This window comes from Lissotriton vulgaris, chromosome 1_1 (genome assembly GCF_964263255.1).
Source record: "Lissotriton vulgaris chromosome 1_1, aLisVul1.2, whole genome shotgun sequence".
Classification (NCBI taxonomy): domain Eukaryota; kingdom Metazoa; phylum Chordata; class Amphibia; order Caudata; family Salamandridae; genus Lissotriton; species Lissotriton vulgaris.
The window spans coordinates 1,016,238,729-1,016,382,907 of record NC_141685.1 but is presented as its reverse complement, the minus strand read 5'-3'; the positions used below and the strand labels follow the sequence as shown (position 1 = coordinate 1,016,382,907).

Sequence of the window (144,179 nt, the reverse complement as noted above, 5' to 3'; positions counted from 1 at the left end):
AGACCCGAACCACCGAGCAGGGGGGCCCACAACTACGTGCATGGCCTCTTTGGTCACTGAGTTAGTGGTACCGCAAGGACTGAGCAGGTGAGCAACCTGCAATGATGATGGGAGCACGAGTATGTCCTTAGCCATAGCGATATCAAGACTCAGCACCATATGTGAGACTTCTTGGTGGCAGAGCGGGGCGGAATGATGTAGAAGGTGCCCTGTTCATGAAAAGGTGAGCTGTGAGGCCTGGGTGCACAGCGGAGGGAGTAGATGGCGTGCAGCAGACTGCATACAAAAAGGAGACACAGCGATTTAGGCATACGCAGTCTTATATACCGTATCTTATTGCATTTGTATTTTTTTTTCCAATAGCAGTAAAGTTTTTATAAATGGTCAAATGTCCGTCGCTTGTGATGACTGAAACCACGTGTATCACGACGCACCACTTGCTTTCACAACCGGACAAAACACATGACTACTATACTAATTGTACAAAAATCAAAGCCTATTGAACAAGTTGGAACTGTACAAATAGTTGTTTTTTAATTGCGGGAGGGAAGGTGTGTGAAAGGGCAATGTAATTCCACTCCACTTTAAGATAGTAACAATTCCCAATCATAGCATCTTTCTTTTACTATCTTTTAGGTGTAGAGCTTCAGGGTGCATTATGTCCAGGCACGTGGTGAAAGACACGCCAGTGACAGAAAAGTGAGCTGTGAATATTATTTTCAGTCACTCTCTCACTTCCACTCTCCTTTGATAAAGAAATGACGCACAATGTTATCTTCCTTTTTATCTAACAGGTTGTGTTTCACAAATTGGCATCCCCCCAACAACTCCAAAGGTTAAAATTCGAGGATTCTGCTATGATGCCTGGCCATCGTAACAACGTGCCCTCTTTGAATCATGCAAATGGCACAAGTGAGCAAAGAAGCTTGTTTCCGAAGCAACGAGAAGTCACCTGTGGGCGGAGAGAGACGGGTAGTGTGCAGCAGCTTGACTGCGTAGTAATGTACAATTACCTCCGGCCAGTGATGATGGATAGGTTGCAACAGTCTGAGGGGCAGATTTACAAGCCCCTTGCGCCACTTTTGCATCACTTTTACCATGGGAACTGTGTCGCAAAAGTGGCACAAGGAGTTTGTATATCTGCCCCTGAGTGCGCAAGAAAAGGCACTCACCTCCGGACTCTGGGAGTCAATGGGGTGCAACAGTCTGGGTACGCAGTAATGAGAACTCACCGCTATGCAGTGGGTGTGCATGAGATATAGTACTCTGGGAAAAAAGAGCGCACAGACACCTCCTTGCAGTGGAAGATGATGTAATACAGTATCCTGAGTGTGCAAAGACATAAAGCAGAAATATAGGTGTGCAGTTGTATGTACTCTGCTATTACTATCTCTATACTATTTTTCAGATCACTAAACTTGAGGGTGCCCTATGAACCGGCAAGTGCTTGGACACACAACGGAGGCAAAAAGATGAGCTACGAAGATTTTCTCCAGTATTAACGCTACCTCTCCTGCTTTATCTATTACTTTCTCTTTCTCGCACTTTTAATGTCGTTTTTTTTTTTTTCTCTCCCTCAGTCTCTCTCAAATTGTTTCTCTTTCTCTTTTAAAGTTATGGACGCTGCTGTCCACTCTGCCGATAAAAAAATCAAGGTGGTACAAAAGGGGGTGGTGATGGACAGAGAATCTGAATCAATCAAACACTCACACCCAGTCAACAGATCTGGGTTTAATCCATCACCGTTCTTTAGCCCAATCTGCCACCCCAGTTCAGACTTGGCCATATGCAAATCAGTCTGACCCTGTGCCTCATGGGAACATTCCAGCCCGAACTGCCAACCCATGTCTTCCCTGGACCGGAAAAAAGCTTCCGAGGACCGATTTCTGGCATTTCAGCCGTCATCAGCCCGGTTTCCTTGAATCCAGTGGCAAAGTGAGCAAGGGACTCACGTCTGAGCATACCCTGCCAACTTATGGCAAACAAAGCGGTACAAAAGGGGGTGGTGATGGACGGAGCATTTGAACCAATCAAACACTCATACCCAGTCAACAGATCTGGGTTTAATCCATCACTGTTCTTGTGTGTTTTGCTGTTCACCCTATGTGGGAAGGGTATGCCCAGACGTGGGTCCTGTGCTCACTAAGCCACTGGAGTCAAGCTATCCTGGCTGAAGACGGCTGATAGCCAGAAACCGGTCCTAGGATGCTTGATTCCGGTCCAGGGAAGACATGGTTTGGCAATTCGGGCTGGACTGTTCCCATGAGGCACAGGGTCAAGACTGATTTGCATATGGCCATGTCTGAACTGGGGTGGCTTGGTGAGCAAAATAACGATGGATTAAACACAGATCTGTGACTGGGGGTGAATGTTTTGCTATTGTGCAACATTCCGTCCATCATCTTGTGTGTTTTGCTGTTCAGTCTACACTGCGCCACTCTTCTCTTTGCCACTGCATTCTATGCCATTGTGCTCTATGCAAATGCACTGTACACCACTTTACTGAAAACCAATGCACTCTACGCCACTGCACTCTCGCACCTGTGCGCTCTAAACCACTATACTCTTCTATGCAGCACTCTACTCTATGCCACTGCACTCAATGCCACTCTACTATATCGAACTGGACTCAACAAGAGTCTACTCTACATAACTGAAGTCTGTACTTAAATGTACGCCACATCACTATTCACTACTCTTCTCTGCAACAGTGTGCTTTCTGCCACTGAACTTTGTGCAACTCTACTCTGCACCACTGTACTTTACACTGAACCACTGTACACCAATACACTGGACCCCACTATACTTTACACCACTCAACTCTGCATTGCTTCACTTTACACCATTGCAGTCTATGCCAATCCACTCTAAGGGCCAGATTTAGAATGAGATTTAGCATGCGCAAAAGGGTTTGCGACCCGTTTGCCATGTTAAATCTGATAGGGCCATGTGCAAACACTATTTTGGCAAGTCGCAAATAATTTGCAATTCGCAAAATAGTGTTTTGCGACTTGCTATTAGGAAGGGGACCCCTTCCCCTTTGCAAATATAGGGGAACATACTTTTTAGGGGCTGGCAGTGGTCCCAGGGACCACTACCTGCCCTTGAAAAATTAAACTAAAACGTTACATTTCCTTTTTTTTTCATTCATCCTGTTTTTCTTTAAGGAAAACGGGCTGCATTTGAAAAAAACTGCTTTATTTAAGAGCAGTCCCAGACATGGAGGTCTGCTGAACCCAGCAGGCCACCATCCCTGAGAGGGCCAGCCATTCCCAATGGGGTCGTAAATAATTGCAAGTTCCTCATGAATGTTGATGAGGCTTGCATTTTGCGACCCTATTGGGAATCGCCATCAGTGTCTCAGACACAGTTGTACATTTGAAATTGTGACTCGCATATTACGACTCACATTGGAGCGCAATTTGAAAATCGCAATTTCAAATGGTTGTACATCTGACCCTAAGCCACCCTCATCTTCTCTTCACCACTGCACTCTACGGCACTGCAGTCTTCACCACTCTGCTCTATGTCACTACACTCTACGCCACTTCACTCTACTCTAAACCAATCTGCTCTATCCCTCGGCACTCTTCACCACTCCATTTCACTTTTGCGCCATTCCACTCAGCACCACTCCACTGTAAACCACTGCATTAAATGCCACCCGCACCACTGCAATCTACCCTGCACAAATCCATTCTCCTCTGCACCACTGTACTCTATGTTACTGCACTCTACACCACTCTATTCTACACCACGCATTCTACATCAATGCACTCTGTGCCGCTTTACTCAAAACCCATACACTATATGCCACTGAACTCTATGACAATCTACTCCGCATCATTGCACTGTACCCCACTATATTCCACAAAACTCTAGGTATCTGCACCCTACACCACTCTACACCATTGCAATCTACATCACTGAACTCTCTGTTGTGTTATTTTATGTTAATATCCTTTATATCTCGCACGGCTACCCAGGAGTATCCCGGCGCGGAAAACCAAATGATGGAGGGAAGGAGCTGAATAACGCAGCACATTATGCAAACAGTCAAGTTTTTAGCATTTTCTGAACAGCTATGGGCTAGTAGTGCCCCTTAGTGTATAAGGCAGAGGGTTCCAGGCTTGTGCTGCCTTAAAAGAGAGAGAGTTGCCCCCCACTCATACCAGACGGTACAGAGGGATCACTGCCCGCCGCTGGGAGGCAGAACGAAGCAGTCTGTGTGGCACATAGACGCTGAAACGATTCCTCAGGTACGGAGGACCCGTCCCATGAAGGGCTGCATGGGCCTGGGTGAGAGCCTTAAATTGGACCCATTGGGCCACCGGAAGCCAGTGTAGGTCACGCAAATGTTGTTTCACACTAGTTCTTCCAGGGATGTTAAGCAAAACACTGGCTGCCGCATTTTGCATCACTTATAGTTTCCTCAGCTGGAAGCCTGGCAGACCTATGTACAATGCATTAGCATAGTCCAGACGTGAAAGAATCAGTGCCCGCATGACTATTTCCATAGCTGCTCTGGGAAGCTAGGGCAGAAACTTCCTAAGCATCTTCAGTGCACCAAAGCATTGTCCAGACAGTTTCTTTATTTGTGTAGTAAACCTAAGGTGTTCATCAAACCAGTCACCAAGGTTTTTAACTGGTTCACCCACAGAGCTGGGTAGGGGGTAATTCATCGGCCAAAGGGCTTCTCTAAACTGCAAAGGAAAAGACCATGTAGAAGAACCTCAGATTTCTCCTCATTACACTTCAGGTGGGCCAGAGCCAGCCACTCAAAAACTGCTGTAAGACAGTCTTTGGCCTGGACAGGAGATGTATTCACTTCCTCCAAGTGAAGAGGAGCTTGGTGTCATCCGCATACACGATGATCTTTGCTCCCAGCTCCTCTGCAAGGTAGATCAGCAGGGTGAAATAAATCTTGAACAGCAGAGGGCTTAAAGTTTATCCCTGTGGTACTCCTGTAGACACATTTTTGAAGAGCCGAAGAGGAGAGAGGAAGCCATACTTGCTGTGAGCAATCTTCTAGAAATGACTTAAACCAAATCCATGCTTGACCCGAGATACCGATGCTGGCGAGGCGGGCGAGAAGCTGAGAGTGTGGTACCATATAGAAGGCTGCAGACAGGTCCAATAAAATCAAGGCCACTCTGCCACCCTCATCCAAACACTGTCGAATCGCTTCCGACATCTCCCCCAACGCCGTCTCGGTACTATACGTAGCCCTAAACCCTGATTGGGCTGAGTGTAGAAGGCCAGATGTTTCAACAAAATTAGACAGCTGTCTAAACACTGCTTTCTCACACACCTTTGTGATGGCAGGCAGAAGTGAGATGGGATGAAAACTAGCTGGAGAGAATATGTCCAAGGAAGGTTTTTTTAAGTAGAGGAAGAAGTTTGGCCTGCTTCCTTTCCAAAGGTACAGTAGCGGTCTGAAGGAACATATTGATCAAGGTGTTGACATCCGGATTAACTACCTTCACAACAGCAACTAACAGTCTATCCAGACAGGGGCTCGCCGGAGATCCTGATTTTAATGAATTGAGAATGGTCAATGAATACTTGAGAGTGATCAAAGAAAATTCCGCTAAGGAGGGGGTGTCACAGGTTGGATATGACAAGGGAGGGCAAGAAGATTTACCTATTATATCCCTACAGCAGGATGAGTGGGACTGACCCTTTAATCCCACCCATGAGGGAGCTGAGGAAGATATGTACGGTACCTTTAACTGGAGCTACCACCCACAATAATGACATCATCATAGCCGGACCAACAAGAGTGCCGGAAACCAGGAAGGAGGAAGGAGGTATGTGTCATCAGCGTAGCGACAGAGGACGAGGAGTTGGAAGAGGACGTGCGCGGAGAGGAGAGAAGAATACAGGGTGAAAGTTTTGGAGCAGAGCCGCCGAAAGACCACAGAAAGCCAGGAGGCCAACAACCCTGTGGTTTGCCCAGCCACACTCCAGAAGGCCTGACAAATAGGGCAGCGACCTCCCTACCAGTTTCAAAAGTGTTACCCCATACTCTGCACTTCACAGTCCCGAGTAGATGTGCGAAAATCACAGGTGATCCTTCACTCCCCTCCCTCGGGTGAACTAGTTCCCCACATTTACACCGTCTTTATATTCTTTTCTAGGGCTCGCCTTTCCTATTCCGCAGGAATAGGAAAAGAGCCCTAATGCAGCCAAACCATACTTCAGGCCAAGCAAGGGCTCTCCAGCGGATTTTTGGAAGTGCACGCCTCGTGGACGAGCATGCCCGAGCCTTCCCACTGCCAGCAGCATTTCTCCACGGCCGCCAGGCCACATCAAAGGTTTCCCCAGCACTGCCCCGCCCATCAATCACCCTCCCACGCCAGCAGCTCTTCCCGTTCCGCCCCCTGCTCTCCGCCCCCTGCTGCATCAAAGGCTTTTTTAGGTGCACAACTGTGCGCTAGAGTCTCGTGAATGGCAGCTTGCCATCTGTGGGGGAATTAATCCTATCCCTCCTCTCCTTGTCTTCCCTGGCAGCCCTTGCCCCTCCTCTCCCCTCCCCCAGCACCCACCGGCCCAGGCGCCTTATTTCTCAGAGCCCCGATCAGCTTGCTGCCGTCCGCTCATACACTTCCAGCAGCTCCGGGCTCTCACCCCCTCCTTCCCAATCTCTCCCGGCCGCCTCAGTCTCTCCTCTCTTCCTCACCTCCTCCCCCATATCTGACTAGCTTCCCCGTACTGACATTTTCTCCTCAGTCACCTCTCACCCTAGTTCCCTCCCTCCGTCTCCTCTTCAGGCTTCCTCACACATACAGAGACCCCTTTCCCAGACCCATGATAAACCTCATGCAGCAGCGCCTCCTCCTTGGGATGCAGCTGAAGAAATAAAACCCATTTGACTATATTTTTTTAGGTGCACAACTGTGCGCTAGAAAATCGTGAATGGCAGCTTGACCTCTGTGTGGGAATTAATTTGTGCAGAGGTTGGTTTGTTGAAATTTTGAAGCTGTCATTTCTGGCATTGTAGTTCGTCAACGTTATGAATGTATTTTTTTTCTCCAATTGTCTTTTGCCCCGCTCTCGCTTTTGTTGCTTGGTAAACAAAGCGTCTTGTTAGTTATTTATTTAGGAGGGCCCAGGAGCTGCAAAATGTTACTGGTCGATTTTTTTTCCTTTGTGCATTGTGTGCGCTTTTCCCCTTTTCCCACAATTTAATTTACCGTCCACATGTTTGAATGGTAAATGTCCACTAATGCGCCATGACACATGCACAAGCACACATCAAAAAATAGACATGAGCATGCATCACAAAGCCTTTGTGCACAAAATGGAGTTATCTTACGATAGGCTTTCTTCAAAAGAAAACCCATATCAAGACTGATGACCATGTGTGCGAGCGCCTCCTCCTTGGGATGCAGCTTAAGAAATAAAACACATTTGACAATTTTTTTTAAGGTGCACAACTGTGCGCTAGAGACTCGTGAATGGCACTTGACCTCTGTGCGAGAATTAATCCTATCCCTCCTCTCCTAGTCTTCCCTGGCAGCCCCCGCCCCTCCTCTCCCCTCCCCTCCCCCAGCACCCACCCGCCCAAGTGCCCTATTTCTCAGAGCCCTGATCAGCTTGCTGCCGTCCGCTCATACACTTCCAGCAGCTCCAGGCTCTCACCCTCTCCTTCCCAATCTCCTCCTTCCCACTCTCTCCCGGCCACCTCCCTCTCTCCTCTCTTCCTCACCTCCTCCCCCATATCTGACTAGCTTCCCCGTACTAACGTTTTCTCCTCAGTCACCTCTCACCCTAGTTCCCTCCCTTCGTCTCCTCTTCAGGCTTCCTCACACATACAGAGACCCCTTTCCCAGACCCATGATAAACCTCAGGCAGCAGCGCCTCCTCCTTGTTATTTTTTATTTACATCTTAAATAATTAAATATTGGCAGTCAAGCATCTAGTCATGTGCGGCTTGTTTTAAATTTCTCACACTCTGTTTGTGATCTCCCTCCTCCCTCTCTTTCCCGCCCGCACTTCCCTCCTACTATTTACCCCCCAGGACGAATGTTATCTCCATCTCTGACGGTGCCAGAGACTCTCGAGCAGACTGTAACATCTGGGCCAAGCAGGCAGTATTCCTCCCTCGGGAAACTGAGCCCCTTCTCGGAGCCGCAGGCCCAACCCTTCACAACCCCCCCCCACACACACAACCCCACACACACACATACACAACCCCACACACACACACACAACCCCACACACACACACAACCCCACGCACATACAGACAACCCTCCACACACACAGACAACCCCCACACACAAACACAAAACCCCCCACACACACAACCCCACACACACACACAACCCCACACACACAACCACACACACAGCCACACACACAGCCACACACACAAAGCCACAACCCCACAACCACACCCACACAACCACACACACAGCCACACACACAAAGCCACAAACACACACAACCACACACACACACAACCCCACACACACACAACCACACACACACACAACCACACACACACACAACCACACACACACACAACCACACACACACACATACCCACACACACACACATACCCACCCACACATACCCACACACACCCACACAACCACACCCACACAAACACACGCAGCCACACACACAACCCCACATACACAACCCCCCACCCACAAACCCACACACACACACACACAACCCCCCACACACACCACACACACAACCCCACACACACAGCCGCACACACAGACAACCACACACCAGAATAGCAAAACATAGCATAGCAAAACACACACACACACACCCACACACACATACCCACACACACCCACACAACCACACCCACACAAACACACACAGCCACACACACAACCCCACATACACAACCCACCACCCACAAACCCACGCACACACACAACCCCACACACACAGCCGCACATACAGACAAACACACACCAGAATTGCAAAACATAGCATAACAAAACATAGCATAGCATCAGAAAGCATAGCATAGCATAACAAAACATAGCATAGCATCACAAAACATAGCATAGCATAACAAAGCAAAGCATAACAAAACATAGCATAGCATAACAAAACACAACAAAACATAGCATAGCATAACAAAACATAGCATATCCTAACAAAACATAGCATAATGTAACATAGCATAGCATAACAAACAAAACATAGCATAACAAAACAAAATCTAGCACAACAAAACATAGCATAGCATAACAAAACATAGCATAGCATCAGAAAGCATAGCATAGCATAGCATAACAAAACATAGCATAGCATCACAAAACATAGCATAGCATAACAAACAAAGCATAACAAAACATAGCATAGCATAACAAAACACAACAAAACATAGCATAGCATAACAAAACATAGCATATCCTAACAAAACATAGCATAATGTAACATAGCATAGCATAACAAACAAAACATAGCATAACAAAACAAATGCTAGCACAACAAAACATAGCATAGCATAACAAAACATAGCATAGCATCAGAAAGCATAGCATAGCATAGCATAACAAAACATAGCATAGCATCACAAAACATAGCATAGCATAACAAAGCAAAGCATAACAAAACATAGCATAGCATAACAAAACACAACAAAACATAGCATAGCATAACAAAACATAGCATATCCTAACAAAACATAGCATAATATAACATAGCATAGCATAACAAACAAAACATAGCATAACAAAACAAAATCTAGCACAACAAAACATAGCATAGCATAACAAAACATAGCATAGCATAACAAAGCACAGCATAACAAAACAAAGACAAAACCTAGCATAGCATAACAAAGCACAGCATAACTAAACAAAGACAAAACCTAGCATAGCACAAAAAAACATAGCATAACACAACATAGCATGGCATAACAAAACAAAGCATGGCATATCATAACAAAACACAACAAAATATAGCATAACAACTAGTGCACTATCTATCTATCTATCTATCTATCTATCTATCTATCTATCTATCTATCTATCTATCTATCTATCTATCTATCTATCTATCTGTCTGTCTATCACCCTCACTCTATCTGTCTATCTATCTATCGCCCTCACTCTATCTATATGGCTATCTATCTATTACCATCACTCTATCTATCTGGCTATCTATCTATCGCCATCACTCTATCTATCTGTCTATCTATCGCCATCACTCTATCTATCTGTCTATCTATCTATCGCCATCACTCTATCTATCGCCATCACTCTATCTATCTATCTATCGCCCTCCCTCACTCTATCTATCGCCCTCCCTCTGTCTATCTATCGCATCACCACAGCATCACTCAGTGGCACCACAACATCACTATGCACTACCACAGCATTACTGAACACCACAGCATCACTCAACGCCACCACAGCATCAATCTGTGCAACCATTCAACAACAACTGGTTCAAATATGTTCTCTCAATGTTTCAAGCTTTATTACAAATAACACAATTTTTTTTCTGTTCCTGGATTTTCGTCACAATAAAATAGACTGAACATAATCTTCACAAACGTTATTTACAAAAATTTAAGCTATTGCCACTAAAATGACGATAACTTTTATTTAAGTATTCATTCTTAAAAGAAAATTAAAAGCCATTGTTATTTGTAATACCAATACATCTAAGTCATGTAAATACAACATATATTGCATTACAAATGCTATAGTTGTCAAATTTGCGAAAGTTATAACTATTGGCATTGTAAATGACAAAGCTATTCATTTCGCTGTTTTCAAAACCAACACATAAATAAAAGATTTGTCATTTACAATACCAATAGCTCAAACTTTCCTAATTCGAGACCTATTGCATTGCAAATGCTTTTTCTTCTTTTTGATGGGCTATACTCCGGAACCCTTTTGCCTGTGAGAGCTGACGGAGGTTGATGCGAAAGGGGTGGAGAGAACCCGAAGTTCTGGTGCACAGGGATAAGACGCCATTATCCCCAACGCTCCGTAAAAGACTGGGTACGCAAGGGAAACATGTCTTTCATAAAATAAAACCTTAGTTAACCCTACTTGGTCTCCTGCCCCCTCATTTTGAACCGCTACAACGGGATGAACTCGATCAGAATACGCTGGGCCCAGAGATAATTTTAGAAGGAACTCCCCCCTGGTCTAAAATTACTTGTCCGAAGCTGGCCTGAATCATCTGGATTTTATCAACAAAAATCCTGGACAGTTTTTCGCACCATGTGTCAGAGGTAGGAAGGGTAATATGCTCAGCACATGGGGAAACAAAACTCTGAAACTCTGAACAATCGAAAACTTTTCTTTCACGTTGTTGTTAGACTGAAAAATACGCTCCGCATAATGGCGGCTTTTTGCTTTACTGATGGCAGCATAGTAGGCTTTCTGTGTCGTTCTGAGAACAATTTTTGTGAGGGGACAGTAAGCCAACCTCCAACTTCTATGCCACTCTTTTCTACTCTGCACCACTGTACTCTAGGCAACTGCTCTCTACCTCACTCTACTCTGCACCACTTCACTCTACATCACTACATTGTTCACCAATGCACTCTGCCACTCTACTCTACACCACCGCAGTCTATGACACTCTACTCTGCCATACTGCACTTTCCGCCACTGAACTCTATTCCATTCTTCTTTATGACATTCTACTCTGTGCCACTGAATTCTAATCTGCACCACTCTTGTCAACCAGCTCTACACCATTGCACTCTATGCCACTGCACTCTACGCCAATTCACTCTATGCCACACTAATGTATTGTGCACCATTGCACTCTATGCCACTGCACTCTACGCCAATTCACTCTATGCCACTCTAATGTATTGTGCACCACTGCACTCTATGACATTGCACTCTACACCCTGGCACTCTACATCTCTCTACTCTACATCACTCTACTTTATGCCAATGCACTCTACTCTACTGTGAACCACTGAACTCTTATGTATGCCACTGCACTCCACCCTGCACCACTTCACTCTATGCCACTTCACACTACTCTGAAACAATCTACTCTGTGCCACTGCACTCTATGCCACTGTACTTTATGCTTCTCAGTCTACGCAATGCCACTTTTCTCTGCACTCTATGCCACTCTATTCTATACCACCGTAATCTACACCACTTTACTGGAAAGCAATGCACTCTATGCCAATCTATTCTGCACCACCACTGTACTTTTTGACACCTCAGTCAAGGCCACTCAACTCCACTTGATGACGCTCCACTCCATTATACTCTACTCCATTCTATTGGATCGTACTCTACTAAACTCTATGCCACTCTACTCTACAACACTCCACTCCACTAGATGTCACTCTACAGCCCTAGTCCACTCTACACAACTCTCTCTATGCCACTCCAAGCCACTTTTCTTCACACTATTCTATGACACAATACTCCACTCCTCTATGCCACTCTATGCTACTCTACCCTGTGACAGTCTATGTCACTCCACCGTACTCCAATCTATGCCATTCCATTCTGTTACACTTCTCCACTCTATGCCAATCTAGTCTGCTCTTCATGTCTCTACGCTACAAAATTCTACTCCACATCCTATATGCCTCTCCATGAAACTCTAGTCCACTCTTCTCCACTCCGCGCCACTCAACTGTAAGACACTCTACCCCCACCCACTGTACGACATTGCACTCCTTCTATGACACTCCACTTTACACTTCACTCTACTCCACTTTACAACACTCCACGATACTCCACTTTACAACATTCCGCTCTACTCCACAACACTGCACTTTACAATATCCACTTATGACACTCTACTCCACCGCAGTCTGCTTTAGAACACTCCACCCTCCTCCACGTCACTCAATTTTCCAACATACCACTCTACTTCATGCCACTCCTTTTTAAAACACTCCACTCCACTCCACGCCACACCACTCCACTTACCAACACTAATTTTTAGCTATGGAGAACAGCAACCACATTTCCTTAGACACCTGGGTGTGCGCATAATACCTGCTGCTTTCCCTTTGCCCATTTTTGTTGATGGGATAAATTAGGGGTGACCTGGCTATGTAGCACTTAGCCCCTTGTCCATCACCTCCAGCTGTCTCCTGGGAGCAGGACATTGTGAGCACTTTAGTGAGCCCTCTGCAGCAGATGGGTCCTGTGAAACGCAATTGTGCTATGTAGCGCTTAGCCACTATTACACCACCTCCAGCTAACTCCTGGGTAGGGCATTCTGAGCCTTGTAGTCAGGGCCGGCTTTAGCGAAAATCTTTTTTGATGTACACAAAACCCCATGACTGCCTCCTCGGATGCGCTCACTACTACCACTGGGCAAAAGTGTCCCTCATCGCTCCAATCATAGGTTATTACTAAACATAGCTCCCCCCCTAAGGTCAGCACCCCCTCCAGAAGTCAGCTCCCAGTGCGGCTGCACCAGTCACACTGCCCTAAAGCCGGTCCTGACTGTAGTAAGCTTTCAGCAATGGCTGGGATTTTGTAAAGGGATTTTGTCCCCAAAACCTACCATTTTGGTTTCTGAAAATACAGTTCATTTTCCCCTAATTCCCAGCTTTTCACTTTTTTTCAATAAACTACGGTTATCCGTACACAGCAGGTTGTTCCTTTCTGAAATTGTCAGCTTTTAATAGTCAGGTCGTTATAATTTTTCCGCAAATATAACGGTGACATTTTTGCTAATTATGACTACAGTGTCACAAGATAACCGATTTTCATTGTTTTGTGAAAAAACTCAATTTTACTCGTCATCAAGTTCTTTATTACAAAAAAAAATATTCTTTTGTCCCTAAACGGTAGATCTCTAATTTTAGAAAATAGGCGTTATTTGTCCCAGTAATTCACTTGTCACTTTTTGAAAATACAATGTTTTGTCCATAAATAACTAACGTTTTGTCTCTTTAGCGAATGCCTCTGCCTATAAACTTCAGTTTTTCATTTCCTCTAAGTGCTCACATGTATCACTGCCCGGCATGAAGATTTTCTGCTGTAGATTCAGCTTTGCATGTCATGTGTAGCTTCATATATCCGTACTTCCCCATATGCCCTAGTGACACTGTTATATACCAGGGACAGTGGCAGGGGCGGCCTTAGGCATGTACAAGCTGTGCACCTGCACAGGGCCACCAAACGCCAGGGGCCGCCACGCCAATATATATCCTTAGTATAATAATCCTCTGAGGATGGATACATACTTGCGTGGCGGCCCCTGGCAGGGATTTGGCGGCCTGCGGCTCTGTTCCACTTCCAAACACCCTGACACCCCCCTCTTCACTGGCCTCCGTGCTCCGCCCCACCCGTACCCCCTCTTCCCGGGGCCCCCTACCTGCGCTCCCTGCCCAGGGCCCCCATGAGCCTAGAGCCGCCCCTGACAGTGGTCGCTGTAACATCTCTGGTATCCAGCATACTAGGAATTGACTTCATGTGCCAGGGAGAGCCATCTTAAATCATCTTTGCAATCATATGCATGGATTTCAGTCATATGCTATGGATATCCATCAAATACCAGGCATTAACAATATATGCATTAGGTCACAAAGTATCACACTCATATGCTAGGTTTGAAAATAATATGGCAGGTGTTGCCATCATGGGCCAGTCCAAACCACTGCAACATAAAAGGCTATACAATCAGCGGACATAATCATACTGGGTTTGAATTACTTCAAGAAGATGCCAACCGAAAGCTGCCTGTCATGAAAAAGAATAGAAGGCAGGCGTTTTCATTAAAACTGCGCGAGCAGTTACAGCAGAATTACACACCAGTGACTTTGTGATCTGTTCCATGCAGTGGATAGTCAGATCAACATATTGAAATATCGAGTGCTGTGCTTTTTGTTAGTTGTAACCCAAGGAAGGCTTGGGTCCTAAGCTAACTGGAATAGAACACTAATAATTATATACTTGAAAGTATCCCGTAGCTACTATTTAAAGTTTAATCAAGAAAAGAGCCAATGGAATAAATACATAGGTTCTTGTGATTTATTTCACAATTTTTCTAGGTTATTCCTAAAATGCAACAACATTCAATTCATGTCAAACATTAGGGACAACACAAACTGATGATGTTTTTAACCATAGGAAATACAAAAACAATTAACAAATTTGAAACAGTATTTGCAAATGTGTATAATAGATTGATAAGTTGTGTGTAATCAAAGGACAATTACAAAAAAGGTAAATAAAGCACCAGTCCATAAATCAAAAACAGCATCAAGGCTGAGTACCAAGTCATAGCTTACTACCACTATTCATATTCCTGCCTATATGCACAGCTCTGGGTATCCCATGAATTTAGTTGATAGTGGCTTATAGGGGGAATAAATTAAGCCTTCTCCTGAGCCAATAGGGTTTGCTTTTTCAGATGCTGTTGTTGTTTTCTTGATTAAACTTTAAATAGTAGCTACTGGATACTTTCAAGTATAGCGGTAGGGAGGCGTGGCAGTGTCTCCCCGACCCGCTGTTCACCCGATGGTAGAGTGAGATCCTAGACTGTCTGTCTGTCCTGACTGCGAGGGCTGCAAGGAGCTAGGAAGCAATTCGAAACTTTTGGCATCTTTTAACATTGAGGATAGATTTTAAAGTTGTTTTAATATTGGGATTGATTTAATAATCCACGCTCATTAATTGCTGTAAATATCCTAACACTCTCCCCCGCACTGCCTGGGCTTGATACTGTAGCCTGCCCGCCCCAGTCCGACTCGGCAATTACTGCCGTAGAGCGGAGGGCGGACAGGTAAGAGCCAGGCATACGAACATCCACTTCCGCTAGAGCGGAGGTCAGCGCTCTAGTCGTCACCGTCTTCAGGGCTATTTAGACTGGACAGAACATCGAGTGGCTGCGGTAGGGAGGCGGTGGCAGTGTCTCCCCGACCCGCTGTTCACCCAATGGTAGAGTGAGATCCTAGACTGTCTGTCTGTCCTGACTGCGAGGGCTGCGAGGAGCTAGGAAGCAATTCGAAACTTTTGGCATCTTTTAACATTGGCGATAGATTTTAAAGTTGTTTTAATATTGGGATTGATTTAATAATCCACACTCATTAATTGCTGTAAATATCCTAACACTCTCCCCCGCACTGCCTGGGCTCGATACTGTAGCCTGCCCGCCCCAGTCTGACTCGGCAATTACTGCCGTAGAGCGGAGGGCGGACAGGTAAGAGCCAGGCATACGAACATCCACGTCCGCTAGAGCAGAGGTCAGCGCTCTAGTCGTCACCGTCTTCAGGGCTATTTAGACTGGAGAGAACATCGAGTGGCTGCGGTAGGGAGGCGGTAGCAGTGTCTCCCCGACCCGCTGTTCACCCGATGGTAGAGTGAGATCCTAGACTGTCTGTCTGTCCTGACTGTGAGGGCTGCGAGGAGCTAGGAAGCAATTCGAAACTTTTGGCATCTTTTAACATTGGCGATAGATTTTAAAGTTGTTTTAATATTGGGATTGATTTAATAATCCACACTCAATAATTGCTGTAAATATCCTAACACTCTCCCCCGCACTGCCTGAGCTCGATACTGTAGCCTGCCCGCCCCAGTCCGACTCGGCAATTACTGCGGTAGAGCGGAGGGCGGACAGGTAAGAGCCAGGCATACGAACATCCACTTCCGCTAGAGCGGAGGTCAGCGCTCTAGTCGTCACTGTCTTCAGGGCTATTTAGACTGGACAGAACATCGAGTGGCTGCGGTAGGGAGGCGGTGGCAGTGTCTCCCCGACCCGCTGTTCACCCGATGGTAAAGTGAGATCCTAGACTGTCTGTCTGTCCTGACTGCGAGGGCTGCGAGGAGCTAGGAAGCAATTCGAAACTTTTGCCATCTTTTAACATTGGCAATAGATTTTAAAGTTGTTTTAATATTGGGATTGATTTAATAATCCACACTCAATAATTGCTGTAAATATCCTAACACTCTCCCCCGCACTGCCTGGGCTCGATACTGTAGCCTGCCCGCCCCGGTCCGACTCGGCAAGTACTGCCGTAGAGCAGAGAGCGGACAGGTAAGAGCCAGGCATACGAACATCCACTTCCGCTAGAGCGGAGGTCAGCGCTCTAGTCGTCACCGTCTTCAGGGCTATTTAGCCACGCCTCCCCATTAAGCGCGCAGCGGTTGAGCGCAGGGGGCGCCTTCGAGCGCGCCTAAGAAGCGCCGAAGAAAAGCCCGTCTGCGCCCGTCCGCGACAGGACGGGACCAAGGGACATGGCTGTAACACCTGGTATTCCTGATTCACAGGTTAGCACTATCATATCCTATTCAAGGGAAAAACTTCTTAGTTTGATTCCTATCTCTACTGCTACTTGTATGCGTGAACCTTGGCTTAATTTTGAGGGTCCATTTTCTTGTGCAAATTGCCGTTTTCAGGCTGACCATACATGTCTAATAAGGGATAATTCATCTGGCACTGGTACTACAGCTGCAGCAAGACATTCCCATCAGATACCTTCCTTGCCAGGCAGAGCTAGTACACCCACTGTTAGCTATGCTGCCGGAAAGGGATCTCCGGGACTTAAATGTTTTTTATTGAACATACGTTCCCTACCCAAACACTACCAACAATTATGGGATCTTATAAATACAGACAAGCCAGACATCTGTTTCCTTACAGAGACTTGGCTAAACCCCCACACTATCCCCGCAATCATGTTAGGAATCCCTGTTGGATACAAGATTCTTCATCTAGATCGCTTGACTAAAATAGGAAGCGGTGTGGCTGTTGTTCATAAAGAGAGTTTAAAAGTCTCAGTACTTGAACAACGTTGCAACGCTCAGATGGAAATAATGATTTTTAGATGTTCCCTCCCTTCTAAATCACACTGGAAAGGAGCATTAGTATATCGTCCTCCTGGTTCATGCTCTGATTTTTCCCTAACTCTTATGGAACTATTAGCCCCTTATTTTAGAGCCAATGAAGATTTTATTCTCTTTGGAGATTTTAATGTTCATATAGACCTACCAAATCACCCTGACAGTATGTCTCTGCTTGGTGATCTTTCTAGTTTGGGACTTAAAATTCAGAATAAGGGCCCAACACACTTGGGTGGCCACACACTGAACCTAATTTTAACCAATTGCCCTAAAATAACATGCTGCCCTCCCACTATTATTAGCTGGTCATACCACTATATGTTAACTTTTAATTTACTTGGTCCTCATCCACTACACCTAAAACCCCTTCCTGCAATATGGAAGCGGAAATGGCACAAAATAACTCTAGAAGAACTACAGAAAGTATGGAAAGAACCCACTCTCTCTGAAGAGGATGACATCGAACAAGGTCTAACCAAGTTTAATAAAGCACTCCTGGAAGCAATTGACTTACTTGCACCATTTGAATTACATAAGCAATGCTCTAAAACTAAGCAAGAAACATGGTATACAGAAGAGCTAAGGGCTGAGAAACAAAAATGTAGGAATTTGGAGAAAAAGTGGAGGAAAACACATACACCTACCAGTAAAAATCACTATCTGGAGGCACAATCTAACTATTTTAAAAACATAAAAAAAGCCAGGAGAAATAGACTTGAGTTACAAATAACAGAGGCAGGGAATTCTACTAGAGAACTCTATAAAATCCTGCAATCATGTGTCAAGCCCATAGCCTGCGAAAGCCCGGATGATTTCAGTCAAACCTTATGTGATGATGTTTCAGCATTCTTTGAGAATAAAATTGATTTAATCTATGAAAAAAATCACTAAGGCATCAAACACTAGGGATACAACTGACTCCTCCAGTCCCGAGTTAGTTAAGAGCGAAAATAGCAGGCTCACTATGACCACGATTCCAGAGATCAGCCTGACAGAAGCTACCACCCTACTTAACCTAATTAAATCAGGCTCTCCCACAGACTTGCTACCTGCTAAGATGATAGCTCCACTAGGCAGCCTATTAGCCCCGAGCTTTAAATCATTGATTAATCTCTCCCTTAAAGAAGGAAAGATTCCTAATGACTGGAAAAAGGCAGTTGTGAACCCTGTCCGTAAAAACACCGCGTTACCATGGTCTGACCTCAACAACCTCCGCCCCATATCCCTCCTACCCCACCTGAGTAAGATGACTGAGAGACATGTCAACTTTCATCTGTCTAAATTCATCGAGGCAGCGGACGGCCTGGACCCTTCTCAATCTGGTTTCAGACCAAACCATAGCACAGAATCAGCTCTCCTTTCCGTGACCAATACCATCCGGATGGCACAGGATAGAGGAGGATCTATGATTCTGGTGCTATTAGATTTGTCCGCTGCTTTCGACACGGTGTCTCATGACACCCTCATCAGTCGTCTGGAGGGGGTAGGAGTGGATGGAACGGCCCTATCATGGTTAAAAAGCTTTATATCCGGCCGCTCACAAAGTGTTTGTCTGGGCTCCCACTATTCCATCTTTAGGGAGCTCACAAAGGGGGTTCCACAGGGCTCATACCTAAGCCCCACATTGTTTAATGTGTATGTGGCCCCCCTGGTGAATATTGTGAGAAAACATGGGTTCACACCAATATCCTATGCTGATGACACCCAGCTATTATTCCCTTTCTAGAACATGACCCCAGCAGTAAAAAGTTCTTTTGCTGCAGGAATGAGAGCGATAGCCGGATGGATGACCTCCAATTGCCTACAGTGTAATGTAGGTAAGACGGAGGTCATGCTCTTTGGAGATGCCCCACTCCTCTGGTCACCTGAGTGGTGGCCTCCTGAATTAGGTATGGCCCCATGCCCAAAAGAAAACGTAAAAAATCTAGGTGTTAAGCTTGATCAACCCTTGGTGCTTAAAGATCATGCCATTCAGGTCACAGGAACTTGTATGAGGGTGATTGGCTTACTTAGTAGAGTCTTCCCCTACTTAGCTGATCACCATAGGAAACACTGGTGCAGACCCTAGTAATCAGCAGGTTGGATTATTGCAATGGCCTACTCATATCTGCTAACGAGGAACAGCTGGGGAGGCTACAAGTAGCCCAGAATACGGCCGCTAGGTTGATCTTAAATGCCCCTGCCAGATCCTCCTCCCGTCCCCTGCTAAACAAGCTACACTGGCTCCCCATTCGCCAGAGAGTGAAATTTAAGATCTGCTGTACTGTTCACAAATGTTTGTTTGGAATTGGCCCCAGATATCTAACAGAAATTTTTAAACCCTATCAACCAGGTCGAACCCTACGCTCAGAAAACCAAGCCTTGCTCCAGATCCCCAGGATCAAAAGAGAGAGACAGGGAGGCCGAGCCCTATCATATAAAGGCCCCACTCTCTGGAACTCCTTACCTCTCACTCTTAGGCTAAATTCCAATCTATCTGCATTTAGGAAATGTCTGAAGACGTACCTATTCTCCATTCAGTAACCCCAGCATTGTTACCCAGATCTTACTGACTAGTTCTGCTTTCGGAAAGAACAAAGCGCGGAGATATCTCCGAGGAGATCGAATTCCAGCGCTATACAAGAACCGAAAATAAATAAATAAATTTAAGTCTCGCCTAAGCCATCGCGTTAGCGATGCCCTGGTGAGATATTAAGTAAGGGGGCTTTCAAAAATGCTCCCAAAGTCTGCAGGCGGAACGGGCATAGTGCATGTGCACCGGGTGTGCGCACCATTTGTCCACCTGCAGCCTGGGAGGACTTTTGCGGCCGCTTTGATGTTCTCAGTGAGCCGCCCGGCCACTGAGAACATCAAAGCAGCCGCGAAAGTGCTCACCATTTGCCACCCCCTCCCTTATCCCACTTCTTGCTTGTTTTTTTTGCTGGGGCGCCTCACCATGCTGGGAGATAGCCTTATTTGACATGATAAGAGCACCTGTCACCGCAAGCCAAGCTGCTAATTTCTTTACCTCTCCCTGCTATGTTAATTGCCCTCCTTTCTCTCCACTCTTTCCTCTGCTCCTCTTTTTGACTGTCACTCGGCATCTACTTTTACCTCTCTCCCTCCTTCTCGAAATCTCCACCTTTCTTTTGAAGAATGTTTCTCCCTGCCTTCCTCTTTTTCTGCCTTGGACCAGCCCCGTGTTCCTCTCTCATTCTCCCACTCAGTGGCCCCTCCCTTTTTGTATTATTGTTTTCTTTCACAGTGCTCTCTCTCTCTCTCTCCTTCATTTGCTTCTCACTTCGCTTATTCCTCTTGTTCTCATTCTCCTATTCCTGTCTCTTACCTTTGCCCCCAATGTCCCTGTAGCTTGTTTTGGCCCCCACACCCCTCTCCTCCGTTTCCACTTTCTTGTTATTATTTAGAAGTAAACCCAGATCGCTGTATCATAGTGAAAAAACTTTTCAACCCTTAAGCATTAGTCTACCCTGTGTATTCGGAAGTACATATATCATTTCTTTGGGAACTTTACATTGTGGAACCTCTAGGTCAATGTTTTAACTATTACAGAAAAATAGGAAGATTGAAATTACAACAAAGCTGTTTTAACAGGCAATGGAACCTAGACATATTTCGTATTCCTAATGAAAGCAAGCGTGTCACTTTCCTGCAACACTTTGGGAGCATCCAAGTGTACATATATTACTTTGTCTCGAGCAGCTTATGTGCTCGTTTTATACACAGCTCTGGCGCACCATGTGCATGCGCTTTTGGAAGGCAGTGACGGCGCCCATCTGCTAAATGACCTTGCTTGTTAACAGCAGCTTCGCTCGACGGGAAGGTTCACCAGCTTATTGTTGTATTCTTCACTGAACTATGCCTTGGATCAGTCTGGTTTCCACTGAAACTGTCCTGGAAGCGAGTGGTATGGGAGAAGCGTTATTCATCACACTAAACGAGATGGCACAGACAGGCAAAGGACTCTGGCCCCTGACACTTCTACTTTCACAAGCACACACACAAGCACACAAACAACCACACACACACACAACCACGAACACAGCACACACAACCACACACACAACTACAACCACGCAACCACAAACACACACACAACCACACACACTACCACAACTACACACAACCACCCACACAACCACACATAGAACTACACACACACACAACCACACGCACACAACCACACATAAAACCACACACTCACACAACCACACACACACAAAACCACACACACAACCACACACACACAACCACACACACAGACACAACAACAACCACACACACAACCACACACACAACCACATATACAACCACACATACAACCACACACACAACCACACACACACAACCACACAAACAAACACACACACAACCACATACAGAACCATACCGTCAGTGCACACTTTCACCAGACACAGACACCATCAGTCATCAGTGCATGCTTTCAACAGGCACAAACACCACCAGCCATCAGTGCACGCTTTCCCCGGGCACAAACACCACCAGCCGTCAGTGCACGCTTCCACCAGGCACACACCACCAGTCGTCAGTGCACGCTTTCACCAGGCACACACACACCAGCAGACGTCCGTGCATGCTTTCACCAGGTACACACACACCACCAGCCGTCAGTGCATGCTTTCACCAGGCACACACACACCACCAGCCATCAATGCACGCTTTTACCAGGCACACACCACCAGCCATCAGTGCACGCTTCCACCAGGCACACTCACCACCAGCCAGCAGTGCACACTTCCACCAGGCAAACACACCACCAGTGCACAATTTCTACAGGCACACACACCACCAGCCATCAGTGCACACATCAATTGTTTACGTATCCACAATTAACTATTGTAGCAATTGTAGTATGGCGCACTTTACTTTTAAACATATTCATCTAAAGCACAGCATGCCACCATTGCTAAATTTATAGACTTTTGTTGCAATTGGTGTTGCAATATTTAGCAATGCCAATAGCTCAAACTGAAATAATGCGAGACCTATGGCACCATCTCCTGTTGTCTTTAATAAAATATTGTGTGACTTTAACCAAAGTTGTTTCACCTTTTAGTTGCTACTAACAGAAGGATGTCCATGGAAGCTTCGGATGTGTTGAAGTGTTTTATTGGTCGATAGAGTTGGCAACAATGATTTCGACCGTGGTGGTGTCAAGTGGTTGAACTCAGAAAGGTGGTATCTTTTTTCAAGTTCCTTAGACTGCAAGTAGGTATTGGTGTTTGAAATAAACTTTCATAGTATTTGTGTGAAGTTCCATATAATGTACTAGAGTTCACAAGTCTTTTATGGTATGTTTACTTTCACCAGCGTGCATACACAAACATATGATAGTTAACACAAAGATAAAGGCTGCTATTGGTTCGATAAATACTGAAGTTAACAACATTTATGTTACAGGCTTCTGTTTCTGTCCATTTGTGTACATCTACAACTAACCCACAAGAAAGGTAGGTGGAACTCACCTTGTTGCCAGCAGTCCATGAGTCCTCTCCTAACGTGTGGGGACAGCAACTAAAATGTAGTTCCTTTTACAATGATGTTGTTGAACACAGTGTAAAGCATTTTCAGCTGTGTGACAATTTACAGTCCAATAATGTACAGTTACCTCTTTATTTCAATTTAAAATGGTGTGTTACAAAGTTGGGTTAGTATTGGAATAGATCAACAGATGTGTGGCTTGTAAGGAAAGGTGGACTTCCTCTTGCTAATAGGGCAAAGCAACGCCCCCAAAAAAACACACGGTCAAGAGGCCAGCCCAGCTTACAAGGTGCTCGCTTTCTTCTCACAGAGCGCAAAACACTGGTAAGTACAATGCACATCATTCCATTCACCGTTAATCCAGAGATGGGCGCAGTCTTCATTTTTGTTACTGTCATTTGGCTCTCCAGGTTTCCAAAACCTAAAAATAAAAAACATCAAATTCAGATTCTCACCCCCAAGGATACAGATTGTGCTCCTAATGACTGAATATTTCAGGAATGCATAGAAATATAAATTTTCCACAGCACCTTACATTGGAACCTGTCTGACTTCCATATAAAAGACACAACCCGACTGATAAGGGTAAAACTGGTTGGAACTTACGTTCTAGATTAGGGAGAACCTGAACTGGCATTTCGGGCTGGACTGTTCCCACTCACAGCGTGAAAGCTTATTTACATAAGGCTGGGTCCAAACTGAGGAGGTATGGTGTGCAAAGTAATGTTGGATTGGGATGCAGCCGCTAGTAATTACCAGTGGCTTTGTTTAATTCAAGCATTCTATCCATCACTTTTTGTGTACTTCTGTGTGATGTCCTAAGTGGGACGGGTATGCCCAGATGTAGGTTACGTACAGACTGGGCCACTGGAACCAAGCTATTCCTGACGGATGATCCTTAATAAGGGCGAAACTGGCCTTGGTTTGCTTCTGTGCTGGTTCAGCGCAAACTTGACCTGGTAATTCCAGCTGGACTGTTCTCACAGGAGCACGATCAAGACTAATTTGTATGGTTGGCTCAAAACGGAGGTGTCATGATTTGCAAAGTACTGATGGACTGGGATGCGACCCTAAGTAATTACCAGTGGCAGAGATGGGCTTCATCCTGGACTCCTCCCTCTCCATGACCAGACAAGTCAACGCCGTCTCCTCGTCGTGCTTCAACATCCTGCGGATGCTACGGAAGATCTTCCGGTGGATCCCCACCGAGACCAGGAAGACGGTCACCCAGGCCCTCGTCACCAGCCGACTGGACTACGGCAACGCCCTCTACGCCGGAACCACCGCCAAGCTCCAGAAGAGACTCCAGCGGATCCAGAACGCCTCAGCCAGACTCATCCTCGACATCCCCCGGAGCAGCCACATCTCCGGACATCTGAGAGACCTGCACTGGCTCCCCGTCAACAAGAGAATCACCTTCCGTCTCCTCACCCACGCACACAAAGCCCTACACGACCAAGGCCCGAGCTACCTCAACAACCGCCTCAACTTCTACGCTCCCAAACGCCACCTCCGATCGACCAACCACGCCCTCGCCGCCATCCCCCGCATCCGAAGAGAGACAACAGGAGGAAGGTCCTTCTCCTACCTGGCCGCCAAGACCTGGAACACCCTCCCGACCGACCTTCGCCTGACCCAAGACCACCTCTCCTTCAGGAAGAAACTCAAGACCTGGATGTTCGAGCAGTAGCGGCACCCCCCCCCCCCCCCAAGCGCCTTGAGACCCTCCGGGTAAGTAGTGCGCTCTATAAATGCCTTGATTGATTGATTGATTGATTGATTGATTGATTGATTGATTCAAGCATTCCATCCATCACTTTTTTGTTTTTTTTAAAGAATACTTTAGTGTGATGTAAGCATGGGCGGAAAATCCGTTCCGCTCGTGGATTTTGCGGATTTTCGGTAAATTCGCAATCCGCGTACTCCCGCGAATTTACCGAAAATCCGCAAATCCGCGAGCGGCGGATTTTTCCGGGGGCAAAAGTTCAAGCCTGCCCTGTTGTAACTATTTTAGGATGGCGCCGGCAAGCTGCCAGCGCCATCCTAAAATAGTTACTAAGTTAGCTTCAACAGGAAGCTCTAATAGATAAAATAAAGCAGGTGCTCGCAACTACTTTATTTTATCTATTAGAGCTTCCTGTTGAAGCTAATTTAGTAAGTATTTTAGGATGGCGCTGGCAGCTTGCCGGCGCCATCCTAAAATATTTACAAATGCCCTTCCTGTGACCCTTCCTGTGGAGCTTTTTCTCTTCATCTGCTGAACTGATCTTTCTCTGACCTTTTATGCACACAAGAGGCATGTGAACTCGCATGGAAGCCCCGCACGTTTGGCCCCGCGCACACACTCGCGGTTTGCACCGTCTTCCCGCCATTCACCCACTATGATGGAAAGCTCACTCAAGGGACCCCTGCGCCCTTCGGGGCGATTGCATAGTAACACAGACATGGTCGCTCGAACTAGTTGATGCTCAAATTCAGTGACTCATTCATTAGCCCAAAAACAATCATGAGCGTCTTCGAGGCTGGACAGGTGTGCCTCTTCCCAAATCTACCGTGGAAAGTCAGCTGTGATGCTGGGTAGAGGCCTTTGCATCCTTGACTTTCATGAGCGCAATCCCCGTGCTGTTCCTGTGACCAGGAGCTTCTTTCTCTTCATATTATTGTGTTCGCACTGGTTGCTGCAAGTTCGCACGCGTTTTGTACAATTTCGCAATTTGCAAAATTGTACAAAACCCTCGCGAACTTGCAGAAACCCGTGCGAACATAAAAAAAAATCCGCAAATTCACGAGAATTCGCGGATTTTGCGGATTGCAAGTTCGCAAATCCGCAAATTCCGCGAACGCGAGATCCGCAAAATTCGCCCATGCTTAGTGTGATGTTGTAAGTCGGATAACTATGTTCAAACTGTCCCTGGCACACTGTTCCACTGGAACCAAACTGTATTTGACTGATGAGCCCTAATAAGGGTGGAACGGGTCTTGTTTGCTTGTGTTCCGGTTCATGGAGGATCTGGCCAGGCAGGTATTGCTGGACTGTTCCCATTGTAGCATGGACAAGACTGACTTGCATATCACTGGATCCAAACTAAGGTGGCATGACATACAAAACAATAATGGACTGGGATGCGCCCCTTAGTAATTATCAGTGGGCGAGATAAGTTTAAGCATTCCATCATAATTTTTTGTATACTTCTACTCAACTCAAGGGCGCACTATTCATCAGCTGCGAATGAAAAGCTGAACCATTCATGCAAGATTAAAAAATGGACCTAGCAGATTTTAAATCTGTGTATTCAGAAGCCAGCTAATCGGCTGAATTATCTTTTTAGTGGGATGACTTATCTTTCTATACAGCTCTCATTTATTTAAGGAAGTTGTTTTATTGAGTGGTGAATGTTTTTTGTGTCTGGTACAGCATTTCGATTTATGTATCAGACTAATTACTTGATTGATGATGTCGCCTTATCAGATTTATTTAACAACCTATGATGTTTTCACTGACAGATTTACGGTAAACTCTCTGTAACAAAGAATAGATGTATGGGGTCTAACACTAGTAGCTTTCACTTCAATTAAGAGAAAACGAACGGTTAGAAAGTTGGGCGAGGCTTTCCAGCCCAATTGCCAGTATTTTTTCTATTCGCAGCCCAGAAAGCAATTGCCTTTTTAGAGTTTTGGAAAAGTTTGTGATGTTTCCATCAGCCTACAAAATCTATGGATAAATGGTGATTGAGCTATACCTACATCACTCATTATTTACCAAAAATGTATCACCTCTCAAAGTATAAAGAAAATACAATCTCAACCTCCCGTCTTGGATGCTCTGAAGTAGTGAGAAAGTACAGTTTGCCCAATAGCACTCTGTCACTTTTTAGAAGTCAATAAATGAATTTCATGTTCTGTAAAAGCTCGCAAATAAGTAGTTAAGCAATTAGCCTACTGGGAAAGACTCAATGATAATCATATTTTGGGACCTACTTGATTACTAATTTGAGTGTGTGATAACCCAAATTCAGTTTTTACCAAGGAGTGAACTTTGCTGAAACACTTGGATATTGAGCTCTCTATGATTACTATCTGACAGACCTGCACTAATCATGTAATTTTATAGCAAGAGCAGACACTCGGATCATGTGCATGGCTCATGTAAGGCTTTTTTGATTAGAAGCACAGTTACATAGTAAAAGTAGAATAAAACATGTGGAACATTCTAAAACAACAGGAATGCAACCTCTTTTAATTATGTTTCCTGATAAGTCATGTTCTTTTTTTTACTCTGCAAGAGTGATCAAAATATGTCTGAAAAGAGTGGGTAATTTACTGGAATGTTTTCCCTGAAAACGTACTTTATTAATATTACTCAATGACAGGAATAAATGTGTGTGTTAATGTTTGAGATGTTTTTAAGGTGGTTTGTGGATGAGACAAAAGGAAATTTCATTGTAAGAGAGATACATATATAATGAACCAAGGATACACAGATTATTGGGATTGAGGGATTTTGATGACCTTACATTACAATTTATTAAGGAAATCTGATAACTTAATAATCATAGAAGAAGAGACAAAAGGGCATATTATCAAGACAATCGATAAAATGATCGCCGCTTTCGAACGGCGATAATGGGCTTGATAATATGCTCCATGGTATTCCAATTGAAGCTCAGGTTAGATGCCCTTCACATCTAACATGGGCTTCAATTGGAATTCCATAGAGCATATTATCAAGCCCATTATCGCCATTTTAGCTGCAGTTTTCTGCCGCTAAAGCAGCAATAATTTTATCGCCTGTCTTGATAATATGCCCCAAAATAACTTGTTGACTGCTTACCCACTGGAGGAAGAACAATATTTCTGATCTTAATTATGAGCATGCACTCGTGCTCGAACGAATAACCTGTTTTACCTGAAGTCTTCAGTGAGAATTCAAAGTTACAGCTACGTTGCAGGTTACCGCACCCTGTTAAATCTGTAACTAGTACTGCTGGATTAGCCCATTTTAACTTGTCTTCTTTGTGAGTTCTGTTTAGTGAGAGCTGATTTTTTAAAGGCATGTGTGTTCATGTGGAAATGGAAATAAAAACAGAGATATGATTAAGGTGTCTTACTATATGCGGCCATCTTAAATTGGGACATCATTCTTTTCAGGAGGAGGAAAACAGGTGTTTAATTTGTTTAACTGTTTAATTTGCGATTCTATGATGGCGGAGTAGGAGATGCTTGGCAGTGGTGATTAGCTCTAGTGTTGGCCAATTTTTAAAGACAGAATCACTTTAAAGTTTTTGAAGATATAAATAACGAAGAATGGATTATTTGCCTTTCATAAGTTGAATTACTAGAAAAGAGCTTAGGAACATGATTGCCTCTGACATGGGAAAGTATGGCCAAAGCTACAAAAGTGAAAATAGTTAAGGCAAAAGTTCCTTTGCAACAGAAAGAGAAAGAACAAAAATTGAGTAGAAAGATGTAAAGAGAAGCAGTAAGCAACATAAATTAAGCTGTGCCAGGTAATTAATGAGAAAAAAAACTGCAGCACAGGCTCTATCACAAAATACTATCTTTTATGATAAAAGCATGAAATGTTTTCTGCAAAAAAATTGTAAAACATCTGCATGTGAAGCAAGGAAGGATCACTCTCTAGGTACCATCTGTGAAATACATTTAAAAGGAAAATGCCACTTACATAAACAGATGATGATATTGAGAACGTTCTAACACTGCATGATTCCCATGATCATCTGTTTTTAGATTAAAAATACTATTTAGACCTCCAAGGCATAGAGATGTTCAAGTCCGGGGTCATTCATCATCCAAGATCTGGAGAATGGTGGTCATTGGTCCATGTATCATGATTTGGGTTCCCGGTTTTAGGGTATTTTTATTTTATCATTTCCATCTGTTTTTATCCATATTTATTTTTTACCCATCTTATTGGTATTCATCCATATTTATTTTGTGTTTTGAGAACAGAAGAGGTGATTGATGTATATTTCCATATTTATTTATCATATAAATGTGCACTCAGACTTTGATACCCTTCAGGTTTTAGCACATTGCACAGCAAAAATATAATAAAATATTAAACACACATGAAGCATATATGCATAATATCACACATTCATGTTGAGATATGCAGTAATTCAACCAAATCTCATTCAGCTTTGTAACTCCCCATGCTGCCAATATGTACAGCCAGAGAAAAGAAATGCTCAAGACCAGTAGTACCCGATAAAGAATGTTTAACCCCTAATTTTGTCTGTAAAATGACAAGCTACATGATGAGGTCCAGCAAAGATCCAAAAAAAGGGCAAGGTCACTTTCCCATCTGAGCTCTGGAGCCCTGAATGCCTCTGTATCCGGCCTCTAACTGCAGTAACCCGGAGGTTGTTTCTAGTCTTGTAAGAGACCTATCTCCAATTGACCCCATATCCTTTATAAGGAAACAAACACTTCTGTTCAACTTCCAATCACTAGAATCTGTTAAAAACCGTAACTCCAACTAGTAATTTACACAATTCAAGACATTCCAATTGTCTCACCCTCGATTGGTGGGTTGAGGAGCACAACCCGCAGTTTAAAGGTTAGGTCGCAGGTGAGAGGGAAACCCATAGGTTGCTTTGGACACATCCTAGTCAGGCCCAGTCTGTCTTAAGAGTTCCCCAGCCCACTCTGTTCCCGCTTGCAAATAATCTCCAAAACCGACCAAGTCAATGGCAGAGCTAACCCTAATCAAACTGACATCCTTATCCATTCGACGGTCCACACCCACTGGCCCTGGGTTGTGACCAAAGTCATCAATGGGTGAGATTATTACGATCACTATTGCTGTTGTGTACCACACAACAAACAAATGGACTTCTCAACTTCCCCTCGGACCCTTAATATCATATCATTAAATGTCATTTGCCTGAACAGCAATGTTAAAAGGCAACACTTTCTAACTTAACTGAAGAATAGCCAGGCAAATATTGCCATGATTCAGGAAACTCCCCTCCCACCTGGGGAGGCAGACACACTGAAGGGGGTAGGGTGGGGATAGTCATTTCTAGTTGCAGCACTGCCCTGAAAGAGAGCAACCAGTCCCAATCCAGCTATCTTAACAAAAAATGTGGACTTGTCTTGCCTATTAACAAATCTCTCCCATTCAAGTCTTGCACACATTTACAGATGAGGAAGGAAGATATGTCTTGGCAAAAATAAGAACATTCGACCAGTCTCCGATTCTAGGCACTGCATATGACCTGCATACTAACAGGTCATCCTTCTTCGCCCATCTATGTAGATCGAATTTGGATATGCAGGAGTAAATAGAAGAGACGACTGGAACATAACCATTGACCTAATCATGGATCACTCTGGCCCCTCTTATAAAGGTATTGCACAGCACAGAGCCTTCCTTTCTGACGTGATAAAGGACCAGAATGTAGTGGATATCTGGTGCTTTGCTCACCCCCTGTCCATGGCACCTCTTCTAGGGCAGACTTTTTTCTTATCCGAGGTCCACTGCTCTACCTACCATTCCAGTCTGACATACCAGCTGGGGGAATATCCAGTCACTGCGCGGTCTCACTCTCCCTTCAAATAGATCACAGTCGACTGGTAGGAGGATGCTGAAGGGTGCCCACCTCCAATTAAAAATCACCAGAGAACAAAGGCCTCCTAAATGCACATGTCCATACATACCATACTGAAAACATGCCCTCAGTGACATCTTCCCAAACCCTATTGGCATCAGGTCAGGTACCTTGGAGGGGCCTCTTGATGAGGAACTCTGTATTCAAACCATGGAATGCCCATGCAGAAAGAAAACACATTTCTGATGTCATAACAACCTAAACATTGCAGTATAATACCTCGCCTACTCCCTTTCTTCGCCAACAGTTTGAGGCAAGGAAATTTGTTCTGCATACCCATTAGATGACATTTTCTTAGACTTGCAAACATCAAACAGTCCCTATGCTCAATAGAGCCTTTTGGGAGGTAGACACATCACACTGCGCTTTCTCCAACAAAGCCATCATTGCCGTGCTGCCCAAAGATGGCAAAAACCCATTAGACTGAGGGAGTTGTAGGTCCACAGTCTCTCTTGAAAATAAAGACATTAAAACCCTGACTAAAATACTGGTGACCAAATTGGGCAAATTAATTCTTTCCCTAATAAACCCCTCCCAGGTAGATTTAATTATTGGGTGCTCATCCAGTAACCACTGGTGCACCTCCTCTGGGTATACAAGAACTTGGACCGGTAAACGTTTGACTGGTAAATATCGGATGCAGAAAAAGTCTTCAACCTGGTCGAACGGTCTTACCTCTTCAAAGTTTTAGACAGATTTGGGCTGAGAAGCCACTTCATAACCAAAGTCAAATAGCTATACCAAAACTCAGGTGCACTAACTTAACTGTGGAGGTTTTCTGTCACACAGCTTCTCCATTAGGCAGGGAATGAGAAAGGGTTGTCCTCTGTCCCTAATTCTGTTCCTCGTGGCCCTGGAACCTTTAGCAATGGCACTCAGACTCCATTCATATTAGTGACATGTCAGTCAACAGTACTACTCTTAAGTCACTCTTGTACGATGATGAAGTACCTATTACAGTCACCAACCCTGCAAGGTTGCGTCCTTCCCTTACTGACCTCGTGGGCACCTTCTCTAAATTCTCTGGATATAGAGTAAATGTAAAGGTGATGCTCATGTCCCAGATCACCAAGACAGCCTGCATAGAGATATTCCAATTGTGATAGGTATCTACAGAATTGATATACTTAGGGCTCTTGCTCACTGCACAAATATGGTGGAAGATAACCTTCTGCCATTTTCTAACCAAAACTTGAAGCAACTTCGACAGATGGGCTGCTCTCCAACTGTCTCTATGGGACCATTTACAGGGGGTACAAATGATCATTGCACCCTGTTACAACCATATCTTCAGTATGCTTTCATGTATAACCCCTGAAAAAGCTATTAGTACAAATTGACTCGGTCATAAAAACATTCAGAGCAGTAGCTGGCGAGGGGGAGGTGGTGGGAGGGAGGAGGAGGGGCACAGGGGCCAGGCCAGCCTATATTTTTCTGCCTCCCAATAAAAATGTACACCCTTGTGCCTTGTAGAGTCGCCTTTAAACTGTCTGCAGGCAGGCCTCTTCATAATCAGGCTTGCTGGGGCATGACAAGCGTGGGGCAAGCGTTTAGGGGGGATTATGGGGCAGCATTTCCAAGCTCTACCAGCTCAGAAAATGAAAATGAAAGTAAGGACTAAAGTTGCTAAAACTGTGCGTGCCCGTGCTTGTCATTATTTGCGATGAAATCAACACCTTCAGTAATAGACAAGCTGCTTCTCCCCCTTCCCACCATGGAATAGTGCCACGGAGCCTGTACAAACCCTGCTGCGCAAGGCAACAGCTTCTGTTTCTGTGTGACCCTAGTTTTGTCACCATATAGGATGGTCATGGTGTTGTTTTCAATGCAAGCAGCTGAGCCCCACGTTTGATTTGCAACTCATGTGGTCAGCACCTTCCTTCAAAGCTGTGCCATGCTGTCAGCATCACCAGAGCAAGATATTGAAACTGGTATGGACTCCTAAATGCCCTTCTTTAAGTTTGTACTTCCCTTTTTTTTTAAGAACACTGACCTGTGACAGATTAATTTACCACATGACCACAGTGTTTATTTAACACAGTGTATTACTTAGCTCCTGTGAGAAATATGGTCCTTTGGTGTCAAATATGCTTTAGAAGAAGATAGTGGCTGAAAACATGTGGTTCAAATTCCAGTTTCCGCCTTAAAAAAATAGTGTGAACTTAATCAAATTACTGACAAGCTCCTAAGGCATGGGTACTCACAAACATTAAGCAAAAAAATACAAAGTTCCCCAGGGAAAGTTAAGGAAGTATGTGCAGGGTATGGAGGTAGAACGAAAGCAGGGAACTCACAAACATTTGCCCGGGGGCCTCAAAGTACTGGTTGTGGCATGCCCGAGGGCCGCATTGATGCCTGCAATGCGAGGGTCAGGTTGATGAAAGGTGGGTGTAGGGGGATGTGAGGTATATGCATGGTGTGGACAACAAAGCACGCCTTCATGTAACTCCTGTCTGCCACCAACACTCTACTCATCTAGTGGCTGAATTGCAATATGTGAAATCAGAAAACCTGGTAACAGTCCTGGCTTCTTAACTTAACGAAATTGTGTGATCCTAGACAATAAGTTAACTTCACTTTGCCTCCTAATTCTTTACTATCTCGTAGGAGAGTCCTTTAAAATATACACGGTCAGGATGTGTGCTGTACAAAACCTCTGTTGTATTCAATAACCATAATGTTGTTACAATTATATATCAACCAAGGCTACACACACGGTGCACCTGACAAATGACTTGCCCCTTGGTACACTGATGGCAATGTTTTAATAATGGGGGTGTCAATAGTGTTTTTAAGATCATGTTTGAAAACAATCACTGCTAATAAATGCCTCTCAATGTAGTGATGTTATCTAATCTACTAAGGTAAAACGCTCATGCATGATAATAAAATACACGTTTTAAAAGTTTGAAAGAGTTTATTATATTTTAACATGTTTCGTGCAACTTGTCTTCAAGACAAAAGGTGCTCCTAAAGATACGTTGTCTAGGACACATTCTGTTCATCTATACTGTTACTTTGGTTAACGTGTAAATAAAGTATGCCTGTTTGTTTCACAGCTTTCTGAATGTTCCTGCTCTATCAAGTGAACAGTAGCCCAGTGCTACTGTCCACCGAGGGGCCGCAATTAGAGGTCAGGAGGGCCGCATGCGGCCCCTGGACCGTACTTTGAGTATCCCTGTCCTAAGGTGTCAAAACGCAGAATGGTCACACCAGTAGTCCATCTTCTAAAGCACCCATCTGGGTCCCACTTTACCATAATGTACCACTGCCTGCCTCCCTAGCTTGTGCCATCAGAAAGAAGCACATGTACCTTATGTCCGCCACATCACAGGCCCTTCAGCACTCCCCTGACCACCAACATCACCTGCGCAGTAAAACGAGTATTGGCTCCTGACTTCCTATAACTTTATACAATTTTATTTTAAAGAAGGGTGCCTTGCGTATGATTAATTAACCATGTGACCATTTTATTTATTTAACGCAGAGCACTTTTTAATTCTTTGTAGAACTAAACAAAATCACTCTCCTTCTTATGTCAAAGGCTAAATGGAAGAAGATATCAATCCAATAACTAAATAGCACATTGTGTAACCAGGAACCCTGGGGTCCTGATCCCTGCTTCTTGCCTTTACCAAGTTGTGCGATCGTAGCCAAATCCCTTTATTTCACTGTTTATCATTATCCTTGCATATCATGTTTGAGAGCACATTGATGGGATCCAGTTCGGGATGTGACCTACAACATTTTCTCGTATGTATTTGAAATGCTGCTCATCTACCATAACAATGTAGGCCATTTATAGAGGAGTGCATAACATCTGTGTTGTCTCTTACCTTGCTTGTGGCATCATTTTACAGTGGCAACAGGGGGTGGGCTGAGAAAGCAGTTCATGAATGTCTCAATGGACATATTTAAAAGTTTAATTTTTAATAAATGTCACTAAATACAGTGATGTAATCTAATCGAAACCCTTCTAAAGTTTTAAGAAAACCATGTATGGACTTTTAAGACTTCATCATGTTTTTACGCATTTGTTGTATAATTTACACAAGAAATTACACAACACAAAGTGAATTAGCACTTAGGTAAAAGCCAGAGCCTCGGGCTCAGCTTGACTCCCCTGTCCCTGTTAATTTGCAGTCTTGCCTGTCTATAATCCTGTCTTCATCCATGCTTACATTAATGCTTTAGGCAAGATGGCAATACAATATTACTTTTCTGAGCATAACTTTAGGATGTTCAGCATTGCTGAAGGTTAGATGTTTACAACCTTTGCTTGAAATTGAGGAGTTGTATTAGTTATTTATATAGCGCTTTCAATGTCCATTGTGAGACCTAAAGTACTGATGGCCAAGCTGCATTATTTCTATAGCGCCTCATACCCCTGCAAAATCATCAAGCGCTTCGATTTGCTTTGTGTTCCTGAGCACACTTTAGAATGCATCGTTGGAAGGGGATAGCTTGTTGTTTGACCTATGCGGGATATATCAAGGAGGTGTGTGAGGTTTGATGGAGTGGAGTGCTCCTGCGCATAAGCATGGGTCCTGCAGAAATGCGAATCAGTGGGGTTTCATCGTGGTGTATGAGGATCACTCAGTAGGATCAGAGGAACTGTAGCATTGACAGCTCTGTTGCATCATCAAGAGGTATTATATGGAATCTCCCAGGAGCAAGAGGGAAGCAAAACAATGCAGACACTCTTTAAACACCACCTGGTAGCATCATCGAAATCACAGTAGGAGACACTGTTAATTTAACTGTGGTGTTATAGGTCTATCCAGGAACACCATAGAAACAATGGAAAAACAACCCATCGCAGGCATTGTTAAAACCTCAGGTACTTTTATTGGAAGACTGTCCAAAAGCGACAGAGGTGTGACCCGTTACAGACACTGTTAAACCCCCATGGACTAATATATAGAGAGATTAGGAGCAAACGAGGAGAAACACATTGAGGGCGCTGTTAAACCAGCAAAGCAATTATGTATGATATTCACACAAGATTAAATGGAGTGGCTGAGGGTTGGACAGGAGAGACAAGGAGTAGAAGAGAATGGGTTTATTGCCCCCACACCCTCTCAGATCCAAATGGGGAAGGCACCATTGGAAGATGCTCTCAACATTCCACCCTCATTTGTATGCCTTCCTGGAGGCCTGTTTAGAAGAGAATCCTGTAGCTGAAAGAAAGCAAAGGGGGGAAGTGGTGAGGCCAGAAAAGAGAGGGGTAATCCCAAATAACACTAGAGGAAGGACTCCAGTAATTCGAGAAAGAAAAAGAAAGAGAGAGACTAGGAGATACAGAAAACAACACAAAAAGAGCATGGAATAAGAGGGAAAGGGAGAAAACTGGGAGAGAAAGAAACATTAGGGAAGAAAGGGAAATGAAGGGGACAGGGAGGTGGAAAAAGAAAGAACCAAGTAAAATTAGATGGAACAAAGTTAGAAAAACAAACATAACAGTGTATAGCACAGGGAGACATCTTGTTAAATATTGTTTTATTGCCTTTCAAGGGAGCCTAAATAGATTATATTTTATTGGACCTCGAAAAAGGGGCTCTTCGGTTTCTTTCAGGATGAAGTGTAGCTAGCCTGTGAAAGAGGGGCTCTGTCCAACGCCTCCTCCTGGTCCTAACAGGGCTAAACAAGGGATTCACCACAAGGCCACCAAAGAATGCTTTGCCAGTGGGATGACCTGGGGGAATATAAAGAACCAAGCATTACTCATACAGCACAGGAGAAACACGGTGGAATAAAGAGAGCGCCCTGGTTCAATGCTCCTTGTTTTATTCTGCAAAATGTTTGCTGTACATGGAATGTCAAGCCTCGTCACAGCTTCCTCAACTTTAGTCTTTCTGATCTTTCATGCACTGCTAAGTATTTAGCATATTTTTCTGACAAGTCATTTCACCTAGAGGATTCTCTTCATCACTTTATAGGTCCATCTGTATGTGTTTTTCTTTGTTGTGTATATGGACTATTACTGTGTGTTTGGTCGTGGTCTGATTTTACTGTTTTCATTTCCTTTCCCAAGGCTTTAAGAGCAGGATGATCCTTATGATCTTGTTGCCCTCACCATAACCTGTCTTGAAGGTTGTGAACCATAGAAATAGAGCCTCATTCACATGGAGGTGATGTGAGGGCAGGGTGCTGAAGCGGGACTGAATGTGAATGGGTACCATGGCTCACAATATTCAGTGAAATGAGAACCCATCTGTTTTACACTCAGCTCCCTGTAGTGATTAGGGAAGTTTAGGGTTGTAGTGCAGAAGTGGAATTCATCATTGAGAACATATATAATGGTAGATACTCTACTAGGAGAGTTTGATCATTCATACTATATTTTAGCAAGCCACCCATGATGCATCCAATCCCCTGGCTGAATTCATTCTGCAGAAAGAAGGGGCTCAACCTCAATGGTTTATGGTATTGAGATTGAGCCTCTGCGATACCGCTGGTTTATGCAGGAAAACGTCTCGTGGGAGATGTTCAAATTTTCACTTACCTGTAGGTCTTCGGTGTCACTAAGAGTTTCCTTCAACTGCAGCGTTGATGAAGCTTGGGTTGGGAACTAAGGAGAGCTCTGCACCGATGGATTCTAGTGTCAATGTGAGAATGTAACTGGAGTTGTGGTGGAGTCATACCCACCATCGATGCACCCTCGCAGGATTGGCTGCCATGTTGGCCCTGGTCCCTCAACGGTTCTTCTGGCAAACATTTAGCAAAATGTTTGTAAGTCCCCATATTTTAATGTTAAGCAAGAGAAGTACACTCGGCCCTAGCAAGGGGTTTTGGACCTTAGGACCAGCACTTGGGGTTCAGGGCTCACTCCACATGAGCCACCCGCAGGGTCCAGGGTAGGTCCATTTGAAAATGTCATCTAGACTCTTCCAAGAAAGTGGGCTTCATACAGCTTTTGTGTCCCTGTAGCTTAACAGGTGGTCAGCCAACTGGCCTTTGGAGTCAATTTATGTGTCCTGTCTACAAGTGGTAGCAAGCCCAGCCCATAGAATTCTCCTCACAGGTCTCAACAGCAGGTGCAGTCTTCCTTCTTTATTCCACAGGGACAGTAGTGTTCTTGGCACTCAAGAGTGCCATATTTTTGCCTGACGCTAACCTGTGGGTTCAGGCTACTCCTGTCTTCTCCCTAACCAATTGGAACAAAGTTCCCAGAGATGACCCTACCCACTTTTACAGCAGTTTCTGTGTGCCCTTATGCAAGCAATCCCACAGGGGCCTTCACTCCAAAAATCCCACATGGCAGAACATTCCTTCCCCTGTGCAGAGCTCCTATGGCCACCATAGAAGTGTGGGGAAAGGGGCAACTCCGTGTCTGTGGTCACTTAAAACTGGTTCTGTGGGAACTCTGCTCCCACTGGGATTGGTGCATGGCTGACTAGAGGAACAAAAGAATGGGTAGGCCCAGGTGTTAGCTACATTTGCCTGTGACAGGGTAGACCTCTTTGAGGTTAAGTTCCTAGGCACTGCCCAGAGGGTCATCCTGTAAGAGGAACAGTACACCCCTCACTGTCAAGGCCTTGTCTCAGCTCTAGGAGCAAGTTCACAGCTCATGAAAGGCGCCATTCAGCTCTTAGGTGACATATGGAAGCCCATGCAAATGAGCTTCCAGAGGCTCAAGGCAGGTACAAGCGGACTTTTTAGAAGTACCTTTTGTACAACATATAATACAATTACGATGTTGGCAATGAATTGGGGTTGTAATAAATATTTTCAATTAGTCAAAGAATTAACTTTTTTTCCCTTTTTTCTTGGCAGAGATAACTTTATTAACTTGAATGATATAGCCCAATGCTTTCCTGTGGAATAGTTAACCATGCAATAATGTAAATAGATTTTAGGACCTTGTTACTGTAGGGAACATTAACCTTTTACATGTCCTACTTTTAAATACCAAGCTCCCTGTCTTATGGGTATTTAAGGCCTACTTAGGGGTGACTTATTCACATTCGAAAGGAGAGGTTATGTCTGTTAAAACGGTGCACATACAGGCTACAGTGGTAGGCCCACAGTCATGTTTTGCACTGCCACCATAGTGATAGCACAATGTGTGTCACAATCCATTAGTGACATTTAACTTACAAACCATGGGTACACATTCTGTCCGATACTAGAGGAGTAAGTTAAAAATGGCAATTACTAGTATAGACAATTTTGACTTGTTTTAGAGGTCAGACTACGCTCACTGGGGCTTGTATAGCAGAGTACCAGTGCACAAACAACTAGCAGCAACAGTATAAAACATTGGGTGATCATGTAAAAAGAGACATTGAACAACAGGATATTAATAAGGACAAAACCAATAGGTTTAACTTTTATGTGGTGCATACACACTAACAATCCAAACATTCCTTGAGATAGATGGCACATACATGCAAATATATAGATGTGACAGAACACTTACAGCGATCCCTGCACAGAGATCAGCCGAAAAACATGCACTCATGTATATATGCCTACAGGCACTGCAAGACCCATACACACAGAAAACATTACATGTTATGTTGTTTTTTCGTACAGGGTTGTGGGCTGTAGGAATGCCGTTTACAAGCGCTAGATGTGAAAGGAGCGAGGAGTGGAGGGAAGAACATGCAGGGAGGTCAAATCAGGTGAAGAAACAGGGGTCAATGTATGTTTAGGAATGGTAGACTGTGAGGAAGAGGCCACGGCAAGCCAGGTACCCATGTCCACTAACCATGAAACTAAAGCTAAGACGTAATCAACAAACATTGAGATACTTATTACTGTCCCAGAGAACATAGGTAAAAGTAAGTCAGTAAACAAGTAGGCATACAAAGGGGGTCTAGTGAATGATTAGATGTAAAAAGAATAGACATGTAGGGGTATATGTTTAGATCCACTTAATGCATAGATCCTTTGCTGATGTAATCTAATAGAGGAAATATTTACGTTATTCCCTAATCAATCTTTGGCTTTTCCTTAGATAACACATTTCCACAGGGTGATGGAATATATCAGTCTCCTATCATTTCTTTTTTTAAATGAGTACCTGTTGTAACAGTGCACGGGGTTATATAGGCCAAACAGCTGGGAAACAATAGAACGCTGAACAGAAGGACTAAAGCAAAGGTGCATTGTTGAAAATAATTACAGAAATGCAGAGAAAAAGTGGATAAGCTGAAATGAGGAGATAGCCTTCTATGAAGAAATTAGTTGCAAAAGTGAGCACCTAGTGTAATTTCTGAGAAGAGATGCATTTTCAGTCCCTTCCTGAATGCTGTTCTAAATGAGTGCGTAGATTCGAACAGCTTGCATTCTGGACCTTTCTGGCCTCTTTTTCTTCCATTGTCTTGTTTCAGATTTGGAAATGTATTTGCTCTTGGTGTGTTGGACTTGGCCCTTTTTGTCAGGTTCACCCCTAAACTTTTTGCCTTAAGCCTCTGACGTAGTGGTGGTGATTTTAGGCCTCTGCACACTTTGGCACTGTGGCCCAGTGTAAAGTGTGTGCGCTCTTTGAGTGCGTGCGGTGAGATGGGCATGCCCTCACATAGGAATGCATGGGGGATATGTGTATCCATGGTAATTCCTGATATGAGGGGAATGCAGGGTCAAGTTTAGTATGTGCGAACACGTGAGAATAAATGCTGCGCAATAGTGTGCGCAGAGTTATTATGTTTATTTTAGAAATGCCACTTTTAGAAGTTGGCTTTTCTGTGTGCTGTGTGATGTGAATTGCATGTCTGGCTTATGAGTGACAGGTGCTGGATGGTGTGACTGGCTCCAGGAGCCAGGATGAGTCTGCCCAGTGGTGAATAGGGAGATCTGAATGTAGATGGGAGGGAGGAGTTGCACCTGGGACTTGAATAGGGCTGTGCCTTCCCTCCACAATGCTGGCTCCACCTCGGGTGGTGTGTCTGATGTCCCTGGCCTGTCCTGTGAAAGGGAGAGAGGAGCTGAGCAAAGCAAAGTGCTCCAAAGCTCCCCTGAACCAGTTGTATCCGGTTCTCCCATTGCCTACACTTTAAACAAAGGGAAATGGTGTATAAAAGAAGGGGCTGTGACCCCATGAAAATGTTCTGTACTTGGGTGCTGAATCTGCCAGGAACGTGCTGCTGCTGGGGTCAGGGGAGGGCTTGCCTCCCTGGGCCCTGCCTTGCCCCTGGATACCTTAAAGAATTTTTCTTTGGGACCCTTCTGCTTTGCCTGAGATGACTTGAGGACTTTCCTTTGCTGGGAGCTGTTCGCTCCAGTTCTTTATGCCCCCAGGACCTCTTGTGCTCCCAGCACCCTGTGAGCGCTTTGTCCTGGACTTTCCCTGAAGTAGAGGGAGAGCTTGGGGGCTGTGCAGCACCGCGCTGCAGCCCTTGCTGGGGGAATCTCTATCCCAGGGATTCCCCTGTTGTGTTTTACAGGTGCCCACCCCGCTGCTGTGCCACTGGTGCTTTGGTGCTGTAGCACGGATGCCCACCCCGCTTATTTTTATTACAATGCGCAGGTGCCCACCCTGCATTTTCGCTCGTATTTGGATTGGTGCACGGATGCCCACCCCACGACTTTGCTTTGTTGATGGAGTGGGTGCTCACCCGCTTTGTATTTTTAATGTGGAGGGAGCCTGCCCCTCATTGTGCCCGAAGAGAATTCACTGCCGTGGCCCGTTGGCGAAAGCGGAAGTCAGGCAGCATTTCGGAGGAAGTCCTGCGCACGCCACCGCCGCCGCCTGAGAAGTCGCCCGGGTGAAGAAGCTGGCGCCTGCCTGTGCAGGGCTCCCATGGCTGAGGGAGAGCCCCGCGGGCGCCAGCAAGTCAAGAGGGTGGCAGCCGGAGTGGAGAAAAGCCCCAGGTCCCAAGAGGGGGCCCGGGTGAAGAGTGCAGTCAGCGCAGGGCTCCCAGGAGTCCAGGGAAGCCCTGCGAGAGAGGTGCTGCCATCGCCTGTGAAGAGGAGTCCCCAGAGAACAGCCCGGTGAGTGAGAAAGTGCTGGGGGGCTCCGTGTGGCCAATTATTGGTGCCTGATCGAGGCACAGTGTCATTGCCCCATTTTTGAGCGGCCCGTCTTTCAGGGGTCAGCTCCAACGACCATAGGGCATGTTGTCGTACATAGAGCCTAGAGGGCTCCACCGTTTTGGGCCTAATTCATTTTAAGAAGGCCCAGGGGGTTCCAGACTGTTTCCCTGTTGTGTGTCCACTCTTTCCAGCTGGCCCGCTTGTGAGAGGGCAGCTGCACCGTTCTCGGGAGTCATAGTTATTTCAGGAGCCTCTGCGCTTCATGGGGGCATGGTTATTTTCAGAGCCAGATGGCTCCAACGTTTTGCATATTGTTTCAAGGGCCATTGAGAGCCCATGTCGTATTTTTTCCTTTTCCAGCTGCCCAGCAAGTACTGGGCAGCTGCACCATTTAGGTCTTGTTTTACCTTAGGGGACATGCTGAAGTTAGGAGTGAGACGCACTCCTTCGCCCCCATCTATTCACAGCTGCGCTCCACTTAGTGCCAGCTGCTACGTTTAGGCCTGCGTAAAGTGTGCACCCTTGACCTTCGCTGCATTGGTAGCACACGCTGACTTTTGGACAGAGGGCATTAGAGCCCCTTAGAGATGGCCAGTTGGCCAAGGGGACTGTTAGATTTATAGGGCATCAGGCCCTTGTGTGATTTATATAGGTGCTAGGAAATGTAATGTATATGCTATGTTTTATGCACCCTGATTTATGCTTCTATATGTGTTTATGATTATGAAGTTTTGCATATTGTGTTATGTTTTATTTTTATCTTCTACTGTGGTTTGATTTATTACCTACTGCAGTATATGTTAGTAAGTTTAGTTCCTAATGCGAGTTATGTTTAGTAGATTATGGTCTACTATGTTTAAGCTTATGAGGGTTGCACAGAATAGATTTCTCGCCTTATGTGATACTGTGCATGATATGATTTATGTTACAGGTTTATGCTGAGTATAGTATCTGCCAGTAGTTATTGGTTGTGATCTACATTTATGATATGTTCTTACTTTTACTATTTTTACCAAGTGATGATTCTGACAGTGGCCCACGGTGCCCTGTCATGTGTAAATAATCCCCTGTAAATATTGCCCAGTGCCAGAAAGCACAGCGTATATTGTGTTATCACTATCTAATGTGTTTTATGATAATACAAAGACTATTTTTATATATAACCTTGTGTTTATTTCCTATTGTTTTGTGCCTAGTATGTTGTTATTGTGTGTATTGTGCAAATGCTTTACACATCGCCACCGGGATAAGCCTGATTAGAGTGGTGGTCTCTGCCTGGCTTTGGCACAAGCCTTAGTCAAGCAGAGATCCTCATGTCTAATAGTGCAACATTACCATTCAAGATAGCTATCTTCTTTGCTAGATACACTAAGGGTTTGTGATTCTGGTCTAGGACGAAAGGTGATCTCCTACTGGCTAGAAGACCTTTCCTGATCCTCTCAAGTGTATCCTGGGAATTGTAATACATTCCTTATTGTGTAATAGTGTAGATCGAGCTAGTAGCTCTTGGCATACGTGTTTCATATTGACGTACACACCAGAAAGGTGAAGTTTAAAGAAAATGATGCAGGCCTCACCCCTCAATCAGTGAAGTTCCTTTAAGTGATGCGTTTGAATTTGATCAGGTCCCCAGTATGTAAGATGTCTTTCAAAGATGACTGTATGGAATTGGAGAAGCCTCTAAACAGAGTTTTGCTTTTATCCAAGTGGGAGGGGACCAGTTCCTGCACTTATAATCTGAAGTCAGGTTTGGGGAGGATGTCTTACTTTTTTATATGATATGTCCACAGTAAGAAGCTTATTACTTCTATTAGTGCACAACTTTGGGATATTGGTATGGTGTGTCCTTAATCACATGGTGTCATTCTATCGCAGTTCACAATTTCCTATGCGCTGCTTAGTAGCCCCTACTAAATTGTCAACTTTATGTTTACATTATTAACACTGATAGTAAAATATTTTTATAAACAACATTTGGGACAATATATTTTAAACAAATTGTATTTAGATCATGATATTCTGGTGTCATACACTCACTGCCCTGTGCACCAAGGACATGCCATTTCCTTTATGTCACTACTGGGGGCCATGCAACCTAAATAAATATTCCTAGCTACAGGCCTGAAAACCTTCATAGGGGGTTTCTAGTCGCCCTCGTTTAAAATCAATCAATCAATTAGGGGGTTTGTATAGCGCAAGCTACTCACTCGGAGCGGGTATCAAGGCGCTGAGGGACAGGGGGCATGGGAAGGGGGGCTCCATAGATACTGGAGGTTCACTGAGTTCCATCGAAGAGCCAGGTCTTGAGGTCCTTTAGGAACTTCGGGAGCGATGCAGTCTGTTGGAGGTGGAGAGGGAGGGAGTTCCATGCCTTGGCCACGAGGAGGAAGAAGAAGCTCCCTCCTGTTCTGCTTTTCTTGATCTGAGGTACTGTTGCAAGGTAGAGCTGAGCGAAGAGAGTGCTGGGGAGCGTGGAACACGTGGCGGTGGTTCAGGCCGATGGGTTCGGTGTTGAGGAGGGCCTTGTGTGCGTGGGTGAGAAGCTTGAAGGTGATTCTCTTCTTGACGGGGAGCCAATGTAGGGTCCGTAGGTGTTGGCTGATGTGGCAGTGGCATGGTAGGTTGAGGACTAGTCTAGCTGTGGCGTTTTGGATGGTCTGGAGTTTGCGGGTGAGGTTCTTGTTGATCCCGGTGTAGAGTGCGTTGCCGTAGTCAAGTCTGCTACTGATGAGGGCGTGTGTGACAGTTTTTCTGTGCTCAGGGGTATTCACTTGAAGGTCTTGCGGATTAGGCAGAAGGTGTGGTAGCAGGCGGAGGTGATGGCGTTAATCTGGCGGTCCATTTTGAGGTTGGAGTTCAGGATGATTCCGATGTTGCGTGTGTGGTTCGTGGGGGGGGGGAGTCCCCGAGGGCGGGGGCCATGAGGTGTTGTTCCAAATGTTGGGGTGTGGGCCCATGATGAGTATCTCTGTTTTTACCGTGTTGAGTTGAAGGCAGCTGTTCTTCATCTATCTGGTGACTGCTTCCATTCCGTCTTGAAAGCTGCGTTTGGTGACGTTGGGTTTGTTGGATAGGGAGAGGATGAGCTGGGTGTCATCTCCGTATGATGTGCTATTGAGTTTGTGTGCTCTGATGATGGCTGCGAGTGGGGCCATGTGGTGAACAGGGTCGGGCTGATGGAAGATCCTTTTTGAACTCCGCAGGTGGTTGGAGTCAGTTTTGAGAGGAATGAAGGAAGTCTGACTTGTTGCATTCTGGTGGAGAGGAAAGAGAGGATTCAGTTGAGGGCCTGTTCTGGATTCCTGCGTTGTGGAGTCTGTGGAATAGCGTGCTGTATCAATAAATTATATGCGCACTCTGAATCAGGAGGGTTACAGCTACCCCACATGTTGTATTATGCAGTGCACCACTTAACACAACTAATACACTGGGGGCATATTACCAACAACTAGCGATAATTATCGCTATGTTGGTTTAGCGGCAATATTTTTATCACCGAGCTGCGGCGATTTTAATCGCTTAGGAACTTTGCTATTATCAAGGTTTATCTCCTAAGCGATAAAAATCAGCTGAAATGCAGGAATATCGCTGAAAAGCCAGCGATATTCATGCATTACCGAGCTAATGCTCTTAGCCATGTTATCCACCTACCATTGGATAACATGGCTAAGAACTGCTATGGGGCAGATGTTAGCTTTTGGAGATATTCGCGCTTAGCGCGAATATCTCCAAAAGTTGGTAATAGGAGATAGCGATGTTAGCGACTGTTTCCAGTCGCTAACATCTTGGCACGCCCACTTTACATGTCATTAGTGATAAATATGACTGACATGCAAAGCAGGGCCCAAGATGGTCGCTATCTCCTACTAGCTGTCGCTAACTGGTGTTAGCGACAGCTAGGTAATAGGGAGATAATTTTATCTCCGCTTTCTTGGCTTTTAAAACCACAAAAGCGGAGATAAACCCCCTTGATAATATGCCCCTGGATTCCCACATCCCCAACAGCCCCATCAGTATTACCATTTAATGCGATATGCTTCTAATAGTAAGTAATTTAGGGGCCCTCTAGAGATCCCACCCCAGACAGACAATCCTTTGATTAAAGTCAAGCGGCAATGTGAAAACATGGACACAGCCTTCTGAGTGTCCACCAATGGCTCCAAACCTCGCCACCCAACTGGAATAATTATGGCATACAAATTGGGAGCTTTCTATTGTCATGGATGAACTGCCATGTACATGCACTCAAACACCTAGATCAATTGTTTGTAGGTGATGCCTGTAAACCGTTTCCGGATCTGCTCTCCGAATTTAACCTACCACAACCTTACAATGGTCTTATACCCAACTGAAACACTGTTTATGGAACTGGCTTGGGGGGATATCCTTTCACTTCAGCACTCCCTCCTTGGCTAGAATAGAGACCAGGTGAAGATCAAAGGGGGTGATCTCTAGCCTCTTGTTACAACTAAAGCAAGCACCAGGGATAAAAGTGGAATGAACGCTGACACAAAGCAAAACATCTCCGTAATAGCAGATTTACCAGTAGAAATTACTGGCAAACAGAAGTTACTGACATTATTTCATAACCTCAGAAGATGGTGGAGTTTTTTTTTTAGAAAATTCTTAGGGTGTACCAAAAGCAGAATTTCAGATGGAGAAGGTTAGAACTACATGTCCCATGAATCATTTTAGAGGTCAGTTGCTCTATAAATTTTTGTAATTAATGACTCAAAATAACCCGGAAGAGCTATAACAAGAGCTTCCAGTTGAGAAACAAAGCAAATTATTCAGTCTCTGGATCCTATCTGGTACTTCTGCTGTTTTCCCGAAAATCTGTGTACTTGTGAGGTGGTAAGGAAGCTTGCACGGTTCCTGTTCATACATTCTACAAGTCTAAGTCTGTGCTTTCTCGTTGACATTCTAAAAGCTAAGTCTGTGCTTTTTCTGTGACATTAGAGTAAAGACTTATCTACTGAGTGCTTTCAAATTTATTGCTGATTTTCTGAAAACCCCGAAACTGGTCCCAGGAGGCTTGTTTTCGGTCCAAGGAAGATCTGGCTTGTCAGTTCGGGCTGGACTGTTCCCATGAGGAACAGAGTCAAGACTGATTTGCATATGGCTGGGTCTGAACTGAGGTGGCAAAGTGAGCTAAAGAAGGACAATAGTTTCAACCTAGGTCTGTGACTGGGGGTGAGTGTCTGAAAAGTTTCAGCTCTCTATCCATCATCTCCTTGTGTTTGCTTTGTTCGCCCTAAGTTGGCAGGGTATGTCCAGACTTGGGTCCCTTGCTCACTTTGCCACTGGATTCAAGCTAGCCTGGCTGATGAGGGGTATTACACCGAAATCAGTCCCAGGATGCTTGTTTTCGGTCCAGAGAAGACCTGGCTTGGCAGTTCGGGATGGACTGTTCCCATGAGGAACAGGGTCAAGACTGATTTGCATTTGGCTGGATCTGAACTGGGGTGCCGAAGTGTGCTGAAGAACAGAGACGGATTCAACCCAGATCTCTGACTGGGGGGTAAGTGTCTGAAACGTTTCAGCGCTCCGTCCATCATCCCCCATTGTTTGCCAATGGCATTACTTACCCCGTTGCGAGTGTGTTGAACAGCCCTAAGCTTGTTAGCAACTTACTTAATACCGGATTTGTAGTCTGTTCCGTCTATCCATCGCCACTCCTGTTCTTCGTCCACATCTGTGAGACCAATCCAAAAGCGCTGGTCCTTAGTTTTGTTTTTGAGGAAGTTCTGTAAAGAATGTGAAAGAAGCCATGAGATTTCAGTGCATTACTCCATTCATTGAAACAACAGTCAAGATTGACAACATGGATCTGCAGTCTAGTCTAATGAAAGCATATCTGTGAATAAACATCCATGTCAGTAGCATTAGGCGGCCTCCTTGAGGAAGAATGTGCGCTCCACAAATATGACTGTTTTATTATGTTGTCACAAAGATTACTTTTATAACAGTCAATCTTCTAGAATTTATGTAGAATGCAACTGAAGAGGCACCCAACAAAGTGGCTTAATGGAAAGTTTGGGGGGGAAAAATCATTCTGTCCAATTTTATTTCAAAGAATACAAAAACATTATGGGTGGACTGCTTGAATTAATCTCACCCACTGATAGGCACCCAGGGCTGCATCCCAATCCATTGTTTTTTCTGCCACCATGCCACCTGTGATTAGACCCAGCCATATGCAAATCAGCTCTGGCCCTGCTACACTAGTAACAATCAAGTCACAACTCCCAAGCCATGGCCTCTCTGAGCTAGAACACAAGCATCCTGAAACCAGTTTTGATATTTGATATTTGATATTTATTTATTTTTATAAAGCGCATCTATCGCTCCAGAAGGAGCATCCTGGCGCTGACAATCAGAAGGGCCATAGCTAGGTGAGGTCAGGAATCATATGGCTGCGAGGACTGACGGGTCGGGTTGAAGGAAAATCCAGGTCTTCAGGAGTTTCCTAAAGAGGCTTTCTGAGGGGGCATGCCTAAGGTTAGAGGGAAGGCTGTTCCAAGCCTTGGCCGCCAGAAAGGAAAAGGTTTTTCCACCTTTGGTTTTGAGCTTAAACCTGGGTAAAATCACCAGATTGGCTTCTAATGACCTCAGGCAGCGCGAAGGAATGTATTGGGGGAAGCGCTTAGCAAGATAGGAGGGACCGGTGTTCTTAGTGGCCTTGAAGACAGTAACAAGGAGTTTAAAAAGGATCCTTTTATGGAGGGGCAGCCAATGGAGGGTGTTGAGGGCCGCAGAGGCTGAGGACCTTCTCGGAAGACCAAGAACGAGCCTGGCTGCCGCATGCTGGACGCTCTGTAGCTTCTTAAGAGTGGACTTTTTTATACCTGCCAGAATACCATTACAATAATCAAGCCTGGACAGGATCAGAGCCACGGCCACTGATTTCCTGGCGGAAATAGGGAGAAAGTCGAAGAACTTCTTTAGCTGTCTGATAAGGTTAAAACAGCACCCTGCTGTGATACGCGCATGTTCGTCGAAACTGAGGGACGAGTCAAATTGGACACCCAGATTGCGGGCCGATGAGACAGCACTGGGGGGTGCCTCGGAGTGTTGAGGCCACCAATCTTTTGGGGAGAAAAGGGTGTCTTTGCCTAAAGGTATGATTTCAGTTTTGGCGCTGTTGCACTTAAGGTGGTTATTGTTGAGCCATGTAAAGACTTGGGAAAGGCAGTTCTGGAAACTAAGAGCGGCATCAGGAAGTTTTTTGTCTATGGTGACGACAAGTTGGGTGTCGTCAGCGTAAGATGTTACAAGGATGCCGTGGGATTCGATCAGGGTAAGCAGGGGAGCCATGTAAATGTTAAAGAAAAGTGGGCTGAGAATGGACCCTTGGGGCACACCTGATGGAATGGTTCTTTCGCTAGAGAGGAAAGGGCCAAGTGAGACTGTTTGTGATCTGTTGGATAGAAATGAAGATATCCATTTCAGAGCGGTGTCCGACACACCAATTTCGCGCATTCTGTGGATGAGGATTGCATGTGAGATGGTATCAAATGCTGCGGTTAAGTCGAGCAGGATGAGTACTGCGTGTTTTCCCTCATCCTGCAGGAACTTAATGGTGTCGGACAACTCGATCAGAGCAGTTTCAGTAGAATGGCCGGGGCGGAAACCAGATTGCTGTGGGTGGAGGAGATGGTTGTTTTCTACAAAGGCCTTTAATTCTGCCTGTACTATTTGCTCAGTAATTTTACCAAGTGCTGGGAGTAGGGAGATTGGGCGCATATTGGAAAGGTCTGTCGGGGGTTTATTGTGTTTTTTCATTAACGGCTTTACGATAGCTTTCTTCCATTCAGCCGGGACAGTGCCTGTACTCAGGGATTGATTAATGATGGAATTAATAAGGGGGTTGACGGCCTCAATGAGAAGATGGAGAATAGCCGGTGGACAGGAGTCGGTGGGGGCTCCCGAACGGCAGGTCATGATGGCCTTCTGGGATTGAAGCAGGGATACGGGTGAAAAGTTACAAAGGGAGGGTGAGTCAGTGTTATGAGGTAAGGGGGGAGTGTCAGGAGGAGGGAAATCCTTGTGGATGTTATTAATTTTCTCAACGAAAAAATCAGCGATTTGGTCGCAAAGGATTTGGGATGGGGGGATTTCTAATGCCAGGGCTTTGGGGTGGGTGAAAGATTTAACAATGTTGAAAATGGTTTGTTGTTTTTGATTAGCTGCTTCTATGGCTGAAGTGAAAAAATCTTTTTTGGCTTTCTTTATGTGGGACAGGTATAGCTTCCTCTGCTGAGTGTATAGGGATCTGGAAATGGGATCGTATGTTTTCCTCCATTTTCTTTCAAGAATCCTACACGTGCGATGGCTGTCAGTGAGGGCTTGAGTGTACCACGGGGCATTGGGCTTCCTTTTATGGGAAAAAGGTTTTTGATGTGTAGACTTGGAGTTGTCCAGAACCAGTTTATTAATCCAGATATGGAAATTTTTGGAATCTTGCGTTACATCTCCTACGATGGTAGGAGGATGGGTAGGGAGCAGGGGATGGGACTTGATGGACTCAGCTACTTTCTTCCAGTTTATCGCAAAGGTTGAAGGGGAATTCTTGATGTGTGAATGGGGAGAGGGTTTAGCCTTGATGAAAAAAGGTACCTAGTTTGTCCACTCCTGTCAGTGTAGCTTGCTTCCAGTGGCACAGTGAACCCAGGACCTAGGTCTGGGCAAATCCATCACACTTAAGGTGTCACAATCAAGAGAAGAGAAAAGTGCTCGGTTGAATGCTTGAATGAATCTCAGCTACTGGTAATTACTCAGGCCACATTTGAATCAATTTTTTTTGCCCACATTATATCCTCAGATTCTAATTTTTCAACGCAGGGGCCACTGTCTCTTTCACTGATGATAGACATCTGCTTCTATTGGTAACTATTGCTGTTAAAGGCATTCAACCCACCATGTAGCTCCCTTTACCTGTTCTCCCTCACTGGTGATGACAGCCAGGGTTGCGTTCTTAGATTCGCACTTCATCTTTGCAGCCATCCAGTTGGATTTCAAATTCAAGCTCAAATAGCAACTCCCACCATAATACTCCCAGGCTTCAGGGCCTGTCCCGCATGGATTAGCTGGCAACACAGAAGTGACATTTGAAAGAATGATTAGTGAAGCATCCTCCCTAGTCTGGGTATTCACCAATGGCAATGCCACACACAGAGCTTAGTATAATGTCTTTATTCTTCTGCGTGTAACTGCAAACTCAACATTATAAACCTGCATTCAATTCACTATGCTCTAATGCTTATGTTACAGTTCTATGTAGTCCATCAGGAGCCACATGGGTTCTGTCATTGCTAACTCACACAACACTACAATTAATGAAAATGCCCATTAATAGCAGATGCTCTATACAGGATATTTCATAGCATAATGCTACATACTGCAGAACAGCCAGGCATTTCATTCTATTGTGCAACCCAAACAGTAATATATTTAGCGTAGACAAACTAGAACAAAGACAAAAAAAACGGCCGCATCATAAGGTAAAAGAATGAGGACCTATTAGTGTTGTGGCCATATATGGTGCCCAGAATCATAGTCTGGTCCATGTTTTTATTTTTGCCAAGACATATCTTCCTTCCTCATCTGTCCAAGTGTGCAAAACTTTCTGGACGAGATTTATTCATAAGGAGAGCAACTCCATATTTTTTGGTTGGATTGCTCAATTGGGACATGTGGTTCTCTTTCGGGGCAGTAGGTCAACTAGAAATTACTCTACCCTCCAAACACCCCTCAGTTTGTCTGCCTCACCTGGTGAGAGGTTGGCTTCCTGAATCAGGGCAATATCCGCCTGGTTATGATTAGGTAAGTTAGCATGTGTTGCCTTTTAACATGGTTGGTCAGGCCATTTGACGTTTAATGATATGATATTAAGGGTCATAATTGCGGTCTCTTAATTGCAATCAGAAAGAAGTGACCATTCATAAGGGAGGCTAAAGAGGTGAAAACATTACAAGAGATGCTTATTTTACTTTTTTTTTTTTAATTTGAACCAGTACAAAAACAAGAGCCATAACATAAAATGTGGAATTACAGACGGTCAAAACATAATGATAAAGTACTGTACATAGATACTAATAGACGAGAGGTAGAACTAGACAGGATTATTATAAGGTGATACAGAATATTAGCATTGCTTAAATAATAGATTAATTATTACACAGAACAATGCCGGTTTAAATCATTTAGTGACTCAGCTCGGGTTACTAATATTAGTAATTGGATTAATACCAGCTTTCCACTTAGTAACTGGAAGCCAGATCGCCTCGCCAATTTTCCTTGCCTTAAAACCCCTTGTAGCGTATATGGCAGTTTCATAACTAAAGACTGCTAAAAATCGAGCCAACCACATCTGGAAGCTAGGCGAATCAGCATCCTTCCAACGTGCGGACAAAATAGTTCTTAATACAGCTGTACCAATAAATGCCATTCTTTCTTCAGATCTCAAAAGATTCAGAGAGTTATCATACCCCAATACGTACAGTTCTCAGACTCAGGGATTTTATGTACGAATAGCTCTTCCCAAAAGTCAGATATCATGCTTTTGATTAAAGCAAGCTCATTACAGTTGCTAAACATATGGATAAGAGTAGCTGGTCCTTGTAGACATCTGGGACATAGATCATTTTCCCTTTTACCCCATGCAAATAATTTGGAGGGAGTATAATAAAGACTAAATACACTTGTGAAGAGCTGTGCCTGAAGATTACTTGATATGAGAAGGCTATGAGTCAGTTCTAAGCATCTATCAATATCTCTATTGGGATTTCCTAATTTAACAGCCCAACTTGTTTCAGTTTTTTCCAAATCATCTTGAATTTTGGTCAAAAGGATGTCATATAGTATTCCAATTCTATTAGTTGATCTGTTCATTGTATCAATAATTTCTACGTTTAGTAAACAGATAGTTGATTCTCTTGCTTTAAGCCTAGCAAACACCTGTACAAATTTAAGATAATCTCCATTAGACAAATGATACTTCAGCTTTAAATCAAAAAAAGTAGTTGCAAATTTTTTACACAAAAAATCATTAACTCTATTAATTCCCAACATTTCCCATTTCCGAGATATGACATCAAAATTAAGCCCCTCTGTAACCTTTGCGTGCCAAAGAGGTGTATATCTATTGATTTTCCCAATATTCATATGTTTAGTGACCTTAGACCAAACCCTCCAGGCACTAGTTACAATTCCAAATTTCTGATTTTTTTTATAATATATCACGTCTGTTTGAGATGCTTATTTTACAAGGATGAAACTACAAAAATAGTGCTTGTGAGAGCTGGGGGTTCAGTGTGATGAAAGAGAATTATTACCCCTCCCTTTGTCGCTATTTATGCAACAAATAAGACTAGAGAAACAATATGCTGGGGAACTGCTGTGACTATGTTTTTCAAAAACACTGAGAGAAACAAGTGTGGAGGGAACAGTATGTTATAAGGTAATATAAGGGTTGGCAACAAGAAGTATGCAGCCTTTGCATTTTCTGCAATGTTTTATTGTTTCACTGAAACACTAGCGGAACTTTTCACAAAAATATTATTTGCTAGTCGTTTTTCAACACATAACATCGAATACCAGTGTAACATTACATAGCAAAGAATAACATAAAACAATGCTACGTAGAATCACATTGCATTAAAATAACTTCAAGTTTAATAGACAATAACACATCAAAAATACAATATTGCGTCAGAAACTAACATATCCTCACACATCTAAAAACATAAGATTGCATTCCAAGACATTAAATAGCTTAAACTTACACCAAATAAAACTATACTGTATAAAAATATGTAATATTATATCACACATCTTATAATATCAAAATATTAACAGTGTAAAAAAGCGTATAACATAAAAAAATAAAAATATTTGATAAAACCAGTAAGCTAGATCAGTGGACTAATGGCTCCATGTTAGTGTAACCTGAATGTCAAAATGTGGATACCACAGGGGATTCCATCTTTCCCAGGTATAGAAAATGAGTACCATTGAATATGGTATGATTAACACCTGTTATCAGTGTATAGAGACTAGGCACAAAGTAGAGTGCGCTTGATAAGCCTTTTTTTATCAATAAAACTCAGTTTTGCGTAACAACATAAAATGTCACCACACACATCAAAAAACATAAAAACACATGAAACGTCTCATATTGAAGCATTACATTCAAGACATTATCTAACATAATTTATAGCATATAACAACACAAATCACAATTCATCAGATCGGATCGCATTATATGACAAGAAAGAGTGGCATTCCCAGGAAAGGCGCCTCTTTCTTGGGAAGCAATTCAAAACCTCATAAATAGAATCAAGCTAGGGTCCTGGCTTTATTGTGTTTATCTACGCTTACCTGCTATTTCTGTAAAATATAGAATCTGTATTTTTCCACCTTCATTTAATCCAAAATTTGCACTTGTGCTTGGATATCTTGAGGTGTGTGTCAGCTATTGAAGCTTCGTATTCCTATGAAGCCGCCTCCTTTTTTAATTTTCAGAAGCCTCTTTATGCATAACTATTGGCCAGGCAGTTATGATAGACAGCAGGGAAGGAAAGGGCAAACGTATTTTTTTGTTTTTCAAAAGAAGTATTTCAGACGAGAAACTTGATGCTTCCGTCTGTATTTATGAGAGTAGGAATCTCTAAAAATGTGAAACCACCAGCCTTGATAATGGTGACAATTATAAAGGACAGAATTAGCACATTCTCTAGTTCAGCTGTTGCTATTTAGAATGAAGGGCAGCACATTTTTGTATGTAACTGAAAGACGGGGAACCCAAAAAGTGGATAAAAACTTATACTGAAGTAATATTTCAAATTCATTCTGTCGTGCAGGATGGGTTTATAAAGCCATTTGTTTGACCCCTTCCGGTCACTTAGGTTCCACGCATTTGGGTACCATCTTTAGACAACAGCAATCAATTCAAATGAATTCATAGTTTGGAAAATGTTTGACTATTTTTACATATTTCCATTGTAGTCAGCACTTCAACTGCTGATAGCGTTCTTACTTCGATGGTTCTGATACTACTTTACTGCAACGTTTACAATAGAGTAGGTGATTTGTACTAGATGTTGGAAACCGACAACCTTTTTTGAAGACACGGGACTTATTTTTTAAATCAACGGACATTAACTCAGAGCAACAAAGAGAAAAACAGAAAAGGGAGAAAGGAGGCGAATTATGGGCAAGCAGTGACAAAGGGATAAAGTAGGGATGAAAGAACATGCAAGATTGAGATAAAGAGATAGGAAGTGGCTTAAGGTGGAACCAAAACTAAGTTGCCTTGGTATTTGGTGGCCAAGGGGGCTTTCAGCGTCCCTGCTGTCAGACTCTGCTGTCGTGCTCCTGTGAAAACCATAGGCCCCTGCACTTATTTTTTAAATTTGAAATGATCGAGAAATCTTGCCACACCTTTGAATATTGTTTTTAATAAATCCGGCTCATTCAATAGTAATTATTTCCCCAGCAATTGAGAGGGGTGGTTTTTACATTCTGGACCATTAACACTTTTCATCTACCTCCGTGATACAGCGTTCACCTTTGCCTTTGGGATAAATGGACAATCCTTAGCAGCGGTGTAACAAATCCTTAAGGTGCCCACTGCAAGGGTCCCAAGCACAAACAGCTGTCACCCACCCCAAAGAGGTACTTCTCTTCTGAGCTCTGCATCCACAAAATGAGCAGGAGTTGGAGTAGTGTCAAATAGAGCACGGTTACCCATACTGTATGAAGGTGCCTGCAATCAAAACCAGATGGTGCTTTACAAAATGGAAGTTTATGGGCTGACTGTGTTGGACCCTCACCTGACAGATTCATACTCAGCCAACAAACCAGGGGAAAACTGTTTTCCTGTTGGCAGAGCTGCTGCTGGCTCACCATTGGGAAAATACATTTTGGGTAGAGGTGAAGGGTTGGAACCAGAGAGAATGAATGGATTCAAAGCAGCATCCCTACTTAGGGAAGCCCCGTCTGACTTTGTTCCACCTGGCATCAATTCTTCTTGGGTCCGAACCGAAATGAAAACCATTGCAACTATGAAGTGAAATAGTACAGAAATGTCCCACATGTTATAAGAAAAATCTCCCAATGCGTGTTGCACATTGGTTGTTTTTTTTCTAAATTCGACCCCAGATGGGGGTCTGTCCTTGGAGAAAACACATGCAATGCAAGGTGCACCATGTCACTATATTCTTTTTCACCATGGAGGCTGGAGCTGATGTATTTAGTTCTTTATACAGCAGGTGTTGTAGACATGCCACTGCTAACCATACATGCTTTAACTGCAGCGACCTATGGCCTAGTAACTAAAATACATCTTTCACAACCAAGAGATATGTTGCCTCTTCACCATATTTTGTGACGAGAAACTATCACTCTTTTCCATGGCTAATGAACCAATCCTGAGGAAAACGAAGGGTTAAGAATATTTATGAAGAAAGGAAAAATGGTGGGAGCAAGCCTCTGAAAAGGAGACCTGGGGCAGAGATCGTCAGAAGGACCGGATTTCAAGAGAGAGTAAATGAGCCACCCGAGATCTGGTCATAATAGGAAGTACCTAAGCATTAGCTACTGAGCTAGAAACAGGCCAGGGGAAAAAAGCAAAAGTGATCTCATAGATTTTAGCATTTTTTCCTGTGAGAGAGCAAGCAGTTGCTAAAATTTGATAAATTCATGAATTAGGACAGCTTCCTGGTAGAATTTAAAACATTTCTCTACCTACACAGATAGAGATACTAAACTTCACAGGATTTTTCTGAGCAGAAGTGCCCCCATCCCAATTCAAACAGACGGGTTAGCAGTTTATCTGTGTGAAGAGATGGGGATTAAATATGTGGGTTGGTAAGTGGACCACGCTTGGAGCTTCCAAAAGGTTAGCAGAAACTGTCGCTAGGTCAAGTTTCCTATGGAGGCGAACCTTTGAATCAACTCCAGCTAGCATGGTCAAATTTAATGAGGCGGTAATAGAAATAGAAACTTGAATCACGTTCTGTCAAGGCCAACAGTGTGATACGGATGTATGACGTTACAACGCATGCTTTTACCACGCATGCCGTTACAATGCAGTTTTTACAACGCATACCATTACAATGCATAGCGCTTTGGGGTGCTGGATAGTGAATAGTTTAATTTACTATTCCAACTCCAGTCCCCGTGGATAGTAGGGAAGGTGTTGGATAGTAAATTAAATCTATTCCCTATCCTAGCGCGCCCCCCAGCGCAATGTGTCTTAATGGTTTGCGTTGTAATGGTTGCGTCGTAATGGTAGTGCGTTGTAAAAGTTTCGTTGTAAAGGCTGTTCACCGTGTGATACCTATTTATCTATCAGGTGGTAAGTCAAGACAACGAGCTCAATGATAGAGTTAGGGGAATGAGTGCCCATGGAAATGCATTAAGTGCATGTGTGACTTTCAAGAATACATATGAAGTCATGCAGAGCGTACTGGTTGTCTACAGAAACATTGAAGTTACCAAGAGCTGAAGAATGGGGGGTAAAAAAGAAGATAACTTGACTGGCTAGGTCAAGAAATTTGCCTCAGACTGGAAAGGTCTGCACACCAAGATCAAAATAAAGATGTTGCAGAAGACCAAGAGTTTAATCAAAGTATCCTGGTCCCTGTCAGATAGCAGGTGGAGTTCAGAGTGGTGATCAATCTAGGAGTAGGTATAAAGAAATGCACATTTAAGCTTGGGTTAATGAAAACCGAAAAATGGGATCTGAGGACTCTCTGGCGATGATGAGCAAATATTTGATAAGAGGCCTAATTGAGACATACAGCTTTGAGTGTGACTTTAATGAAGATTCGTCTTTTCTTATTTAGAGCATGGCCTCATGAGAATAGTTAAGTATGGCACTTCTTAAGTGGTCCTCATCTTCCTGGCCAATCGGTGCATTCATGGCCAATGCTGTATAGATAGGCTTGTCTTTGTGCACTACCGGCCAGGATAAAAGCAGACTCGTGGTGATGTCAAAGGTCAAAACAGGTGATTTGGTCAGGTAAGCACTGGTGGGGCTGAAGGAACTGAAACCAAGCAACCTCACAACTCCAATCCAGAGTATAAAAGGCTTGAATAAAACAGTTGGAAAGAGAGCAACAGATGCAAACCAAAATGTGGCACCTGGCAACACACAATACAAGGCACAGAACAGAGGATTAAGAGCAAACAATAATATAAAGAGACATAAAGTGCTGAACACCTGAACTGTGTTTATTGTCTCTGCTCCTTGATTCCATACTGGAATTGGAACATGCCCTGTGGAGATAAGGCCCTCTGGGACTGTCTGCTTGCTGATAATATAGGACAACAAATAGGTACGATTTTGCAAGTTTCAAAATGATCTATTAGCATAACATTGATGTCATTGCAAATTACATCAATTGATTGTGATGTCAATGCATGGAGCTCACCCGCCTCATTTCCCAGTACTCGCTGTGGGGCGGATTGGCTAGTAACAGATGTATTTCTGACAACAGTGAGGGGTGCACAGGTCATTAACGAATTCATGCATTCCACACCTACACACCTGCAACAGATCACCCGCAACCAAAGGGCTTACCTCCAAACTTTTTATAGTCTGTGGTGCTCACATACAGCCCTGCCAATGTACCTCAAGCCTGACCTGCAATCCTCTGTGCCTTACCGGTGGGTACAACCTACTCCAGTTATTTAGTTTTACAGATGGAAGTTTTAAAGAGTGTTGGTCCAGTTCAAGAAGATCAAAGCTACTGATCCTAAAACGAATTTGTCAAATACAAAGTCTAGGATTGGAACATGTAGGTGCAGCTGGCTGCAAACCGGTCTCCTGCTATTACAATAGGACATCTGTTACAAGAAACTCTACCAGTATGATGCAGGCCTGACCTGCAGCACCATCTCTTGGCTGATCCAAAGCCAGGACCACTGCAATCACCATCATCCCGCTTTAAAAAAATGAGTGCTCTTAACGCCAGGTGTGCCAGTTCACATCAGTCCTGAAGTGCAGCCCCATTACCCTGTTGTTCCAGAATCAGAGCCTTAGATAGCAGCTCCGCAATATTCTTTAATCTCTTTTGCGCAACCTTTCTGAAAAAGAAGCCTCAGCACACCATTTCCTCAATCACTGACTAGCGACACACCAAACCTGGACTCACCCTCCTACCACCATTCTCCTCTTTTCTCATGACTCTCCTCTTCCAACCCCACTCTCCTTAATGGCCCTCACTTGCCCATCTTGTCTTCCATTATGAATCTCCTTTCCCCACAACCTCGGGACCAGGGTGGAACATCCCTATAGGGCAGTGTCTGAACAGCTGGTCTGACTTGTCATTGTGTAGGCTGGCTTTTTGGCTGTTTATGGGCCTGTTTTATGGTCTGGTGGGCATTAATTTACTGTTGATTTCCCTGTTATCACAGACATTGTCTGCACTCTTAATGCAGTCTTTTCAACCCTTGCAAGACACTTATGTAGCGAGTCTTTACAAATTAAAACCTGCCCTGATTTGCAAATGAGGCCCAACCTTTTAGCTATCTAACTCACTAATGGAGGCCATTTCTTTCGGTGCCCATGTCTATTTGCTGTCACACTAGGCCCTATTGGGACAAATGAAAGGCTGAGTTGTGCATGTATGGTTTCCACTCTGCAGCACATGACCAACCTACCAAGCTATCCCTCTCAGGTCCTCTTGGCCTATCTCATATGTTCTCTGGAGGTGTGGATATTAGCAAACCCAATTTTAAGTGATTATGGGATTTCTTTGTTTGTGCCTACTGCTAGAGGATGTCCGTTGTGATGAGCATGCACTGCAGAGCAGGTGAAGGACCCTGTATACAGAAAGTAGCTGTTGCCACCAACTGAGCTGCATCATGTGCACTGGTCATGGTGAGTTGCTTACCTGTTGCCTGATTGTGCTCTTCAGTGTAGGAGAGTAGGGTCTGCTTCCTATGGTTACCCCCACCTTTTGCTGTGATTCTCTGGTTTTTCGACTGTAGTGTGACTGTGGACTTGCTAATCAGACCCACAGCCCAGCTGTTCTCTCTCTAAATTGATACCATGTACTTCAGGTAAATACCAGATTGGTTACTGGGTCACCCTTGTAAGCCCCTGTATAGTGTACCATAGGTACCTAGGGCATAGGTGCACGTTAGGCCTACCAGGGGGTGCAGCATGTATTGTGCCACCCCTGGTTTGCCTTCCAAACTGACACCACAGGTCTGTTCACACAGCCTGGGTAAGGTGGTGTAATCCCCCTTACTTAGATTTAGTATACTTATATCTATATATACACATAGACACATATACACCTATAAGGCACTCCTATGGCAGGCCTTAACAATCCTGGAGGCAGAGTGCTTGGTTTTATGTGAGAGGGTGCCCTAGCATGAGCTGAGCCCCTCTGCAGCTTTCGGAACCATCTCCTTATAGCTGTTCTATGATATACCATATACTCTTAAGTGCATTATAATCCTCGCGGTTAATGCTAACTTTGGTTTGGCTTTATCAAAACATGTTGTGTAAGATGTCAAACACTTTGGAATAATACACCCCCCCCCCAGTCCTGGCGGCGGGGGTAGCATTCCACCCTTCTAGAGGGAGAAGACATGTAGTTACTGGTTTACTCTGTTAAAGTTAAACAGAGCCTCAGCATCACAAAATGGATGCTGCTGCCACAGACACAAGTCTGACCTCCTGTTGCTGGATGAAACTCTGGCAGGGGAGGTCTGGACAATGGGTTTCCTGTCCAGGGAGGTGCCAGCACCTACCCAGACGGGTTTTTGTGTATTGGGGCAGGGAGGGCTGCATTCAGTGAATGCTTTCCAGATACTGCCTGGGGCACACAAGGTGCTCCATGCATTTCCAAGTTCAAACCGGTTGCTGGGGCACTCTGCCCCAGCTCTGGAGCTAAACTGGACAAAGGGAAAGGGGTGTAACCACCCCCTTCCCAGGTCCACCCACAGGAGGGACCTTAATGGTAGTCCAGCCCCTAAACTCAGTATAAGTATAGGAGCTGTGTCCCTTGGACTTTATATTGCCTTGAACAAAATATTGAAACATAAATCCTGGACCTTCGAGATTCCAGTTCGACTGGAAGATGGAAGACATCTCCCTTGTGGTCAAGGAGTGACCGCCCTGTTCAAAGAGGCACCAACAGTAACTTTGCCGGTCTGCATTTTCGAGGCTCCCGCCGGATCCCGAAAAATCTACGACACAGGACATGGACTTCCAAACATCTCTGACCCCGACCTTCGCTCACAGCAAAGTTGAGACACGTGGCGGACACGAGAGACGTGGGACCAGAACTCCTGGACATCCTGCATTTTGCTAACTGCATCGACTCCCGAGGTATCTCGTAGTTGTGCATTGGGGTACGAGAAGCCCCAGCCCGAGCACCATGTGCACCGAAGCACAGGTCTCCACACTCCACACTCCACGATTGTCCTGTGGGGCCCGCTCTTGCATTTCAGCTCAACTCATCTTTCTGGTCTGTTGACTAGTGAGCCCCCTGAAGACTTCCTTTTGAATCTAACTTGCTTTCCTGGTTGCTCCAGGCGTGCTCCAACTTCCCTAAAAAGGAGAAGTTCCCCAGACCTTGCTGGTCTGCACCGAAGCCAATCTTGACATCCTGCGTGGGTTGCGTTTGCCAAGGGTTGTTGGGTTGAGTCCGGATACCGACACCGCAGTCAACTAGATCCTTTGAGGGACAGCTCGAATCCAGTTCCTGGTCATCGTCGATGCCTCCTGGTCCTCGTGGCTGAAGAGACAAACTTCACATCTTCACCTGAAATCACCTGACAGCTGGTGGCATCTTCCTATCGCCGTCCTGGTCTCTGGCAAGTGACCCAGACTCTGTCCCTTCTGCTTTCAGGTTCTACAGATCTTCGATCCACCCTTGGATCCACCCGGACACTTTTCCTCTGGTTGCCTGCAGCACTTCTTTGCAGCTCTCCATTGAAAACGACGGCGAAACCCGACACGAAAGGACACCTATGCACCGAGCTTCCCTGGGTGAGGTAACACGAGTACTCCGGTGCTCCCATGGGTCTTGACTCTCGAAGTGTCCTAGTTTAAAAGGGTTCCATCGTAGTCCATCTGGAAGTGTCCTTAAATTGTATATTTGTAACTTCTATGTTTCCCATTGAAAGTCAAAGGTAACCCGCGGCTGTGTTTAGACACTGCACGCGATTCCCGTGGGCCTCCTACTTCCTAACCTTTGGTTGTTTAGAGTAGCCCCAGCGATTCCACAGGCCCCAGCCTGCTTTCTAATTATCTCGTGGTTCATATACCAGAATTTTAATATATGGTTTGTGAGGCCCCTAGGGCATAACGTATACTGCGCAACTTATCGTATATTAACTCAGTGACTTGTATTGTATTTTTACCTCTGACCTCATAAAGAGTGCAGAGGGGTTGTGTTTAGAATAAATACATAATTTCTTTGATGCATACCTTGTGTGGTGTCCTTTCATTTGGTACTCAAGGGATTATAATTGGCAACACAACTTGATTAATACGCTCTCTGAAGTCTTAGCCTGATGACTGCTGGTCCATGCTACCACTAGGATAGCTTTCTATAAGGTTGTCTTTACAACCACCATCAATAAGGGTCTATTATACTGGTACAAGGTGCCCACTAGAACTAGTGGACACCATATTCCAGGCTAACTTCTCACACTCAAGAAGATATTAGTGCACGAGGGCACAGTAAAGTCTGGACCCAAAAGGGTGAGACTGATAGTCTGAAGGAGTGGGGTGAACAAACTTAAGGGCCCAAGACATGAGAGCCACTCCCTTTCACCCCTGCATGGATGTCGCCAGCACAGGTGAAACATGAACACAAGAGCGAGACTAGAGATTTCGAAGACAGGCATAGTCAGAATTAGCAACAATCATTAGGGGAGTATGTATGACTCAGAATTGTGTTTTAAGTCACATTTTATTGAAAATGCTACCATGTTGCTCTGCGATGGATGCAGTCAAGAAACTCTGCTTTTGGTTATGCTGTCCCTTTGCGCACCGTCTGTCATCACCACCCATGTGTCAACATACAGAGCAAAATATGATGAGCACGCACAACCTGTGTATTCGGTACAAAAATCTAATTTTCTTAATTTTTTTATGTGCTCCTGGGGTATCGCTCTTCGGTTGGGAGCGCCAACTGTTCAAAGCAAGAAGTAGGGCGCCCTGAATAGGGTTCCTCCTCCTAGGCCCAATCTAGACCCTGCAGAGGGTATTTCACATTTATTCAATCATAAAAAAGAATCATCCAGAGATTTTGGTTGAATGCTTCAAGAGTTTATCCAAAATTATATGATCTTTAGATTGCATTAATGACAATAAATCCAAGCCAAACACAAAAAGAAGGGCCCGAAAGATCAATTACAGACTCTCGGACTAAACCCCCCTAATTTAATTTGACAATCATACAATAGTCCGAAGCCTATTCTAAAAGTGTCCCTTAATGTATGAACACTACAAGTGCTCGAAAAATAGAGAACAAAAGACAAAAGGAAAGGGTTTATATAGAAGCCAGAGTCAAGATGCAGAATCAAAAGCCATCACTTGGATGACCTAGAAGAAAACATAAAGAAACCGTAAAGGATCATTGGTGTCCCATCATTACACATTACGTGCCCAGTGTTATCATCTGGGATGCCAAACAACTTTCCTTCGCCCTGCCTTCATCTTGGAGGGGGACAGAAGAAAAAAGTTGTATCCTCTTGTAGGGTTCTTTACAGGAGAATAGTGTAAGAGGGAAAAACTCTCTTATATGAATAGTGCAGTGCAAGAAAACAAAAGAAAAATGTGAGTTAAAAAAGGATACACACCGGAGACTCAGAATATCAATAGCTCTCTAAATCTGATCTCACAGATGTACTCCTGTTCTCACAGAGGTACTCCTGTCTAAAAACAGTGAGAGAAATAATTCAAGAGCAGTTAAGGTACAGCACTGCTCTTCTGGTCGACATGTTTCAGCTTGCAGGGCAAAATTCCCTCGCTTTCTTCAGGACCTTGATGCTTCAAAAAAGAAAGAAGCTTTGTCACTGCCAACAAGTAATTACTTATACATACTGTTTGTCAAAGTCACATCTTATGCAATCCAAATTCAAATCCTCCAAGTGGACATGATGTATCTGACATCAGTGCACCACGAGGACTAGGCCTCACCTCTCTTGGCACCAGTGTTTGTCAAAGAGGCCCGCTCTGTCCGTCGTTGCCTCCAACTAGGACAATGGTGGGATGGAGGTCATAATAAATCCATGCCAACTGGCTAACCACTGCATGTAGGAAGACACCGTATACAGGCTCAACAAAATTGTCCCCTGACGAAGGGCCGAGTGTCCGAAATGCATTGGGATGGGCATGAAGCGAGAAGAGGATGAATATGCTTTATAACAGTTGGCTTGGATTTATTGCTATTAATGCAATCTAAACATCATATAATTTTGGATAAACTCTTGAAGCATTCAACCATAAACTCTGGATGATTCTTCTTTTCGAATGAATAAACAGGAAATACCCTCTGCACGGTCTACATTGTGCCTAGGGGGCGCACCATATTCAGGACGCGCTACTTATTGCTTTCAACATGCAGAGCAGAAGAGGGCTCAACAGAGTCTGATCATGTACAGTGTAATCTGATTCTCATGTAAAGAGCTCTAATGCCCTTGGACCAGGTTCGTGCTGTATAAAGACAAAAATACGAAAATTTAATTTAAAAAAGGTATGACACCAATCATGCTGTTTGTAGATTTGTATTTTTTGTAGATAGCTCAGTGGGTTACTGTGAGATCCTTTTGTTACTTGCAGTTCATAAGTTGTGTTAGAACTGGGGGTCTCTAGTTGGCAGAGGTAGGTACCACTGTCCAAGTAGGGACCCTTGCTTCTAGTCAGGGTAAGGAGGAAACACTCTTTAGATAACCTCTGCTCACCCCCTTGGTAGCTTGGCACAAGCAGTCAGGCTTATCCAAAGGCAATGTGTGAAGTATTTGTACCAACACTCACAGTAACACAGTGAAAACACCACAAACGGACTCCACAACAGTTTTGAAAAATAAAGGTATTTAATCTAAACTACATATACAGTTCAAGAATATGGTTGCAAAAGAGTTCTTAAGGTGGCGATAAGAATAATCCACAGTTGCGTGAAAAGTTCACAGTTGCGTCACGTTTTGCCAACAGTACCTTTTAAATGTGACAAAGTTCCAAAGCGGTTGCGGTGGAAAACAAGCGATGCGTTGCTCCTGAGACCATGGGGAGGCGTTGGCGACAGCCCCACTGCAGCAGCGGGCATGTTGCAACGAATCTGGTCTTTATGGGTAGGAAGGCGATGACTTGTGTGGATTCCGGTGCGTAGGTTCTGTAGGAAGTTTGGCTCTCGTAAAGGCATGATGCGATGATTAGGAGGATGTGCGACAATCTCCGGGGCGATGATGCATGATCCAGCGGCGATCTTCCTCTCGCAGCTCCTCGATGCGATGGCTCTGCGACGACACTTGCAGCGATGTGATGTGACCCGCAAGCAAGCGTTGCGGCGATCTCACCCAGCGATGACAGGCTCTGCGACGATGCTTGCAGCAATGGCAATCCTTCCGCAAATGAAGGATGCAACGTTTCCAGCAGCAGCAACAGGCGCTGCGATGATCTCAGCCTTCGTAGTGGCGGGAATTTCCAGCTTCCCAGCACAGGTTCAATTTCCAGAGGCACCACAACTGGCCCAAGCTCTCTAGGAAGGACAGAGCTCTCTCAGCAGAGCTCAGGGAAGCTGGGGTGAAGTCCTTTTGTTCCTGGGACGTCACAAGAGGGAGCCAGCTCACAATAGGCCCTTGGAGATTCCTTTAAGTAAGGGGACAAAGCAACAACAAAGTCCTTACCCTCTCCTAGGCAGCAAAGCAACTGCAGGTCAGTCCAGCATCACACAGCAGGGGAGTCCTTCTTCTTCAGTCTTCCAGCTTTCTCCTTGACAGAGGTTCCTTCTAGTTTCCAGGATGATCTAATTTTCTGTAGTCAGGGGTCCTGAAATTATACCCCCAAAAGTCTTTGATCCCTTTGTGCAGGAGGGCCCTGAGCCCGGTCTGAACCAGTTCTGGGTGTTCCTTGAGCACTTTGTTTTCCTGGCCTCTCCTTTCCTTTCGGGAGATGGGCAGAGTCGTCAGGCGCCCAGCAGGAGGTGGAACCAGCATTGTGGAAGGCAGGCACAGCCCTATTCAGGCCCAGGTGCTATCCCCTCCCACCACTCAAGATGCAGATGCAATCATCCAGCCTAGGGCTGACTCAGCCAGCCTCCTGGGGGCTCCCAGCCTCTGTCACTCTCAAACCGGACAGCCAATTCACAAACAGGCCAAGTCACACAGGAATGTCAGACAAGAGAACAGCAACTTTCTAAAAGTGCTGTTCTCAAACACAGGATTTAAAAACAACCTTTCCTAACAGATGTGTTATTAAATTCTGAGTTCAGGGATACCAGACTTTTATGTCCTATCTTGCTCCTATGGGAAGATATGCTGGTAGCCACTGTAGCCAGCATTCCCCATGATAGCCTATGGGGCAAGATAGCCTTACAATAGTGAAAAACCGAGAATGGCTCTAATTCACTACCAGAGCATGTCACCTGCACTAGTACATGCTCTACCTTTCGCATACACTGCACCCTGCCCAAGGGGAACCTTGGGCCCTCCAAAGGGGTGGACAATGTGCACCGAAAGGGAAGGGTTAAGCCTGGTCAGTGGGGACACTGACCAGGAGGACATGGCAGTTCACAGACTGCACACAGGCACTGTTGTGGCAGGCCTGAGACACCATTTTAGGGCTACTCATGTGGGTGGCACAATCAGTGCTGCAGGCCCACTAGTAGCATTTGAATCACCAGCCCTGGCACACTCAGTGCACTTTGCTAGGGCCTTCTTGGTAATACAAATATGCCAATCATGGATAACCAATTACAATAACAATTTTCACAGAGAGCATATGCACTTTAGCACTGATCAGCAGTGGTAAAGTGCCCAGAGTCCTATTGCCAACAACCACGGGTCAGGAAAAATAAGGGAGGAAGAAGCAATAAGTTTGGGGATAACCCTGCAAAAAGGGCCATTTCCAACAAGTTGAAATTCTATAATGGCACAGTGAGCAAAGAACCAGCATCAAAGAGCTGCTTGCAAACTGCAAGGTGTAGGTTTAGAACCTTTTTGCTTTTTTCTCAACCTTTCATGAGATTGCTAAAATGGCTCCTGTGGATAGCAAGTCATTCTTTTTAGTGCCAACAAACCCAATAACTGTTACATTTTAAATCCTGAGGATCTAGGACTCTTAACAAACAAATCCTACTGACATGGATTATATGTGACTCCTACACTTTGTAGCCCTAATTGTCTTATTTTCCTTGCCTGAGTGTTGTACACATAGATTTACACATTTGTATAATTTGTTGCCTCTGTATAAAATGTGTACCTGATGTAAAAAGCTCTAACACCCTACATTTGGGTGAGAAGCTCTATAAAAGAAACTAAATGTGAGAGAGGGGCTATGGCGAGATGAGGGGAACATTTGCAGGGTAGTAGTGAGGGAATCCATAGTGCAGGAGGAGGCACTAGAAAAGAAGGCTGCATCATGATATTGGCTTCAGAAGGAACCAACGCTGTGTGGAACCCACTGGGAATCAGCTACTTACAGATTTCTTCAATGGATGCATTAGCCCAATGAAGTATGCTACTGGCATAGTCAGAAATAAATTAACACCTGGAGCATCATCGTTTGTCCATGAAAACAGATCTATTGCAAATTTTCAGTATAATCAATGATCTCATTTAGATTCATTGCAAGTAAATGTATCCTTTCTGAATAACCGGGAAAGTAGCATGGTTACGGCTTTGTGGAACAATCTACAAGGTTAGCACATTGTATGTGGTTAGCTAGCCATCTATTATGATGTAGTTAATAGCCTAAGACTTTCTAAAATCCACTCTCTCTGGTATAGCTTCAAATTTTATTTATTTATTTATTTATTGAACTTGTATTGCGCACAGCTACCTGCAATGGGTTTCCCGGCGCCAGGGACAGACTGGAGAAGAAAAACAAGCAACTGCACAGAGCAAAGAAAAACAGATACACTGACTCTACATGCTGACATATATAGATAGCAGAGAGTGCGAAGTTCAGGAAACGGGCTCAGCTTCTTCTGTCTCAGCAATTTTGATTTCAGCCTGGCACTCCTGTGACACAACCCACCTCCTCTTACCATGAATAGGCCCACCATCCCATTTCTTTCAGCACTATTCGGTTGTAGACAGAATGTCTCCGTTTTCCCCTCTATACCTTGTAATAAAGAAAACCTCAGCTGGTGACCTGTTTTTTGGTGTTTACTTGTGTAAATTTTCACTGCTTCCACAGTAATTTCGAGGCAGCTTCAGGGGGTAGATTCCAATAGACCCATGCTTTGTCAATGGAAATTAGAAATACATTTAGCAGTTCTCTCTCTTGGCCACTGTCTACCTCTTCTTCTTATATGCCCAAAAAAGTTCAAAACTGGCAGGTACCTCTAATGGCTAAATCGTTATTTTCCGAGCCAGGATTTGTGAATTTCAATTTGTTTCCCCGTTTGACTAAGTGATATGATTGATTAAAAAGTGAAGAAACGGGACGTCAATGGACAGATATACACATAAATAGGGTGATAGATAGATAGATAAATAGCTGTATAGATAGCTGTATAGATAGCTGATAGCTGGATAGATAGATAGATAGATAGATAGATAGATAGATAGATAGATAGATAGATAGATAGATAGATAGATAGATAGATAGATATTGGTAGAACGTCTTAAAATATAAAGTAACATACAATGGCATACATACTTTGAAATCATATAATATCACAAACCTTCAAATAAAAACTGCCCATCATGGACCAACACATAAGATAATGTCACATCACATTAAATCTCACAGGATAACATTATCTTACTTGACATCAAAACCTATAGGAGGGAAAGCTCTTCATTAAACACTGTAAATGCAAAGGTGAACTTACCAGGCAAATCTTTCTTCATACTGTTCTCCAAATCAGTCAATTTTGATATCAGGGTGCCAACTAAATGTAAAAAAAAAGTAAGCATTTGATTGTCGGCCATTTTTACCTGAAATGTAATCACCATAGAATGCAGGCTCCTTCCCATATGAACTAAACATTTTTAACTTTAAATAAAATGCTTGCATTACACCAAAAGTGATAGGTGTGCATTTTAAAAAGATAGTTTAGATCTTATAAATGATCTTGTTTTCAACCTCCTTGAGAAATATTAACAGATAACCTAAAAATTGTTGGACAGATGGCACTATATTCCGCACAAATCACTGAGTGCTCCAAGTACATTAAAACTGATTTCTTGCATTCAAGAAACACAAATTGAGTGTTAGTAAATAAAGGCAACTGTGATGTTCCAGACATTGAATAAAGCAGGTAAAATATAAAGTGTCCTTTATAACTGTCCTGGACAAATAGTGGAAGTATATCCCGGCACTGACTTGTGTTTTCTATTCAAAGGTCGGTCTATTCCTCATCAACCCCTAAATGCTAATTGGTAAGTCTGGTGTATTTAAGAGTACCTGGTCATTTTTAATTCAATTTCCAATTCCAGGTGTACAGCTAATAATAGTTAGACAATATTTTTTTTAATGGAATCCTCATGGTCTTCATAATTACTTTTGAAGGGACGGCAAGTCACATTTTGTTGTCAAGCAGGATGCTAATGTATGGTGACTGCTCGTGGGTGATCATGAGAAACACAGTGCATCATGCAGAAAGTCAACACAGCCAGAAAGCATTGATCATTGCTGTTGGGCATCGTAGAGAGGATATACAAATTACTAATTTCAATATAATATTTATAACAAACCGAAAATTTATAAATGATAAAACTAAAAAAAATACTTTGGGAATTTCCCATCAAATCTCAATTGGAAAATTGAAAAGAAAAGAGATAACACTGTAAAAAGCTACTCCTATATTGATGTAGAATTACAAAAAAAGTTTAACCAGACAAAACACAGCATTCATCTAACAAAAGTGCCAAAATTACAGGTGCTATTAAGCACTCCTCAAAGAAATATGGGGATGAAGCCATTGGACCAGCTATTACAGAGATTATTACAAAGCTAATTCCGCACATTACATATGGTACATTGGTCATGCATAACACAAAAGTAATTGAGAAACTACAAACTGTGGTGTGTGAATTATATAGTACCTAAGAACATTAACACAGAATCCTAGACTGTAGTTTGAACTTAAAATTATGTTATTACTTGCAGTGAACAATATGAATTATACGAATTGCATCTGCGATTGTTTGAACTTTAATGAAGACAGGCTTAAACAATTGGTACAGGCTTAAAAAATTGGTTCAAATGGTGAGAGACTATGGTTTACCATCCATACCTATTCTCACTAAGATCAGTAGGAAAGAATGAAAGTCATTAATAAAAAATTCCATAAAATAAATAAATGGAAGTATAACCTTGCTCAATCAATAAAAATACCAGCTATTTTAAACTTTTATGTACTATGAAAAGACTACCATATTTGGATAACAATGTAACATCACAAACTAAAAATCTTTTCTTATGGTTTGTCTTCTTTAGATACCAAGTTGAGGGTCCTTAAATAATGTAATTGAAAAACAATCGCTATGACATGTGTTTGCTTCCTATAAAGAAACTATGGAACATATCTTGTGCATATGCCCTAAGCTATTTGATGCTAAAAAAGAAATACATGCAAACAATTTTTAGACTCCACAGCATCAGATCAATAGATGAAGCAACAACGTTGTGCTTCAAGGGCAGAACTGGAAAATTATAGGTTGTACCATGAAGTTCTTGGCCATAACTGAGGCTATGCTGAAGTCTTTTACTTGATTGAACATTATTCCCATTGATGACTGCATTACTTTCCTGTTCCATATTTTATTTACCTAAATGTACAAGAAATATTCAATCTCATATCTATAACATGAAGGCTTTAAAAGAACATTTTAAAGTACAGACAATTAAAACACACAAATAATGGAAAGAACAATGTGATTGCCTATCTAATTTGATAGATTTCAAACTTTTTACCATTTAATTATGATAAACCAAGAATGAAAATTGTTTTTTTAATGTTAAAATATTGTAACAATATTTTTTATTGGTAACATATTGTTTTATCTTTTTTATTGTGAATGGTTTTAAAAACTAGCACCATAAAGAATGTCATACTAATACTGTCAAAATACAGTTTCTATGAGTAAATGCCAGACCAGGTGTTCTCCATGCCTCTCTTTCTGATTGATTTATCTGTTTATTGTTCAGTGAATTAAAACTCACAATTGAGTGAAGAAATTGCATTAAAAGCCACATAAAACTAATCCATCTTTTGATTTATGCACCTAATGCATTTGCTACAAGATCTCTGTACCAAAGGTTAGATTGCTGTTGCATACAGATGTAAACATAACCAGTTCACAATTCAATTGTGATATTAGATTAAAATCCACATAAAATTAATCCATCTTTTGATTTGTGCACCATATACAGTTGCTACAAAATAAGTATGCCAAGTTTAAAGTGCCGGTGCATGGAGATGTAAACATAACCAGTTCAATTCTGCCAAATCAGTATGCCAAGTCAACCATACCAGTCTAAAGTACAGGTGCATCCAGATATAAACATAATCAGTGCAGTTTAGTTAATACGTATAGACTTTAAGGATTACTAATGAATCTATTTTCAACTACGTCAAAGAACTTTGTAATGCGATAGTAGCAATAGCGTTGAAGCATAGCTTCACTGCCTGTCTATAAGTCCTGATGCCACTCTGTTTAAAAGTTAGGTGGAGTAGAGTGTGTCTAATGTCCATTAGGCTTGGACAAGTGCAGATAACATGCATAAGATCCTCTCTTCCCAATACACTGAGACTGGAGATATTCTCTCCTATAGTCCTTTTCCAGAGGGGTAAGTGAGGGATAGTGCAGGAGGTTCGGTAGAATGCCAAAGCGCGGTCTTAAGAATTTTTCTTTTGTCTTCATTTTGAAGCCAATGCTTAAATACGTTTGTGGTTTAAGAACTTTGTAGTAATTGAGCACTGGCCAGCCATGTGCCTTTTTTGCCAGGGTTTCTTTATCTTCTGTTATGGATATTATTTATGTTGCATTTGTTACTTCCTTATTAAACCGCTGATGAGTTGTAGAAGTAAACCGCTGGCTAGTTAGCCCCAGTTTTGATAATGAATCAAACAGGTACTCTCTAGTGGGTGAATTTTCGTGATGTGTCAGTTCGATCCAAATATGCAAGTTTAATTATTCTGGATTGGCTCCTCTGATCTTGTGCCAACTTTTTATGTGTGCCCCACTTCTTTCCACTGACTGCTTCTGTAGACCAAATTCTAGTCAAATTTGGGCAGGGGACACGTAGGTCAAGAGGTGAAAGATCACTCTATAAGCGTTGGTGATTATTTTGTCCTGTGCATTTCCATCTCTCCCTCATATCACTACACTGCCATATGTTAGCATTGGTTGTAGCTTTGCCCGGATGAACTGTAATAGAGGATCTAGGGTTAGGTCTGGTAGAGTTTTCTTTAGAGGCCACATTCTTAAGGAAGTTGTAATGTCTTTCCCTCAAAGGGCCGCCAGCTGAGGTTTGTTTGAGCCTCTGCTATTCAGTAGAACTCCTAGATATTTATATTTAGTGGCCAAGTCTAAGCGGTGCCCATCCAGAAAGCAGTTCAGCTTTTTCTTCCTGAAGTATTTCACTGCCATGACTTTTGTTTTGTTTAAGTTGATGCTTAGTTCATTGGCATGCGAGAAGTTCTTGGTGGTGTTGATGAGGTGCTGCAGGACAATGTGCATTCTACTTGTTAGCACGAGGTCGTCCATATATAAAAGGTCAGAAAGGAGCATTTTTCCTAATTTCGGGGCATGTGATTTACTTTTATCCAGCTCCCCTGGGAGGTCTGCCATAAAGCAGTTAAAGAGCAAGGGTGCTAAGACACACCCTTGTTTTAGCCCTTTGGAGGTGTTTATTTGCCTTGAGAGGTATTCCCGGCTCCCAGCTTGACTTTGATCCAGATGTCCATGTGTAATAAGATCAACTGGTTCAGAAGGATTGTCGGTATCCCCCATTTTTCCAGATTCTGCTATAGTCTGGCGCGGTCGACATGATCAAAAGCTGCGGTATAATCTATAAACCATAGGAATAGCGGTTGCTTTGTCTCATTGGCTGCAACAATCAGCAGCGCCATGATGTTAGTGATGGTTCCTAGTCGTCTACAGAACCCAGTCTGATATATGGGGATGATGGAACTTGATGAGGCCCAAGCTGTTAGTTCTTCCAGGATCACTCCTGCATAGTACTTTGCCTCTCTGGCAAAGAGAGTCTTATGCTATGGTTAAAGCCTTCTGTCCAAATGAAGGGCCAGATTTTCCACTTACTTATACAGCACAGTGTAGCAGCCACAAATGCTGCGCTGCGTGAGAAGGAGTGTTCAGTAGAGCGCATATTTACCTAAATATGGCACTCTCATCCCCTTTCACTAGCTCCAGCACTAAAATCAGCTGCCATGCACCTCAGAAACACCCTTACACAGTGGCGGCTGCTGCCCTTCGAAAGTGGTGACAGCGAGAGTAGCGAGCAAGCGAGAACCCCCTTCAGGGGTTTCGGGGGGGGGGTTCTCCGTCGGAGAAAATTTTGAAAAAAGAGTGGGCAAATGGTGCATTTTCAAGCAAATCTGGGAAAGAAAGAAGGTTCATAAAGAAACTGTAGTTAGAAAATCATTAAGGCACAAAAGAATTTAAGCATGTAACGCGTGACACAGGCTAATACTACTTTAAATATTATGGAGCCTCTGGTGGTCTTTTAATAACACCTCTGTATTCCAAGAGCGTCCGCTGTCCTATCGTAAGGCATAATACAAAACCCATGTAACGGAGGAACCTATGCAGGTGGTACCATGGGGAGAAAATATTTACAAGGCTGCACTGTGAGTGAACGAGAATGACCTGCTCACCATGTTTCCCTCAGAAAAGGTTTGAAAACCCTCGTCTTCAAGCAGTGGTGTAACAAAGGTGCCATGCATATTCTAACTTGCCAACTAGAAGGAGTGGGGGTGTGGGAGGGAGCATAAGAGAGGACGAGAGGAAGCGAGTCAGACAGAGGGGTAGGAAGTGAGACAGTAAGAGAGAGAGCAGTGTGTGTGTGAGTGTGTCAAACAATCAAATGGTATTTGTATAGTGTGACTTGTCAACTGAGAGGGTATTCAGGTGCTGACACACTGTGTGATCGTATGCTCAGCCTTCTCATGGTCCTGAGGGTAACATTTAATAGTTAAGGATATACACCAAATGTACTTCGAAACTGTATCAACTGTAAAGGCACAAAGAGACTTTTTAATTTTGTTCATGAGTGAACTTTTTACCTCGTTTGAGCAATTCATACATCTTGGAGAAGGGGGGCCACCATCCAGATAACATTACTTGGTGACCCCATTAGCCTGCTGTCTCAGCAGCAGGGCTGACATGTCTATACATACCGAATAAAATAGATATACCACAGTGCTTTTCCCTTTATCCCAATAAATAAATAGTATGTAAAGAAAAAAAATTGCTGAACATTTCAGGTGAAAATAACGTGGAACAAAGTGATAGTGTAGTATGGAGAGAAATAGTGCACCTATATATATATATATATATATATGTTAGACTGTCTGCACTTCACCCCCTCTGGCATTTAGCTTAATTGTAGTGCGGTATAACTTGCAGTGTAAACACAACATGTTTGTCATTTCAGGAGCCTCAATAGAATGATTAGACCACTGCTGTATATTCTTCTGACAGGCCTGCCTACAGCCTGGATCTCTGACTGCCAGCCTCACTCAGAGTGAGCTTTCAGGCCTCAAATTCACACCACATTTCTGCGGAAGGGACGGGGAGCCCCGCAGCCTCGCACAGGCCCAGTATGTCCAATTATGAGCTCTGTTTACTCCAGCTCGCTGCTGTGCATGGGGATTTTTCAGGGATTGTTAGAGCGACATTAGGGTAGTTAGAGCCCCGGAATGGGAAGAGCACGTCCCTGATCCTGGGACGCTAACAGCCTGCCCACCAATGACACTCGGAATGGGATATAGGAGTCCGTCACCTGCCAGAGTGCTGTGACATTGCAGCCTTTGTTAGGTGTTACAAAAGCCAAGCCTCGTCTCCCGAGCTGATTCCTCACCGCCTGCAGCAGTGTGCCTCCCGCTGTCTCAGCTCCATGGACTCCATCGCGGATAACTCTCCTGCAGCCCGTCTCGCCAGCATGGTCCTCTGCTGAGTCCTGTCCTGGTCAGAATCCCACTCTTCTCTCGAGATCTCCGCGCCCGGCTCGTAGTCCGCCTCGCTCTCTCCCTCAGCCTCGAACTCCAGTGCATTCAATAGTGCCAGCCGAGCCAGGCCTCTTCTCCCAGCCACCAGCCTCCCTCAGCCAATGGCAGCTGAGAGAGCTGAACCTGTCTGCTGAATGACTGCCTCAGGAGTCGGCAGGTACGGTTTGTGAGTTAACGCTCCAGCGCCCTAATGGACGCACCGCGACTGCTTTTACTACATTGTGCAATGGTGTCTCCGTGAGTCTAGCAAAGGTTTTGTACTGGAAGGATACCCTTCCAGTACAAAATACTATGCATAGACTGTTTTGAACCCTTTCCCCTCTTTGTATGTGTGCTGTACAGTGCAGCACACCTACAAAGTCGGAAAAATTAAAGCATTTCTCCTTCGCTGTGCCTACTTCGAAAGGGCACAGTTGTCTGATCGTAAACCGTGTCCACTTTATAGGGTTTTAGTTCATGTCAGATCCAAGGGAAAATCATAAGCGCTGACTGGTATTTTAGTTGTGAATATGTCTATGTTTCTAGTGGGTACATCAAGACACAGAATGTAATGTTTTTGCAACTTAAGTTTCATTGAAGTCTTAAATGATATAAGAATTAAGTTCAACACTACAGCATAGTCTACACCACGGCATAGTTTACACCACATAGTAAATTGAAAAGAGCAAAACAAATATGGCGCAAGCAAGATTTCACACGTTTGCTGTGTTTATGACATAGGAAAGAAGCAAATACACATTTCTCTGGTTTCAAATCTGAAAGATTGTATGACATTTAGGGAAAATCAATTTGTGCAAATTCGGTTAAATCAAGTGTTTCTTCAACATGGATTATTCATTGAATGCGTTGATTACACAAGTAAAATGAAGTTTTAAGCTAAAGAGTTGTATTTTGACTATAGTTGCACAATTTCAGTCCTTCTGTTGTGCACTCCCAAATATTACTAATGTAATCTGGAGGGAGGAAACATTTTTTGTTTCATTCTCTGGTATGCAGCAAATATTGAACAGTTTTGTTTTTTTGTGCTTGTGCAAGGTTCACAAATTATGGCTGTGTCCTATGTTTATAAAGCAGAGAGAGGTGAAACTCACTGTGATTCTGCAGGGAGGAAATTTGGTCACGTATGGCTCGCTGGCCATCAGCTGAACTTTGAACTGTCACACAAACAGAAAATGAGATAATTAGGGCAGGGTTTCAATAATTCACTTCTAAAGTTTCCAAGTATCTTGTTAAAGAGTGCCATACATGGGTAAACTGCCTAGTGTTGTCAATCCCTATGAAGGCTCAAAAAGTCCTTCTTTTAAAAAGTACTTTACCAAACTGCGAAACCAGCAGACTTCAAATGTATAAAATTATCCTTTTCATCTAGTGCTCACTATGATCTAAATCTCCTTTATAAGTTTGAGTAACAGTGAACTAAAAGGGGTAGATTGAGGAAGGTAGAGACTGAAGATCTACACAGATCTGCCCATGTCCACTAAACTCCCCATACTGCATGTGCAAGTGTTTAAGGGTCCTTGCACCGTCAATGCATCCCAAGCGCTGCATGTTGCATGTTTAAGTGTTTCATGCTCCTTACACTATCCATGGGTCCCAAGATCCTCATTCTGCATGGCCCCTCACATTATCCATGTATCACAGGGCATGTTTAAGTGTTTCAGGCTCTTTACATTGTCCTTGGGTCCATTGATCCACATACTGCATGTCCAGGCGCTCTGGGACCCACACCCTTTCCATGTCTCCGATGAGCCTCATACTGTGTATGTTTTCCAGGTTCTTCACTCTGCCTCCACAAGTTGTTTCTCAACATTTTCACACTGCATGTCTATTTTTCCCAAACTCCTGATTCTGACTATTTACGCCAGGTTCCTCACATGGTCTGAGTATTGGCCCTGGGCTTCTCAGTCTGTCTGTCCTATGCCTGAAGCTTTTGACAGTGTCTGTTAATTCACCCTCACTTAACAACACTGCCTGGAAACCTCATCCTTCTCATCCTCTCTCTTGATCTGCAAACCTACTCTGTCTCACTGAGGAGAGATCCTTCGAAGTCAATCTACTCTCTCTAGAAAGAAAACATTGGAAGCCAGCTAATGAACCCTCTTAAACTGAGCTATGAAAGCCATTCTACTATCCATCTGTCCAGAGAGGTGTATTTGGAGCCTTCCTAATCTAGGCAGCATATGTGGAATTCCACTCACCACCACACACGTGAAAGTGGGGGGAGCCGTCCTGCTCCCCAACTTCTTTGTGAAAGTTTTGGAAGGCTTAGTCCTAGTCTTACTCTGAGGTAAAAAGTGGAAGCCTTCCTACTTTCCTCACCTAGTTGAGAGAGTTTGAATCCTCCCCACTCTCCAAAATATACAGAAGCATCACAGACTCCCTCACCCAACTGAGTAGATTCCCTCCTACTCTCCATGGAGGTTCTATTATTGGCCTTATCTAGGTACACAGTGAAAGGCTTCCTAATCTTTTCACCATTATGAGTGTCAGAAGCTCTTCCACTCCGCATCAGTAGGTATGAGTTGTGAAAATCCTCCTCCTTTCTTCTGTTTCCTAAACCCATCTTCTATAGCTGGGCTCTCCAAAGTCAGTCGTGGAGGGCCAGTTGCTTTCCAGATTTTTAAGGTAACTACATTAATCTAAAAGGGGGATATGCTAAAAAATAATCTGGCCTTCCGGGACTGACTTTGGAGAGCCCTATTCTAAAGCAATGAAGATCCACTTCTGTGGTCTGAGTGCGGTGGTCTGGGCTGAGGTCAGTGTGCGGTGGTCTGTGCTGAAGTCTGAGTGCAGTGGGATTGGCCTTCCATGGCTAGAGATTCTCATTGCTGCTCGAAGCCTTTTAGGGATACACTGCTTGCTTTTGTTTAGGTCAAACAACAAAAAGTATTCATTTATCTCACACTGTCAATAACTAGTGTGGTAAGGCCATACACCACTCAAGAGCCCAAATACGACAAGTGGCAAAGAATAACCTTCAACTAACTGCCAGCAGGAGATGAGGCACTTCTAAGGGCTTGGACTTTAAAGGCAACACCATGAGCAATTTCATCCACACACACATCCTCAGTTAGGATCTATCAGCTCCTATTTGACGATGCCTTACCTTCAGATCTGATCTTGGTTAAATCCGTAGTGTAGTCTGATTTTAAAGCATCTTGAACTAAAGGAAGAAACACACAGGAGACTGAGTGGCACATTTGTGCTATCATTATAAAACAGTTTATTTTAATATGTTTTGATGCTTGCTTTACCAAGGACTTTTATGAGCATCTATATGAGATCAGTGACCATCAGCATGCACATACATACACCATGAAGTCCCTCCACACTACATTGCCCTGCATGCACCCATGTTAAAGTGTAGGGCCCTCCAACTCCCCAAATGTTATCTTTGTCCTTAGCATGAGGAGTAAGCTGAGGCTACACTGTTTGCAAACATTTACAATGTGTCACTTTACAGATAGAGCAAATAAGACAGAGGCGTTTAAAATGCTATAAAAGGGGATTGTTAATTTGTCACATCTCAAGTTTCAGACTTAAAATTACTCAGGTGCACGTTGTGGTAATCTCAGAAACATGACGATAATTGTTTTGAATTGGTCCTAAAGGGAAAAGTATTAGATCATCAGGGATCTTTACTTTCAGAGAAGGAAGACCACTGTCTAGCCCTCAAGCTGCTTCATGGCCACTTCAAAACATTTTCCAGAAAGCAAGGTTAAAGGTTAAACGTGCCAATAGGGCTGAGAGCAACTTCATTGTTCGTCATTCATTTCAATTCTGGGAATAATGTCAATATGTCGAGGGGAGGATAGTTGTTTTTGGCCGTTCAATACATTTTCAGCGGATGGTTTTGATTCATATCTGCTGTGGAAAAGAGTCAGATAATGTTGAACCCTGCACATGCCAGGATCTCTTAACAGAGTGTTGGCACTTCACTGTATTTGATCATAGTTTGTTCGGGAAAGATAAGCAGAGGCGTTTGGATGACTGAAGGTAATCTCATTAAAATACTAGAATAATCTTTTTTATTATTTATTAAGGTTTGTTTAGAGGATTGATTTCACTCTCCATTCTCTTCAAAGTACTCACTACAAGAGTGATTGTAAGTATGTAATGCCTTGATTTTGGTACTTTTACTTTTTTGTTGATAGTATGTTATCACTCATATAGGTGGTATAAAAAAATAGTATTTCAGGTAACATGTGAAAATATAAACTACAAAGATAACAATCGCACCACAAAAACAAAGATCATACAAAACTATTTACCTGCTAAAAGTTTAGAATTAAATTTTTAGGCGGTCAAAAATCATATAGATAGATATTTTTGTATGGTTTTTGTTCTTGCAATAGACATTTTGGAGTCTTTATCCCTGTAGACTCTTTTATGTCTATTCTTTCAAACTATCAGAATTTCCTGAGAGCCTTGTACACAGAGAAATCGCCCACTGTACCATTAGCAATTTGAAACTGCCTAATCACACAGGAAGGCATAACCTTACATATCTGGGCACCATGTGGGTTGGAAGGACTTATGAAATACCCTCAGGTCTTTGTGCTATAGGCATTGTGTGTGTTTTTAAAGGAGAAAGAAGTTATTTTCTTGTTTGTTAGCCATTACAGCAGATCAGTCTTGCCTGGTACCGTGTGATGACCTACTTTATAAACTTCGCAGATTACTTTGAAACCGATGCACTTTTTAATGGGCCACTGAAACGCCATTAGGGTTGGAGTAACGAGATGCAAACTAAGAGAAATGGTCTCTGTGGGGCGTGGCTTAGCCAGCTGCAAGATGGCCGTACCTTGAGTGGGCTCTGCAGGCCAAGCCTAAAATCCGCCATTGTCCTGTAGACTGCCTGTACATCGTCAACTGCAACCCCACCATCGCAACCCACTTACCTCTGGGGCACCCTCTGAGCTGTCATTTGTGCTCCTACGACATGGCTGCATGGAGATTTGGCGCCGTGGGCGTCCCGAGCCTGTGCCTTGATTTCTGACTGCCTGGCCAGCCCAGGCCTGTGCGGCCTGCTCTGGTCCATCTGAGATCCGAGCGTTCTTCGCTTCATGTCACAGCTCTGCCTCAACCATATGATCCGGTGAGTCCAGGTGCCACCGGGGTGTTCTGCAGCAGGGTTAGGAGTGCGCTCGTCGCACCGCCTGGCCTTGTTTCCGGGCTTTCCTCCATAGAGCCAGGTGAAGCAGACGGCACACTCCCCGCGACTCCCCGCTGCGGGCCGCCCCACCTCCTCTAGCACCCTTCTCGCTCTCAGCTCTACTGTTGCTGCTGCTGTCCTGCAAATGCGCCAGCCTCCATCTTGCCCGCCTGGGTGTCGGCGGCGACCTGTGATGCCCCGCTGAGCTGCCTGTGACCAAGGGCTGCACCAGCTTGTGCCTTCCAGCCTGCCTCCTCTCTCAACTCTTTGTCGCCGCCGGCGTGACCTTGGCTGCACGCTCCTCCAGCTTGGCCCTCTGTCCCGCTGCTGCTGCTGCTGAGGCCACTCGCGTGCCGCCACTGTGGGCTGCCTCTTCCTCTGCTGAGCCCTCCTGCACCTTCGGCGCAGTTTTCATGAGGCCGTCGTCCTGGCACATTGCTCCACTCCTCCCTGCACACTGGGAGTTGCTCCCTGCCTCGGCCTACTGCTGTGTTGCGGGCCCATGATTGCCGCATTGCCTGGGACCACCTCACTGCTTCAGCCTGCCACTTGCTGGGGCCTGGGAGGCACGTCTGCTTAGCTGGTAATTGTCTGCCTGTCTCGCTGGAACTCCAGCTGCCTCCTGCATATCGCTCTGGCCAGTGTCCGGGTCTGGAGATTGTGCATTGCCTGGGGGGTCACTGCACACAAAAGGAGGTGGGTCCTGGTGGGGCTGAGGGAGGGCTGGACCGTTTATAAATCACACACAAGAAAAATGCCCCCTTCTCAAGCTACTTGCATTATACTTTCAGCTAAGACCAAATAAACACTTTCATTAAATCTGGTCAGGTATATTTATTTATACCTCTTAGTCATGTAATTTCATAGAAATATTTTTTTCTAATGGCAGGGAAAGAATACACAATACTAAAGATTATTTACAGTCTTACTCAAACAACAATTGACATAAAAATTTACAAAAATAACCAAGAAAATGACGTAAAACAAAGCATCCAACAAACAAATGCAAATTACAGTTCATCGATTTTGCAACACATTAGACCATTTCCATAGTCACAATTATTTTTTTCAAAATAACAGACTTATTCATATCAAGAGCAACAAAACATGTATCGCTTGATCAAAAGACACTAGATGTACTGATTTGCTCTTGATGGATTTGCCAACGCGTTTTAAGTTCGGGCCATAAATCCCCAAACCATCATCAGGGCTCTGTTAGTCGTCTGTTTAGGATGCAGAAAAACATTAAGTTTTAATGGCAACCTATTCGCCTCTTCTATAAACCAAACCATTTGGAAAGAGTGTATATGTACCTGTATCTTCCTATGTGCGTGACCGCTGGTAGCTTCTATTAATAAATATACTCCTTTCTTCAGGTCTCAGAAGGTAAACCTTTTTTTTTAAAATCTGAAGACCAAAGGAATATTGTCTGTATTTGTGTGGAATATTAATAACGCGGTTGCAGAGCTATTCAGGATAGCTAAGGAATTCATACCTCCGTCTACGCGGGATGGCGCTGCAGGAGGGGCGGAGGAATTCTTTGTGTCTGTGTTACTTTGATCCTATTTAAACAAAGACACATAGAGTGCTTTTAGCAGCCTTATAAATATCAGTTAGAGTTTTAGTTGTTTTTCTGTACACTGTGTCTGTGTCATACCTGTCACGTACTCCACTGTAGTGATGCAGATGAGCTGAGTCATCTATTCGTTAGCGGCAACCTTGTTCCCCTATTTAAAGAATGCATTTGTCAGGGCGCGCATATTTTACAAAACAGCTCGTGTTACATTAACAGTCAGGTCACAAACCGCTCCCTACCTGTTTTATTGTTGAACGAGATAGCACTTCCCGCCCCGTCCGTAGCCCCGTCCGGGGCTCGACGTGTATTGCGCTCGCTTTTGTTTATACTCGCGAGTACCGATTTCCACAATGACTCAATCGCTCTCTATAAAGGGAAGCGTAATTTTGTATCAGTCGCGGTTTTAGGTTAAAGCTGCAAACATGTTCGACCGACGCGCTCGTATTGTCACAATACCTGAAAACGCGGTCTACTCCGCTCCGTGAAGCCGGTGCTACTCGGTCACTCGATAATCATTTGTAAAGCCGGCGGCCATTTGCAAATGCTTAAAAAGGTCTGCTGTTACATTAGGTGCATTGTGGGACCTGAAGTCTTATTGCGCCTTATGGGTATAACTCTGGTTAACCCTAGGGTGTTCAACTGATCTCAGTATTATTTAGAAGGGAAATTACAAACATGACACGCTGTATGACAAAATACTATTAGAAAACTGAATCAAACACTCCTCATTCTAGTACCAGGAGATTAATAGTACTTGATTGCTTTCTACTTCTTACAGGATATTCCTGCAGCCTCAGCGTCTACAATCAAGCAGTATGACCCCAAACCTCAAATTCTTGACAATTCTGACATGCTGTTTAAACCAGTCATTATACAGTTAAATTTCAGAATCAGGTATGCTTCTTTCTCAAGGAGCATCCTGTCGATGTCGGCAGGGCGCTGTGCATTATTCATTGTGAAAAGTACAGACCATCGGAAGTCATTCTCATTATGGGACATTTCGACAAAGTTTCGACCATGGGGGCAGTGAGTATTTTCTTCTTTATTCTGGACCTGTGTTGACCTATGCGAAGGTTAACCTGCTGATTTGTCTTGCCAATATAGATCTTCCGGCAAGGGCAGATAATCACGAAAATTACGTTTTTGGTTCTGCAATTCGAGAAACCAAGATGTTTCCACGTAACACCCTGATGTTGAAACTCAATTCCTTAAATGGTGCTGCCACATGAAACACAATTCCCACACTTGTGGTGCCCTTCTATTGGTTTCATGTCCCACAATGCTAGAAGGTCGTGTTTCGGTTGAGGCTTAGGGAGATCAGCTGTCACAATTTGTTGTCCCAGGCTCCGATTCTTTTTGTATGCAAAAATTGGGCGTGGGAAAGGACATTCCAGGTCCTCCAAAAGGTACCAATTTTTAAGCACCGCTTGTCTAAGCTTGTGCGTGTCAGGCCCAAAGGTGGTAACGCATACCATTCGGTCTACTTCCTTCTTTTCTTTGGTTTGCAGTAGAGTTTCCCGAGGGGTAAACCGAGCTCTTTTGTAGGAATGCTTCAAAAGCTTCCTTGGGTACCCTCTATGGATCATCTCATTGCAGAACACCTGGGCGTGATAGTCATAATCCCCTATCTCTGAGCAATTTCTCCGGATACACAACATTTGACCGTAGGGCAAATTTGCCTTTAAGCTTCTAGGGTGATAACTTTTGTGATGAAGGATGGTATTGTTGTCCGTTGGTTTCTTATATAGAGATGTTTTCAATCTACCATCCTCACAGGTCACCTCAACGTCCAAGAATGTCATTCTCACGGTACTCGTCTCAATAGAGAATTTAATGTCCCCATGTCTAGTATTGATCCATTCGTGGAATGCCAAAAGATCAATCTGGCTCCCCTGCCACAGGAGCCGGACGTCGTCTATATAGCGCCACCATTGTATGATATTTCGGATGTATGGATTATTGTTCTCCACAAACATAGTCTCATATTGTGCCATGTAGAGCACTGCCATTTCTGGGGCATAAGGACACCCCATGGCAGTGCCCTTAACTTGCATGTAGAACTGATCGTTGAAAAGAAAATAGTTCTTTTGTAATGCTATCCTTGCAAGTTTTAAAATAAATGACGTAGGCACCCTGTGTGGCTTGTCCCTTTTGTCCAAATACAACTTAATTACCTCCAGGGCTTCTTCCTGAGGAATTTGTGTATACAGGGACGTAACGTCCATAGTCGCCATTATTTGTTTAGATGGATCAAAATTAGTTCCTTCCACCTTTGACAAGAAATCTGTAGTATCTCTGAGATATGATTTTACCTCCTTCAGAAAGGGCTTTAGAAAAAAATCCACGTATTTGGATATTGGCTCCAAACAGGAGTCACACCCCGATACAATCGGGCGCCCTGGTGGTTCTGCTAGGCTCTTATGTATTTTGGGTAAGAGGTATAAGACCGGTATTCGCAGAAATTTTTTATTTAAAAATTCAAATTCCTTAATACCCAAAAAGCCTTCCTCTTTTGCTTGTGCCAACACTTCAGTGATCAATCCCTGAATCTGCTTTGTTGGATCCTCATTTAGAGCTCGGTACCACGTGGTATTGTTTACCTGTTTAAGTCCTTCAGCGACATATTTATCGCGAGGCCAGATAACAACTGCTCCCCCCTTGTCAGCCTGTTTTATGACCAGGGAGGGGTCTTCCTTAAGACTTTGTATTGCCTGTAGCTGTCCCTTACTGATGTTGGAAGGCACATATTTCTTGGTTCTTTCCATTTTGTTAACCACATCGCTGCTGTGGTTATTTTTCCCCTGTGCTGGATCTTCTCATTTTCCATTGTTCATGACGAGCTCAGCTCGTCATCAGCACAGCTCAACTGTGCCTCATGACGAGCTGAGCTCGTCATGAGCATGGAAGGAGTTAATAGAAGATAACAGGATTTGCTCGAACGCCTGTATCTGCTTCGGAATGTGCTGGTATGGAACAAATTTAGATTTATTCCTTAGTCCTGTTGTCTCAGTATTTTGGGATGCCGGTTGGTTGAAAAAGAATGTTTAAGCCTCAATTTCCTGCAAAAATCTAAGGTTTCTATTTTTAATCTGGTGAAGTCTGTACGTTTACATGGGACAAATTTCAGGCCTAAATTTAGTAGAGATTCTTCATGACCAGTTAACGACCGTTCAGATAGGTTGACGACCACGTTGGGTTTCTCTATGATCTGTAAAACCGTTTGCGTGTTCGCATCTCCCACGGGACTTTGTACCTGGTTCTTCCTTGTTGGCCACTCTCTAAAAAAGACACCTGTTTGCATGAATTATTGCCTCTCGAATCTGGGTCTGATGAATCTGATGACGAAGTCTCAGAAAAGGTGGTAAAGCGATTTCGAGATCTGCACTGATAATCATACAGCGCCCTGCGTGACTCTGCCTGGGTATAGTAGTCCTCTTTTAAAAAAGGATATACTTGTTCTATTTTAAAGGATTTAATATCCTTCTCGTATTTCAAACTTTTGTTGTTAATCGTAATGTCTTTAAAGACCTGTATGTCTTTATGGATTTTGTCAAGAAGAGTTTTGGCGTCAGTGACTGCCGGGTTGTTAGCTATGGCTTTTGTTATCTCCTCTATTTCCTCCAACTCCTTTTTGCATAACCTTTGTGCCGTCTCGATGGTATGAACCATTAGGTCGCGGCTACATTTAGTATTAATAAAGCTGAATCCCTTTTTTGTATTCAGCGTTGTCCACAAAGATCACAGGTGTATTTTTGGGGGTCACTGCAGCGCGGTTGGGGGCTTGCGCGCCACTCACGAGGCTTTGCTCTATTTTTCCCCCTATTCGCACACACGGCCCCGGCCTAGTGCCTGCTGGGCTTTTGCCTCATGGGGGGTGTCACACTCCCCCTTGCATCCTCGCTGCTCCTGACCTGTCTGGTCGCACTTCCCGCCCTGACCATTCTGGTGTGATGAACGGCTCTGGCGCAGGTCCTTTCTGCGGACATTCTCTCTTGAGGCGGTGAGTCTCTGTTTGTGCTGCTGCTGGGCCTGGTGCTCTTCCTCTGGCCCCCGCTGGGCACTAATTTGATGCCTCTTTCCTCTGGCCATCGCCATGGGTAAAGCTAACCCTAAAAAGCCGCGACTCACATTTGAACAACTTAGACAGACGTGCCAGAAAGGTGCCACTGCCGATGGATGCGACCAGCCTGCTTCTGTGGAAATGGCTGCCGCACAAGAAGATGACCTCAAAGCCATCATGTTGGAGGTCAAGTGTTAGACCTGGCACCTTGGCGTGAGTCTCCCTTCCACTTTTTGCTGATGTGCCTCCGATGTTTTGCTGGTTTTCCGATACTCAGGGCACTGCGCCACGGCTGATCCGTGCCGCAGTGCAAGTGCTCCCTACTGTAAATTGTACATGCGATTGGTATCCATGATTGGTTCTTTGGATTTACTGTTAGTCCCTAGTAAAAGTGCACTAGAGAGTGCCGGGGCTTGTAGATGCCAATACTGCTGGTGGGCCTGCAGCGCTGGTTGCGCCACCCACCGAAGCAGCCGTAAAGATGTGTCTGGGAACTGCGACCGCAGAACCCGCGTGCAGTCTCGTACTGTCACGCTAGCTGGGCAAGTGTCCCCACTTGCCAGCACCGACCCTTCCCTTGACTACATATTAGTCACCCCTATGGTAGGCCTGCGGGCAGGGTGCGTTGTAGGTGTAAGGTAGGACAAGCCCTGATGTGCGTGGCATGTCCTAGTAGTGACTTACAACCAAGACCGTATTTCACTATTGAAGGCTACCTGCTCCATTAGGCCAGACTGAGCTGCTGGAATTATTACACCCTATAATCCCCGCAGACTCAAGGAGCATGGTAGCGAGTCATGTTTAGTATGCCTGAACTCAGGATGATAAAATATTTCTTGTAGTCAAGTTTATTTTAGCATCCTGTGTTTGCAAATGCTACTTTTAGAAAGTTAGCATTTGCTTGCTTAACCATTTCAGCCCGCCTCTGCTGGTATGTGTATCTGACTGTCTGGGATGTGTGAGTGACAGGGCTGGAGGGATGACAGGTGGTGAATGCGCAGATTACACCTTAGTGGGAGGTAGGAGTGCCTCTTGACTCGAACTGTAGCTGTGCTCGACCACCACAATGCTGGCTCCACCCTCCTGGGGAGCGGCGGATGACTCTGCCGACGCCTGGCCCATGAAGGGCGAAGCCCCCATCAACAAGGTACTCTGGCCACCCCTGTCCGGACAATGCTGGCTCCACCTCCTGTGGGGCGTCTGATGCGCCTGCCCCTCACACTGAAAGCAGAAGCCGGAGTACACCCACCGGGGTACTCAAAGACTGAGAGTGGCTATGCAAAGGCCCCCCTGGCCTGAGAGAACAAAAGAATTGGCCTATAAAAGAAGGAGCCCTGCTCCTTGAAAATTAGATCCGGTTTGGGCCACAGAAGGACTCTGCCCTACGAGAAGGACCGTGAGAGACAAGGAAGGGTGCTGACTCTTGCCTGTGTCTGGTGCCTTGCTGCTGAAGGAGAGGAAGAAGAAAAGACTACGAAAAGACTTTTGCTTTACTTGTGCCAAACTCTGCTAAAGAGATCTCCAAGGGCTTGCAACTGAACTTGCCCCCTGACCAGCGTCCCAGGACCAGTGGACGCTACCCCCTTGGAAGAAAGCGACTGCGGGTGCTGACCATCGCCGCAGCACCGACGGAGGAATCTCCTCCAAGGCAACGACATCCACCTGACCACCGTGACCGGGGCCCACAGCAACAGCGGGAGCAAAGTAAGGACCAGCCGCCGCTGGCCCGAACACCGTGACCGCAACTGCACCGGGAGCCCGAGAGCAAAGCGAAGGAGGACCCGTCCGGTCCGAGCTCTCGAGGAGACTGCATAACGAGCAGCCACTCACCTGCAAGGACGGACAGTTGCCCTGTGAGAATCCGCAAGGTCGGTAGCCTGCCCGACAGCCCAGCTGTGAGCCCACAGCTGCACCGGCACTTGGCTGGGTACGTCCTGCACTTGGGGACCGTACTGCCACTTGCCACCGCCGCACAGCCGCCGCCTCCAGGGTCGGAGCGGACGACGAGGAGAGGACCCTGCCGCCACAAAACACCGCTGCCCCGGATGACCAGTGACCTGCTCGGCTGAAGAGCCGCAACGATCAGCGACCCCGGGAAGGCAACGCGACGTGGGACAGATCCCCTGGAATCCGCCGGCTCCACAAGAACTTTGGTCAACACCGGCCTACGGGCCTCAAGAGAACTGCATAAGAACTGTGGTAACCTGAACTGAGTAAACTTGCAACCGTTATCATAAAGTACGTTGACTGTATTCACAAGCCTGCTTAAAATCTATATAAAGATATATATTTTTACAGAATACAGTCTGGTCTCGTTGTGTGGTGGGTTGGTTGTAAAGGTGTACTATTGCAAGTGTTTAACCCTATGTGCCCCAAAGATTAGCCTACGACTGCTTAAGCCACACTACCTAGAGGGTAAGCAGAGGTTGTCTGGAAGGTAACCCTCAACCCTGACGAGGAAGAGAGAGTCCCTGCTTGTCGCTAGTGTTGCACTGCGCCAACTAGAGCCTCCCCCTTCCTACATTGGACGCAGCGGTGAGGATTTCGAATTTACACTTGCGATATCTATACCTGAGCTTCTGACCACTACACAAGGATTACGGTCCAGTTACTTAGCCACAGACTTTGCTTTTTGAATTTTGCCGAAAGAAGATTCCGAGTGCAGAAACCATGCCGGGCACAAAGAGCCTGGATGGAGCGGAGTCCACGACCTCCGAGGTGTTGGAGGTGGAGTGGGACCCCACCAAAGTGGATAAATATTCCAGGGACGAACTGAAGTTCTTTTGCAAGAAACTCAAGGTCCCGCACGCTGGCTGCAAAAACAAGACCCAGCTCTCCAAGGCCCTGAAAGCCTGGATAGAGTCCCGGAAAACCCCGGAGGAGCAAGATGTCCTCGCCGAGCAGAATGCGACGGAGGAGCAGAATGCACTTGGGGATCTGATCGACCTCGAGAGGCAAGACAGCGAGCACAGCTTTGGTAAAGGCCTGTCGCCAGAGGAGCTGGCGGACAGGAAGGAAACCCGGAATCACGAAAGAAAGTTGGCAGAATTGAAAATCCAGCTGGAGCTTGAAACCAAAAGAATGGCGCTGGAAGAGCGAAAGCACCAGATGGATTACGAAATAAAAATGAGGGAGATAAGTCTCAAGGAGAGAGACTTGGATCGTCCTCCCTCTGGTGGCAGCGCATCGCCAGTGCAGGTAGAGTCAAGAGTGCACATCCCGAAGGACGTAGTTAAGGAGTTCTTTAAGGGGGATGACATAGGACAGTGGTTTAGGGCATACGAGGTAGCCATGTCCTCCCACCGGGTCCCTGACAAGGATTGGGGAGCGGGGTTGTGGGGAAGGTTCCTTAGCGAAGGGAGAGATACCTTGCTAGATTTGCCCGTTGAAAATCAGAGATCCTATGCCCACATGAAAGAAGCTTTAATGAACAGGTACGGGCTTACCCCTGAAATGTATAGACAGAAGTTTAGGGGGTGTACTAAGCGGCCTGGGAATACGTATGTGGAGTATGTGACTTACTTTTGCAGAGCACTGGATGGTTGGGTGAAAGGTAACAAAGTTAATGATTTTCAAGGTCTCTTTGATTTAATTGCATGGGAGCACTTGTCTGATCACTGTTTTCCTGAGTTACGCCAACACCTGATCGATAGCAAGCTGTCCAACCCGAGGAAGCTTGCTGAGGAGGCGGACCGCTGGCTCAGCACCAGGGTCCACAAGGGTCCCGTGGGAGACTCCGCCAAGAGTGGGCAGGGTCCCCAGCAGAAGAGTGGGGGGGACAAAGGGGGAAAACAGAAAGGGTTCCAAAAAGGCCCCCAAAGTAGTTCCCAAGGGAGCCCGCAGCAGGGTTCTCAGCCTCCCCCACCTCCGAAGCAGAATGGGGCCCCGACAGGTAAACCTGTTCCAAAGGGGCCCTTCAATTGTTTCAAATGTGGCGAGCCTGGGCACATATCCAGTGACCCCAAGTGTCGCCTGTTTGGAAAACCCGCACCCACTGGTGCTCCGCCCCGACAAGTGACTAGCGTTCACCTGGGAGAAGAAATGATGGTCCCGGGGGGTGGAGATCCCGTTCACATGACCCTGGTCTCGCTAGGAGACAGTGAGATGATCCCTACGAACTACCTGCCCTCTAACACTAAGAAATATGGGCAGGTGGTGATCATCAATGGTAAGGAAGCTGAGGCTCTTAGAGACACAGGAGCCAGTGTGACTGCAGTGAGGCAGCACCTGGTGTCTCAAGAGCAGGTTGTACCCCATGCCTACTGTAGGGTTATCAACGCTGATAATTCAGAGAGTCAGTGTCCGATGGCTCAAGTTCCCTTCGAGTGGGGGGGGGGGTCTCTGGTACTCTGCAGGTCTGTGTAAGAAAAACCATGCCTGTTGACTGTTTGCTAGGGAATGACTTGGAGCACTCCCCTTGGGAAAAGGTGGAGAAGACGACTCACCTGCGGATGGTGGGTCTGCCTGACTGGGCGTGCGTGACCACCCGGTCGATGGCAGCCAGTAGGGGTGATCGAGAGGTCCTGGGGCCTGAAGGAGAGGCCCAGGAACCGGCCTTAGGGAGAAGGCGCAGGGGGCGCGGGAAACCGGCTCCTGAAGTTCCCACGGTCCAGGAAGAAGCAGACCTTGAGGGGGATGCCCTGGAGCCTACAGGGGAACAGATCGCCGAACTGGGGGACCTGCCTGAGCTGACCCATTGGCAGCAAGAAGGAGGACCCTCCAGGGAGGAATTCTGCAAGGAGCAGAAAGAATGCCCTTCTCTCGTGGGTATGCGGCAGCAGGCTGCAGACCAGGCCAATGGTGTTCAGGCCAAAACACATTATGTGTACTGGGAGAACGACCTCCTGTATTCCGAGCCTAAGGCTGCTGAACCTGGGTCAGCCCGTGTGCTGGTGGTACCCCAGAAGTTCAGAGCCTTCCTACTGGGTCTGGCTCATGATGTGCCTTTAGCAGGACATTTGGGGATGGACAAGACCTATGACAGGCTTGTCACCCACTTTTACTGGCCCCAAATGCACAAGAGTTCCGATGCTTATTGCAGAACCTGTCCGACTTGCCAGGCAAGTGGGAAGACGGGAGGGAAGAACAAGGCTCCCCTCCAACCCTTCCCTGTGGTCGGTACGCCATTCCAGCGAGTGGGTATTGACATCGTTGGGCCTCTGGACCCCAAGACAGCCATGGGCAACAGGTTCATCCTGGTCTTGGTGGACCATGCCACCCGGTACCCTGAAGCCATCCCTCTGAGGACAGTGACGGCTCCCATGGTGGGGCGTGCACTGATGGGAATTTTCTCTCGAGTGGGATTCCCTCTAGAGGTGGTGAGCGACAGGGGGACCAATTTCATATCGAAGTATATGAAGTCCCTTTGGCAGGAGTGTGGCGTAACGTATAAGTTCACCACCCCCTACCATCCCCAAGGTAACGGGTTGGTTGAAAGATTCAACCGAACCCTCAAAGGCATGATCATGGGCCTGGAAGGTCCGATGAGGCGTAAGTGGGACGTCCTCTTGCCATGCCTGCTTTTTGCATATCGCGAGGTACCACAGAAGTCCCTAGGGTTCAGCCCCTTTGAACTGCTGTACGGCCACCCCGTGAGAGGACCACTGAGTTTGGTAAAGGAAGGCTGGGAGCAATCTCCCAGGAAACCTCCCCAGAATGTATATAGCTACATGCTGGCCTTCAGAAACCAAACCAGACGCTTCAGACAACTTGCCGAGGCAAATCTGGAAGCGAGCCAGGAGGAGATGAAGCGGTGGTACGATCAGAATGCCACTCTGGTCGAGCTTCAGCCTGGACAGGAGGTGTATGTCTTGGCCCCAGTGGAGCCCTGTGCCCTTCAGGATAAGTGGACAGGACCATTTGAGGTTGTGGAGCGCAAGAGCCCCGTGACATACTTGGTGGACATGAAGACGCCCAGGAACCCGTTGCGGGTCCTACATGTCAACCGCCTCAAGCCCCACTTGCGAAGGTCCGAAGTGGGCATGTTGTTGGCCACCGATGACGGAATGGAGGAGGAGTCGGAGCCTCTTCCTGACCTCTTGGTGGCCTGTGAGAAGGATGGGTCAGTGGATGGAGTTAACCTCTCACCCTCCCTGACCGCCGAACAACAGGAGGACTGCCGCCAGTTGCTGGGGCAGTTTCCAGACCTGTTTTCCCTGGTTCCGAGTGTCACAGATTGGTGCGTCCATGATGTGGACACTGGAGACAGCTTACCTGTGAAGCACAAGGCTTACAGGGTGACTGACAGGGTCCGGGCCTGCATCAAGGAGGAGGTCTCCAAGATGCTTGCCCTCGGGGTGGTTGAGTCTTCCAGCAGTCCTTGGTCCAGCCCCGTGGTCTTGGTTCCGAAGGCTGCTGCGCCGGGAGCCACACCCGAACTCCGGTTCTGTGTGGACTACAGAGGACTCAATTCAGTCACGAAGACTGACGCGCACCCCATCCCCAGAGCTGACGAGCTCATTGATCGGCTAGGGGCTGCCCGGTTCCTCAGCACGTTTGATTTAACGTCTGGGTACTGGCAGATCGCCTTGACCGATGGGGCAAAGGAGAGGTCGGCATTCTCTACACCAGATGGGCATTTCCAGTTCCGGGTTATGCCATTTGGAATGAAGAATGCCCCTGCCACCTTTCAGAGATTGGTCAACCAGGTGTTGGCTGGACTGGACGAGTTCAGTGCCGCCTACCTGGATGACATCGCGGTGTTCAGCGGCACCTGGCCCGAACACCTGCGACACCTCTGGGAAGTGTTGATGGCCCTGCGCAGAGCAGGCCTCACAATCAAGGCAAGCAAGTGCCAGATTGGGCAGGGTTCAGTGGTGTACTTAGGACACCAAGTTGGGAGTGGCAAGGTAGCACCCTTGCAGCCCAAGATCGAAACCATCCTGGCTTGGGAACCCCCCAAGACCCAGACTGCGGTGAGAGCCTTCCTGGGGCTCACTGGGTATTACAGGAGGTTTGTCAAGGGCTATGGCACGATTGTGACCCCCTTGACAGAGCTGACTTCGAAGAAGCAGCCCAGGAATGTGATTTGGACTGACACCTGTCAGAAGGCTTTTGACACCCTGAAGACTGCCATGTGCACGGCGCCCGTGCTCCTGGCTCCTGATTTCTCCAAGGAATTCATAGTGCAAACAGACGCTTCAGAGCATGGTGTAGGGGCTGTTCTTTCACAGATGACTGAGGAGGGATTTGACCAACCCGTAGCCTTCATAAGTCGGAGGTTACTTCCACGGGAAAGTAGGTGGAGTGCAATAGAGCGTGAAGCATTTGCTGTGGTCTGGGCCCTGAAGAAGCTAAGACCCTACTTGTTTGGGTCTCACTTCCGAGTTCAGACGGACCACAGGCCCCTCAGATGGTTGATGCAAATGAGGGGTGAGAACCCGAAACTGTTGAGGTGGTCCATTTCTCTACAGAGTATGGACTTTACGGTGGAACACCGCCCTGGCACCGATCACGCCAACGCTGACGGTCTGTCCAGATTTTTCCGCCTTAGTGATGTGGAACTCCCTGGGGAAGGGTAGTTCCCCCCACATTTCAGCTGGAGGGGACACATGTTAGACCTGGCACTTTGGCGTGAGTCTCCCTTCCACTTTTTGCTGATGTGCCTCCGATGTTTTGCTGGTTTTCCGATACTCAGGGCACTGCGCCACGGCTGATCCGTGCCGCAGTGCAAGTGCTCCCTACTGTAAATTGTACATGCGATTGGTATCCATGATTGGTTCTTTGGATTTACTGTTAGTCCCTAGTAAAAGTGCACTAGAGAGTGCCGGGGCTTGTAGATGCCAATACTGCTGGTGGGCCTGCAGCGCTGGTTGCGCCACCCACCGAAGCAGCCGTAAAGATGTGTCTGGGAACTGCGACCGCAGAACCCGCGTGCGGTCTCGTACTGTCACGCTAGCTGGGCAAGTGTCCCCACTTGCCAGCACCGACCCTTCCCTTGACTACATATTAGTCACCCCTATGGTAGGCCTGCGGGCAGGGTGCGTTGTAGGTGTAAGGTAGGACAAGCCCTGATGTGCGTGGCATGTCCTAGTAGTGACTTACAACCAAGACCGTATTTCACTATTGAAGGCTACCTGCTCCATTAGGCCAGACTGAGCTGCTGGAATTATTACACCCTATAATCCCCGCAGACTCAAGGAGCATGGTAGCGAGTCATGTTTAGTATGCATGAACTCAGGATGATAAAATATTTCTTGTAGTCAAGTTTATTTTAGCATCCTGTGTTTGCAAATGCTACTTTTAGAAAGTTAGCATTTGCTTGCTTAACCATTTCAGCCCGCCTCTGCTGGTATGTGTATCTGACTGTCTGGGATGTGTGAGTGACAGGGCTGGAGGGATGACAGGTGGTGAATGCGCAGATTACACCTTAGTGGGAGGTAGGAGTGCCTCTTGACTCGAACTGTAGCTGTGCTCGACCACCACAATGCTGGCTCCACCCTCCTGGGGAGCGGCGGATGACTCTGCCGACGCCTGGCCCAGGAAGGGCGAAGCCCCCATCAACAAGGTACTCTGGCCACCCCTGTCCGGACAATGCTGGCTCCACCTCCTGTGGGGTGTCTGATGCGCCTGCCCCTCACACTGAAAGCAGAAGCCGGAGTACACCCACCGGGGTACTCAAAGACTGAGAGTGGCTATGCAAAGGCCCCCCTGGCCTGCGAGAACAAAAGAATTGGCCTATAAAAGAAGGAGCCCTGCTCCTTGAAAATTAGATCCGGTTTGGGCCACAGAAGGACTCTGCCCTACGAGAAGGACCGTGAGAGACAAGGAAGGGTGCTGACTCTTGCCTGTGTCTGGTGCCTTGCTGCTGAAGGAGAGGAAGAAGAAAAGACTACGAAAAGACTTTTGCTTTACTTGTGCCAAACTCTGCTAAAGAGATCTCCAAGGGCTTGCAACTGAACTTGCCCCCTGACCAGCGTCCCAGGACCAGTGGACGCTACCCCCTTGGAAGAAAGCGACTGCGGGTGCTGACCATCGCCGCAGCACCGACGGAGGAATCTCCTCCAAGGCAACGACATCCACCTGACCACCGTGACCGGGGCCCACAGCAACAGCGGGAGCAAAGTAAGGACCAGCCGCCGCTGGCCCAAACACCGTGACCGCAACTGCACCGGGAGCCCGAGAGCAAAGCGAAGGAGGACCCGTCCGGTCCGAGCTCTCGAGGAGACTGCATAACGAGCAGCCACTCACCTGCAAGGACGGACAGTTGCCCTGTGAGAATCCGCAAGGTCGGTAGCCTGCCCGACAGCCCAGCTGTGAGCCCACAGCTGCACCGGCACTTGGCTGGGTACGTCCTGCACTTGGGGACCGTACTGCCACTTGCCACCGCCGCACAGCCGCCGCCTCCAGGGTCGGAGCGGACGACGAGGAGAGGACCCTGCCGCCACAAAACACCGCTGCCCCGGATGACCAGTGACCTGCTCGGCTGAAGAGCCGCAACGATCAGCGACCACGGGAAGGCAACGCGATGTGGGACAGATCCCCTGGAAGCCGCCGGCTCCACAAGAACTTTGGTCAACACCGGCCTACGGGCCTCAAGAGAACTGCATAAGAACTGTGGTAACCTGAACTGAGTAAACTTGCAACCGTTATCATAAAGTACGTTGACTGTATTCACAAGCCTGCTTAAAATCTATATAAAGATATATATTTTTACAGAATACAGTCTGGTCTCGTTGTGTGGTGGGTTGGTTGTAAAGGTGTACTATTGCAAGTGTTTAACCCTATGTGCCCCAAAGATTAGCCTACGACTGCTTAAGCCACACTACCTAGAGGGTAAGCAGAGGTTGTCTGGAAGGTAACCCTCAACCCTGACGAGGAAGAGAGAGTCCCTGCTTGTCGCTAGTGTTGCACTGCGCCAACTAGAGCCTCCCCCTTCCTACATCAAGTCTGAGGTATCCGGGTTCACCACACAGCTAGAACAGCTTACCTCCCATCTGGATGTGGTTAAGCCCAGGGTTGACTCACACGACAATCGCCTGCTGCACGTTGAGACGAGAGTATACAACACAGAGGATGCCGCTACTCAGGACCGTCAGAAGCTATTACAAATGGATAAATCCTTGAACTGATCTGCTCCAAGAATTAAGTTTTGGAGACTCACTCTTGCAGGAGCAACCTCCGCATTACTGGTGTGCCGGAATCCACCAATATATCGCGGATGGAAAACTTTGTGGAAAAGCTGTTGCGGGACCTGTTTGGGGACGTTCTATCTCAGGTCATCATTGTGGAGAGGGTGCATCGCTCCCTTGGCCCTAGCCCTGTCCCTGGACTTCCTGCCCGTCCAATTATTGCGAAAATCCTAAATTTCCGGTATCAAGATGCATTTCTTAGGGCAGCCAGAGAAAACAGTGAGATCTGGCACCAGGGCAATTTGATGTCATTCTACCCTGACTACACCCTGGTTGTGCAAGCTGCCCACCGTGATTTCCTGCCCGTAAAGCGAATACTGCAAAAACATGAAGTCTCCTATTCCCTGGCGTACCCCGCCAAGCTGCAGGTCTGGCAGGGATCCAAAACTCTGGTCTTCCCCGACCCCAAGGGTGCCCTCGCCTTTGCCAAAACCCTGGATCTCACCCATCGTACCACTCAAGCTCACTCCCAGGATTCCGATGCAGTTAACCTTAGCGACAATAACTGAAAAGTTCTTCCTGATTGTTTTCTGGCCAAGTGTCCCCATTTATGTGGCTGTATATCACACTATTTGATATGGTTGTATTGCTGCCCATTGGTTGTCTGTTTGTATGCCTCTTGCCACTGCTCCAGTAGGCCTGACTCACATGCTCTTTTCCCTCTAGGCTGCAATGCTTCCCTTTAAGTCTGCAGCCATGTTTGGCTTTTCCACCCTGCCTTTTCTGGCAGGGGTGCGTGCTGGGCGCGGCCATGCCCCCACGGGATGATTCCCACCTCTGCTATTGCTTTCCCTCTCCCAGTTGTGGTTTTCCCTGGGTGGCTGTGGGTGGTTGCTCAACCTGTTTAGAGGGTTGGTGTGGGTGGTGGGTGGGAGGGTAATTGATTGATGTGCCCTCCTTTTGAGGTGCTCCTGTATCTAATTGCAAGTCTGTTGTTTATTCTTGGTACGACCGACAGTATCACACTTCGTAATGTTTGGTGGGTTGGTAAGGGTGGGGGTGGGAGGATTTTTGGGTTGCCTTGTTTTGGGTTGCAAAGGGCGGGTGTTTTCTTTTGGGAATGCTGTTACCTGCATTCTGTCTATTGTTTATCTGCCAAAACCTGGTTTCCAGATCGCACTCTGTTCGGCGGGTGGGGTTAGTGTGGGATGCGGGTTGGCGCGGGTTTGCCCATCATTTTGTGGGATTTTTTTGTTCTGTTGTCCTTATCGTCCGCTTCTAATCAGACTGCATCACTTCACCGCTAGACTTGCTCAATGCAGCAGGACTCAAAACAACATCCTCCTCTTCCCGACTGGCACTGCTTCTCCTCCCCTTTTTGTCCTGAGCATACTGGAGGTTTCCCCCATGATTGGGCCTTTTAGCGTTGCAGGCTACCAGCTAGTTTCTTTATCTGCTCTAGGTGACTGTCCTGCTCTCCCTTTGGTCAGGTCCTGCTTGTCACAGCACACTCACGGCTTTCCCCTATGTCTGACCTACTGCTCTGCATCCCATTTCCCCTAATTATAGAATACCATGACTGACACTATATGCTGGACCTAGAATATCCGTGGTCTTAATGATCAGCGTAAAGCCAGGCTCATTCACTCTCACTTGCACCGGCACAAGGTTGACATCTGCCTCCTGCAGGAGACCCACCTGTTGCCTGCGACCTCCTCTAGACTCCAGTCGCGCCACTGGGGTGAATCGCATTCTTCTTTTTATTCCTCCTATTCTAAGGGAGTGTCAATTCTGATATGAAGAGTACGCCGCTGGCAAACTACTCAGTTGCTTACGGACCCTGACGGATGGTATGTGATTCTGCTAGGTTCCCTACTGTCCCAACCCATGACAATTGCTGCTGTGTACTGCCCTAACTCGGACGACCCCAATCTTTTCACTCATATATGGCACCTCATTTCTTCCCGGGGCCCGGCGGCCCTTCTCTGGGGGGGGGGGGGGGGGGGGATTTTAATGTTACCCTCTCTACTACCTTGGACAGCTCTGGCCCCCACTCCTCCCACCCTTGCTCCCCTGCTCCACTTCGGTCCATACTCATCGACAACTCGTTATATGATGCCTGGCCCGAGACCTGTGAGGGCACTTGCGTCACTGGTGCTCGTGGCTCCTGGTCCCGTATTTATTTATGGATTACCTCACCGGATGTCCTCACTTGGCTTACCTCCGCTAATCATATGGCACGCACTTTCTCGGATCACGCCCCATGCGGCCCATCCCGGGTCTGAGACCCTCGTGCGCTTGCATGAAAAGCATACTGAATTTGCTGAGGAGGCCGACAGGGAATTCGCCTTTCTTGGCAGAGATGCCCAAGCCCGTCGCTTCGGAGAGGGTGATCGGCCAGGTAAGACCTTGGCCAACCTCCTACGCCCTCCCCACGCTGCGTCGTATGTTGCGGCTCTTCGAGATGGTGGCCCCACTAGAACCACCCCCCCCCAACAAAGTCAAGGCTCGTTTTATTGACTACTATTCGCAACTTTATACCGCCGACCCCCACCATCGCGTGAGGCCTTTGAACAATATTTTGACACCCCCGCATTGGGTTGGCTACAGGACTACCATCGTAAATTTTTAGATGAGCCCTTCACTAAGGAAGAGATACTTATTTTGCCCGGATTCTTCTCGCCGCCTGATTGCAATGCTGCTCGTCCTTGCTAGGTGTAAGGTGGCCATGTGGTGGAGTCGCAGGCCGGCGCCCAAGTTCACTCACTGGCTTGAGGATGCTTCTAGATGCCAGACCTTGTTATTTGAATTCTGGGACCTAATGCCATAGGAATCCCGTCCACTCGACATATGGGGTCCCCTAGCGACATACCTTCAGTCCCGACCACATCTGAGCCGTGCTGCCTCTCCCGTGCTCCCCACCGGCCCTTCGCCTGTGGCAGCCACCGGTGCTGGTCAGTGACTGCCTCCGTCCATGTCCCCGCCTCCCCCTTGACTTAGCCCGCTCCTATCCCAACAGTGGCGTTACCACCTCCTTTAGCCATGTGTTGCTTATGGTGCCATAGCCGTGTTGTACAGAATAAGGCTTTTGTCTGATTGTATTTTCACTATGTTTATGATATTCCGCAAATAATCTGCTGTGTACAATGCTCTGATCTGATGCAAAATTGTAATTTGATTATGCTGCATTTTTCAATAAAGGTTTTAGAAAAATAAAATAATTAAAAAACATAGAAATGGGCTCTGTCAGTGATCTAGATTTGGGAGTGGGATGGCTTAAGGAGGGATCAATGAATGTAATATGGCATTGGTGCATGCATATACACCATTTCTGTGCTGTGATTGACAAATTTATTTTAAACGGCACTGTAAACAAGAAACAGCAAAATCTACTCTTTTAGGTTATGTTAGATGTTTATGATATGTTGAGTCATATGGTTTAGGTTATGCTGTATTTTTATGTTATATGTTTTATGTTAGAGATTATGTTCTAGAATGTATTATATTATGCTTTCTCACTATTTTATGTTTTGGTTAGATTTACATTTTATTTTATAATGATGGGATAAGAATGTCCTCTTCATGGTATACAGGTTTGGTCCCCTGTCCTGAGTGTCCAACTGCAAGTGATGCTGGGTTTACGACTGTTATTTCTGGCCCTGGCACAATGCTAATCTAGCGTGAGCACAGAGGCCTCGGTTTGTCTCTTACTATGTGAGGTCGAGGACCTCTCCTATACCTTGAGCAGGGGCACCTACCATGTCCTCCAAGTTAACAGTAGACTACTCTCCTGTCATGGGTGCTCCACCTAAGCCATAGTGGCAGCGTACCTTGTTTAGTCATTTGTAGTGTGATCAGACATTTTTGTGTCAATGACAGCATGGTCTACTGACCCCTCTAATGTAAAGTTCCTCTGGTATGTGGAACCCAGAACTGAGACCAATAATACCATTGTGGTGCCCTGGTTGTATCCTGGCAGATAAGGATTGTTTATCCAGACAATAGAAATGTATTGTCTGAATTCCTACAGGTGGAGGTGGAGATCCAGACACAGAAATTGAGACAGGTCTACCTTTAAAAATTCCATGTAGGTTCTAATTGGTTCTTCCTGAGGGCTGTCATATGGTAGATGAATGGGGTTAGGGGTGACTGCAGTTTCTGCTGCTCAGGGTGATGAAGTTTCTAGGCAGGGCCTGCCCTTCTCTATATGTCTGGTTACTACTTCAGAAAGGCTTATGACAACCATGCTCAGAGAGCTCACACTTCACTGTGTCCCTGTTGTGTGAACTGCTGCTTGGAGCCAGTCCTATTGCTACCTGCTGTGCGAGACATCCCTGTGCACAAAGGCTGTATTTTGGAGGCCTCCTGAGATCGAAATTAGAAAGGGAACCAACTCAAACCAGTTCTGAAACATGAGTCAGTGGATCCACATCTCTTGTTTGAAAATTGTGCATGAAAGTGGGATTCAAACTGCCCACTTTGATCCAGTTGCAGGTTCTTCTTGAGCAAGGAAGATAGAACTCCACAGAGTCCTCAGAGAGCTGCTGGGTAACCAGAGCTGATGTCTGTCTCACAGCCAGTCTTTCAGAGGTGAGAGGATATCACATGAAGTCAACACTTTTGCTATAAGAGCTGAGGATCTGCCTGAAAAGCCTATAAGCCTGCCTGCTCAAGAAGGGAAAAAGTGTGCCTGGCCATGCAGGAGGAGACATGTTCCTAGAAGTGAGGCTTAGAGTGTTCCCGGTGTGAGGATCACTTAGAGTAAGTAAGAGGACGATCCAGAGAGATTGATCGGACTGGACTTTACATTGCTGTGTCTGTTGTTTGTTGAGTTCTGAGCTCTGCCCCCGCACACACTTCCTCCCTGAGAAGCCTGTGACTGCTCACCCTCCCAAACCAAAGAATCAAGTGTGGAATAGGTTGAATTTGTCCCAGTCTGCATAGTCACTGTAGTACAGACCCTAGCAAAACAGTGACAGATGACTTTCACAACCAGTGCTGGGGCCTATAATCACCTGTCTTCCCTGTGGTTTCCTGAACTGGGTACGACATATATGTTTTATGTTATATATAACATACTGCCTTTTATATTTTGCTATGCTATGTGCGTTATGCTATGTTGTTGAGCTTTTAGAGCAACACAACTTGTTGGTATGTCATTTGACATCTCAGCCGTTTTAGGCAATATGTATGAAAAATTAACAAACAGCAAGATATTTGGTATCTAATCTGTACTCTATGTGTAGCCCCAATGCCACTGAATAAAATGTCAGCGTGTAGGGTCATCTTAGGCCTTCATATTTCAATGTCCATGAAAGAAGTATCACTGACTAGGTAATAAGAGATCTATTAATGAAGTTGCAAGAGATAATTTAGTTTGTGTTGTGCATTCCATAAATGGATACAAAACATAAATATGCTATTTGAATCTTGTACTTTATCCCACGTAAGACCACATGGTAGTCGTGAAAATCTGGCATGGACTGTGTCTTCTTGGTCTTACGCCCACCTAACGTTTAATTAGACAATCACCATGGGACGCAGTAAAATATAGTTGTTGTCAAAACTTACCACTGCTTTTCATGGCAGAGACGACCAGTGCGGTGTCATTGCTTTTCACCTGCTGGGGTGGTTTTGGGGCTGCGTTGACCAAGAATAAAAATAACAGTACAATCATGATAATATTTTTGGTATGCGGAAACAGAAGTCAAAAGTATTAAAAATATTTAACATAGCACCCAACCTGTCAGCTGTCATTTTTTTGTGAAGTTATTTGTTAGTGCGTCTTAGTGAAGTACAAACAGATAAATAATAATTATTTATATGTCACAGGCCCATACACGGCACAGTAAAATACAGGCAGTAAAACATTACAATGGAGGAGACAGTGGCCAAAATGATTTGCAAATAGTGAAAAGCATTCGTTGCCCCAACTGGTTTTAAGCGCCCACCAAGAAGGCAGAGCTCTGCAGCAAGCACATTATAGGTGAGAACGGATCAGTATGAATTTGCAAGTACAAGCAGCTGGTGGAAGTCCTAATGACCTCTATGACCCCTGGCGTGACCTTGAGCCCTCCTCGCACTGACCCCTGCTTCTCCTACTGTGCTCTCCAGCCATGTTTACTTCTTTGGGTTATACTCACTGATTTTACCCTGGATTCTCTATTGTAGTCAGAGTCTTTTTATTGGTGATGAGTGAGGAAAAGGGATAACACGGGGTCCCCCTTCAAAAGTTCATTCTATCTCCATCACCTGTACTGATTTGTTCTAATCTTTGGCCCACATTTATAAAGCCTTTGCGTTGTCCTTGTGTTGCGACAACACAAAGGCTTCAGTAACATTTACAAAGTCAGACAAGGGACGATTTGCACTGCCTTGCGTGGCTTTGTAAAGAAATGTAATGCAATGAAGCAACTTGATCTGTGTTCTGTTACATTTCAACCCGGGTGGCGTTCCATGGGTGGAGCATGGGTGTTCCCGTGCATCCACCCGTGGATTTTTGTGCATTCCCAGATTATCTAATGTTAGGAAACCTAGGAGAGCGTCACAATATTAAGCCTTTCTTACTGACGGCATAACATTTAGAAATATCTTTAAGTCTTTGTGAGCATTTTTTAAGCTCTAGCCCGCTGGCGGCGGACTTGGGGTTTGCTCCTGCTTGGCGGGTGTTTTGAAAATGTTCCCGCCAAGTGAAAGCAAACACAGGTTTCCCTGTCCGCGCTGCTGCGAGCAGAGAAACTGGAATGTCCTGGGGCTGGGCTACTCGGAACATAGCATCTGAGCCGGCCCCGGGGTATGGGGCCCTTGTGACCAATAATGCCGCCACGGTTGGCAGTAGGAGTTCCTGCAGGGCGGTGACGTGGGGAGAGGGAGGGGCAGGGTGGGGGGTAGTAATGTATGGATTACGGAGTTTAACAGGTAAGTAAAAATATAAATAAATAAAATGAATTTCGTTGCGCGCCCTGCATCCCATTTGGTGATGCAGTGCGCACAACCAAATTATTTGTATCTATTTATATGTTTACCTACCTGTTAGACTCTGTAATCCATACAATACTACACCCCACCCTGCCCCTCCCCCTCCCCACGTCACCGCCCTTCAGGAACTCATACTGCCGACCGCGGCTGCAATAATGGCTCAGGAAGGGTGCTGTCCAGTACCTCTCTCTTTGAATTTAGTTTTGGGGCCACTGAAATGTGCTCTTTGGGGAAATTAGTGGCTTGGGGAGGGGTCAATCCCAAATGCAACGAGCCCCAGAGGATGGGGTCAACGGGCACAAAAATGGCCTGGGAAGGTAGGCTAATTGCCCCACCCCCCCTTTCAAAATTAGCCAGGCTCTGAGGGATGGGTTCCCCTGGGCCAAACAAGGCCCAGGGAGGGAGGCTGCATGTCCCCCTCCCTTAATAAATGTGCCAGACCCTGAGGGATGGGGTCCCCGGGCTAAGGAGGGGGCCACAGGCACGTCCCTCACACCAAAAATAAATGTTTTCCCACACCTTGGGGGAGAGTTGAAAAATGAATGCTGAAGCCTGTGCTTTGGAATAATTACCACAGATTGGTGGATGTTCCGCAAATCTGTTGCAAATGTTTTTTTTAAAACAGTTTTGGTCCCAGGCACTTTCCCTGTGGGACCCTACTACCAGACCTAAGGGATCAGGGAATTCCTACTCTGCCCCCTTGTGTCTTTGTTGGGATTTTTTGTAGGATTCAAGACTGAGTCCCGAGTCCTAAGATGGCTGCCACCACTTCCTAGTTGGTCGCAGCCAGTCAGATCTCAGTTTGAGGTTTGTCGGGATCTACAAGGCTCCACATCCCTTGATATTTAAAGTTTTTGAGAAATGTATGGCTCAAAATCTGTGGAACGGATTTACACCTAATTACAAGCATTGGCAAATGCAATAGGTTTTGCCTATGTGATTAATTATACTTTTTTGTTGTTGTGAGTTTTAGCTTGGTGAGCAGATGTGCAATATAAGCTACTGAAACTTCTGAAAAGTGTTATGACTTGTTCATTGAGAAAGCCAATATATTGTGCAGTAATTTGTGGTAATATAACATGGGGACAGCACGCTTGAAATGCATGCAGCCATGGAGAAATTAGGTAAAGGGTGGAGGACAAACCAAAACAGCACAGTGCAAGCACTGTGCAGGCAAATGTACACAAGTGAAATTAAATTCGCATTTTGCAGCATTCAAGGACCCACACTGAGCATTACACCAGCTCTCCTTGCAAGAGAAGAAACAGAACAGATTTTTATGAAATGTGGCAGTGACTCATAAACAGCACTTGAAGTTATTTTCTCACTCAGCTGTGACATTCAATGTATTAGTATGCTCGGAGTCTACAATGGGGTCATATCTACAAAGGCACATCATTTGAGTTTGGGACAGTAAAATACAAACCTCACGCAAACCATGTTGGGAGGGGTACTTGTTTGTGTTTTTTCTTGTATGGGTTATATGGGTGAAGTCTGTCCATAGGAGACAGCAGCTCCATTGTTTAGGACTGTGACTGAGAAGATGGATGAGTCAGATAATGACTATTTTGAGGCAGTATATGGGTATACCTCACAGCTCTCAGAGCGCTTACAGGCTTGTTGACTGATATACTGACTGTTTCGGGACACTTTATGATGTAAACCAGGGCATTTCTCATATCGCTTACAGACCTGTCCAAGAGTTGCTGCCTGGTCCCACACAGTACACAGCGTGTTACGGTGCAGCAATTAGGGCTGTGAATAAAGTTTATTTTTTCATATTGCAGAGCAGTTGAGCTGCTGTGCAAAATAACTTAAAGTTAAAAGAAAGGGCTATGACAGGGACAATGCTGGACGCGTCATAATACCTTCTAACACATTTTAAGCCATGTTGCACAGCAGCTTAAGTTGTGCGACATGTAAAAACATTGACAAAGCCAATAGATTTTGCATAGGTGAACAGCGGTCGAAGAAGAGGAAGTTAAATTGTGTTGTTCCTCTCATTGGCAGTCAGAGGCATTTGTAGGACTTGCCAGAAGTGGTCCTGCTTGCTTAAGTCCAGTGTGACTCTTGTACCTTACTTTCGTACAGTTTATCATTTATTTGCTTGGCAGGTTTGCAGGAGGCTTCCTGTGGGCACCTGAAACTGTGGAAGGAGTATGTATATAGCTTGCATGCAATTTTTGCAGGAGAAGCTGTGGTGTAAAATGGACCACCCAGAGTCACCCTTGAGCATGCTTTGAAATGTGATGTGTGTGTGCAGGAGTGGTGTGGGGGAAGCGTAAGAATGCATGCAAGAGCAGGGAAAGTGGTTCGTAAGTGCAGGGTAAGTGGTTTCTGAATTCCCGCGTGAATCGTATGAGTACAGAGTGAGTGTTGACTGAGGGCAGGGTAAATGATGGATGGATGATCAGTTAGCAGGTGTTTGATGAGGGATGTATGAGTGGTGTGTGGATGCAGGTTGAATGGTGGAATGGTGTTGTGAGAGCAGGGGAACAGTATCTGAGCTTGGGGTGAGTGGTGTATGAGTGCATGGTAAGGGGTGTTATTGCATGGTGAGCAATGTCTGAGTTTAGGGTGGGTGTGAAGATGAGGGTGTCCCAGGGCCAGGTGAGAGGTGTCTCATGTCTCAGTGAGAGTGAGTGGTGTTTGAGTGACGGGTGAGTGGTGTCAAAGTACAGGGTGGATGTACAGATTGAGGTCAAGGTGAGAGGTGTCTGAGCTAGGGTGGAATTTTCTGATTGTAGGGTGAGTGGTGCTTGAGTGAAGAGTGCATGGCATCAGAGCGTAGGGTGCTATGGAGAATGAGGGTGCCTTAGGGCAAGGTGGGAGTGTCTCAGCAAGTGTGAGTGGTGCGTGGATGAAGGTTGGGTGGTGTCAGAGCTCAGGGTAACTGTGGAGAATGAAGGTGTCTGAAGGCAAGGTGAGAGATGTCTCAGCGAGGTTGAGTGGTGCTTGAATGAAGGATGTGTAGATTCAGAGTGCAGGGTTAAAGGTACCTGAGTGCAGGGTTAGAACTGTATGAATCAGCAGGGTGAGCGGTGCATGAGTAGAGGGTGAGTAAAGTGAGTGTGCAAGGTGAACAATGCATGTGGGTGTAGGGTGAGTGGTGCATGTGTGTAGGCTGAGTGGTTTATCAGTGTAGAGTGGTAGGTGGTTGAGTGTGTCAGGCAAGATGTGGGAAAATTGAGGTTGAGCAGTCAACGTGAGTAGTGTTTTTCTGGTTTGTGAGTGAATAATGAGAAGTGTGTGAGTGGCATCTGGGTTAAGGATGAGGGGTATTTGTGTGCAGTGTTAGTAGTTGATAAATATAAGTGAAGCACTGGGTGAGGGCCGAACTGTAAGAGTGCAAGGGATATGGTGTGTAACTACATCCGATGTATAGGGTGAGTCATGGATAAGAGGAGAATAAGGGAAGTATGCTCAGTTTGTGAGTGTTGGTTGAGAGGCGAGTGTTGTGCCTGTGTGACTGCAGGAGGAACGAATGTCAGGGTGAGAGGTGTACCCTTGTGAATGCAGAGTGAAAAGCATACTTTGGTGAGTGCAGGGTGTAGCACATTATATTCAGACCTCCTGGCATTACCAATACTTGTTTTTCATGCCCATCAAACACTACTGTATTTCTAATTATAATTCAATCAATGGTAAACAAATAGGACTGATCTGTATTAACAGATGAGGGAGATGCAAAGTGGAAATAGAAAATAGGACGTAGAGAACTAAAGTGCAGGCAGGAGTGAATTGTAGAGAGGAAAAGAATGGGAGATGAGGCACAATAGTTTAGGGAAGTTGTGAGAATGAGAGAGGGATATGGAGATGGAGAGATGAGAGCTGAGAGAAAATGGTAGGAAGAAATAGAATGGTCTGCCAAAAGTAAGTGGAAAGAACTGCAGACAGATGTTGCTAGGATAAAAAAGATTATACAAAACTGTTAGATTTGTGGGTCTCTAGTTAGCACAGGTAGGTACTTGTAACAAAGAGGGACCCTTGCCTCTAGTCAGGGTAAGGGGTTACACTCCTAAAATAACCCCTGCTCACCCCCTTGCTAGCTTGGCACGAGCAGACAGGTTTATCTTAGAGGCAGTGTGTAAAGCATTCGTGAACACATACAGTAATCAAGTGACAACACTACAAATGGATACCACACAAGGTTTATATAAAAAATAAGTATTCTTTATATAGACTTATCACAAGACCACAAACAACAAAAATCCACAATACTATACTTAAGGATGGTAGTTTTAGCTTAGTTCAGTTCAGTTTTTAAGATGCAACACTTTGCGTCAATGTACCTTATAATGGGTGGTGCTTCCACAACAAGCAATGTTGCAGCGATAGAAATGCAACAAAGTTCCGGTGCAAAGAAATAAAGATGGCGCTCTCCCCTTGATGCGACACCCTTCCCGGTGATGCGGCGGCATCTGCGGCGATGTTGGTCCTCTTTTCCGGCGATGCAAGATACTTTATAAGATGCGAGCCGCGACAGGCCCTGCGACAAGCTTCCCAGTGATGCGGCGGCGTCGGAGGCAATGTCGATCCTCTCTCCTGGCGATGCGAGTTGCTTCCACAACGATGCGAGCCACGACAGGCCCTGCGACACTCTTCCTGGTGTGGCAGCGGCATCTGCTGTGACGACGATCCTTTTCTCTGGCGATGAGCCGCGACAGGCCCTGCCACACGCTTCTCAAAGATGCGGCGGCGTCTGATGTGACGTCGATCCTTTTCTCCTGCAACACGCTTCCCGCTGATGCGTCGGTGTCTGCTGCGATGTTGATCCTCTTCTCCCGTGATGCAGGGCGCTTCATGTCATGAAGCGGCAGCGGCAGTTCGGTGACACGCTTCTTGATCCTGAGTCGCGCTTCCAGCTCCTTGTGACACGCAAGTCCCCCACAAAGTCCAGCACAGCTGCTGGCACTTCAGGAAGACTCTTGGGGAGCTGGTTGGTGAAGTCTGTTGTCCCTGAGATTTCAGCAGGAGGCAAGCCCTGTTCCAAGCCCTTGGAGATCCTTCACAAGTTGAGAATAAAGCACACACAATTCTTTCTCCTTTCTTTGACAGTCAGGCAATCACTGCAGGCCAATCCCCAAAGCAGCACTTCAGCTTAGGGAGAGTCTCTCCTCGGTTTCTTCAGGTTCATCTCCTCAGCAAAGGTTTCTTCTTGTAGTTCAAAAGTGATCTAATTTCTTGGGATCAGGGTCCCGAATATTTATACTCCAAAATCCTTTGTCCTCTGAGGACAGAGGGGCCTTTGCCCAGTTCAAACCAGTTCTGAAGCACTCTGTGTACATGACTCCTTCTTTCCTTTCACAGTGCAGGACAGAACCATCAGACGCCCCACAGGAGTTGGAGCCAATATTGGAAAGCACAGCCTTGAAGCACTTTGTTGACAGGATTCCTTCTCTTCTTTCACTGTGCAGGAGATGGAGTCAGCATTGTGGAAGGCAGGCACAGCCCTATTCAAGGTCCAGGTGCAACTCCTCCCTCCCATCTAGATGCAGATCTCTCTATTCACCACTGGGCTGACTCATTCTGTCTCCTGGAATCCCCATCCCTGTCACTCACAAACTCCAGACAACGTAATTAACACCCTAGCAGAGGCAGGCTTGAAAAGTTAGGCAAGAAAATATCTACTTTCTAAAAGTGGTATTTGCAAACACAGAATGTTAAAACCAACTTCACTAAAAGATGTATTTGATCATTCTGAGTTCAGGCATAATAAACTCGATTTCTACCATGTTTTCTGAGTTAGTTAGGATTATAAAATGTAATAACCTAACAGCCCATTCTGGCCTATGGATAACAGGTAGCCTTGCAATAGTGAAAAACGAAAATGTCTGTAATTCACTAATAGGACATGCCACACACACCAGGGCATGTCCTCCCTTATACTTACAATGCACCCTGCCCTTGGGCCTACCATAGGGGTGTCTGATATGAAGAAAAGGGAAGGTTTAGGGACTGGCAAGTGGTGCACTTGCCCAGTCAGCATGACAGTACCAGACTGCACACAGGCTCTGCAATGGCAGGCCTTAGACACATTTTACCCGGCTGCTTCTGTGTGTGGAACAACCAGTGCTGCAAGCCCACCAGCAGCATTTGGATTACAAGCCCTGGGCACTTCCGGTGCACTGTACTAGGGTCTGACAAGTAAACCAAATAGTCAATCACGGAATCACCAATTAATAGGATGTACGATGTTACAACGCGATCAAAATGATCGCGGTACATCACAACGCATCTTTTACAACGCAAGTCGTTACCACGACTTGCGCTGTAGGGTGCTGGACTTAGGAGTAGTTTAGATTTACTATTCCAACTCCAGCCTACGTACAGTAGGGAAGATGTTGGAATAGTAAATCTACTATTCCTTAGTCTAGAGCGCCCTCCAGCGCAAGTCATGGTAACGACTTGCATTGTAAACGACGTGTCGTAATGGCACCGCGGTGTTTTGACCTCGTTGTGACGGTCGTTCACCCAATATACATTCATTTACAGTAGGGAGCACTTGCACTATGGCACTGGACAGTAGTGGCCCAGTGCCTAAAGCACCTAACACCAGCAAAAACACATGAGGCAACCGCAAAAATGGAAGAGAGACCCACGCCAATGGTGCCAGGTCTAATAAGAACAATAGTGGCATAAGGAATTCGAAAGATGGGGAAACGGTATCAGAGAAAGAGAAGGTGGTTAAACAATGTGAAGATGTATGGGACTGTTAAGAAAAGGTCGGGATAGAAAGTGTGGGCAGCAGTAACAATGTATAGGAGAGTTGAGAAATGGGGAGCAGGGATTTGAGGATGGGGAGAACTGTGTGGGACAGAGTCAAATAGCATGTGACAAGAAAGCAAGTGGTAGGAAAAAGGGAAGAAGGGGTCATTGAAAGAAAGTATGAGTGGATGGGAAACACAGGCACCAAGCCTGTAGGCTTGTGCTGAAGAGAAGAGCCAAACAGATGGTAAAGTGAAAAGAAGAAGTTAGGAAAGAAGAGGTAAGTAAGGAAAATATATTGCTAAATGTTTCAATAAATGCAATCCAATTACAAAATAGAGAATTACAAATGTTACTGCTCAGTACTGTATTCAAGACATCTTTTGACAAAACATGAAATACCTTTGGCAGCCGCCTAGGCACATGTAAGCAGATCTAAGCCCGAGGATATCTGGCCAGTGTGTGCAGTGAAAAACCTGAGGTCTGAGCTGTGCACCAGGAAACAAAGTGCTATGAGTGGGACAAACTCTTACAGGGTGGGTGCTCGTGAGACCAACTCTTAACATGGTGGGCGCTTGTGGGACCGGCTCTGATGAGTGTGGATGCTCGTGGGACCAGCTGTTACCAGGATGGGTGCTCGTAATTTTGGATGATGAAAAATCTGGACACACATATGCTACATCTAGATGGAGATGGTGAACTTCAACAACACTAGTCATGTATCAAACAGTTTGTGTGTAGTGCAACCTACAAGTCCACTACATCACTAGACTCCACTGAATTCATCGTGAATGGTGATGATATGGTAGGTGTGGGTAAAAAGAGATGTTTCTGCTCTGGATGCAGGGCCTGAGTGACTGTTTGGGTAAGGGGTGTGTTGGCGGAATTGATTGAGTGGCCCACAACAAGTGCTGCTTGGGGCCAATGTAAAGTCTGTCATTTGAGTTTGGCTATGATGAGCTTAAAAAATGCAGTTTCCAACCAGCAGCCAACTCTGTAGTTCAGTGAAGGTCAGCTCACAGTTTTCATGGTGGTGTTTCTCACAGCAGAATCACTTCTGAGTGGACTATTTTTGTGACTGTGACTCGCGTCCAGTCCCTGCTGCAACCGCCAGATATTAAGGCTGCAGGAGGCCAAGTGGGCTTCAACATCGGATGGGAGAGGGGGGCATATGGGGGGTACACCAATTTGCACACCAAAATTTAGCTGAATGTGGTGCAGTTAAATATCCAAACTACTTTTTCTCCTAGTCATCTATGGAAACTGTAAGTGCAAAATGAAAACATCTCGGAATGTTGTGACCAGATACTAAAACGTGATGGGCAGCACCTAGAACCATTGCCTGAGGGGACTAAGCTAAAGACCCCGGACTGAGCCAAACACTCTTCCTGTATTGTTGTTTGTGTTGTGATATGAGTTCCTCCAAAGAATCTAAAGGTAAAACACACTTAGGGTCTGATTAGGGTGGCAGTGAGACTGCCACTGACAGGCTGTTGGTGGCGGTCTCACCGTAATCAGAATCATTTTTTCCTCCCGCCACATTAGAATGGTGGGTGTAGTGGTGGCTGTTGGAAAGACCAACTGCCACACATCCAATGGGCTCCTTGGCCTCGCCGGTGTGATGGAGGTGGTTGTAGTCCCTACCATGGTGCCAGTGCTTGCCAGGCACGGTCGTAGGGAATATAATGTCCCTTTCCACTGCTGCGAAAGGGAACTTTGGGGGCCTGTAACGAGTCCCCATTACCCCCTGGCCCTTCACTTTGGGTGTTAGGGGGCACCTACGGTGCCCCCGAACATATCCCTGCACCATGTAGCAGGCACCGCATGGTGCTTACCACATAGTGCAGGGATACGTTTCCTGCCCATTTTTCATATTGCGGCAGGTGTTGCAGCATGCAATGCATTTCCTATGGAAACACGATCCTAACTAAAACTAACTAAAACTACTTAGCGGGGACCCCCACTGGACTATATATATATATATATTCACAGAAAAAACCATAGGTTATAGTCCATATATAGTTAGGAATTTGCATTTACAAAACCTTGAAAATTCAATGAAAAAACCATAGGTTATAGTCCATATATAGTTAGGAATTAGCATTTACAAAACCTTATTTTACTCGCATAAAACCATTGAAATTCCATATATAGTTAGAAGCGCTAACTATATATCGCGCACCCGCAATCCACTGCTGATGATGTCACATATTACATCATTCATGACATGGTCAGTGACATCACTGATGACATCACTGATGACATCTCAAATGACATCACTGATGACATCACTGATCACAACATCCAGTGATTGTATGTGCCTGTAAAGTTTAAATATGTTTCACATATTGAAGAATGAGTGGATGTATAAGTGTCTGGATGAAGAATTTAGTAGGTGCATGACTGACTGTATGAGTGAGTGATTAAATGTGTCTCACTGAGTGCATGGGTTAGTGACTAAACTGTCTTAATTTGTGCATCAGTATGTTTGTTGTTGTGTAAGCTGCTGCATGTGTTGATCAGTAGCTATAAGAGTGGCCATATGGGTTATTGATTGGTTGCCCAAGTATTTGAATGGGAGGCTGAGTGTGTGTGTGGGTGGCTGGGAGGTGCGTGACTCTTTGCATAGATGTGTAAGCAGTTGATTCACTAGGAGTATGAGTTCAAGAGTGCATGTGGAAACAGCTATATGGGCGGTTGACTGTGCATGGGTGTGTTGGTGAGTGAATGGATTTCTCATTGCTACATGTGCAAGTAAGTACGTATGTAAAACACAATACATGTGAGAGTTGAGATATATAAATAACTGAACATAAGAGCCAGTGAATGTGTGAGTGGCTGTATCGATCACTGTGAGCTTGTATCAGGGATTATATAAGAGAATAAATATGTGTTATTATATGTTTGAATAAGTAAGATGTGTATAACTTTATAGTTGAGGAAATGGAGGTGTGATTGATTCTTTGCATGACTGACTAGGTGTGTGAGTAACTCCATGGATGAGTGACAGTCTGTGAGTGTCTGTTTATACTGAGTGTATGTAAGGTTATATTAGAGTCTGAAGAGGTTCATTGTATTATCACATGAGTGATGTGATCAGTGATGACAAATGAGATGTCATCAGTGATGTCATTTGAGTTGTCATCAGTGATGTCATCAGTGATGTCATTTGAGATGTCATCAGTGATGTCATTTGAGTTGTCATCAGTGATGTCATCAGTGATGTCATTTGAGATGTCATCAGTGATGTCATCAGTGATGTCACTGACCATGTCATGAATGATGTAATATGTGACATCATCAGCAGTGGATTGCGGGTGCGCGATATATAGTTAGCGCTTCTAACTATATATGGAATTTCAATGGTTTTATGCGAGTAAAATAAGGTTTTGTAAATGCTAATTCCTAACTATATATGGACTATAACCTATGGTTTTTTCATTGAATTTTCAAGGTTTTGTAAATGCAAATTCCTAACTATATATGGACTATAACCTATGGTTTTTTCTGTGAATTTCATTGGTTTTTTAATAGCAAATATGAAAAGCTTTAAAATGTCAAGTACGTGATAGATAAAAACATTTTCGTATTTATGCACGCTGATGTGCTTTGAACGCTGCACCCCCCCCCTCCCCTCTTTTGTCTTAATAGTACTCTCTCTTTGCAGATACTGAAGGGTAGTTAACGCAGGCCTTTACCCCCGTTGTAATCCGTCGTGCCTGCTTGTCTCTCCATTTGATTGATTATTATCCAAGCATTTACTGTTTTTCAATTGATTCTCTTTGGTTCATTCTCTATTTACAAACAAGCACAAAGTCGCAATACTCTGTTTAGTCTTTGCAGATCGTGAAAAATCGTGTAAAAAAATAAAAGTAATCGAGCAAAATCAGTAGGCCACTAATTGGATCTCTTTTTGACCTCGCTAAAATAGAAATATTATAAACAACCCTTCATGAGAAATACGAAAATAGTGAGATGAACTGAGCTCCACACCATGAGGGCTGCAAGACAGCTCGGCTCCGTCACCCACCCCGGCCAAAATAACGACAAACCCTATGCAAATATTAAAAATATAGACAACACACCAGCAAAGAAACAGGGTAAAACATTTTATTAAATAACTATTTACATAACGTTGGTTTATAAGATGATGTCAGTAGTGGACCGATGTGTGAATAGGTCGGAAGCAGCACAAGGCGCCAAGATCCGGATGGAAAGTCCTGGATATTGGGTGCCATAGTTCAGAGTTCTGAGTTTGAGCCTTTTTCAATGCCTGTGCTTTGTTGTTTCCCCTCCATCAAAAACAAAAAAAATATATAAAACTGTGCAAAAATACAAAAAAAACAAAAAATTTTTACAAAAGCAGTGCTTGTAAGGCTGTCTGAAGCTTATTTCCACCTACTGCAGCTTCACTATTCCAAAGTAAGTGAGGGTCGTTTGTGGACCTGACTGCATTTGAAAACAATGTTATATGGTACCTCCCTAAACCGCTTGACGGAGGCCCCCGAGGGGCGGTGTGATGACACGGACTCGGAGAAGACGCTTGGCTCCGACCCCCTCCCCAAGTCTTATAGCACTGGTGTAGCCTGAGATCGCCCCCGACATAGGCGGCCGGCTCCCGGGGTCCGGCGGAACTTTTTACCTTTTGATGACTCTTCTATTCTGGACTTTGTCCCACAATCCGTTTGACCTGAAGACACGCTGTAGTGGGGCGCCCCTTTACCGTTTTAGTTGCCATTCCGCCCGCTTTTGCTACACTGTGCCTCTTCCACCATTCAGCTGTTTACCGCCCGCTCTTGCGACTACAGCGTCTCGCTCACCATGTAGTTAAGTTGCTCCCGCTCTTGCGGTGCAGCGATAGGCGGCTGCCACAGGACTCTCAAAATGGCGGCCGGCTCTTCGGTTTTGGGCCTGGTCCACTAAAATGGCCCTGGGACACCTTGGAACTCGGACGCTTCCCTGATAAGGCTTGGGTCCCATTCTCGAAAAGCGTCCCCTCAGCCGTGAAGATTCTACAAAAGTCTTGGGGGCCTCCGACTCCCGCAGGCTTCTGGTGGGGAGCGGCTGCCATGATTGCTCGTGGAATGGCCACGACGGAGCTACGAGATGGTAGTGGTCTCATGCTGACGCCAGCTTTAGTCTGAAACATCCAGAAACACTATAGACTACCAATTCGATCAGTTCCGGTAGCGCCCCAACATGACCCGGAAGAGAAGAATTTGCCCTCCCCTCTTTGACTGATGGTTCTTGTTGCCTGTCCCCTCTGTTGTCATTTAACAGAACTTTTTGGACTGCTGAAAGGGGTTGTGTTCTGAACGCTGGTTGGTGGAGACATTTAGACTATATTCTTGACCTACGTTGTCGCGTAATGCGTTTTATGACACGCCGCGTTAGCGCACCCGGAAGTGATCCGAGGCGCGGCGCGCAGCGCGTAACGTAAGCATAACAGGTCATGTGACTTGTTAATAAAACTTTTCATTGGTTCATTTTACTTTTGTTATTTTAATGATGAAAAGCTTGGTCATATGACCTAAAAATTACGCTTTTTATTTTTTTCGAACATTATTTTTTTTTCAAACATATGTTATAATATTCCAGGCTAATGTACTTTCCCGGAAAATTTACAACTATCCTGCAAGTAAAATATATTCCTTTTTCGAGAAAAAGGGCGTTTCTTCGTTCCATGACGGAGCCGTTGAGTAAGAGAGACTCGGCCTGCTGTCTTAGTCGCCGATACGCCTGATTATCAGATTCTTATCGATCACTTTATGTTGCAGAAATGAAAAACACAACTGCCCTTGACCATTTATCTTTACTGCGTTCCTACATATTATACCTTTTATCCGTCATGTAATCGGACTGCTTTATTTCACTTGCCTTTTACTGATTCGAAAACAGTGACTAAAAGTAAAAACTTTACCAATGTAAATACTACTACCGTGTTTTGTTTTAAAAACCTTTATTGTGAAAATATCAGTATACAAATACGGGCCTATAACCACGTGGGCCGGCCACGGAGCAAACTGAAATCGTATATGATGAGGAGACATTTACACTGTAGAAGAACGTAACGAGCGGGCCATTAGGTTGCAAGAACAAAGGTGTCTAACAGTTGCGGAATCGGTGGACGTACATTTTGTAATTAAAATACGACAGGGCCACTTACAATAACATTTTCTAGATATACATTTGCGGGCAAGGAGTTACGAGTCCCATTTATACCGGCGCCATTTTGGGCGAGGCCGGGCAGGTCCAAGATATAGTCAAAATGTCTCCACCAACCATCGGCCAGACCAGAACCCCTTTCGGCCCTTTATGCTACAAGATGGTGTCTTCCATTCAGAAAATATTGGTGGCAGCATTTTGAAAAGAAACAGAAACAGCCATTCTCCTAGTGAGTTTCACATTGTTACATTTAGGAAGAATGTTGAAGAGTAGTATGTGGAAAATCTGAAGCCATTTTTCTACAAACTCTCAATCAGACTTGGATGGAAAAAAAAAACCTAAAGAATGTACAAACTGAAAACCAATTTTTGTCTATATAGCACCAACAGTAACGCTTGAGTCAGCTTTGTGTCAAGCCGCCATTTTCATTCAATCAATAGCGTCCCCCTGCACACATTCAGGGACCTGGTCGTGTCTTCAGATGAAACGCATTGTAGGAAAAGAAGCAGAAAGGAAAAGGAAAAAAGTTCCGCCGGACCTTGGGAGCCGGCCGCCTATGTCATGTGCCACCTTTGGCCACACCAGGGCAATAGTGAAGCTGCAGCAGGTGCAAATAAGCTTCAGACAGTCCTACAAGCACTGCTCAGAAATCTCAACTGAGGCACTCAACATCCAGGACTTGCCATTCGGATCTTGGCGCCTTGTGCTGGTTCCGACCTATTCACACATCAGTCCACTACTGACATCACCTCATAAGCCAACGGGGCACCCCACGCCGACTTTCGGCGCAGCATTGTAGGATGGCCACACCAGTGCAGCCACTTGCTGGACACCACCTCGGTGCCATCCGGATCTCGGCGCGTTCGAGTCACTGTGCCGGAAGAGTGACCGGAACTCAGCTGAACACGCCGTCTTTCGGCGCAGCATTGTAGGATGGCCACACCAGTACGGCAATTTGCTGGACACCACCTCGGCGCCATCCGGATCTCGGCGCGTTCGAGTCACTGTACCGCAACAGTGACCGCAATTCAGCTGGACACGCCGTCTTTCGGCGCAGCATTGTAGGATGGCCACACCAGTGCGGCAATTTGCTGGACACCACCTCGGTGCCATCCGGATCTCGGCGCGTTCGAGTCACTGTACCGCAACAGTGACCGCAATTCAGCTGGACACGCCGTCTTTCGGCGCAGCATTGTAGGATGGCCACACCAGTGCGGCAATTTGCTGGACACCACCTCGGTACCATCCGGATCTCGGCCCGTTGTGCTGCCTTCGGCCTATTCGCACATCGGTCCGCTACTGACGCCGCCTCACGTGCCAACGGATTTTCTACGCTTTTTGTAGCCCTATGCCGCATAACAGGTCATGTGACTTGTTTATAAAACTTTTCATTGGTTCATTTTACTTTTGGTTTCCTAAAGATGGAAGGCTTGGTCATATGACCTAAAAATAACACTTTTCATTGGTTTAGAAATTTTTTTTTTCCCAAACGATGAAAGCCCCACCTTGTTTCTGGATCATTCAGACTGAAGCTGGCGTCAGCATGAGAGCACCACCATCTCGTGGCTCCGTCGTGGTCATTCCGCGAGCAATCATGGCAGCCGCTCCCCACCGGAAGCCTGCGGGAGTCGGGGGCCCCCAAGACTTTTGTACAATCTTCACGGCTGAGGGGACGCTTTTCGAGAATGGAGCCCAAGCCCTAGCAGGCAAGCGTCCGAGTTCCAAAGTGTCCCAGGGCTATTTCAGTGGACCAGGCCCAAAACCGAGGAGCCGTCCGCCATTTTAAGAGCCATGTGGCAGCCGCCTATCGCTGCACTGCAAGAGTGGGAGCAACTCAACAACATGGTGAGCGAGACGCTGTAGCCGCAAGAGCGGGCGCTACTCAGCTAGATGGCCGCCACCTGGGGAGGCCCGTTCACGCCGCCTCCCCCACGCCCCCCCCCGGGCCGACGCACGCCAATTTTCGGAGTAGCATTGTAGGATACCAAAACCAGTGCGGCAGTTTACTGGACATCACCTGGGTGCCTATCGTACATGTTGTGTCAGCCATGTGACACTGGACACAGACCGCTACTGACGAGGCCTCCCCCCGCACCACCCGGGACGCCCCACGCTGTTTTTCTGTGCTGCATTGTAGGATCCCTAAACCAGTGCGGCACCCAGGCGACATCACCTGGGTGCCGTCCAGAACTCTGCACGTTGTGCTGCCTTGGGACTATTCGCACAACAGACCGCTACTGACGAGGCCTCCCCCCGCCCCACCCGGGACGCCCCACGCCAATTTTCGGAGCAGCATTGTAGGATCCCTAAACCAGTGCGGCACCCAGGCGACATCACCTGGGTGCCGTCCAGAACTCTGCACGTTGTGCTGCCTTGGGACTATTCGCACAAAAGACAGCTTCTAACCATTGTTGCTTTTTGTGTTGAGAAATGTTTAAATGTTTTTAGTTTTTGTTCCGTTCGTTAAAGTTAGTAGTTAATAAAGTTTTATAACCTTACTTTGTTGGAGTGTTATCTATTTTTTTATAAACGGGTGAATGGGGCCTTGAATCGGGTTATTGTCATGTGTGGGCTTTGGAAGTGTGCTGCTGCAGGATCGGACATTTCAAACTCAAATGCACGTTCTTTTTCTTACCTTTCCGAAGCATGGAGCGCAATAGCAGGCAGAGAAAGGGTGATGCACGTGTTGAACACTGCCTGACCTGGCAAGTTGCTGGCAGTGCCCCCCCGCCCGCTCCTGAAAGAGGGCACACACACACCGCCGCCCCGAGTACTTCACAAATCTTTAAAAGACCATGCGCTTGTTCATGAGGCTTAAATGGTTTATCACCTCTTCTAGAACCCCTGCATCGACCCTCTGACGTTTCATGGAAAAATTACCTTGTAACACAATACCAAGCCCTGTCAGCTGAAACCCCCAAGGAATCGTGGGGCATATTATCAAGGGGGTTTATCTCCGCTTTTTTGGCTTTAAAAGCCATGAAAGCGGAGATAAAATTAGTTAGTGACAGCTAAAAGGAGATAGCGACCATCTTGGGCCCCGCTTTGCATGTCAGTGATACTTATCACTAATGACATGCAAAGTGGCGTGCCAAGATGTTAGCGACTGGAAACAGTCCCTAACATCGCTACCTTCTATTACCAACTTTTGGAGATATTCGCGCTAAGCGCGAATATCTTCAAAATCTAACACCTGCCCTGAGCAGTTCTTAGCCATGTTATCCAATGGGAGGTGGATAACATGGCTAAGAGCATTAGGTCGATAATACATGAATATCGCTGACTTTTCTGCGATAATAGCAAGGTTTATCTGCGATAAAAATCGCCGATGTGCGGCGATAATTTTTGTCTCTAAACAAGTTAGAGACAAAAATTATCGCTAGTTGTTCATAATATGCCCCCGGGTTTTTGCTTGCAGAAATCGGGAGGCGGGAGACTAGCACTGAAATCAGTACTCACACGCCTGAATCAGGAGGATTGGCATGTCTGAATTCTCTACAGCTGGGGCCATAAACTACATCCGCAGGGTTAGGTGATAGCCTGGGACCAGCCTGGCATCTAAAATGGCTGCCGTGCACGACAAAATTGTGGCATTCGAAAAAAGGCAAGATGGCGCAGCCGCTGGAAGAGATGTATCAACATATATCAGCCTCCTCAGCCACCCTCAGGAAACATAGGGGATTAGGATACGTCTCCCGCACCCCCTTATACCTAGTACTTTAATTAACGAAGCACAAAATGGCGAATTCCCGTTTCGCTACCAGTTTGCGGCCCAGTTCGCGGCCCGTGAAGCGCTTCTACCGTGAAAAATCATTTTTTTTTTATTTTCCCCACGGGACCCTTTAATAACCCCAACAACATTCCTAGGGGGTCAAGAGGGGGATACCTTGCCCCCTTTCATTAAATTCCCCCTTAGTTTTTCACCTTTTCTTCTCTCTCGATCCTACCGAGAGACAAGATGGCGGCCGCTCCGGACTGTCACGCAGCAAAAAAAAAAAAAAGCTCACGCACAGCCGCTGGAAGAGATGTATCAACATATATCAGCCTCCTCAGCCACCCTCAGAAAACATAGGGGATTAGGATACGTCTCCCGCACCCACTTATAACTAGTAATTTAATTAACGAAGCAGAAAATGGCGAATTCCCGTTTCGCTACCAGTTCGCGGCCGCGCTTCTACCGTGAAAAATCATTTTTTTTTTATTTTCCCCACGGGACCCTTTAATAACCCCAACAACATTCCTAGGGGGTCAAGAGGGGGATACCTTGCCCCCTTTCATTAAATTCCCCTTTCGTTTTCCACCTCTTCTTCTCTCTCGATCCTACCGAGAGACAAGATGGCGGCCGCTCCGGACTGTTTAGAATGTTGACAGACACCGGAGAGCCAATCAGCTTTCTGCGCGCAAAGTTCCGATAAGCGAAAAGTAAGCGGACCGGATCGCTGCCCAGAGCGCTGTTACAGATATATATCTTGGTTTGAACGTTAATTTCTCAAAAACTACTGGAGCACATATATTGAGACCTAGCAAAGGCACATCGGGCTAACAGTCCCTACAATTTTGCCAAGTTTCGTGCAAATCCATTCAGCCGTTCGGGCTAAAAGTGAGTCCAACCGCCCTATGGAAATTAACATGGGAAAAACGCGTTTTGGGACCCCCCTTTTTTCTCGGCCCCCCCTTGAGGAAACCCCCCCAAATTTTAAGGGGCTGCTCAGAAACAAAATGTGCCATTTTCCTGAAAATTTCAGCCGATTCCGTCCACAAACGCCAAAGTTATTAGACATAGAATTTTCAGAAGTCCCATAGAGAAAAAATCCTAACTATATATACCTACTGGCGATAGCCAGTAGGTAATATATATATATATATATATATATATATATATATATATATATTACAAATCCTCGAACCTCCACGCTGACAGCGCTGCGAAAGAAAAAAGCAGACCGCACGTTAAACAGGCAGGATGATATTTTTATTTAGGACCCTTCAAATGACGCGTTTCGAGTACGTTGTACTCTTGTTCACACCATATATATATTCGGTATACATCTCCCTCCAAGGAAAGAGGAGGAACCCAAGGGGACGGTTTGGAGAGACTTTATTGAACAAACAACTGCTCCTGTGGCGGCGAATGCATTTCGGTCCTTTGCCTTCCTCAGCGCCCAGCACTGTTACAATGTGACATCACCATAGTCCTTTCTCGCTGCCTTCAGAATAGTGCAGGCTGGACCACTCTTCCCCCGCTGGTGAATGCATGCACCTGTTGCAGCCCCTCGTGATCCTTGTACTACAGCACCCACAATGCTGTGTTGCAGCACTGTAGGTAGGTGGAAAATAGCGGGAGTAGGAGGATGCTTTCTTGTTGCGGTCCCCCGATGTAAGCAGGCTTGATGGCACATAGTGCCGATTGTCCGCTCCTCAAGTCTCCCCTTGCGTCCCCTGTACCGCCACAGCCTCACAGTCAGGTTTCCGATGTGCAGGGGCTTAATGCAGACGGCAATTGGCCCGGGAGAGGTAGAATACCTCAAACTGCTGCCTTCATCCTGAAACCAAGGTGGGAACAAACTCTGTCCATACCTGAACCAAGGGAATTGCCAATCGGCGAACCAATAGTGGTCTGCACCCAACAGACGTGACAGGGGATCCTCAAGTGCGCTACTGGCAAACGCAGATACGTTAAGTATACATCTCCCTCCAAGGAAAGAGAAGGAACCCAAGGGGACGGTTTGGAGAGACTTTATTGAACAAACAACTGCTCCGGTGGTAGCGAATGCATTTCGGTCCTTAGCCTTCCTCAGCGCCCAGCACCGTTACAATGTGACATCACCATAGTCCTTTCTCGCTGCCTTTAGAATAGTGCAGGCTGGACCGCTCCTCCCCCGCTGGTGAATGCATGCACCTGTTGCAGTCTCTCGTGATCCTTGGACTACAGCACCCACAATGCTGTGTTGCAGCACTGCAGGTAGGTGGAAAATAGCGGGAGTAGGAAGATGCTTTCTTGTTGCGGTCCCCCGATGTAAGCAGGCTTGATGGCACATAGTGCCGATTGTCCGCTCCTCAAGTCCCCCCTTGCGTCCCCTGTACCTCCACAGCCTCAGAGTCAGGTTTCCGATGTGCAGGGGCTTAATGCGGACGGCAATTGGCCCAGGAGAGGTAGAATACCTCAAACTTCTCCCTTCATCCTGACACCAAGGCGGGAACAAACTCTGTCCATAACTGAACCAAGGGAATTGCCAAGCGGCGAACCAATAGTGGTCTGAACCCAACAGACGTGGCAGGGGATCCTCAAGTGCGCTACTGGCAAACGCAGATACGTTCGGTATACATCTCCCACCAAGGAAAGAGGAGGAATCCAAGGGGACGGTTTGGAGAGACTTTATTGAACAAACAACTGCTCAGGTGGCGGCGAATGCATTTCGGTCCTTTGCCTTCCTCAGCGCCCAGCACCGTTACATTGTGACATCACCATACTCCTTTCTCGCTGCCTTTAGAATAGTGCAGGCTGGACCGCTCCTCCCCCGCTGGTGAATGCATGCACCTTTTCCAGTCCCTCGTGATCCTTGGACTACAGCACCCACAATGCCGTGTTGCAGCACTGCAGGATGGTGGAAAAAAGAAGGAGTATGAAGATGCTTTCTTGTTGCGGTCCCCCGATGTAAGCAGGCTTGATGGCACATAGTGCCGATTGTCCGCTTCTCAAGTCTCCCCTTGCGTCACCTGTACCCCCACAGCCTCAGAGTCAGGTTTCCGATGTGCAGGGGCTTATTGCGGACGGCAATTGGCCCGGGAGAGGTAGAATACATCAAACTGATCCCTTCATCCTGACACCAAGGCGGGAACAAACTCTGTCCATAACTCAACCAAGGGAATTGCCAAGCGGCGAACCAATAGTGGTCTGAACCCAACAGATGTGGCAGGGGATCCTCAAGTGCGCTACTGGCAAACGCAGATACGTTCGGTATACATCTCCCACCAAGGAAAGAGGAGGAACCCAAGGGGACGGTTTGGAGAGACTTTATTGAACAAACAACTGCTCCGGTGGCGGCGAATGCATTTCGGTCCTTTGCCTTCCTCAGCGCCCAGCACCGTTACATTGTGACATCACCATAGTCCTTTCTCGCTGCCTTTAGAATAGTGCAGGTTGGACCGCTCCTCCCCCGCTGGTGAATGCATGCACCTGTTGCAGTCCCTCGTGATCCTTGGACTACAGCACCCACAATGCCGTGTTGCAGCACTGCAGGTAGGTGGAAAATAGCGGGAGTAGGAAGATGCTTTCTTGTTGCGGTCCCCCGATGTGAGCAGGCTTGATGGCACATAGTGTCGATTGTCCGCTCGTCAAGTCTCCCCTTGCGTCCCCTGTACCGCCACAGTCTCAGAGTCAGGTTTCCGATGTGCAGGGGCTTAATGCAGACGGCAATTGGCCCGGGAGAGGTAGAATACCTCAGATTGCTCCCTTCATCCTGACACTAAGGCAGGAACAAACTCTGTCCATAACTGAACCAAGGGAATTGCCAAGCGGCGATCCAATAGTGTTCTGAACCCAACAGACGTGGCAGGGGATCCTCAAGTGCGCTACTGGCAAACGCAAATACGTTCGGTATACATCTCCCTCCAAGGAAAGAGGAGGTACCTAAGGGGATGGTTTGGAGAGACTTTATTGAACAAACAACTGCTCCAGTGGCGACAAATGCATTTTGGTCCTTTGCCTTCCTCAGCGCCCAGCACCGTTACAATGTGGCATCACCATAGTCCTTTCTCGCTGCCTTTAGAATAGTGCAGGCTGGACCGCTCCTCTCCCACTGGTGAATGCATGCACCTGTTGCAGTCCCTCGTGATCCTTGGACTACAGCGCCCACAATGCCGTGTTGCAGCACTGCAGGTAGGTGGATAATAGCGGGAGTACGAAGATGCTTTCTTGTTGCGGTCCCCCGATGTAAGCAGGCTTGATGGCACATAGTGCCGATTGTCCACTCCTCAAGTCTCCCCTTGCGTCCCCTGTACCGCCACAGCCTCAGAGTCAGGTTTCCGATGTGCAGTACTTAATGCGGACGGCAATTGGCCCGGGAGAGGTAGAATACCTCAAACTGCTCCCTTCATCCTGACACAAAGGCCGGAACAAACTCTGTCCATAACTGAACCAAGGGAATTGCCAAGCGGCGAACCAATAGTAGTCTGAACCCAACAGACGTGGCAAGGGGATCCTCAAGTGCGCTAACGGCAAACGCAGATACGTTCGGTATACATCTCCCTCCAAGGAATATATATATATATATATATATATATATATATATATATATATATATATATATATATATATATATATATATATATATATATATATATATACATATACATATATATATATATAAACACAAAGTTGTAGCTGAACCCTTGCCTCTGTCTCGGCGAGCTCACGGCAGGGGTAGCCACCCCCTTCGAATTCAACACACTCCACCAGCGTCCTCCTTCTAGCGATATCAGAAAGAACGACACAGGAGCCGTGGCCTCAGTAAATGGTGCAGTTTATTGCTGATACAACGTCCTACGCGTTTCGGAGTAAGCCTACTCCTTCATCACGGGCAAACTTTGTGTATCTCAATGTGAATAATAAAGTAAAAAACATGTCACGTGATAAGAACATAAATGCTGGTGGAGTGTGTTGAATATATATATATATATATATATATATATATATATATATATATATATATATATATATATATATATTTTAAGAGAGAGAGGGAGAGAGAAAGATAGATAGATAAAGGATAATATTTAAATAATTGCAAAAAATGCATTACTATATTTACAATATTTTAACAATTAAAGTTGACATATAGAAACAAAAACATATATCATAGTTAAATAAAAAAAAATATTATAAAAAAGTAACACGTAAATATAAAATATTTGTTTAAAAAAATATACAACCCTTAAAGATTATTATGTTTTTTTAAGAAATAAGCAGCAAAAATTAACAATACTAGCAAAGCGTGATGGCCTTCAATGGTGTCAGATTCCCTAACCTAAGTCCAATCTAGACAAAAGTCAGGAAAGTGTTGGATTTTTGAAGGGTTAGATTTACTATTCCCAGTCCAATGTAAGCATCATCAGGGAAAGTGTTGGACTTTAACAGGTTAGATTTACTATTCCCACTCCAATGCAAGCAAAATCAAGGAAAGTGGTAAACTGCAGTAGGGAAAGTGTTGGATTTTCAAGAGGTTTGATTTACTATTCCCACTACCATCTAATCAACAGGAGGGATATAATTGGACTTTGGAGGGGTATATTTACTATTCCCACTCCAGTCTAAGCAATACTATTGAAATTGTTGGATTTTTGAGGGGTTAGATTTACTATTCCCTGCCCAACGTAAGCTACAGCAGGGAAAGTGTTGGACTTTAACAGGTTATATTTACTATTCCCACTCCAATGTAAGCAAAATCAAGGAAAGTGTTAGACTTTGGAAGGTTTTCATTTTCTGTTCCCACTCCAATCTAAACTGCAGTAGGGAAAGTGTTGGATTTTTGAGGGGCTAGATGTATTATTCCCACTTCAACCTAAGCAAAAATAAAAGGAATGTGTTGGACTTTGGAGGGGTTACATTTACAATTTCCACTAGATTTACCATTCAAGCTCCACTGTAAGTAAAAACATGGAAAGTGTTGGAATTAGAAAGGTTTACATGTACCATTCAGACTTCTACTCATTTTTTTAAAAAAACATTTAAATAGCCAAAGGTGCATCATTTTTCAAATGTATTCAAAATATATAGTTATATTTCAGTCAAAATAATAAAAAAGAATAACACTGAAATAATGTTAAAATAAAAAACAAAATAAATACATGTAAAATAAATGCGCTTTGATCCCTTCTACCTGAACAACACAAAAAACTAAATTAAAATAAATTATAAGTAAAACAATAATGACTATTAACACCTTGAATGCTCATGACGAGCTGAGCTCCTCATGGCACGTGGAACGCTCAGGTGCGGGGAGAAGTCCCCCGCTGTGCTGAGCGTTCCACGGGAGACAATACACCTGTGACGAGCTGAGCTCGTCATGAGCACAGGAGCGCCATAGCCCATGACGAGCTCAGCTCGTCATGAGCATGAGGGCACTGTGCGCTCCCCCCTCCCCTCCAGCACAGCGGGGGATTAACTCCCGCAGTGAAGGGGTTAACATAGTACTAAAATAAAACAAATACAATTAAAATCAATATATAATATAAAATGTGTTTCACATATTTTACAGTTTAAATACACTTATCAATGGATTAATGATTAATTGAAATGCAAAAAACTAATTTTCATAAGAGATAATCGATTTCATTATTTAGATAATTAGTCAGCAATTAAGTTTTTATTTAGCTTAAAAATGTATCTGTAAACAATATAATTCAAATAACATCCCATTACCCTTCAAAATCAGCTATTAAAAAATAAATTAGTAATTAACCCATAGACAAATACAATCTGCATAAAAAATCTCAAAATATACTTAAATAATTAAAATACAAATGTTCAATTAACACATTTACATAATGAATTGGCAATTAAACATGTAAAAATATGAAAACATAAATTAAAAGATAAATGTTATAATTTATACAACTTCCCACCCTATACCCAACAAACCCTACATATTCTACTAAATTATAGACTAGAAAATAAAGTGTAGAAAAATATTTACACTCTAAAAATCACAAAATACACTCGGATAATTAAAATACAAATTAATCAATTAACTAATTTATTTAATTACCGATTAAATATTTATTTAACCTAAAAATGTATTTACAAATAAAAAACAATAATATATCATTTAAAAAAACTCCTGACCCTATACCCCTACAAACCCATCAACCCATAATAAATTAGACATTACTAAATAAATATAAACAAATGTAATTATACATTAAAAAATCCAACCTATATTTTAAAAATTGTAAACAATTATATTAGTAATACAAACACCTATAATGAATCTAATAACTAATATATTAAATAAATTAAAACATATTTAATACAACTATATTAAAGTAAGTGATATTATATGTAATATTTTTTTAACAAAATTATATACATAAAAAACGAAGCTCTTGCTTTCTATATCCCGCTCCTCAAGATTTTTGTAGTGACAATATGTTGACACGATATCCACAATACTTGAAATGTTTTATTTGATAATCCTATTATTCTCTGCCTGGGCAGCAAAAGAAAACACGAGAAATGCATAGCAAAGAGCTGAACTGCTAGTAAAGAGCAGGGACTGGCTTTTTTGTGGCTTTTTTGATGTCTCACCCACTAAGCTCAGCTTCTGGAGACCCACCCCAATCTTGTCCATTGTTGTCAGGGACTGCATCCACTCATCTAAATTTCCAGTGGCCATTAGGGCATGGCTCATACCATACCAGCCACTTGGCCTCCAGTGGTGTCCAAAACTGTAACATTCACACAGTGAATTTTACATAAACCACAAAAGGTCAAAGTACACATGGGCAGGATATATAGAGAGGCCAAACACATGTTCTATAAAGAGTAATAAAAATGTACAGAATTACTAACCATTTGTGGACGATGTGACAAACAGCACCACGATAAGCAGATAAGACACCGCCAGCAGGGCGCAGATCACATGAACCAGTCTCACCTTGCTTGGAAGATATCGCTTGTCTTAAATAAACAAATAACATAAACAAATACAAGACATTAAGTGATACAACAGGTACAACATTGATTCATTGTTGAGTACAAAAAGGCATTCAAGTATAATGCTGTGATTCATTGTAATGTCAATATGTGCTGCTTAACAAAGACTGTTATCACGCTTGATACATTTAATACTAACAGTTATTACACAACTCAGCGGCACTCTTTTTATTGGCACCAGAAGAATAAAAGCAGCATGTGCCTGCTGTGGATTACGACCTCTTACTTTAAGGGAACAGTTTGTTATTTACAAACACCAGATAGGTTGAAATGTTGATGGCTGTGATACACCCATATTTTAGCTCACAGCCTGCCTTTTGTGTTCAACAGAAATCTCAATGATTCACTTTTCTACTGCCTAACTAGTGCTAATAGAGTGCCAAAACACCATACTGTTTACTGTAACAGGAATGGATTGAATGCCTCTTTAATGGCAATTAACAATTGATTCACCGGTCTGCGAAGCACTGACCTTTTCGATCAGGCTCTCTAGTATCCAATCATTTGAAGGAACCCTCCTCTACCGCCCACCTTGCTCCCAAGCTGATTTCCTTACAGCCTTAGGTAGCTTGATAGAGCCAGTAGCAGGAGATCCCAACTATACCATCAAGGGAGACTTCAATTTTTACCTAGAATCTCTCAATGACAAAGATTCTTCCTCCCTTACAACAGACCTACTGTTAGTGGGCCTACAACAGCTAGTGACAAAACCCACACATCTGGCGGGTCACACACTTGATGGCCTTTTTACCAACAACAGCCACATCTCCCTATCCACCGTTATTCCCCTGACCTAGTCAGACCACACTGCAGTATTGTTTACTATTCAGATCAGGAAAAACAACCTCCCACATGCCAGCTCCTGCTCTCCCAAACAGTTTTGGGCATGGAGGAACATTGACACCCATCTTCTAAAAATAAACCTCTCCTCCACTCAACACGACTTCACACCAGACCCCGATCTCGCCTACAATAATTACTCGGACTGGCTTCATAATGCTTTCAGCGCGTTAGTACCACTCAAGAAAGCCTCCACTGACCGAAGTGCTCCCTCTGCCCCCTGGTTCTCAGAGACGCTCAGACTGGAGAAACAACGCTGCAGAAATTTAGAAAGGCGTTGGTGCAAGTACTACAACAACAATGACAAAACGCTATATAAGGACGCGATAGCCAAATATAAACATCTTATTGTCGTAGAGAAAAGCAAATTCTACCTCAAACAAATAGAATCTGCCCAAACTCCACCAAACAGTTGTTCCAGTGGTAATTAAACTATCCAGCCCACCGACTAGCTCACCCATAGATGCCTCTAAATCACTCTGCAACTCCCTTGCCAACTTCTTCGAAGATAAGGTAAATCAAAACTATTCCAATTTCTCAACCCAGGTAATTCCGACCATCCTACTTGCAACATCTTCACCAATGCCTTGACTACTGTGTTCCCCGAATTCAGTCAGGTTTCTCCTGAGCGTATAACAGAGCTAATCTCCACCATTAAATCAGGACTTCCCCCTCAACCCTTACCCCCTTACCATTCAAAAATGCATCCCTGACTTGATAGGCCCCATCCTTAACAGCATCTGCAACTCAATGTTCCACACAGGCTCCTACCCTTCAGTTTGGAAAGAGGCCATTATCAAACCCCTGGTAAAAAAATCCAATCTCAACCCCTCAGATTCCAAAAACTACAGACCTATCGCATGTCTCCCATTTCCTTCTACAATTTTTGAAAAAATCATGAACATTCAATTATCACAGTTCGACCACAATAACCTTTTGGATAACACCCAATTTGGTTTTAGTAAGGGCCACGGTACCGAGACGGCCTCATTAAGCATTTGATGAAATCAGGGTGATCCTAGACCAAGGCGGCGCTGGAGTCCTGGTACTACTGGACCTGTCAGCGGCCTTTGACACGGTCGATCACACCACCTGGATCGACCGTGTCTCCTCCATCCGCATTAATCATAAGGCCAGAGCCCTTCTAACCTCCTTCCTCTACAACCACACCCAGTCAGTTAAACTCTCCGACTTCTTCTCCCCAGTATTCACCCTCCCCTGTGGTGTGCCCCAAGGATCCTCCCTAAATCCGACCTTATTTAACATCTATGTGTCGGACTTGGCCAGGGTCATCAAAGCACATAGGATGAGATTAACTTCATACACCGATGACAACCAACTGGTGCTGGCAGTACACAATGATGGAGGAGCAGTTGCTGCCAGTTTCCAGGAGGGAATGCTAGCCATCAGCTCTTGAATGGCAAGCAATTGCCTAAAGCTGAACTCCGATAAAACGAAGTAATGATCTTTTGCAGCCTGGCCCCTGGTTGGTCCCCCACTTGGTGGCCAACCGAGTTGGGATCTCCTCTTGGACCTGTCACAAAAGTCAGGAATCTTAGCGTAATGTTCGATGAAAAGCGGTTGTTCATCCACCATGCAAATGCGGTCATCTCCTCATCTTTCTACACCCATAAAATGATAAGGAAACTTCTACCTTTCCTCTACCCCCAGCGCCGGTAAGACTCTTATGTGCACATTGGTGATGTCAAAACTTGACTATTGCAATGGACTCCTCCTAAACGCCCATGAGAAAGTCCTTAACAAATTGCAACTAGTTCAGAACTCAGCTGCCAGGATTCTGTCCGGCACCTCCAAGTTCAAGTCAATCTCTCAAATGGTACGTCAGCTTCACTGGCTGCCTATCAGAAGTCGAACTAAATTTAAGGCACTGTGCATCGCATGTAGAGCAATCAACAACACTGGACCGAGTTCCTTAAAAAAGTACTTTGCCCATACACCCCCAACAGACCCGTGCGCTCTTCTTCAGCCCACCTATTCACTATTCCTCGCACAAAGAAAACATCCTGGGGGGGATAGACAATTCCCAGTTGCCACAGCTAGACTGCGAAACACCCTCCCCCTTCATATCAAAACCAGTCTCACCCTCTTGACATTTAGGAAACAAGTAAACACCTGGCTCTTCAACCAGTAGTGATCTAATCTCAGCTGCTCTCCTTTAACTTCACAGCTCCGAGACACCCCAGGGTAGTTGCGAGCTATATAAATGGCACAAATAAAATAAAATTAAAATTAAAATTCGACCAGGTATGACACATTCCGCATAGCCAATGCTAGTGAGTTATGGTTAGAAGAGATAACCTACATTCACCTCTGTTTTTAGGTTTGGCAGAGGGCATATCCAACGGTACCTTGTCTACAGACTTAAAGGCTATAGATGGGGTTTTCAGTTGAATCTTCTCCTCTAGATCATTTGGAGTACACCTGAAAAACACACAGAGCAATTTGAGCGATACCCTACGGTAACCAGAGGCATGTGTGGAAGTTGACCATGCCCTTTTCTTTCAACCAAACACCAAGTAGACTGCTACATTTAGTAAGTGTTCGTTTCTGTCATAAGACCCCCAGTGAGGCATTACGCAAGAGGTGGATGAGCTTTATAGCCGTCCATGAATGAAAGTCTAGCACCAAACCAATTTTTAAGTTCATATGCTTGATCTAGTTTTGGGGGTGACAGATACAATTCATTGTATTGAAACCTCGGTTGAGATGCAAGACATTTGAAAGACCATGGTGGAAGGGCAATTCCTTTTCATCCAGACTCAGTTTAAAAAAGGCACTAAATAATTTTTACAAAATTGGTGATTTCCGCCAAAGCAGAATTCTTTACTAACTTGGATGCTGAGAACTACAGCCAACTCCAGTAGCTCATCCATATAGTTAGAACCTTTGCTTCTGCAGTGTGTGCCATACTCACAGTCAAAAAAATCACACAGACTCTGGCTGATAAGACATTCAAAATGTTTTGAAGAGAAAATGACAAGCATCTGTAATTCATTGGCACCATCTGGCGAGAACCTCAACCCGCAGGTACAGTTTCCATCAAGGCCCTTGATTTTGAAATTGGGTATTATCTGAACTGGACAGACAGCTTTCAGTTCGACTACAATGACTGATGGGTAAACGTCTATTCCATGTTTAGAGGATTTAGCTCATGGTGCTCCTGATCAATTTACTAGTACTGCTCGGTCAATATCATCTAGCTCCCCCCGGACCCTATAGCTCCCAGACAGGTGGAAAGAGGCTACTTTGGAATTCATCCCTCGCCTCCCCCCTTTATTGGTGATCTGAAACCACTCTTTGGCAAATGGCTATGTTCTGCCAAAAGAAGACAATGCTAATACTGCTGCTGAAGAAACCCAAAGGAAGCCTTGAGGTATTTTCCAACTTTAGGCCAGTATTCTTGCTGCCTTTCTCACTGACGAACTTAGAGACATGTGTGAATCAGCTCAGCTGTTTACAGCTTACTTTGAGCAAAATCAGGTTTTATATCCAGTCCAGCCAGGCTTCCGAATCTCTCATACCACTGAGACAGCTTTACAATCAGTGCTTGATGATCAGCGTTTGTCAGCAGACAGAGTTGTGTGCTGTTGGACCTGTCCATTGCATTTGTCACAGTATCACTTCCCATCCTTTTAAAGAGACTGCTATGGGAGATTGGAATCCGAGGTAACATTAGTTAATGGTACAAGTCCTATTTGAAAGAAGGGTGTCAAGCAATCTATCTACCTCCATTCTGGTTGGAGTTTATGCCATTATATCAAGGAGTGGCAAAGGGGTCTGGTCTAATCTCAACCCTTTTTAACATCTACATCCATCCTTTGACTCGACTAATCAGATATTTTGGTTTCAGATGTGTGTACTGTGCAGATGATGCTCAAATAGACATAGCCACTGACATGTTGGGTGTGACCCCTGCAAATCTTTTTATCGGTGCATGTTGATAGTTTCACCTTGGATGGAAAGCAATACCTTGAGGTTTAACACAGACAAGATTGAGGTACTGCGGTTTGGCCACAGGACCTGAAAAAGTTGCTCTACAAGATGTAACTTCCTCCTTTATTTCTGGTTTATATTGGTCCTCTTAGCACCAGGGCACCTTTTTAAGGTATTTGCTTAGCTCTATAAAAACTATAACATAACAATACATAACATGGAGAAAAAGATCCTAGTGCTGGCCAAAGTAGCAACTTCAGTTGGCGAGATTTCCAGTTTAGATCCTGGCCCAAGAGTAGTCCAAAATTAAGGAAGAGTTTGCCTTTTTAGGTAGAGCATTCAAGACCTCCTGTTTATACTTTATAATATACTTATATGTGTATGTACTTTGTGGGCTCTGGAGATCAACCCTAGGACTTGTCTGCTTCCGCGAAGGGACTTCTTTTCTGTTCAGCTGCCTCTATTTAACTGTCTTCATAAAAAACAACCAGTAGAGACCAGTAAAATGCCAGAATTGCTTTCTGCTTAGGGACTTTCTTTTTTTAATTTTTCTGGCAACTGCCTTAATTTAACTTTCTTGATAGAAATCGACCAGCAGAGGTCAGTAAAATACCAGAATCAATTTAGCATTCTCTAGATTCCAGTCAATAGAAATTGTCTTTCACAATCACCCGTAGACAATACTTTTTTTCAAATCTTTTATTTTCAGTGAGGCCCTGATTTTGTATTAAAAACAGCTTTGGACAATACCATTTCCTGCTGAATGGCAATAGTTCTCTCCATATGTTCCGATACCTGACGTGACACGCAGTTTGGTGCTTACTTTCCCTCCATGGTAAAGAACAGTAGATGTTTTCAGCACCCAGGCTAATGTGCTACATAGCTAAATAAATACAAGGTCCCAAAGGCGAGACCGATTGCATTGCAAATGCTTGTTATCTATAGAAAAAGAAATAGGGCAGAGTACTGGGCTCTGATTGGTACCTAAAATCATTTGACAATAACAGCAGGAGGTTCTTTGGGTGAACTTTATGTCCATTGGTCCAAGCAACCATGTGACCCTAGGGAGTGGCTAACAATCCTGTCAATCAATCAGGGGAAGAAAGAAAATGGATAGCCTTGCTATTAGGTGCTGGCAAGCGGGCTATTGAAGGCTTTTTCCAAAGGGGTAGGCCAAGCTGCTCCTTTTCTCCTTCTTTCTGCCTGTGGCTCACTGAACCTGCTGGCAAGAAGCCTGAAGGTTGCCTGGTGTGGAAAGTCTTTACCTGAGTCTGTAATGAAACATCTTCCACTAACAACTCCTTACCTGGGAAGCCTGGAACTGCTTGACTTCCCATCAAATCTGTGAGGCCCTGCGTTCAGCCCAGCTGCTATGGCCTGCATTATTTGCCAACTCTACATTAAAAGCTTACATTTTTTCTGCAACATACTCCAGAGAGGTTCCAGAGGCGCACTCCTCTTGTTCTTCCACAGGGGGTAGGACCTGAGACAGGGTTGGATGGTACAATTTCAGTACTGCTATTCAGAGAAACTCATACATTCAAACGGCCTTTGTTGCTCACTGCCTTTACTAACTTTCCCTTCTCTTTCACCAAACCCACCGCACTCCACAATGCACACTGCTACCCTCACAGAAGCTGGAACAAGGTCACCTAAGAACAGCACACCACCTCCCTTAGAAAAACCACTCCACCGACATCCACAGACGCCAACACTTCATCACGCAACATCCACCAATGGCTCTCCAACTGCGCCGACTATTTGGCTCCCCTGTAGAAAGCCCCAAGAAAGCAACACTCCAAGAAAGCCAGCTGGTTCTCTCCTGCCCTTTATGAGTTCAGATGCACCTGTAGATGGGTCAGGAAGACATGGAGGAGAAGCCAACCATGAAAGACCACTCAGCCTTCAAGACTGCTGTCACTGCATACCACTGTCTCAAGCTTAACACAAAGAGTCAAACTACCTCCATTCCTCGCGGAACCCAGAGAGATCAGCTGCAGAGTACCCCAGGGCTCCTCCCTGAACCCCACTCTTTTCAACATCTACATGGCCCTGCTGGCCGCCATCGTCAGGAACCACGGACTTAACATCGTCTCCTATGCCGACGACACCCAGCTGATTCTCTCCCTCACCAATAAACCCACAGTGGCCAAAAACAACTTTCAAGGCGGGAGGAAACCTGTCGCCACCTGAAGGAAGAACAGTTGCCTCAAGCTCAATTCAGAGAAGACCATCATGGGCTCCAACACCTCCACTGGGATCAATCCAGGTGACCCGCAGCACTTTGGATACCTCCCCCAAACCCACAGACCCCGCACGGAACCTCAGCATCGTTCCGAACTCCTCGCTCACCATGAGCCTCATCATCAATGCTGTCTCATCATCCTGCTTCCACACACTATGTCTGCTCCGAAAGATATTCAAGTGAATCCTCACCAAGTCCAGAAAGGTGGTCACCCACACACTCATCAGAAGCAGCATCCACTACGGCAACACACTCTACACTGGCATCACCCAGAAACTCATCAAAAAACTGCAGAACATTCAGAACGCCTCCGCCAGACTCATCCTCAACATCCCCCACCGTAACCACATCACCGACCACCTGTGGGACATCCACTGGCTCACAGTCAACAAAAGATGACCTTCCAGCTCCTCACGCATGCCTACAAAGCCCTATATGACACAGGACCTGCGTACATCAACCACCGCCTTTCATTCGACATGACCACCAGAGACCTCTGCTCCGTCCAGCTGGCCCTGGCTACCAACCCACATATTTGCAAGACCACCGCCAGTGAAAGATCCTTCTACCTCCCAGCAAAGACCTGTAACACCCTGCCTCTCCACCTCAAGCACTCACCGTCACTGCCTCAATTCAGACAGGACATCTAGACCTGGCACTTCGAGTAAACTACAGCGCCTTCAAGAGACCAGCAGCTCCCCCCACCCAGCGCCTTGAGACCCCTACTAGTGAGTAGTCACACTTTACAAGCCATCTGATTGATTGATTGAATACCAGGGGCCCTTACATCAATTGCCTTGTCTACTCAATAGTTGACCCATGCCACTAGCAATTCAATATAACATGTGGAAGGAGTATGACCCTAGGTCGAGGCAATCACAGAATCTCTGTATGCTCAGAACTCACTGTGACACTGTACATCCATCTTGGCTGTTGTGTGACCTGGTTTTCCTCCCAAAAAAATGCCATTATTGTGTCTATTTTTCACTTTTCGCAAGAGTTGTCATCAGCGTTTTGAACCAACACCCCTGAGCTAGTAGTATTCTTTAGGTGTGGGATGGCGAGTGTGTGTGTTTCAAAGGGAGAGGGTGTGGGGGAAACGCATTGAGTAAACTGCAGTCAAAGAAACAAGGCTTTAAGTGGGAGGTGGGTGGACCCTTTTCAATGTATCTGCAACGCCCCACCCTGTGCCAAGGCTGTCATGACCCAACCATGCCTCCACCGGCCCCTTTCTACTCGTGGTCTCCAGCAGTGTGGGAATGCTCTGAACATGCTTGCCAGGGCTGATTTTGTTTTCTCATTCCATACACAAAATATTTTTAAGCACTGCATGACCAGCGAAAATCCTAAAAGACCCATATGCTCGCCCTAAAAATTTAGTATAATAGTTCTGTATTTTTGCTTAGTTTTATAATGATGACTTTCTCACTGAAAAGGGAAGACATGGTTATTAATATTCAAATTTGAGGCAGAAATTGTAGATTAAACAGATAGATATATGAAGACGGCTCTGATCACTCGGATAGACAGACAACTCTTGAGAAGGAGTCAAGAGGGAATTTCCTGTTTACCACTCTGCTTTCCTGGGCAGCACCCTAGAACCTGGTAAAAGAGAGAGAGAGAGAGAGAGAGAGAGAGAGAGAGAGAGAGAGAGAGAGAGAGAGAGAGAGTGCGTGCGTGCGTACGAGAGTGTGTGTGGGTGTGTGTGTAATTTTTTTTTTTTACAAATTAAGCACTGTTTTCTGTCCACCTTTCCTGGCAGTACAGCTATATAAAATAGCTGTGATTGTGGCTTTTCGCTGCCTGTTACAAGTGGAAGTATTCTTCATGTGTTTCTTTCTTCCCCATATCACTGTGTTTTTCTAGCGCCTCTTGGGTGCATCATTATTCATTGTATAAATTTCCGCATAGGAGCTAGCTGCAACTGAAGGATTAATGGCGAGAAGAAATGCTACGGTAATTACAAGAAAGTATACGTCGAAGAAGGTAGAAATTTGCGCCTTATGTGTATAAGCCAACAGGACCTGATGAGAATGTGACTATGAAGGCATGTAAAGATGATTTAACAATAAGTCAATTTCTGACTTAACAGCAAATATTAAAGGCAAATAGTCAATGGCCTTCAAAATAGCTCAGTTTGAAGTTGATAACCATTGAGTACATTGTTTTTCCCTTTAACATGGGGAGAAGGTTACTTGAACAAACTTGACGACCTCCGCAATTTGCTAATGTTCAGTTTATCATCAGCAGGGATTTCTGTAACTATTACATACGTCACATTTTTACTATATGTTATTTGTGTCTACTTTTGAAGTTGCTAGTGGTGGAATATTGAATAAACACAAAACGTAACTTCTTATGTTATCTGCACAATCACGGAAGGGAATCGCTTTTTTAATTCACTTTACATTATATTTTATTTTTTCCTAAACACACACACACACACATAAACATTAAATGTGCACATAGCCACCAACACTAGTAGTACATTTGTTTGTGCCAAGATATCCAAAACGGATGTATGTTGTTACAACGCATGCTTTTACCACGCATGCCTTTACAACGCAGGTTTTTCAACGCAAGTCGTTACAACGACTTGCGTTGGGGGGTGCTGGATAGTGAATAGTTTAATTTACTATTCCAACTCCAGTCCCCGTGGATAGTAGGGAAGGTGTTGGATAGTAAATTAAACTATTACCTATCCTAGAGCGCCCCCCAGTGCAAGTTGTTGTAATGACTTGCATTGAAAAACCTGCGTTGTAAAGGTACTGCGTGGTAAAAGTTGCGTCGTAAAGGATGTTTCCCATCCGAAACCAACAAAGTGAACTCGAGAACCAATTTACAAAAGACCGTAACAAAATTAAATTAGGGATTTGCCTCTGGCGAGTTAGGGTCTTGAAAAAGTACACAGAAATAGGACAATACTATTTTTGACTTGATGGAGCAAAGTGAGAAGACCGGGGAATTGGATCCCAGAGATTGCTTTATGGAGTTCTTGACTAAAAGCAACTTTGTGCATTATTCTTGTTCCAGCAATTTATATATGTGACTAATACCACCAATGTCATTTAAATGTTTAATAATGTTATTTCAATTTCAAAATAGCTAGATATACAATGACACCACAAACCAGGGAATGAAAGCATTGAATACACTCAGTATAGTCAATGCTACAGTTAATTACATTAGCGCGTGAACTCTGCAGCAAACAACTACTGTCGATGCCAATACAGTTGAGGCACTTATTTTATCAATATGACCTCAGGCCGATTTGACACGTTTTGTCTCTGTAATTCCAAACTGCCATAACAATCTATTTCGGTCTTTGTATGGGTACCAATGTACTCGCCTCTGTAAACGTGAGTATCTAGGCCTACACGGTCTCACTCTGTTCACCACTACATTGATACATGGGAATGCATTGCTCCATGGCTATGGTGATCTCCGTCTCTCTCTCTCTGTCTCTCTATCCCTGTCTGTCTCTGTTTCTTCCTCTCTCTCTCTCTCCCTCTCTCATTATCTCTATCCCTTTATCTCGCTCCTTTTCGCTCTCTTTTCCTATCCTTTTTCCTTTGCCCTCCTTCCTACCTCTTTCTCTCTTTAGTTCTTCTCCTTCCCTCTCTCTTTTCCTCTTTCCGTCTTCTCCTCTGTTCTATTTCTTTCTCGCGCTATTTTCCGCTAATTGTCTTGTTCTATCTGAGTGAGGCAAAAGGGGGAACACCTTTTATAAATAATTGGGAAATCTGCCCTGGCTGCTTTCCAAGTTTGTATTGGTGCAGAATAACACATTTAAGAATACACAACACTGTAGTTCTCTGGAAAGGTTTTGTGGATTCCAATCTACATGCTTGAAAGGGGCTTTAAGCAGAGCCATTGTCATTATGCGGCAGTGGAGGACCCAATTATGTGGCAGTACAGAATATATTATGCGGCAAGAAAAGGCAAATTACACAGTGTAATGTGGCACATTTTGTAATAGTACTACTTCATTATTATGTTATTTTTACCCTTGTTGACACTGTATGGGCAAAGGTTTCAACTCATTCGTATCAATTTTACACTCACCACAGCAATAAGCAACTAAAAAGAGGCCAGTCAACCTTTCTGAAGAAGCGTCTACTAAGCAGCAACTGAGTTGCTAGGTTTTTAGTGTCTTTTGATCCGTTTGACCTGGAGCCAATTTATTTGTTACAATATGGAGATTATGCAGCAGATGATGGATTATGTGGCAAATGCGACAAATCCACAATTATCTGAAAAATGCAGCAGAATCGCAAAATTCCAGCGGCTCTGACTTTAAGCAAGCATAACTGAACATAAACTGCAAAAGTGCATGTGAAAATTCCTTTTCTTTGAACAGAGTAAATCTCTGACCATTTCCCTGATGTGAATGGGTCATGGACATGTTCGTTGATACCAAAAATATGCAAGTTTGTGAGTGTTCCCAACATTTTCAGGGCATCCCCTCTCTGGATGGCCTTCTTCCCACGTCTGGGAGGAGATTTAGGCAAGCACACTACTTCACCATACTAGGGTAATATTACCCCATATTAAATCAGTGTACGAGTGCTATCTCATAGCCTGCAAACTCATTGCACTTTTGAATCAGTCAATGGTTTTGTGAGTGGGCCTTGCGGTGTTTACTGGCGGTAGGTGACTGTGGGTGAAAGCAGGTGATTTTCACAAGTGACTCTCTGTGGCATTTAGGGCAAGTATCATTGCCTCCTGTTTCATAGTTCTTATCATTCTACACTAAGCATTCTCAAGGGGTGTGTCACACCCAGCAGAAAGCCTGTTGCAAAGCTATACATTTACCTCTACTTTTGGAGAGCTCCTCTCGTAAGGAACACGTTAAGCACGCTAGATTAAACGCAATAGTATGCCTTCCTAAAACTGCAGTTAATGCAAAAGTTGCTAAAAACAGGTGCACTAAAACATAAATGATCTTGCATCATATATCTCACTCAACATCATCAAACCAGTTTATTGAGAAACAACATGCAAGTAAATCTCCCTAGCACATAATAATTGTCATGTAGTTAAAAAAATGGGTAGTACAAACGAGTACAAATTGGAACTTTTTAAAAGTGTGTTACTTTGAATACTGGTTTCCCCCAGTAAAACTCTTCAGTAGCATAGAAAACATATATGCGTGTGTGTGTGTGTGTGTGTGTGTGGGTGTGTGTGTGTGTGTGTATATATATATATATATATATATATATATGAACAAATCCACGTTCCTGGAATGCCACCTTCACGGCAAGACTCAGGTACGGACCACAGCGTGCTAGGTTGCTTAAAGTGCGTTTATTGCAGGGTTATCAGCATACATCAATTGTGGCAGGTGCCCAGCATTATGTTTTTCAACAGTGTAACCCAGAGGTCCTCAATCTATGGGGCGCGACCCACAGGGGGCCACGGAGTCCTGTGAAGGCTGTCGCACTTTTCCAGGCCTAAGATCGGCCTGGTATACAAAATATGTGCTCTTCCTTTGGACAAAAACACCGCGATCATTAAAACACTTGAGCTGAAGTAGCTTGAGTCTCATGTGCTGTAAAAGGAAGAGGCCCAGCAGACAGGTAAAACAATCCCTCTAACAAGCCTTCTTTCCAGGGTGCCTGCTTCCCTAAATGTAAAGGATGCTTGAGAGGGGTTCTGGCTTCAGTTGCTCGAATCACTCCAAGCATTGTGAAGGCAAAGATGTGTTTTTTTTTTTTTGTTGCCTGGTGGTTAACAACTGAGATGTGAAGTGGGTGCTTTTAATCATAACTGTATTTACAGAGCGCTTAGTACCCCTGAGGAAGAGTTGAGGGACTGTTATGCAAAATAAAAAAATGCATTACTTATGGTCTGATATTACTTTTGAGCTGATTTATGAGAGGCTTGTCCTGCCGGAGTGTAATTTTTTTTTTAAGCTTCGGTGGCACAAGTGTCTCAATCATATCTATGAGATTAGGCAAAGTCACCCTGCGTCAGTGCTTTAAATGGGTAAAAATAAGTGCAGGTACTCCTTAAAATAGAGGTGTGGCAAGTGGGCGGGGCTAAGGGCAAAATATGATCATACATAATTACTTCTGTACCAGTTGCAACACATATTAAAACACGAGGAGTGTGTTTCTGTAAAAAAAAAACGGATAAACTCCTTACACAAGATAAAAGTCAATATGGCACTTTCACCTGAATGGTTGCTGTGCACCTGATTGACAGTGCAGGGTCTGTCTAGAGACCCTGTCCTGTTATCACAGCATGACACAAGCCCTGTCAACCCCCTGCAGTTTGGCCCATTCAAATGGGCGCTGCTAGAATCTTCGCCAGCAAATCTGCAAAAGGCTGCTTCAGCCATGTTAATTACCAGCTCCTCAGAAGCAGAGTGGCCTCTGCCCTGGAGGAGAAACCTAACATGTGCCTGCCTTGCTGTCGATCAGAGTACCGGTACTCTCCCTGGCTCCAGAGAACTGCCGGTACTGAAGGCAAAAAAATTCGGAAGTGCCGGTACTCAGTACCGGCGAGTCCCGGCCCATTTAAAGCACTGCCCTGCGTGGCTTTGCAAGGCCTCATAGATATGGAGTAAGCCTAAGCAGTGCAAGTCTCTGCGTTGCCTTACTCTGTGTCAAGTAGGCATTCCATGGGCATTGCAATGGGTGTTCCCACACAACACCCATTTATTTTGACGCTATCCCAGATTTGAAAACCATGTAAACTTGGGGCAGCGCCAAAACCTTATGCCTCCCCGCAGCAGGCATAACGAGGAGAAATGTTTTCATTTCTCCTCGTTTTTTACTCTTTCCATGTATGCTGCATTCTGCAGCACACATTGAAAGAGGAAATCCCCCCTCATGATTAACCTTTGGTTTGCTAAACATAGTTTAATTTATTTCCCCAATGTAAAAATGATTGGCTGTGGGAACAGGGAGCATTTATGGTTGTCGATGGTTGCAGGGGCGGCCAGCTCAGGTAAGCAAGGTGGGGTGGGCGGGGAAGTTGACAGACCACGGAAGAGGTATAATTAAATAAAGAAATAATACTTATTTATTCCGTCATCTGTCTGCTTCCATCCCTGCCGCGCCCAACCCCGCTCCAGCACCATGTTTTACAGAAGAAAAGTATGACACACTTTCTTCTAATTGCTTTATACCAAATATCGAGGAATGATGTTTTGTGGTTGTTCAAAATGGATCCTTGAATCGCAAAGCAAGCATACAATTCTGTTTACCAAGGTCTGCATTATCAACAAAATGGATTTCAGATTGCATCTTAGTTCGACTTTAGCCCCTAGATGCATCAACGTTGTCATTTGCGATTCCTTATTTGCGAAAAATAAGGAATCGCAAATAAGGAATCGCAAATGGCAATGCATCATTAATTTCGCTATTTTATTGAGATTCGGTAAAAATCGCAATTTTTACCGAATCCCAATAAAATTGCGAGTTCCAAATAGCGAATTCGCAATTCCCATTCATTCCTATGGGCTGAAATGCCCATAGGAATGAATGGGAATTGCGAATTCGCAATTTGAAATCGGAATGCAATAAAGCCTTTCAAGGGTGGAGAGGGGGGTCCAAAGGACCCCCCCCTGCACCCATGAAATGCACTTTTACATGTGAGTTACATACACACATGTCCTAAGGACATGTGTGTCTGTAACTTAGAAGTTTAAAAAATGGATTTTTATGCGTTTTTAAACATTTTTGCAAATTACCACGAAGTTCAACTTCGTGGTAATTTGCATTTGCAATTTGTAAAATCGCAAATGTTTTGAGGATGATGCATTGCATTTAAGGAATCGCAAATTTGCGATTCCTTAAAAGCAATCGCATTTTTGGAACTCGCAAACAATAGCGATTTTCCAAAAATGCTTGATGCATCCCAGAAACTAATTTAGGAAGTGCAAAAGGCCGATTTTTGCGAATCGCACCGTTTGCACTTCCTAAAAAGGTTGATGCATCTGGGCATTGGTATCATCCACTTTTAGATGCCCTCTTCAATCAATATTTTGGGAACTGAATCCTGTAAGGGTTCTAGGACGAACACAAGGGACATTACCTTCTTTTATTTAGTAAATACCACTTATAACGGTGTTCTCCGCGTTTCTAAGCACACCGTTTTCTGATTCAGTGGGGAAGCGGATATTCGAATCCAGGCCTCCTAGGGCCGAAGCCCATGCCTAAACCTCTAGGCCACATCTCCCAAAGCCACTTACCGGAGAACACCAGGAAGTCATCTTGGAGCCCTTCTCGCGCCACGGCGGACTGCATCCTGACAAGGTCACAGAGAGACACCAGCAGAGACCTTATATAGCCTTCCTTTAAGGTTATCGGGAAGTGTTGAATAATAAGAAATGTTTGTTGACTGTAAAGAGGAAAACAAGAGTATCTTGAAGGAAATAGAGCCTCAAGGGAGGTCGTAGGGGGCTGCGACATGCAAAGCAGGTTTCATGCTAGAATTGTCTTTATTTTGCAAAAATGAAGCGCGAGAGACAAAGGACACGGGTCAGCTCTTATTTCCTCGAAATCCCGTGGTCTTCCTGTTTACACCAACCTGAAAACTTGTCATTTTGTGCGTCGATGGAAAGTAACGAACGGGTGGCTTCAGCTATCCTTGCTCATTTGTTCGAGGTTTTGTTTTTTTGACTAGGCTGAGAAATAAACCATTTATTTCAGCGTCACAGCTAAATTGTTTAATTAACTGATTCCATTCGACATAGGAGTGGGGCAGGAGGAGATTGCCATTTTGTTAAGTAAGCTGCCTCAGAAGTCATATTTGTGCATAATTATGATTAAGTCCAGGGCTTTAAGTGGGATGAAAAAACGGAGGGGGGTTCTCAAAGGGGCGTGGCCTGTGTAATTAAGGGCGTGGCCTACTAACACATACATAGGGTAACAATCTGTGCTGCTTAGCAAAATGTGCCGCCCGGCTTGTATTTAGCTGTTTCTGTCATTGAATCCAAGTATATGATACAAGAAGTAACCTCATACCTACAACAAGTCCGGACTATTTGCTTTGTCAATGGCTGTTAGTTGCATAAGATAAATAAGCAGCAACTATATGTTGTATATAATATTGAAAAAGCTTCCATTTAAAGCCCTGGTGATGTCAAGTTACACGACGACGACGTTGCTGCTGCTGCGTTTCAAATCCAGAGAGAAATCGACTTTGTTTAACGGATTTCCCTTCCCCTATAACACTCACCTGGCATGACATAACTTCTCCATTAGTGAGCAGTGTGAGCACAGTACAAGTATGTGCATGCTGTGACTGCAGTCCGGAAAAAAACGACCGCCTGTGCCAGGGGACAAAACAATGTAAGTGGCCTAGCCCCTTCACAGGCAGCTAGGGCTCTAGCACGCAACAACCATGACAGTTGTCATATACGATATATTCAATTTTAATGGAAAACGTTATACAAATCAATTTAAACAAAGAA

At 45.0% G+C, this 144,179-nt stretch overlaps 1 protein-coding gene across 1 annotated transcript; it reads right to left on the bottom strand.

Annotated features, from left to right (window-relative positions):
* Positions 1 to 23,397: 23,397 nt before the first annotated feature.
* LOC147748429 (hepatic lectin-like) lies at positions 23,398 to 143,074 on the bottom strand. Its single transcript, XM_086961486.1, has 9 exons — positions 142,956 to 143,074; positions 127,573 to 127,680; positions 101,724 to 101,792; positions 78,398 to 78,454; positions 76,383 to 76,445; positions 68,926 to 68,985; positions 50,831 to 50,982; positions 47,528 to 47,640; positions 23,398 to 23,700 (listed from the first exon to the last, which is right to left on the bottom strand). The coding sequence occupies exons 1-9, from the start codon at positions 143,008 to 143,010 to the stop codon at positions 23,562 to 23,564; spliced, it is 816 nt and encodes a 271-aa protein (XP_086817612.1). The 5' UTR covers positions 143,011 to 143,074; the 3' UTR covers positions 23,398 to 23,561.
* Positions 143,075 to 144,179: the final 1,105 nt, after the last annotated feature.

What these genes read in the sequence shown, in the direction of transcription:
- LOC147748429 (XM_086961486.1), bottom strand. Translation starts at nt 143,010, where the DNA reads ATGCAGTCCGCCGTGGCGCGAGAAGGGCTCCAAGATGACTTCCTGGTG. An exon ending in TGACTTCCTGGTGTTCTCCG is followed by an intron (nt 127,681 to 142,955) that starts GTAAGTGGCTTT and finishes TGTTTATTTAAG; the next exon opens with ACAAGCGATATCTTCCAAGC. An exon ending in TGTCACATCGTCCACAAATG is followed by an intron (nt 101,793 to 127,572) that starts GTTAGTAATTCT and finishes TGGTCAACGCAG; the next exon opens with CCCCAAAACCACCCCAGCAG.